The sequence below is a fragment of the Styela clava genome, chromosome 8, assembly GCF_964204865.1.
Source record: "Styela clava chromosome 8, kaStyClav1.hap1.2, whole genome shotgun sequence".
NCBI lineage: Eukaryota > Metazoa > Chordata > Ascidiacea > Stolidobranchia > Styelidae > Styela > Styela clava.
The window spans coordinates 15,531,781-15,659,222 of NC_135257.1; the positions used below are offsets into that span (position 1 = coordinate 15,531,781).

General features: G+C 34.2%; 6 protein-coding genes across 10 annotated transcripts; 4 read left to right on the forward strand and 2 right to left on the reverse strand.

The window, feature by feature from the left end:
• Window positions 1-415: 415 nt before the first annotated feature.
• LOC120345691 (rhodopsin kinase grk7-a-like) lies at window positions 416-17,092 on the reverse strand. 2 transcript variants are annotated; one of them, XM_078115106.1, is made up of 12 exons: window positions 16,830-17,092; window positions 11,802-12,010; window positions 11,503-11,638; window positions 11,058-11,290; window positions 10,522-10,637; window positions 10,057-10,160; window positions 9,557-9,757; window positions 5,891-6,030; window positions 2,868-3,016; window positions 2,332-2,463; window positions 1,622-1,696; window positions 416-1,038 (listed from the first exon to the last, which is right to left on the reverse strand). In XM_078115106.1, exons 1-12 carry the CDS (start codon window positions 16,933-16,935, stop codon window positions 900-902), a joined length of 1,740 nt encoding a protein of 579 aa, XP_077971232.1. In that variant the 5' UTR covers window positions 16,936-17,092; the 3' UTR covers window positions 416-899. The 2 variants fall into 2 exon arrangements, with proteins under 2 accessions (XP_077971232.1, XP_077971231.1); XM_078115105.1 differs by lacking the exon at window positions 16,830-17,092 and adding an exon at window positions 12,821-13,164 and having other exon boundaries at window positions 420-1,038.
• A 1,190-nt stretch (window positions 17,093-18,282) lies between these two features.
• On the forward strand, window positions 18,283-29,243 carry LOC120345632 (NIPA-like protein 2). 3 transcript variants are annotated; one of them, XM_039415162.2, is made up of 7 exons: window positions 18,283-18,415; window positions 23,997-24,260; window positions 25,034-25,256; window positions 25,913-26,058; window positions 26,179-26,386; window positions 28,224-28,405; window positions 28,942-29,243. In XM_039415162.2, the coding sequence occupies exons 1-7, from the start codon at window positions 18,405-18,407 to the stop codon at window positions 29,198-29,200; spliced, it is 1,293 nt and encodes a 430-aa protein (XP_039271096.2). In that variant the 5' UTR covers window positions 18,283-18,404; the 3' UTR covers window positions 29,201-29,243. The 3 variants fall into 3 exon arrangements, with proteins under 3 accessions (XP_039271096.2, XP_039271095.2, XP_039271097.2); XM_039415161.2 differs by lacking the exon at window positions 18,283-18,415 and adding an exon at window positions 23,166-23,298; XM_039415163.2 differs by lacking the exon at window positions 18,283-18,415 and adding an exon at window positions 23,354-23,434.
• Window positions 29,244-36,051: 6,808 nt separating this feature from the next.
• On the forward strand, window positions 36,052-51,946 carry LOC120346175 (proton-coupled zinc antiporter SLC30A2-like). Its single transcript, XM_039415844.2, has 10 exons — window positions 36,052-36,517; window positions 40,234-40,688; window positions 41,379-41,525; window positions 42,545-42,691; window positions 44,973-45,126; window positions 45,564-45,676; window positions 47,537-47,655; window positions 49,321-49,426; window positions 49,993-50,127; window positions 50,467-51,946. The coding sequence occupies exons 1-10, from the start codon at window positions 36,297-36,299 to the stop codon at window positions 50,613-50,615; spliced, it is 1,746 nt and encodes a 581-aa protein (XP_039271778.2). The 5' UTR covers window positions 36,052-36,296; the 3' UTR covers window positions 50,616-51,946.
• A 1,110-nt stretch (window positions 51,947-53,056) lies between these two features.
• Window positions 53,057-79,044, forward strand: LOC120346265 (uncharacterized). Its single transcript, XM_039415969.2, has 34 exons — window positions 53,057-53,338; window positions 53,735-53,816; window positions 56,342-56,438; window positions 56,639-56,736; window positions 57,510-57,584; window positions 57,912-58,010; window positions 59,032-59,160; window positions 59,470-59,602; window positions 60,414-60,465; window positions 60,899-60,966; window positions 62,491-62,657; window positions 63,488-63,641; window positions 64,153-64,302; window positions 65,019-65,163; window positions 65,479-65,564; window positions 65,642-65,751; window positions 66,731-66,921; window positions 67,185-67,320; window positions 67,950-68,111; window positions 68,479-68,659; window positions 68,744-68,870; window positions 68,991-69,090; window positions 69,485-69,686; window positions 70,327-70,545; window positions 71,092-71,300; window positions 71,764-71,872; window positions 72,079-72,233; window positions 73,025-73,165; window positions 74,321-74,471; window positions 74,684-74,789; window positions 75,220-75,354; window positions 75,858-75,957; window positions 76,452-76,676; window positions 77,289-79,044. Exons 1-34 carry the CDS (start codon window positions 53,307-53,309, stop codon window positions 78,042-78,044), a joined length of 5,082 nt encoding a protein of 1,693 aa, XP_039271903.2. The 5' UTR covers window positions 53,057-53,306; the 3' UTR covers window positions 78,045-79,044.
• Window positions 79,045-91,958: 12,914 nt separating this feature from the next.
• Window positions 91,959-105,428, forward strand: LOC120345838 (uncharacterized). The gene is made up of 13 exons (XM_039415402.2): window positions 91,959-92,128; window positions 92,624-92,710; window positions 95,032-95,199; window positions 96,421-96,570; window positions 96,833-97,189; window positions 97,419-97,678; window positions 97,973-98,276; window positions 100,024-100,273; window positions 100,492-100,659; window positions 100,918-101,024; window positions 101,381-101,533; window positions 103,819-104,009; window positions 104,895-105,428. The coding sequence occupies exons 2-12, from the start codon at window positions 92,650-92,652 to the stop codon at window positions 103,974-103,976; spliced, it is 2,136 nt and encodes a 711-aa protein (XP_039271336.2). The 5' UTR covers window positions 91,959-92,128; window positions 92,624-92,649; the 3' UTR covers window positions 103,977-104,009; window positions 104,895-105,428.
• Window positions 105,429-108,670: 3,242 nt separating this feature from the next.
• On the reverse strand, window positions 108,671-119,956 carry LOC120345959 (uncharacterized). 2 transcript variants are annotated; one of them, XM_078115731.1, is made up of 2 exons: window positions 119,835-119,956; window positions 108,671-111,669 (listed from the first exon to the last, which is right to left on the reverse strand). In XM_078115731.1, the coding sequence occupies exon 2, from the start codon at window positions 111,664-111,666 to the stop codon at window positions 109,804-109,806; it is 1,863 nt and encodes a 620-aa protein (XP_077971857.1). In that variant the 5' UTR covers window positions 111,667-111,669; window positions 119,835-119,956; the 3' UTR covers window positions 108,671-109,803. The 2 variants fall into 2 exon arrangements, with proteins under 2 accessions (XP_077971857.1, XP_039271509.1); XM_039415575.2 differs by lacking the exon at window positions 119,835-119,956 and having other exon boundaries at window positions 108,671-111,736.
• Window positions 119,957-127,442: the final 7,486 nt, after the last annotated feature.

Genomic DNA, 127,442 nt, shown 5'->3' on the forward strand with positions numbered 1-127,442 from the left:
TTTTTTGGGAGCGATAGACTGTGGGATACACCGTAATCTGGTAATACAGAAGTTACTCGGATCAGTTGATATATATTTCAATTCACGTTGAAACTGGATCAAGAAGAATGAATCATCGCCACAGCACATGGAAAAGCTATGACAGTCTCTGTACCGTCACCGGTACCCCGATACAGGTAACTGGTAAGTACCGCATATGGTTTCCGGGGAATTGGTGATAAAATATTTCGTTTTGCTCCCCGTGTCCACATATTTTAACATAGCTCTCTTGTTCTCTACTCCATACCACACTCTCCCCTTTCCAGTCAGGATGAACTGCAATTGCTTTGCGAGTCGGTTGCTCTCAACCTGATTCGATTCTCGTTTTTTTGTAAAGCGAGACTCCGTGAATCTGACGCAATGTCAAAAATAGAAACAATAGTAGGAGTTATATGAAAACATGTCTATTTGAAAATATGAACAATAGTCCTAAATAAACTAACACCAATAAAATATCAGTATTAGGAGGTGTTACAATGTTTTGGGGGATTGAACATTGGTAGTCTGTAAAGAGTGCCACTGTAAAGTCTCACGATGTATAATCGCCGTCAGTTCAAATTCCATGAACAAATATTTTTTCCGCTGTTATTTTTGAGATAATGATTGGTATGGATTTTTTTAGTTTGCACTAAGCAAACCAACAAATTATTTCACTGTTGTATATTGTACGGAAGATAAAAAAACAAACAGCAGAAATTTAAAGAACAGTCAGTAAGTCTCTGACAAAGATAACAATAAACTAGCAAATATATACTTTCCATTCAATAAAGGGGTAAGAAAAGGAAGAAATTATTTTGTTGGTTCTCCAATCAGTTTAACGTGTAATTAATTGCATTTTGTAGGCTATTTATTTGTCGCAGTTACAAAACTGTGCAAATTTTTGAAGACTTTTTCTTTGTGGAATTGGCGCCGGTATCAACGTTCTTGTTCGCCTCCTGATTCATGATATCTTCATATGTTCCACTGTCAAGAATTTCCTGTTGCCATGGAATCGGATTTCTGAAAAATAAATATATTTCCTACGAGCTATCCGAAACAACGCCACTTAAATAGGGACTTTTATAATGAAAAAATTCGACTTGGCTCAAGCCATGGACAATTTTCCCATAGATATATATATATGTAATGCACTTGCAGTTTCTTGTTTTACATACGCTGCAACATGAAAATTTGAAATTAGCTTGATTTGTCACAAATACCGGTTGACTTGTTACTCCAAGCTTTCCAACTCGTTCTTGCTTTGATAAAAGAAAATGAAGGATTAGTTGGCCCATTTTAAATTTGTGTGGCCTAACTGTGGTTCAGTAAATGTAATGTTCGTGAGCGCTGTGTTCATACAAAAATACAATTAGAATCATCGATGGTATGGCAATAACAGCGTTTCCGATGAATGTAAAATGAAAACTAAATCAAATATTAATATTCTAATTATTTCGTTTTTTTTTTGAAGAAGTAATAGTGAAAATATATCTACGACATTAATGGGTGGCATCGCAGTAAAATCCAGCCTACCACAGTAGTCCTATATATCATAAATATCACTAGCAAAAACGAACTATGAAATTGAATATATCCAACCTACCTTCCCGTTGAAAATCTCTCGTAAAATTCTTCATCTTTTTCATCCAATTTAACATTTTTTGCATAACTTTTTAGCCTGCAATTTAAAAGAATGTTTTATCGATGCGATCTGGGACAAAAAACTACTAGCACTAGTATATACGATCTAAGGCGAAAATGCTAACAAGTCGATGGCTATATAAAATTTAATACTCAACAAAATCCTGCTAAATTAATTTGACGATACGCCAAATTGATGTATTGTAGGTTCGATTTCAGCCTTTCATTTTTGCCGTGCAATACGGGATATAATGCAAGAAATAAATAATGCATTTAACAAAAGGGACATCGGCTTATAGCAGTTAACGAGGAGTCGCGAAAGACCAGACAAGACATCTTGTCAGCAACACCATACTGAACAACAGCAGCTAACTTGTATATAAATCAACATTTGAGAAAAATGAAGGACGAATTGTATCCATCCGCCACAAATATTTTGAAAGCATTCATACTATTCATTTATGAGCAAAATTGCATTTAATTAAAATTCCAGAAATTTCAAGAACATTTGAAACATAGTCTTGGCACATAGCCAGTATGTGGTTATTTGTTCAAGTCTAATTTAATAAATTGTTTCTAACAGTCTAAATGAAATATTGAATTACAAATATCGAGAACGTCACAATAATGTCGAAATATTATGAACATTGAAATGTCCTCAATTTTAAATACCTTATATCCGAAACGTCGTCGGCATAAACCTCTTTGTCATTTGGCACAAATGGTGGTTGGATTTCCCCTGCCTCAAGTTTTTCCCAATCCATATCACTGAAGTACGGGTGGTTTCTTATTTCATGGGCAGACCTGAACGAAAATTATTATTTAAATTATTATACTTGAATTTGTGCGTCAAGATGTAACATGAAGATTTAACGAGGTCGGTGTATGTATTGTCAGTGTACATTTCTCTGCAGGCAATATTTTAAATATTTAATTCAACAAAAGACCATTTAAATATATTGACCACAAAAATTGTTTCAATGAACATCATTTTAGCAAAAGGCCTGTCTATTAGTTTTGTCTGATATTGCTCATTGCTCCAAACTTTTCAAGCAAAACCAGTAAAGTAAAACAATATTTCTGGAAAATTATTTTCTGAAAGCTAGTTTACGAAATATATTCTCATTAGAACATAAATATATGTTTAATTGGACTGTATCTGACAAATTTTGATTCACTTTATGAATGAAAGTTTACAGATAACTGACTTTTCATCCTTAGCTAATCTGTCTTCTACATTTTTCTCCAGTAACTTTCCAATCAAATCAATAAGGTCTTTAGAATGATCCCGTTTGTAACTTTCCTTGGTTTGACAAGTTTTTTCAATAGTTTTTTGTTGATCCATCTTCTTAGAGACCTGTTCGAGAAGGAATAAAAATGTTGTGATAACATTGTTAGGCAGTCAATTCAGCCGGTGCATCAATAAAACGTACTTGACTGTGTTAATTATCAAGTAATGTCATATTTTTTCTATATATAACAAGATAATATTGAGTTTACACAGTTCAGATGAAGTAAAAGAGGCCCATGTTCGAGCACACAACCAAAAATTGTCACTACAATTATTGGTCACGATTATTGGAATTGGAACTATTAATTATTTTAAATTACTGATTTTGATGTTGTAAGTCTTATTGTTAATCAATTTTCTCCGTAACTAATGGATCAATTGATTTCAAATTTTCAAAACTTGATAATGGTTGAAGCCGCCAAAAGGCTATCATTTTTTCTTAGTTTGCTTATGGAAATCCATATGACTCAAAGATTTGCTGTTTATTTTGATTAAAGAGAAATTCCTTTTTACTTTCATCACGCTTACCCGCCAACCTTTTCAGCAAAGTAAACTGAGGCTGTACCGCTGCCAGTACGCGGCTTTCCAGCAGCGATGTGAAGTACTGCCGCGGTGGGATAGTATATTCAATTGAATTTAAATGATCAGATAACGGATTTTGGCTTGAGTCACATAAGCTACCGGCACTGCGACTGGTTATGGGACTTTCCCTTCAACATATTTGAGCCTTGCTCTCTTGTTCTACGTGATAATTGTATCGTTCAGTCTAGGCTTGCACGTAATTGACAAAACTCAATTCCGTAATTACGGCAAAATCAATTACGTAATGACCCCGTAATTGCGATATTTTTTCACGCATTTAAACCTATCATAACAACCAATTGAATCCACTTCTTTTCCGTATGGGACATTGAAGTTGGGTTTTCATATTCTTGGCAGTACTACACGCCGGCGGCAGATGTTAAGAACAAATATCAAGGAGTGAATTCAAATTAATTTTATTCTGATTTTTATCTTTTGTGTTAGCTTTGGTTTTCCTTTATCCCCTTCGCAAATTAACCGTCCCATTTTTATGCGATCAATTTTATTTTATCATTACCGACACGGCGACACTTGTATACGGATATTTATGGAAACGATAGTTTTTTAAAACCACCTTAGAACTGAATAAAAATTACGGGTTTCTAATTTATTAACCAACGACGAGCGTATTCTCTCGTTTGATTATACTTGCGATTTCCTCGCGACGAAGACTTGTTTTTGCAGCGTCTTCTGCATTATCCGACATTACTGCCTTGTTAGCATTTTATAATAATAATTATTGATGTCGACTTATTGACGATATTCCGATTACCATGCTTCATTTTACATTTAATCATTTCCCGGACTGAATGTTTATAACATTATTTGCGATAAATTTAGATCAAATATTATTTATTTGCGTATATTATATACCGAACTTATATGATATGCCTTCTCCGAAAATACAAAGTTATATCGCAACACAATGCATTTTGTGACATTTATTTTACACTCACGACATTTATTTGCTAACTCAAGTCGGCGATCCTATCGGCCAAGATTGACACAAGTTTGGTCGAGTGCCGGTGGTATTAAAGTCGACGATAAATCAAAATAAGTTGCCGCATTTGGTAAGACAGTTAATCATATATGGCCGAAATATTGAGAGGAATTGTGAAAAACATCATGAGCAAGGCCAAGTCCGGACTGATATATAACGATAAAACCGTTAACAGAGCATCAAGATTTTGTAATAGAAAATGGATCTCGCACAGAATAAACACACTGGCTCATATTTGATTATATATGATAGCAGTTAAATTTTTAGCGGTCCGCGAGGAATCCGTCGTTTTGTTGCTTCTATGCCGTCTCAATCGCTTTACCGATGCCGAGAAGACGAAGTTGCGTTGGTTCTTTACGCAATCTCTCTTTTGTCGTCATATTGCTATTTGATAAGCGCGACATTAATTATCACGGCGAGGTATTGGCGCGAGTGATCAATCGCTCTTTTCGTTTATTTGGTTCCAATTCTTCGCGAAAGCTCTTCGTTAAATTTCGCAAGATCGTCGTGTTGAAAGGTTATGGATATTTTCCTGTTTATACCCCAAGTCCGAAATAAAACAGCCAAAAACAGTATGATATTCCATGTTCATATATCAAGTGTTGATATTAACAATAAAGAATGGTTAACCATTGCTAATCCACACTTTGTGGGGAATTTCCCACTATTCCCCGCGTGACTATAAAATAGAATAAAATAGAAACGGAACATATATACCATAAGTAACGGAAAACTGGAACAAGTAAATAAAATGGATACAAATGTTTGATAGATTGATCTCCCGCGTTCATTAGTCATTTCACCCGAAGAAGTTGAAACCGGGCGTGTTAGCGTCCATCGGTCTTAACACAATTCTTCCCCCTATCTACGGTTATTATGTACATTGGCCATGGCCATGCTAGATGAGATGCGAGAGAAGTTGAAACCAGGTGTGTTGGCGTCAATCGGTCTCAACGCAATCCCTTATCTACCGTTAAGTTGCGGGAGAAGTTAAAACCAGGTGTGTTGGCGTCAAACGGCCCTACTCAGTTCTTCCCCCTTAACTACGTTAATAATTTACATTGGCCATGCCAGATAAGTTGATAATAGGTTAGTAAATGGCAACGCGTCATGCCTTCCTTCACCTATGTAACAAGAGAGAGAAAAGAGAAATAAACGGCTGCGAATACCGGAAAGCTAACTTCTTCTACTTGTTGAGCTTTCATTTTTCGCAGTCGACGAAATTGACTGCTTTGAAGAAAGCTCGTTTCAATGCAAAATTACGACTTTACGTAATTCGTAACTTCCCTTCCGTAACTCTAAATAATTACGTAATTCCGTAAATCCGTAAATTACGTGCAAGCCTAGTTCAGTCTCACCTTATCTCGAACAAAAAAAGGATTTCTACCCTCACACATCTCATATATCGTGCATCCAAGTGCAAACCAATCCGCGCCATACGCATAAGGTTGTTTCATCAGCATTTCTGGAGGCATATAACCTATTGTCCCGGCTTTGCCTAGATAAAACAGAATTAAATGGAGTGAGTGTATATTCATAAGAATCAAGAAAATTGCCGTTAGTTTCAAAACGTCCCGAAGACTACAGTGACGTGACTGGAATTCGCTAATTTTATTATTTAATTTATCAATATGTCACTGTTGTATATATATGGGGTTATGCGAGAACAGTGCTATAGCTTCGACTGATATATTGCCCGATGAAAATGTTACTATTCTTGGATGACTCCGAGCACGTCTATTCCCCGTTTAAGCGCGCCACTTCTGGTCTGACTGCCATGCAGGTTGGTCGTGCGTTCGTTGTTCTGTACTATATTTCTGTCGGGAGATAAAATACTTTACGTCTGTCATCAGAATACGAAACAAAGTGTGTAGCTCAGGGTGGTCCAAACCCAGGCCCGCGGGCCACATGTGGCGCTGCTTCATTATCTGTGGCCCGCGTCGCATTTGCGCGAGGGTAAACAAAAAATCGCATTTGGTGTTGTTTCGTCATAAAAATAACCAGAAAAATCTTTTGACATATTGTTACATCACTAATTTCCCTGAATTGACTACTGTTTTGGCTAGCTGAGGCAACTAGCAAAGTTGAATGATGTGCTTGGCAGCTTGCCTAATGACTAAATATTAATGTTATGGCCGAACAATACAATTCCCGCCGGGTGGTTTTTTGTAACCAGCCTAAACAGTATTACAAACAACGCTGCCTATATGTCCGAAAATTAAGTAATTACCCTCCTGTATCTCAAATTTGGTTAAATTCGGTAATCAATCAATCGCCAGTTACTTGTAAGTTATTTTGTAAACATGAGTTTGAAAATAAAGCTGACCAATTCAAACATTTTTGACTGGGTGTGGGAGGGAAAATACCACAATGCCTGCTTGATATGTCCGCAAGTTGTATCGGTGACAATCTAATACGGCACTTTCTCCCTATGGCACTTTTTTTTTAATTTTATTTAAAAGGTGAAATAAAAAGCACTTCGCAAAATAGCATTTCGTGCTGAACAATGGAAAATCTGTCACTCAAATGTTGTGAGAAAAAAAAAACTTCACACTATTCCAGGGCTGGGCAATTATTTTTGGTATCGGGCCACATTGAATATTCAAAATGCAGTGGCGGGCCGGACTAAGTAGAGTCAATCGCGCGTTTTTATTGTATTTTATTACATATTTAAATTCGTACTATATATTAGTAAGTATATAAATGAGTACTATATCTATTGCATATTGTTGGAATTTTTATTCAAATCGCATTTAATAAAACTAGTTTAAAACGTAAATCTGGCGATTTTGAGACAATACATTGGATCAGAGAAACAGTACGCTTGCATAACAATGCCAAACTTTGTCATTAATGGTGGAAAGTGAGTAACAATGTGGAATTGGGACCACGCATTTGGTGGCTAAACATCGTGATTCATATAATTTTGCTGTCATCATAGTATTTTTAAGGTGAACAAGGTTCGCGGAAATTTCAATGCATTGAACGGCCTTGCGAGCTTAAAAGTCTGCATTAAAATACCACGGCTGTCTGCGGATTTAAAAATGTGACATATACTTTATATACTATATCTATTTTTGCGATACGGATATATTTAAAATGCATTGATACGGGCACATTAAAATGTCTTGTTGTTTTCAACCTAACCCGCGGCTGCTCTGATAAAATATAAGCATTAGAATTCTGAAATACCACCGCATTCCGCGGACATTAAAATGTGAGGTAACGTGCCAGATTATTTTTATTCGCGTTTTGCAATTTTGTGAATACGACAAATCTGATCTGTTCCTGCAACACTGACTTAAATCTGTTTTAAAGATTTTACCATCAGAAAAATCCTCACGCCTGCGATAAAAGTACACCGAGTAAAATTCTTTGTAGTTACATAAAAATCGATTGAGTTAACCTTACCTTAATTATCTTTTAACCCAGGCCCCGTCGGTAGTTTTAGAATAGATCAAAAGGTACAACGCGCCCACGAAGGCTACGCAATTAAAATGTGTGCCGTGGGCACCAGAAATTTTTTAGTTTCCATTTCACAAAAGCGTTTTTAATCTGTCGCAAGCCGTTTGAATCATAACTTGTTTCTGTTCCATTTTTAGTATTTTATATTGCCGCTCTAAATCTAGATTTAGGTTGCTTGCAGATTCACTCCTTTATTTATCTTTATCATCTTGTCGCCGATGGTTATATAATAACTCGTTTTATTAATGGTTTCACAGTTCCGTATACAAGACATATATATGTTAAGGAAAATTTGTGACTTGAGGAGACTAATCGCCGACGTAAAGGTGTTTACGTTGTAAAATCTAAATAACACCTCGAGATGACGAAAACAATCGGCGATTCAAGGGAAATTTAGTCGAATGTTATTATCGACTTTTTCATTGTCCTAAAAATTATTTTGTTCGCAATCAAATTATATTTTATATGTAAATGAATAGAAGTGTCCAAACCTAGAAACTTTTGTGTTTACGTTGTAAAATCTAAATAACACCTCGAGATGACGAAAACAATCGGCGATTCAAGGGAAATTTAGTCGAATGTTATTATCGACTTTTTCATTGTCCTAAAAATTATTTTGTTCGCAATCAAATTATATTTTATATGTAAATGAATAGAAGTGTCCAAATCTAGAAACTTGCTCGCGGGCCGGATAAAACGTTGCCGCGGGCCGGATGTGGCCCGCGGGCCGCAACTTGCCCAGGCCTGCACTATTCAATGAATATATATATATATATATGCTCTTTGCACTATTCTATTGCAGTAAAATTGCACACACTTTACCAATTCGCTACAGCCATTTTTTGTCGTCATGGCGTGAACCTGCTTGTCAACAACTCGGTTGTACTTTCAGTTTTGTTTTGATTCTCAGATTGGTAAGTATAGTATTTTGTAATGTGTTCAAAGTTTTCTTCCAGTTTGAATAATGAACCAATTTATGGCATTTCTATACTTCACCTCATATAGTATGTTTTCACATGTAAATGGTACATTTTTTCTTCTGCAAAGATTTCGAATGCTGGTTCGATATTGTTCATATTTTGGACAGTGTATTAGAAAATGTTCAGTGTCTTCAACTTCCCTGTTGCATTGGTCGCGTATTTCATCTACTATGGCACTTTCTCCGTTATGAAAAGTTTGAAATCTTACACTAAATGTATATATATACAGATTTTTGCACGTTTTGGTGAGTTTTTTTTTGTGGTTTTTGCATGCTTTAGCTTAAAAAAAATGTCAAATATTGATCAATGTATTTGACAATAAAAGTGTTTGTTTTGTATTGCACTGTTTACATATTCTCGGCACTATTGTGGCCCGCGAACAATACAAAAATAATAGTGTGGCCCGCGAGGTCGACAACTTTGGACCACCCTGGTGTAGCTTTACAGCACACGAGATCTTCTGAGGATTTACATTACACATCATTAGCGAGCACACTTATTCGTGGAACGCACAGCTACACTACAATATGCATGGAAATTAAGCACACTTTCAAAATGATAATTTATATATATTCTAACCGGTAATTTTTTCGCCTTCTTGAAGAATGCGTGCAAGTCCTAAATCAGCTATTCTGCAATTTCCTTTCCCATCTAGAAGTACATTCTCGGGTTTCATATCTCGATAGATGATGTTGTGTTTATGTAAGTGATCGATTCCAACAGTAATCTGAGCTGCGTACAACTTGCATCTTTCCTTGTTAACACCTTTGTTTTTCTTGTCTGTATAAACACGAAAATAAATCAAGTGCAAACCACTAAAAGTTGTTCCTGGGATTCATTCATTTCATCGACATTGTTTCATACCAATATTCTGCAAATAATAATAAATCATCTTCCTCCCGATCAACGTCGGAAAGCCAGTGAATAAGGAGTAACGTGTAAGTGTCAGAATTGTATTTTGCGTACTCATTTTTTATTTGATCGTGCTTTACCTTTCATTTTATCGCCCATATCTGTATAACCCGCCTTGCGCCATATGAAATGAATCAACGCAACGTGCCAACGTCATATTCCCTTACCTTTTTTAACATGAAATTTCAAATCTCCACCGGTGAGCAACATCATAACCAGGTTGAGACAGGTCTTGTCGTGATAGGCGTAATATAGGGTTACGACGAAACGACTGCAGTGAAAATTATATAAAAACAAAAGTTAATTTCACAGGGTACAATATTGTTCCATATTTAATGTTTAATTTGAATTGAGTTTATTGTTGTGAAAATTGGAAGTGCAAGTGGGAAGAAGTTGGCGTTTTAATTGGACTATCCGAGAGTCGATCTTATTTGCGAATTAACAAAGTCGTCAACGCTGATTTAAGCCCGTTTGAAATATGTTGAGAATTGAGACATCTGTACATCTCACTTTAAAAAGCTTCCCAGAAATCACATAATCTCACTTTAAAAAGCTTCCCAGAAATCAGTTGAGGTAGTTTATCTTTGAAATTGATCTTAAAAATTCCTTTACTAATTAATTATATATCTTACCTATTTATTTTTTCCAGCACTAGTTTTTCAATTAAAACTATGCTTTCGCTTCCAGTTGCCTTCATTTGCTTTTTATTAATTTGCTTGCACGCATACATTGTGCCTGTGATATTTTCCTGAAAAAATCATACTTTGTAAGTCAAGATATATATATTTGAACAGCTGTGATGATAAAAAAAATATGAATAAACTTCATGAAAAAATATATATATTTTGCTTGCTAACCAGAAGAAGAGAGAGACTTAATTTCCACATACCATGTTAACATTAACAAATAATTTAGAAAATAATATGAAACAATATTAAAAAAGATTGTATAGCAATAGGGTGACCAATTCAAACATTGTTTTGTATATTTCAGTATGCGAGAATCGATACCACAGAGAAATAGCTTATCGATGACATTCACTATTCCGCCCATAACATACTGTGCATTTTTCAACCAACATTTATCTATTGTAAAAAATTTAAAAGTATATAAAAAAATTTTTTTATTTGTTATTTATCAACTTAATTTAAAAGTTTGTATCACTTACTTGATAAGCGTAAACTTCTCCAAAACCTCCTCTTCCAAGCAAACGAAATTTTGTGAAACAATCGTTCGTAACGGGTTGTTTTTCTAGATGCTTCCATTTCAAATATTTTTTGAAATTTTCCGAATTTTTATACCTCGGAAAGGCGTCTTGCAAAATAACGGATAGCGCTTCGCTTTTGCAATCAGATACGCTTTTTCTCGCTAAGTCTGTCAGTCTATCGTTGCCAACGACACCTGTTGTAACAAGATAAATTAGACTAAATTGAGTGCAATAATTTGTTGTATGCTCACCAATATTTGCATTCTGCCGATCACCGCTTTTAATATTTGACAAAATAGTATATATATAATATGTTTGTTAATGGAAAAATTAGAAAAAAAAGGGGCAGTATTTTGGGCTTGAATACTGTATTTAAATATATTTATACCCTCAAAATTTCCTTTACCGTTTGTCCTTTCGTAAAAAAGAACTTTTTCTTTCGTTTCTTCTTTGACACAAACCAATTCATAAGTTGAATCTTTTTGGAAGTACAGAGATGAAATCTTAACCAGAAACTTATGCATATCATTGGCGTCCGTCATCTAAACAAAAAATGTAATTTTTTCTACCATGATGTATTTAAGAGTCTCAATAATATAATATTGGCAATAGAAGATGATTGTAGCTACCTAATGTACAATATATACCCCTTCAATATCTGATGATTTAGTGTGAAATAAATATGAAAAGCCTTCCTATATATACCTCAAATTTCGTCATGTCTGCTAAAAATTTAAGAGTGTTTTGAACATCACGTGATTCCTTTTCGCAAAACTCGTTGAAAACTTTCTTTCCAATTGGTTCGTTGATACATATTCGGATAAATTCATCTTCTTCGTCCTTTTGAGCGGTTTCTGCTGTAGATTCCTGACGGTTGAGAAGCTTATCCTGGTCTTGTATACAGGCCGCATCATCTATGTACACAAAGTTATATATGTTTACAACAATGTAGGCAAACTTAGAATAATTCGTAAAATTTAATCAAACGTCAACAGACATCGGCTGAAAAAAAGACTGAAAACACCTCAAGTCCGGATTGTTAGGAAGAAATATTGATGGCGAAGAATATTTACTTTAAAGCAGAAGTTTTGAAAACAAAACTGTTAGTATGATAGTATTTGCAAGCACGATACTCATCAGAGATCTAGTAGCTAATCTAGTGGATCATTTGAGAAGTTTTTATTTTGCCGAATGGCAAGCCGAAATACAAGACTATAAGTGATATAAGAGGTATACTTATGAGTTCTGAGTGGAGTCGCATTTTATAAAGAAAGGGCAAGTTAGAAACCAAGTTGTCTGGAATAAATATCTGTGGAAAGTTCATTTCGAAAGTTCAGAAACAGAATGTCTAGACAAAAACAGTACAGCTTTATCAGTTTCCTCCGAATTACTTATTTTTACAGATAACGTATATAGAATAATGTTAGCTTTTCTACTGTCGATTTTTTCCTTATTATGTACATTGAGCTAAACTTATATGCGCAATCGTAGTTGCGATTTATTGACAATGTTTGGACAATATCATGAGCCAGCATTGTACTCTAATCATATAGGCCAATTGGCAGGGTTTGTTTGCATTTTGTACAGCCGCATTCTTGGATATTAAACTAAACTCTCGTACGATATTGATTCATACATTTTGTATCGTTCGGAAAATTTCAAAAATGTGATTTTTGTAATGATTGGTATTTATCTTAACTCATAGCGTTTCTTTTTGAACCCACCTGGAAACCGAATTTTTTTGATCCATTTCTGCCGACAGACTGCTGCGTTCTTAGCGCTTATGAAGACATCATTTTCGGCAATATCTTCGATTTTACCGAAATCCATTGCTCAAGAAGTCTACTCTAAATGTCCACAAGTACCCTAGCTTCAGAGACTTATTACATCCGTCGCCTTATTACATGCCTCTTTGTATAGGCTTTGAACCAGAGTGAATAAGATTTGTCTTGATTTTCCACAAATTATAAACGTCGTCGTTCACTGCATGGCAATAAGCTACATATAATGTAATAAATTGATTTTCTCTGAAATTAATGAAACTAATGGACGTACATAACCTGTCATAATAATCGATTTTGCGTTTAAAAATTGTACCATAATCACTTCTGTTATCTTTTAGCCTATTATATTCAAATACTATATTACTTTAATTCACTGCTGTTGATTTCCCCTTGCCATATGTTGTTAACACGTGATACATTGGTAATAACAAGATAAAAAGTTCATAAGGAAATAATAAAGAAACTGAAAACTATTAATAATTCCTGTCAATTTTAGCGCAATAACCAATAATTATACCCCTGCGTGTTTGCTTATACTACGCTAATTTGATGACTGAACGTACAAAAGCAGGCTCTCCAGAAGTGTGTGTACCAATATGAAGGTAACTAATTTTTTTCGCCTACTTTACATCAAGTTGTGTAAATGAACTGAAACCTATAGGCATATTGGGTATATCACTTGGCTAACACAGACAATCCCCGAACTCGTAATTGAACTAAAATAAAGAAAATCGGAATAAAATTATTGCCTAATTTTACCCAAGAGCATCTACCTAACCTCAGTTTACTCATTGAACTTCCCAAATTGATTGTATGAAATGTCATCAATCATTATTCTCAACATTTGTTCAAAGTCCGTCCTAAAGCCTCATTTGAACAAACTCAAGGCAATTTTTATAGACATTTTTTAGTATCCTAACTCTGAGACATTCCCACAAAAGAACTTTACTATCCTCTATATATAAACTTGCAAGTGGCCTGCTTTGCATGAACCTCAACTGCTCGAAAAGCATCACATCAGAATAGCATCATGCAACGTTTTGAAACAGAGAAACAACCTACAAGACAGCAGCGTTTTAGAAATCAATTTTGAAGCTCATTGAGTTTTTTAATCATAGATTAAATCACACCTTGCTTTTCCCATCTTAAAAACGATTGATTCTGATTGGGGAAATAGTCGTATCAGTCTAACTGGAGCCAAATGACCTATTGATTGATACATGATATAAAGAATCACTTTATCCGTGTTCATGTTTATCAATTTCAGTGATGTTTTTAATGGCTGAACTGGTACAGTAGAGATTAGGCACAAAATTATCACTCTAGCAATACGGTGAAAGGATTAAATACAGCGTTGAAACATGATACAAAATGCGATTAAATGCAATGATTGATTTTCGTATTTTTACGAATTATGCAATATCGAACACGAATCAGTTCCGGCGATGGAAAATGGTATGTGGAATTCAGCACTCAGAATCCATCATTTAACAAAACCTCGATTACGTTCATTACTTTAAAAACACTCTGAAGCAAAAATCGGGTATGGTAGCAAAGAGATTGTGCAAACAACGCATGCCACTAGATCAATAACCAAAATTTTGGTGACGCAACTACTATTAGAGCTTATGTTGAATAAAGGTGCGGCCCGCGGTTACATCCAGTTATTCTGTCGTTCCCTTCTGTATTAAGGTTGCACACCCTTGCCTCCTTTCCCCTGCAATGGCCAACAGCAAACTGAAATTTGTGGAAATTGTAGGAGAACTAAATGGCAGACTTGCTTTGAACATGGATGACCACTTTGATGAAATCGCACTAATTCAAGAACATTATAGAATATTTTGAAGTCTTAAACCACTTGCAAAATGCAACAAACAGCAAGTAGTACACAATCCTAAAAAGTTCCACTTATAAGTGTGTTATTATTCTCGAAGTACTTTCATGCGTGCTTTTAGTCGTCGCAGGAAAGTCAGAGTATACAAAGCTTGATCAACAGTAGTGCTAAAATGCAGTATGAATATTTTTTTTCGTGTTTAGAGTTTAGCATTTAATTTATCTGAAACTTATGAATATGTGTCATAACTCATAGTGTCCTTTATTAAAATTTGTCAAAGTTGGCAACCCTGTGTGTACAGTTAGTAATACTTCCCAGTTCTATAAAGATTGTTTCCCAACATGGGTATGTCTTGAAAATCGCATGAAAACGTTTTAGTGCTAATAAAATCGATATCTACGAATATTTGGGTGAGAACAATTGAAAAAAATGCAATTAGTCTCCCTACAATCTCAAGTTCACGCTTTTTAGAAATTAACATTGAACATTTACCTAATAACATTGGGCTATATAATTATTCTACAAGTTTTGTTATGTTTAGGGTTGCCAACCGTACTTTATTTCAAAGGACAGTCCTTTATTGAGATTTTTTGTCTTTGCCCTCTAAATAAAAAAGGACGAAAAGGTCCTTTATTTCTGACATGGAAATGACTATAAGAGCTGTAAAACATTAAAAAATAAATATATTATTGAATAAATAATTACTGGATACCGCACACTAAACAACCGCGTGCCTAAGTAGATCGCTACAAACGCTTTTAATGATCCGAGAGGACCAATCAGAAGTTAATTCAAGTTCATTTAAAATGTTGAGAACCATAACTGGTTATGAAGCAGCGACACCCAAGGTTCTAATTTTCAATTATAACATTGTTAATTTCAGTTTTCAGGGTACTGTTATTGTGGGGGAATATGTCTTTGTCTAGCTAACGAACAACGGTAAATAGGAATTAAAACTAAACGACAGACTTTGAATATGCATGACCTCTTTTTTCATGAAATCGCACTAATTCTATAAAATTATAGCATTATTCAAAATTATAAATCACAAGTGTGTTAATATATCCTCAAAATATTTTCATGAGTTTTCATACAAAGCTTAACTGACAGTTGCTGAAGTCGGCAAAAATTCATAAGAATTAGTTTGTTTTGATTTTTCTATCTATTCCGAGATTAGCAGTGGATTAAATAAAAATTTAGAGATATATGCAAAAGTGTCTTTTACTGAAATTCGTCAAAGTTGACAGCCCTAGTTATGTTACATTATCTATATATTTTTCCTAGAGTCTTAACCTATCGATGAAGCAAGCAATGCAATTTACCTAACATAATGATAAGCATTCGATTAGCCCGAGATAAGTCTGCTAATTTTCTTTTATGACACGCAGACAATTGACTTGCCATATACCATACCACACATTAGCCAGTTAATGCCAACAAATCTAACATAGGGGAACCCGCGACCTGATAGGGGCTTTGGCGACCACGTGGCCCATTGCCAAACATTTACAAGTGCAAAAGGAAAGTGTTTGAGCATGTCGCACGTGCCTGCCTGTTCAATCTTGTCCACCAGAAGAAAAAAAAACTCTCAAGCTAATCCTATTTTGTTACCATATCCTAAGTTATTCAACGGTGACCGTACATTTGAACCCATGTACATTTGAACCCATGCGTATATCCACGGGTTCAATCTATATGCGGGTGCTAAAACCCATGGGTTAGGGTTAGTATGGGTTTAACTATCCGTGAAACAAAACAAATTCCATAGGTGCAATAGCATACAGGTGCAATTGTCATGGGTTCAAATGTACGTGGGTTCAAATGTAATGGAACCTTATTCAACATCACAAAGTCTAGTCTTCTCTAAACTGGAGAACAATCTAGTTTTAAGCAAATATTCCTGAATAAAACCTCAATTCTGTGTCATGAAATCTCACAGGAATGATTTATAAAACGAGAGAGGGTTGTCCGCTGTAATTCCTGACAATATAAGCAATTTTTTTTAAATTCAACACTGCCTTCATATACCTTTCCTACACTGAAGCGTTCTACCTAATTTATTTGTGAAATAAGTTAATTATTTGCTGTTAGGATTATTAAAGTGTCGTCACCCACCTGCAAAACGAATTTTTTTAATCCATTTGTGACGTTGGATCGTTGAATGCTTCGCGCAAAGATAAACGTAGTTTTCGGCAATATCCTCGATTAATGCAAAATCCATCGACTCCTCGATTCACAGACCATAATGATGTTCTTGTCCATAAGCGTATTTCATAAATCACACAGACCAGGTTGAGGAGCGCATATCAATTTACATCAACTGCTGATCAATGTGGTTAATGTTTATGTTTGGTGGGGATTACACGTGTAGGAGAGATCGCTGCAGGATATGCAAGGATATAATCAAATATATAACCAAAAATTTTTAATAACACGGGATTTTTCATCAATCGACGAATGTTCTACCAGTATCAGTTAGGTTACTTTCTTTTTCTTGCTTGTAATTGTCTTTAAAAACCCTCCTGATCTTAATCCCCTGCCCTGCGATGCTGCGTTTTAGGAGACGCACAGCATCGACAATTAAAGTTTCAAATTTACAGTATGGCCTCTACACTACAGTTTATTTTACAAAATAGTACATATACAGTATTTTTGCATATGCGTCTCATTATCACCTAATAAAATTCCGCTTTTTCATTCATTTTTTGAATTCTGCCTGGTAAAACACCGTGATGAAAAACATATAATATTTGTACTTGGGTGGTTCAAGCTTCATCATATTTAGTCATATATTATTGTACGGTTTAAATCAATTTTAAATAATTAAATAGTACGTTTAAAGGTTATTTGAGCAAGCGAGTGATTAAATATAAATACCTATTACGATGGAGTGACACCAATCGAATTTAAACGATTCCATCGATTTCTGAATCTGTGAATAGCATTACATCGATTAGGTCGTGTTTAGTTTCAGAAATTCATTTGTACGAAAATAATAGAAATTTGTAATATATTCGAATGCATATATACATATAATAACAACAACACGGTTGTTTTCATTCATATTTTCAAAATTTCTTGTGGTATACAGAGATAAAAGTAAAATTGTGCATTGAATAAACAAAATGAAAATATTTCCTGTCCTGTATTTATCAATAACAACTCCCTTTGTGAAAGTAAAATGAGCATAGGTTATTTGTTTTTCAGCATCCGATTTTGACTCTCAATTTTTACAATATGATAAATATAATGGAATTGGCCTAAATCGATTCTTGGTGTTTTAGATTCATTTTCTAACTGACTAGCAATGCTGAGGTGGTGAATAACTGTCCGCTTTTTTTTTTATTATGCCAAAAGTAGTTTTTTAACAAGATAATAAAACTGCATTTAGCATATTATCATTTTTGTAACAATGCTAAAAAAACGCGACATTGAAAGATTAAAAGTATTTTTAGGCAAAAATTATTTTCGTGTTTTTACAATACTAAGATAGCTCCACCACCCTTCCAAAAGACATTGTGACGTGACAAGAAAATTTCCGAACCAAAAAGGCAATGAATGTGAGTTAAGATAATAGGACTTTTGAATAGGTGGTTAATGGCTATGCAGGAATTCTACAGTTGACCCAAACTACACGGTTTTTCGAACGTGATTTCTCTTCTGATATAGAGAATATGTAGACCGCGACACATGAGATTATTGTGAGTACAGATATACAGGGTGTCCAAAAAGTTTCGCCCGATTATAAAGTCTTTATAATCAAATGTTTTTTTTTTTCAATTTTTAAAAAGACTTATGGTCAAGCCTAAGATGTTGAATGTTGTAGTCCCCATTTATCATACAACCAAATTTATTCAAATTTGCAATTGGTAATGCTATGAAATCGGGCGGCACTTTTTGGACACCCTGTATATTCAAACAGTAGCTTTCAATTTACTTTCGGGTGTAGAAATTGTGGTATGGTTTTATTTTGGCCCTCGTTCGGATATGAAGTGGTTTAGAAGTATAGTTGCTTATATCAAAGCCAAATGAATGTAAGCCATGTAAATTTCAAGTTGATTTTCGATATGATTATATACCATTCCTCATTATTTGCTAAACTTGTCAAAAAATTGAGATAAACTTATATAATTATGAAGTTGAATTATAAACTATAAACAGCAGCACAGCTCGATTAATTTTCGTTCGTATATGAAAAACCATAGCTTTCAAACATGTAGTTACCGCAACGAAGTTCTATGTTGCATCTCCACCTAGCGGTTGTCGTGGCAATATTTTAATACTCTTTTTTATGTAGTGGTAGGATTGCAGAATACCAGAAAAAGCGGTTTTTATAATTTTGCTGGAATGTATAATGTGAAAAAATAATCTTGAAGATTATTTCGTAGATTTTCATTGCATAATGTAAAACTAAATTCTTGACTAAATGATCAATCGTCCTCTGTCAAAGCCTATACAAAATATTACTTTGGGCTCATGACTGCATAGAAGATAATGCATTGTGGCTCATCAGCATGTTGATTATTCCAATTGCAAAGAGTTATATTAATAGTGGATATATTTGTGCTGATTTAGGCGTTTAAACTGATTTGCATTCGCATTGCAACTGAGTCGCCTATTTTAGACTAATCTGTGGAGACCGCACGTCGTACTAAAAATAATTGTTCTCGCAATTGAAATCTATATCTTAATGCCACGTTTTTAACTCTATACCCTTAAAATTTATATTCCATAAATAAATGAGCTTCAACGGACAAAATATTAGTAAGTGAATGAGGCTTATAGACTTGCTCCAACAATGATTTAGAACAATAATTGTAAGACTTATATATTTTGAATATAGTCGAGGCTTCGTTATGACTCAAATATCCGTTAAATTTTGCGCTATTGTTTTTAATCACGTTTCGACGAGCCGACTGGTAGTGAATACCAAGCGAGAGATGTACCCCCATCTTACATATTGTAATTACAATATGTAAGATGCCAAAAATTTCCCCGTACTTCGTAAATGTTTGTTCAACGTATAGCTCTGCACTAATTAAAGTATTTGTAAGGCAAAATCTTGAGATAGATGCCGATCATCAGTGAAGCTAATGGCGTACAGATTTCAAAGTGATCCAAATCTAAGAGACCAAAAGGGGATAAAAATAAGTATTTTAATATTTAAAAGTTACTCACAATTGTAACCCTTTTTTAAACCAGATAGCACGTACCGACAAAAGGGTGAAAATCGACAGTGCAACATTAATAGAGTATAATATACCTTTGAGCTATGTGTGTGTCTCATATTACATATAACTATGGACCATACTGTAGACAGGAAATTAATTGTCAATACTTGAGCCTTAAATATGTATTCTTTATGTGGCCAAAATAACATTGTCACAATTGCTGTCAAATCAATAAGCTTCTATGTTTGCAGCTCAGGTAATTTGATGTAAGCGCTCTACAGTGTAAAATGTGCATGAATCAGTTTAAAATAATTGTCGAATCGTAAACAATCGGCGAATCTATAAGGTTGGAGTATAGCGTATAAAGTTATAATGGGCAACATCAACTTTTTTTGAGTTCCAATTCGTCAGCCTGCCATTTAGGCTTAGTTGTTTCTTGTTTTATGACGTAACAGTGGATAAGAGCTCAGCATCATCTGAACAATTTCTATCGGTAATATCCTCGACGGCGACGGTCCTTACAATCTACAATCACATTGCATGCTTTTATGTTTATAACTTCAGTGTTTTTTATCCACGATATGCATTATTTAAACCAGAGGTGTGCAACCTTTAATACAGGAGGGCCAAATACAAATAACTGGTGTACCCGCGGGCCGCACCTCTATTTGACATAGGCTTTCCAGTAGTTGCAGGCACAAAAATTGTAGGTATTGTAGCGTCATAGGCATAGATAATAAATTGGCATTAAAGGTATAGGCTTTGTAACGCACAGATTACTCGCAAGTACCAGATTCAACTAAATTAAAAACTTATTTCGCGGGCCGGACACCATTCAAAATTGGCACTTACCAGCGGACCGCACCCTTTTTCATTGCGGGTCGCATTTGGCATTTAGGTGGCACACCCCTGATTTAAACGTTACTTGTTGACATGCTTTGAATAAACGTATGAATTACCTATTCAGGATTTTGCAAAAGACTATCCTAAGTGGCTCTAACCATTTCATATAAAAAGTCTTGTCAACAATTTTGTGGCTATTCATTATCAAAATCGCAACTAAACTCGGTTATTCATTTTCACTTTCATGTTACACGACAATAGTGGAAAATTCACTTCGGAAGCACTAGTTACAGTGCCTTCCATTTTAAACAAATTTTTGCAATTCATATGCATTAATATGGTCCATTGTCAGGAATCGTCTTTTCGACTTGCAAAAATTTGAATGGAACAGTAAGACGTTCGTTCATATTCACCGCACGCTTAAACCATAGATAAAAGTGTCGTTTAGCTTTAGCTAGATGCAACTCATGCTGCACAGATTATAATAATCCAGGCAACTTGGCTCCTGTACGGTAAATTGCCAACATCCTTCCGGTGGTGTACGCAGTTGGAGCTCATCAATTGATTTTGAATATGCACGTATTGTCGGTGCGACACTATTAGCAGCAGTCGTGATTTGAATTTACTTCTCTGCAATTTTCCAGTTTCGTGCTACTATTTCGAGTTGAGTCGATAGGTTTAGTCAGCTAGATAAGATGTTTAGAAAAGATTTTTTCAACATTGAGAGGTTTTGAATGGCGAGAACAATAAAAATTTAAATATTTAAAATTTTTCTCGCATGTCTATGATCTTTATCCGCGGATTGAAATCTTCCAAATACTTTTCTCCACTGCCAGCAGACCTAAATGTGGGATGTACAAGAAGAGGCGTAGATTAGGATTGCAAAATTTCAGTGACTTGGAATAGGATTTTCATATTTATTCCGGGGAAAAGGGAAGTAAATAAGAAGGTGCAACAATGTGGCGTACATTGGCTTCTCGTCTGGTTACCAGTCCATGTCGGGTATGGCATTTGTCAGTTCTTATGGGGTCTAAGTTTAATTTAAATATATTCGCGGAAAGTGTGAAGGAAATTTCGAAAATTTGGCAAATAAAGCTCCACTGACCTGTAGTATAGTTGCTATTCTGTATTTCTATTTTAACATTAAAAAGGCTATGATTAGCAATTGATTTCTGGGTCTCCAACTTTAATTAATACTTTTGTATTAATTTAGCTTTCTGTTAAACACTTCAAATTATTTTAAAATGTAATATTTATCGGTAATTAACATTAGGGTTATAAATTATATTAGAGTCCAGGACTGCATTTGATATTATATCGTGGGTTTAATTTTAGCTTTCAAACCATTGGTTTCAAATCTAATACAGTTTTCTTCTTTCATTTCAACTGCCAAAATGATACTACAGTAGGCTACAGTACAGTACAGTACAAAACTACAATACAGTACTACATACATTTAAATGCTATTAGATTGGGTGTTAATTTTCTACTGTACAGCGATCAGTACATTTTAAACTTTATTGAAAACGGAAATTTTGTTCCATCAACCTCAATCATAGGAAATGAGAAATATTTAACATCAAGGACTAACAACTTTGGAACCAATTATTTTTTATTGTTGACAAAAAAAAAATGGCGTAGGGCATTCAACTTTATACTCAATACCGATCTCCTTATAAGACAATTCATTACCAGTAGTTTGATTATGCTTGTTTCAACATGAATGTAATATATATTTTTTTAATATTGATGTTCTCACAGTTTGTATAATAGTAACCATGGCTTCCTGGTATTTAATGAATGCGTAATAATAATCTATATATTCAATATAATATTAAACTATAATTTAAATATAATTAATATTATTGTTGGCCATTACGCAAACTCATTTGGGTCTGCTACAATATGTACACTGGTTTGAATCATTCCATCCGGCGCATCCTGTGTTGTTACCAACATTGTTAAAAAAAACAAAAAAATCACAGAATTAACCAGGAATTATAATGAAATGCATGCCGTCGTGAATAGCCAAGCAAGATTGAAAGACTACTTATGCAATTAACCAAAGATATATACTAGAATCATGTTCGATTGGGTGTTTTGAAGTGGGAAGTTTTTCACTGTTTTTCTTGTAAAATTTACTGAAGTAATTATATTTACGCATCAATTAATTCATCGCTGCCCAAACTCTATTGAAATCGTGACCAGGATTATTTATTTTGGTGAATCGAAAAATATAAGTCCGATCAAGCATGGAAACTAGCATTTGAATTAGGATTTTTGTGTTCCACGTATGGAAGAGGGTGCTACTCTGCGTCGTAATTTTCACGCAGAAGTAATAAATACGCTATGCCGGCTCGCAGCCCATTAACAAAACAACAATTTTAATATAAGACCAGGCTGACTGTACCCTATTATTAGTGTGGTGGGGGTACGGCTGATGACAAGATTAGAGAAAAGGAGTCTGCTAGTCTTGATGGTAAATGAAGAAAATAATCACGAGTTAAAACGGTTTTAATTTGGACGTGTGAAAATATTTACTCATTTGCTACAAGCGGTCAATACATATGGTAGACTATTAATTTAATTTGACTATTAACTATTTATTAATACAGCTAATGCATACATACCTTTTTCTTCTTTGCGCTTGGTAAAAATTGTGAGTCTGATTTCACGTGAATGGAAGTATACGATAAAGTACGACTGGTGGGTTACATTGATAAATGTTCTACATTCAAAAATTGTCCATGGTTTAATTTGCGATATAGAATTAGCTAGAGAGATAAATATTTACTGTGGTTTATCGTGAATAAGTAGTATTCTGACTGAGAAACAAAAAATGATTGTAAGAGAGTAAAACGGGTGATCGCCAAATGTGTTAAACAATAATATCCGTGTCATAGTGTACGAATATTTTATTAATCAACAAATTTTGTATGACGGGCTCCGATTTTGGAGAAACTTTTCATAAACTGAACATTATTTTTAGGGCGTTTGTTCTGTGATATTTCGTTGTCATAAGATTATCTACTTTTCAAATCTCATGTTTTTACATAAGTGGCGGGGACTTTGTACAAAAGACCCCAATATTTTACAATGCAAAACGTATATGAGCAATGTGTAAACTTATTTCAATTTTTTTTAACGTGGGCGAGAATTGAAAGGATGTCAGACTGAACGATTGTAGATTTGAAATTAGCTCAGTGGTTATGTATGGAAGTTGTTGTCAAATCCCGTCTGAAAAATTTCGTTTTTTGTATTCTTACAGGGCACATAAACAATTCCTATTGAATAACGAGCATGAGATTGCAACCCTTGCAGCCAACGTTATGAATAGTACAGCATATTCAACTGGCAATGACAGCACTTATGGAAATTATAGCTTGTTCAACGACACTTCCAATCATACTACAAACATTACAAATGAAGAAATTGTGCAATCTAAGAGACAGGCGATAGGAGTTGCTTTAGCTGTGTCCGGAAATATCATGATTAGTTTGGCACTAAGTGTACAAAAATATGCTCACAACAGGTAAGATTTGCATATCAAATAGTAGACTATACTAATGAATTAAAATATTGCACCTAGCAACATATTGAGCTATCAGTTACATGCCATGCCTAAGCGCCTTACTTATATTATATTTTCGGTACTTCCGAAATATGCGCACCAAGATGTCCCACAACCTGAACTCTAACCTGCTACAAAACCTGAGTTCAGGTTGTAGGCCATTTTGGTGCGCATACTTCAGGAGGTCCATATTTTCAATATTCTGGTTCCTTATTGAAAACGAAATTAAATATGGATCGTTTCGTTATTATGTTGTTGTTAGAATTCTTGCCGGTGGTCTACTGTTACAGATTGCATTCCCGTACTACTTCGTTTTGGTCTTCGTGTCCAAATATTTGAAAATCACTCCATTGTTTGTTACATCATATTTCAGGGATATGAAATATACGTCGTGACCCAAAAAACAGAACCCATAAATGAACATTTATTAGATTTTACACATAAACTTCTGTTTGTGCAGGATTGTACGCAACTTTCAGTAGTCTAGGACGTTTTGTCCAAAAGTCAATTTTTTTTGAAATATTTTGTAAATGGCCTCCTATAGGGAATGCAATCAATGATGTACGATCTCTGATTATCCGACACCAACGCTTCTGTAACAATGTGCCTATAGGCATTGGATGCCGACTTGTATTGATTTTTTGAGTGTTTAAGAATGTTTCCTTCATACAAACTGAAATATTCATTACTTTTAAACGATTGTTTTTGACTCATTATCAATTTTTTGACTGCAGACTTGGTGACGAGGGAAAATACTGCTTGGACAAATGGTGGTGGTTAGGAATGGTAATGATGGGATTAGGAGAGTTTGGGAATTTCATGGCATATGGATATGCTCCTGCTTCTTTGGTTGCACCTCTTGGAAGTGTGGCGGTTTTGTCTAATGTTTTCATAGCTTTTATTTTTCTACGTGAAACTGTCACACCACACAGCATTGTAGGAGTCAGTTTAGTCATAGTAAGTTGAATTACATGTTTCAAATTTAGATTTATTATTTTGCCTTAAAGCACAATTGAGTATTTTTCAATTATACAGTTTCGGTGACTATCTGACTGACATAAACAAAAAAAGGATTTCAGTTTAGTTTAGTGCCTTCTTTCTGCATTTTCTTTATCAATTTCTAAAAACAAATCTAAACTTGTCTATAAAATGGGTGAAAATATAGTGCTTTTCACGTACGTTTTAACTTACTTGTAAAGAACGAAAAACCTGTTGCGAGCTGCCACATAATTCAATTAGACTCGTTAATATATTCTTTGAGGATTTTAAAATAGCTATTCAACTATAAGTGTTATCACATATAAATTTTGGAAAACACCGTAATTTTTACTAAATACAAGATAATATTGTGTATTGTTCACAACTTCATAAAATATTATTAAATGAAAACCTATTGGTCGCCTCTAAATCTTTAAAATAGAAGAGAGTCTTAGCTTAATAACGCTGGCTTTGCAATGTTCCAATTTGGCTAGTTATTCAGATTCTGGTATTTTCAAGTACAGTATATAAAGCTTTATATTCAAGATACTGCTTTTGTTGAGCTTGTTTTGTTTATTGTGATCAGTGATCATCTCATAAAGTGGAATCTAACAATGTTCTTCTATTCCGTCTAGATTGGATCTATATTTCTCATCAGTTTTTCAGCATTCAGTCAGCCTCAATTAGATGTACCAACAATATACGAATATCTGAAAGCATGGAGCTTTTTATTATATATTGGAATTGAAATTGTTGCTTTAGGAATTTTATTTTATATATAGTAAGTAAAAATATTTGTAAAACAATAATAACTACGTTTTGAATAAAAATTGTTTTAGAATTACAGTAGATCATTTTGTAATTCGATTTGAACTAAACTTTATTCCTCTGTTATTTTCAGTTTCTACAAGAATGTTGAACATTTGTTAATTCTTCTACTCTTCGTCGCTATTTTTGCGTCAGTCACTGTCATTTCAGCAAAAGCGGTGTCGACTTTACTATCAGAAACCATACGCAGTGGTGTCAAATATATTGCGAATCCTGTGTTCTGGATCATGCTATTTCTACTACCAGTCACAACAGCAATACAAATTCGTTTTTTGAATAGGGTAAGTTTGTAGATGATTTGTTTGTAGTCATTATACAAACCAGGTTAAATAATAGCTTTCTGGTTGTGAGTAGTTTTTCAAATGTTTGATGTTCTGTACAAATTTTCTTTTCTTATCAATGTCACAACAATTCGCTTGTAACAGCCATAGCAGGATATGAGTAAGCTTATCATTGATTTTTGCGTATATTTAGACACGAAATGGACCCATGTATCTAGGGATTTGTTCAAAAAGAATTGTTTTGAAACAATTGTTTTAAATCAAGTTTTTTTTGCCTGTTTTGTTTTAAAATGGCTGTGCTATTTGATATTTTTGTATAAAATATGTTGAAGAAAACTGGATGTAAAAACTTGCCAAGCGCTTCTTATATGCAATAAATCCTTCAAAACTCCAAAAATATTGATAGAGGCTCATACACACCTTCTCAAGCTGTAGTTCAGTGGTTTGCGCAGTAAAACGCAACCGGTAAGCCATTACGTTAAAGACCCTGCTACGACGAAATCACTTTGCGAAAATTGAAATGCGATCGAATAAATGAGTTTGTAACTTTGTATAACCTTGAAAAACTCTATCGCTTCAACCTTAAAAACAAAGTATGCTAAGCATAAATCACCCGAACAGTATTGACCGTAATATTGCCATCATTTTATGAGAAAAATGCCAACACATGAACTCGAAATCCATATTATGCGTCATCATAACAGATTAATTGTGAACTTGTGGGTAGTGGCGTCTTTACATCAGAGGTCTTACAATTAGCATAGGCTAGGCTAGGGTGTCCCATCGTTTATATCAGTATGCCGCCGATGTAAGCATATTCTTCATTATCGCAACCCACTCGTTTTGCCGAAGACTGCCCTTGATCTAATAGCCTTTGTAGTAGGCTCGTGACCTACGTTTCATGATTTTTCTTACTCAAAACGTCTCTCTGATATTTCGAATGAACATTTCAGTTAAAATCTTATGACATTGGTGAAGATACAAACGTGGCAATAAATGTACGCAATATAAGTAAAAGTCGAAATGAGAATTTTTACTTACATTTTATGAAATTATAATTCCGGCTGCGTGTGCAGCTGCCAGAATGCAACGTTTTGGCGTAGTTTCGCGGCGATGCAGGGAGTAATTCAACAAAAAATACAGAAAAATATTGATTCAAAACAAGCCCTCGTTTTTAAAACACGATGTTTGTTTTAGAATTGATAAAAAGCAAAACCCTACATGCATCGTTTTTTTCATTTTGTATTCTTATTCTTGTTGTTACTGTATGAAAAACCGGCTTTTCTCCTTAATTACAGGACTAATTGCTTTGAAATTCCCAGTGGTTAAAGATTGTATAATTGAGACAGATTGCATATCCGTACTACTTCGATTTGGATTTCGTGTCCATATATTTGAGCATCGCTATCTTGTTTTAATACTTATGCTTTCATTATATAATTAGTGCAAATATTGGTAAATTTGCATATTTTTGTATGAACTTCAATAAACCAAGAAACTGAATATTTGTATTTAACTATGTACTATATTAATTTTATACATAGAGTGAACCCGCCTCCAGATGTTAAAAGGAAAGACATTTCATCAAAAAAACAAATTTTAACCCCCATTCCTCTTCAACCAAGTTTTACTCTTATTTTTTATTATTTGAACATTTTATTGAAGCAAAATATAGATTAAAATGACCAGAAATCAGTAAAAGTGGTCTAAGTGTAGTCGTTAGATACCACAAATATACATGCATACACGACAATGAATATAAACATAAGTACTGAATGTACATTTTCAATGTTTAATTTCTGTAAATTCGATAATTTTTTTCATTAATAATGCACAGGCAATGCAGCTGTACAATGTTTCTGATGTTGTGCCGGTCAACTTTATATTCTTTACTGTGAGTGCGATATTGGCTGGATCTATATTTTATCAAGAATTTTACGGAGTTCCTTTTCTACGTGTATTCATGTTCTTATTTGGATGTTTGTTGTCGTTTATTGGAGTATACATTATTTCTCATAAGTAAGTGTCGATTGTGAGTTTACAATGTATTTTGAGACATTGTGTGAAATGGATATACGGTATATATATATATATATATATATGAGAAAATTACGTACCTACGTGCAAGTTATATCTGTAATTTTTACCGATTAAGAGTGTTATTAGCGTTGATATAACACGTTTATCTGTTTTTTATTTCTATCAAATTGATCTGTTTCACAGAATGCTTACATACGCCACAATACGTACAATTTTGGGAGCTCCCGAAGTATACGTACCAAGATGGCGCACAACCTGAACATAGTATGTGTACCAGGTTAGGGCTGTTCAGGTTGTACGTCATCTTGGTACGAATACTTCCGGAGCGCCCAATTTTGAATATAGAATGGCCGTAAACAGTCAATCAATTATAATTTTCGATTTGGAATTGGTTACGGAGTTATTATGAAACTTGATATTTCTGAAACATAATATAAAAAATAAATATAAGCTTTGTTTAATTAAATTTTCTATTGTTGCTTTTATCGTACATAAAACCTAAAACCTTATTTCAGAGGTAAAACACTTCCCAAGTGCAGTTGCTGGTGCGGAAAAGAAGAAGACACAGCTAACATTATTGAAAACAAAGATAAAGATGACGACACCCAGTTGAGTGATATAGAAATTGAAGACGAAAACGATTTAAAAATACCTGAATCGGCTGAAACTTCATCGAGCAATAATCACGGCGATTTTAGACTTATTGCCAGACTAGCAAATTTTCTGAAACAGACTGAAACCATTTCAAGAGTGCAACCAAAATCGAATGATTAATGTGATACTGGATGTTGAAATAATAAAAATAGTACCTATTAGATATGATGTATTACTCCATGCCTCCACCCGCCTCAATGATTGTTATATATGCAAACAAATATTAGACCATTCACATATGGGCAATCTTGTAAACTTCTCTTCATTATTGTAATTTCACCCATTCATTATTTTTGTTGCCAAATTAAAGAAACTATAAGTGTTTCTGCTACACTTAAATCCCAAATTAAGTTAATTGAGAAAATAAATAACATATTGACTGTATCCCAGAATTTAAATCGATTTCATGCCACCCAACTTCACGTTCTTTTCATGTCAATAAAGTAAAATGCTGGTATTACACGTCCACATCAAAATCAACCGAATGTTGAGTTTTGCATTTCAGTAGTTCTTGTGTGTTCGTATTTTGGTTCTGCACACTTAGTGATCTTTGGCGCCACCTCAGAGGAGCGTCTCAGGCGAATCTTGTTTCAGAAATTCCGCTATTGTAGTGCATGTTTTATATTAGACAATAAACTTTTGAATATTGAAAATATTCGAGTAAAAACATCGATTGCCTTCGCACGTGAAGATAATTCTTATTTTGCTTAGCTGGCAAGTATACATTGTAGCCGGGTATAACTCAATTATAATTGTCGAAAACTAGATTTAGGTTTGCAAAACTACTTCCGTCAACGAAATAAAGCTACACTTAGTTAACGCCAATTTTCCAAATATAAAAACGGATTTGATCGTTTGCATCTTTTCCACCAAAATGTTTTTTCGTGCTCAAGCTATGTAATCTCAACCGCAAACTGCAAAGGTTCCCGCTTGTCAACTAAATATCTATGGCAGGCTATATTTTTTTCTAAAGAACCTTCGCTTTTTGTATTTTTTTCATCTAGTTGTTTTTCTGACCCCATCGACATGGGTTGTTTCAAGGATCGTGTTAATCTAATGATATCTCCGTCCTATATTTATGTGATAGGTTGCGGACTCAGTTCTCCAGTAACGTTCAGTTGCGGACTTATTAGCCTGTTCTGTGCAAACTTTTATATATACCGGGTAATAATAAAACTCTGTTTCGTTATTCTCATTGAATTCATCTCGGACAACAATCAACAACAAGATCCCTTCAAACTTAATGGTGCTTTTACAAAACGTTAACTTTCATCAGGTCATATGTAGGAAGAATAAAAAAACTCACAGAGAACATACATATTTATTGTGAATACTAAATCACTAAATGATCCCATTGGGTGATGTAGTCAGTATAGATCGAGTTTAGGAAATTTGCGAACTGCGAAAGGTGAAGCTCATCTAGCGTTAGACTGACGGCACTGATTTAAACAACCAACAGTAGAGTACGTGATTTGCGGTTGTTGAAACTATTCAATTTAGTTGGCTTATATTAAATGTTTTAATTTTTTTATTATTAGCATAAATATTAAAATCACGGCAATTCCAAATACGGAAAATAATGAAGCTGATAGTTATATTGGGGCGAAAAGCAAGGCATTGATTGATATCATATATATATTACTTCGATTTATCAAAATTTTGGAGAATAATTATCTTCAGAGATAGTATCACTGTTAAAATTTAAATTTATGCAATGATTATCACAAAATTAGAATATTGATTCCGAATCAAACATGCTAAACCAGAAGCAGGTGATCTTAACGAGCATTACATACATTTGAGACTAGAAACGATGAAGCGTTATGCAAAGTCAACCAGTGGTTGCATCATGTTTTTTTAAATCGGTATACATCGAAAATAATTCGATTCTCTAAAAATATTCAAATCTAGATAATAGAGCGATATTAAGCTTCGGGTCATAAGTTGGAGGGTGATGATGGAAGGTATCTAAGCCATTAACTTGTTTCTGATCCATCGTGCCTTTATATATATATAAGCAATGAACAACGCTAATCTAACCCTAGATGGCGCTGTAGTAATGAAAAGTTTCACGATAGAGAATACATTAGTGAAGTTCAAAAGTCGGCTTTTGTGATCATCGTAATGGCTTACAATTATGTACAAGACTAATAAATATATAACAGGGCAATCTTACGACCAATACATGTTTCGTTTTGATAGCGTTCTATAATGCTTAACAATTTTTAGAGTTAATTCTATTGTATCTTGGAAACAAATTGCCTATAAAACACGACCCTATTGTCACACGAAAATAAACGACAATAATGAACTTGTCTGGGTTGGTGGCCGTGGAGAACGATGGAATTGAATGACGGCATAATGAGTAATTTTTACGCAATTACATGTTAAGTTCAATTTCAACTCATTGTTATTTGGTTTGAAAATGAAATTAAGTAGCAACGAGGCAGTTGGGGGCATAAATGTAATTTGGTGCATATGTCTAAGGCCGGACACGATCGATGACAAAGTGAACAAAATGAAAGGGCATCAAGAGTTAAAACTGGCAGAGTAATTACAGTGGAGTTATGATGTCGAAAAGTATACGAAAACTTTCAATAGGTACAAAACCAAAACAATTTTACCGAAACTTTCATTGCCTACATGACCTCTATTCTCTCACCCTGAAGTAATGTGCCAGTGATTTTCAAACTTTCCGGATTAATGCCCCCCTTCCGACGACTCTCAACATTTGTGACTCTCTGCTCTTCTATAAAACTATTTAATATAGTCATCGAGAATTATATCTAATTGAGTATTTTGTTCGTGGCCTCCAGGTAATCACTCCGTGGACACCCTAGTGAGCCGAGGGGACAGTGTGAGAGACTCTGGGATATGCAAATCATCAGATCTTGAAAATAACTGAAATCTTGAATAATACGTACAGTGAGAGGGCGAGAACGCCAGAAACTCATTTGCGTCAGTCCTGTCGAAAACCTCAAATATCTTGCATGTCCCTGAGCTATCATTCATTTCAAATGTAAAAAAAATTCCAGCTTCACAGAAATTTTGCGCAACTATGTGCTATAAAACAAAAACATATCCCTATTCTCTTTTATTTTTATTCAACTCATTATAAATTGAAATCGGAGAAAGAATTTTAAATTAGATTTCAAGGTTTGAATTGAAATTATTTTTCCCTGTCGAATCACTATAGTTTTCAATATAGAACAAGCATGGTCTCGTTCAGAGTTTTTTTTAGCTTGATGTACGTCACGCTTAAATGGTTGAAATGAAAATTTAATTTTGTGTGCTTGTAGTTCCGAAAGATGACCTTTTCCGGTCAATAATTATTTTCTAGAAAACATTGACCGAATTTAAACGATGTTACATTAAGTTTTCATGCCTCGTCAAAATCAGTTTGGGATCGTGGCAGCCTGATCAAACAAACATTCGTTCAACATTGCATTTAATATTAAATTGTATTCATACCAACCTAATTATTTTCACCAAACTAGCGCTAACATTTTCTAATTCGTGAAGCAATTAGCTTGTGACGTTTAAGCTTAATATTATATTGCTCTGTTAAAGAAAAAAGTCATCAAGAATTACAATCACATGATGGAACATATAAAGTATACAATTTTCCAAAGTTTTGACCGTGAAAACACGGAAGATTCCCTAAATGTCTATCAGTTGTTTTTCCAATATACTCAAATATTTTTATACTAAAACTTTTTTATTTAATTTAGTAATTACCTTAGCATGTTCAGGCCGCTTACCCAACGCTGGGTTGCTAATAATCTTAAAGATATAATATGATGTCTTAAACATCAATTATTAAGAGTATTTGTATATCAACTTCAGTAGCTAAGTGGAAGGATTACAATATAATATCTGTGACTTACAAAAATTTGCTGCTTGGCCAAGGTCTCAAAAATGATTTACACTGAAGTCATATAGTCCATCGATTTCGTTGATTAAGTGAAAAAACGATACATAAAAAAACTTTATTGTTCGGTATTTATTTTTAAGCAAAATTCACATGGCTTGCTTAAAGTGAAATTTTCAATTTATCGACCAGGTCATGACGTTTGCTACAGTACTTACCTTCTTTCAAACATCGATACAATATACAGCGACCAATCACAAACTTCATTAAATTTTTATACGTCCGCATTAAAACTAACAAAGCATTACGAGACGCCAATAATATGCATTGATGTTTATTTCAGATGCGCCCGTAAAATATTTTCATATACAATCTGTCGATTTATCGGGTTTGCCGATAATATTACACCAGAAGTTGCTATTTCTCATTACGTTGAATTCCAATAAACTTAAAGTCGCGTATTTTTGGACTTGATGTGCAGGAGAAAAATCCTGTGTGCGACTAAGCGTGAACCTTCCGTCTGCCAGATTGAAATCACATATGTAGTGCAATATTGCTGTCAGTTTGTAACAGTGTCAGAATGATTTTTTTCATTCGATTGTAAACTTTATTATCGTGATTAGTTAACAAGTACGAGCAAACGATGCGAAGAATTAGGTTGTTATTTTGATACAAAGATTAGGCCTAGTTTTATGGATCTTATATAGAATCGTCGAAACAATATGCTCGAAAACGAATCGCATGGTGAAATAATTTTGACATCATCTACTAATCCATCAAGGCCTCAACAAATCAGTGCTCATTTCGCCTGAAAAACGCGTAAATTAAAGGAATTATGTATTTTACAAATAACCATCTAACAAGGTCATTTCACTATTTCAATTGACTCAATTTCGCGAAACACCTTGCAATTACAATGATAGTTTTGACCCACATGTCTCGTTGTTGGTGGCATAAAATTGATATCAAAGTATACCCAACTTTGATCATCCCTGAATGACTATGCTCTCCCTTTAAAACTTCTTTCTTACTTTCCTTAAATATATCTGTAAATGTAAAAGCATTTTCATGTGGTACCTCGAGTTTACAAGATAACATCTTAACACTACATGTTATGCATTAAACAGACATCGTCTCGTCCGCTAGGATGGAAAATGCATGACTTTTCAGTTTAATAATTTTTCTCATCAGTGTTGCAACACGTAAATGTGGTACAGACTGTTTGAATTCGGTCATGAAAAATATGATGTTTTAATATACGGTCAAAATAAATTTCTTGAACTATTAGCTAGGCAGTATTTTTTGCCATCAAAAATATAGTTGATCTGAATTATCATACCGTCTTATCGGATTCGTAATATCAAAATACTTGATGAAGCTGACATTGAAAAAGTATCCGTATATATGTGTACAAGCATACCAACAAATCGTAGCAATTCAGATCTTAACTTTGGTAATGGTAGGTGGGTGATGATATTATCAAATTCCACAATATAATGCACAATCTACAAATATTCCTTTGTCTACTGTGTATTTATTTACTCAATCCTGTTTATTCATCACGTCCTGACGCACTAAGACGAGGCAAAATTATTGATAAGCTCGACCAGCGTTATTGCGGACGTGGATACTGTTCGGCCATGACCGACCAAATTATCCCAACTGTAATATGACAGAAGTTCTATTGGATTATCTTGCAATAATTGCGTTATGTGCCTAAATATCAGCAAAGATGTAAAACAACTCACACCAGCCGAGTGCTAAAATTTCCATTCCAATTTTTCTTTGTATTTGACGATCGAATGATTATAGGTGGGAATTCAGAGTATATTTTTATGTGTTATTATTTTTTATAATACAGATTTGCACAAATCCTTTGTGACTGTGTGAACGCGTTTAACTGAAGAACTGCTGGAAGTTGTGAAACAGATACCTTTATTCAAAGTACTTTTATTGTCATTTTCGAAAGATAATGCTGCATCACACCAACTATCAGGTTTACGACTTCAATGAGGTACAAGAATCTCTAGCAATTCTAAAACGATATAGATATCCTCAAAAGGTGTTGTCTGGTAGGGTTTGTATATATTTTGAGTTGCTGTCTGGTAGGAAGATCGAGGATTCAAGCTAACTGACTATCAATGTGATTCAATGACTCACGTGACGATACGGTATGGTTCCATATTGTCAAGATATTATTTACGTTATGGCATGCGATTAAACATCAGCTATCTAGTGTTCTGCGTCGTTAAGCAAATAGGAAATTACTGAAATAGCCGTCGTATGTGACGTTGCTGCTGTCCGTTATTATTGTCTTTATTACATCGATTACCTACTGATTAAGCGGAGACGCGCGACGTAAGCGAAGACGCGCCTGGTGTCTTAAACATCAATTATTAAGAGTATTTGTATATCAACTTCAGTAGCTAAGTGGAAGGATTACGAATGTTAATCGATAAAATATACTTAAATGGAGTAGAAGCATTAGGCATGTGGCCATAAGTCGATCATAGATGTCTTAATTATATGTGCCGTTAATATAACAGACAAACAAAAGAACCTGGTGGAAAGTTTTATGTTAATTAAGTTCCTCTCAGGTAAACCAGAGGAATGCTCATTGACAGCGATAATATGCGTTTTCATGTTCGAGTCACATGTTTTTCGGTGACAACCAAATATGCGACTTTCAATGAGAAATACGAATACGGCTGTTTTACACTTTCAGTATTCACCTGTCTAGTTCAATTCCGCGTTGGCGATGCACAGCGTCCTACCGAAAAATTTTATGACAGAAATGGATGTTTTCACTGTCCGGAATTTTTCTTTCTGACGTGTACGCGACTTTTCCAGATCTTGAAATACTCGATTTATGACAAAATTCAGCAGTGACGATAGGGCGTTCAAAATATTTGCAGAATTTTATTTTATATTTAGCAGATTTCTCTTTTCCTAATACTGTACCTATCACGAGATAGCCTATCTAACTCATTAGCATTCTGTCGTGGTCGATGCTCATAATGCCCTCATACGAAATTACTACTGAATTTATGATGAATAAATATTCCGTCAATTAATCGCCACTCATTTACTATGCATTATTTCAGGTATATGTCGATACTGACTAACAAAACACAGCGTTTCCCTATGAATGGGGAAATATGACACTATCGCAATATGGTACCGTATCTGTCGCCAATAATTATAGTCTCGAGTGCTAATAATATGCAAACGCGTGTCGCGCATTTATAACGAGAAAATCGATTGAGTAACTTTGAAAGCAAACCAACAAAAAAGGTAGAAGTTTAGAACAAAAAAACAAAGAAATTACTTACGAAACCTTAAGCAATGAAGAACGGATCATCTTCAAAAAACTCGCTGTTCAAAAGCGAGAGACCGCGAGCTTACCGGTACAGTTACACAAGCGTGGCATCACAGGCGGACGAGCCATACAGCAAGATTGACATGTCGTTTCCAGCACCGGAGTACATCAAGACGTTTTTAAATAATAAACTGTCGAGAAACAGCCAGGATTCCCCAAATCTTCTAGACGACGATGCATTACAGAAGTAAGTTGCTCAATTTATATATGAAATTTCAGGTTGAAAATTGTTTTAAGTTAATAATTCCAGTGGTTTAAATTAGCAAGTTATCTTTATAAGAGAGAGAAAGATTTAAAATAGTAGCTAGTTATCTTCATAAAATTTTATTTTATTGTGCAAAAATAATTCCACTTAGGAATTACCGAACATTTTCACACTTGCCCTATTTTAGTGGACAATCCCAAATATGTGAAAATATTTAATGTGTATGTATAGGAGAGTGAGAGAGATTTGAAATACGTAGCCAATATCATGATATTTGCCGTCGGCTGATGATAAACTGCACAAAGTATTTATGACGTATCATGAATATAAAACTTGAAATTGTTCAAGGCGGAAGAAATATTTGTGTCATTCCTTTTTATCCCGGTGTATTTCCGTTGAGTAATCAATTAACTAATTCGCAGTATTGTCGAGGTATCTATAGAAAGTAAAAACCAATATGTATAAATCGGGTAAAGGGAACATATCCAAATCCGGATCCAAGTTTAAGCATATGAAATTACGAGAATAATTTGTTAAGACTCGACTTTTCCGCTTTCACGTCATTAATTTCTCGCTCCCTGTTTTTCATGTTCCCATCCCTTCCCAAGCTTTTGGGGGTTATACCTGTGTTGTGTACTCCAGATCATTTAATTTTGAATACAGCGCCCCGAATGTGCTTGGCAAAAATCTTCGAAAAAATTTCTGAGTTGTGAATGGGAAAGTAGAACGCATCTATTGTGCTTTATATCAGTAGATTGGACATGTGAAAATTCCCGCTCAAAACATGTAAGCAGTTTGTATAAATCGCCTTTCGGCTAACGATAATACAGATCAATAGATTTTTACAATCCTGCCTGTTCAGCAACTAGGAAGCGGAAAGTCCATCAGTTTCTGCGAACGCAAAGTGCCAGCCGCTCATTTATTTACACATAATCAGGAAGATCGCTTCAAATACTATTTTCCAATCTTTTAGATTGTGCATTTGATCGATGAAATCTCCATAAACTTATGCACGAATCAGTATTTTATTTTTGAAAATAAGCTGCTTCGTTTTTTTTTGTATTAACCTATTGCATTTCAACATTCTTCAAAAGCAACGGGTTTACCTCTCACATAAACGTGATCTTCTACGTTTAATCCGTGATAAAATCATATTATGGGATGTTAATTTAGTCCACTTGCTTTGGAGATAATTCATTCGGAATCAGAAATGAATCGGTATAATTTAGGTTTGTATGACGCTTTAGTTTATGAAATAGAAATTACAAAACAGAAGTTACGCATTTCGACGAATTTATGTTGTAACGACGTGTTGTGACAGTTTCCGGCCAAATAAGACTTTGATTTTAATTTGGCCGGACATCTGAAATTACGATTTTTTGCACCTCGCAAGCACAATGTGTAGTAACTTCGAATATACTTAACGCTTGTTTATCATGGCGGATAATGTGAAACCACATCAAGATAAATTTTGCCGGTTGTTAATTTCTTATGACTTGAATCCACATCTTTATGAAAGACACCTTAGTTATTTGTGATCTCTTCTCGGTATGAATTTCTACATCTTTACAATGTTCAATCTTCAATTATGGCGTTTATACAGCCCATGGAAATGAATGCCGTTAATTGAGGATGATTTCGGCAAAGATCAAATAATCTTTTGAAGATATCACGCTTGTCTTTAGATCCTCTCATGATCCTAATGAATAAAATTCTAGTAATATAAATGCACTACGAAAAGCCTTTATTTTTTGGCGGTGTATTTGTACAAATTTTGAATTGTCGTAATTTGATTGATGATAGCTAATGTCCAATGAATGAATGAATGTTGTATGATTTTGAATTCATTTACCGCCTCACTCTATTGAAGTTTACTCAGACGAAATTACAATAAAGAATAAGAAGATAGTTTGAAGTGTTAAAATATTCATTGTTTGCAATTCAATATATATTTGTGTAAGTTTTGGCGCTCTATCGACCACTCCTTATAATGCCTGCATAACAGCCTTTGTCTAACCAAATATGTCCCAACCGATATATAACCAAATATATTATGTTTTGAACTAAAACCACTTTTTGTTAAGTAAATAACGAATTGGGTTAAGATATAATGAAAGTATTCGTTTTGATTTACCTTGTTGAAAAATCTTACGAAGCAATGTCAAAGGTATTCGCCGTGCGTGGAAATACTCGCTCAAAAGATGAAATACGCGACTTGATTACCAACTTCGAAATGCTCTATGTGAACGTGTATAGATAGAGAGTTCAATGCAAAGCTACTTTACGTGACATGAATTTGAAATTTCTTGCTATGAGGAGGGCATGCCCCTTTAAACGATTTCCATAGAGCATTAAAATACCTATTCATTTTATTTTGATAGAAATACGGCATTGCCTGAAAATATGTTTTGGACCTATTTTAGTATACAATAATACAAATATTACACTATTACCATTTTTAACAATCCTTACACTTATAAACAAAGGTGAACACGGAAGAGGCCCTTCAAACAAATCATTTTACTTCATTTGTTGTTGTTGTTATCAAAAAATAATAATGAGTGGAACTTTTGTCGATTGGATTTTCTATGAGTGGGATGGGATTTTCTGGTTGAATTGGGCATCGACTTTTCCGAGCACCACATAAACGTGATTTATTTAGTGAGTTGTACAAATATGATCAAGATATTATCATTGATTTTCATCTACTGGGCCAACGACGGAACCCAGTTTACTCTGAATTCTAAGTTGGATTGCATTAAGGTCGGCCAATCAAATCGAGCCTAAATGTCATACCAACAACATAGAAAACCCGTGTTAATTTTCCAATTTTTATCACAAGTTTTCAACATATGTCTCTGTTTCTTGCGATTTACTGTGTCCAAGCTTGTATATTTCATAACCGCTTACACGCTTAATAGAAGTCACTAAAAGGAAAATTTTTGGGATTGTGCACGACTAACACTCATACAATAAGACCATTTAGTAATCGTCCATTTAAAAGTGTAAACGAACCGGCCCGTATACATCCACGCCCAGCTTTTGTCTTCAGCGGGTTGCCATCGAGCTGTCATGTCTAAAAACCGGAACGTATAAAAAAACAAGAAACCGAAGATTAATCGATCAGGAATTCTATTTATAATGTTAAATATGAGGTTAGGAGACAAAGAACAAAATATTCTCTAGATCCGTGGAAACGCCTATGTGTTGAAATCCTTTTAATACAAGATGTGTGGTCGAGTCGCTCTACCTGAACTATGAAAATAGGTTGATATTGATACAGGGCTGTTGAATCCAAGGACCGACTCACCAAGCTCACGTTCGACCCGAAGATACTGCTCGGTTGTAGAATTAAACACAGATATATAATAAAATCATTAACACATTCCGCTGTATGCCTTTGAAATAGCTAAGAAAGAACCGTTACTTTTTTTTTTCAAATTCTTTAATCAAATGAATTCGAATTATTACTTGGTGTTTGCTGAAAACCGACTGAAGAGGAGAAATTTCTAAAGTCCAGGATATCAATACCAATTTTCCAATGCTATTGGTATTGGCATATTTTGCTGTACTCAAAATGCGTCTGAATAAATGTAACCGTCCGAATTTTTTATTGTTTTATTTATCGTTGTCAACTATGGCACCCAACTCGGCGTATGATCAAACAATTCTTTATGTATCGTCTTTTTTATATCCAGATCGACACTGGAAGAGGTGACGGTATATAAAGACGGTGACAACAATATTGAAGGATTTGAAGTCACTAAAAGAGACAATCATAATGGCCACAGTCACCAACGAACAAACTCGAAAGGTCAAAACGCAGAACTTGACCCTAAAACTCATTTGAATCTCAGTAGTGCAAGTAAAAAAGGGTATGGTACTTCAGAAGAAATTGAACTGAATCATCGAGATGACATGACCAAATTCAGAAAAGGAAAAGCCCGAGCAAAAACGCAAGTGGGAGAAACTCAAAAAGGTGATAGTTATTATCAACGTGATGCCAATGGTCACAACCACAATCACAGCCATCCTAACGAAAAGAGTGCCACAACTCAAGTCGGATCCACTGAATCGATTGGAAACGGAGGAGAATCCTCGAGTACCAGCGAAGAATACGTCGTAAAACATGATCATTCCCACAGCTGTACATGTGAGTTATAAAAGATTCAATTTAGATTAAACTTACGTTAATAATATGAAATCTATTGATTTGTAAACCATTTCCCCCTGCAGTCAAACAGTATGTTACAATAAGTGCATTTTTATTCGTTTAACGTAAGGTATTGGCGATCTAGGTGGGATTTCCGCTCTTGTCTGGATAGACCCACTTTGAATTAAACTAGCCCAATATATCGGAAATCGCGTTTCTCTAACGTAACCAGATTGTCTTCCATTGCATTGTAAAACGCCTCATATGAATGAGAGATATGGAGGCCTGAGTTCTCTTTGTTTTACTTGTATCGTAAATTTTGTTTCAGTTGTTTAAAGCTGGGCTTCTTGTTAGGCTTCTGTAAATTTCTCCATATCGAGGTATTGAGTCAACAGTGTTGACTCAACACTATAAAGTTAACAGAATTACTCATTAGTCTTTGATGATATTATCGGCACTATAGGCTATTAATCGAAATTCAGAAATTTGTTACGTATTGTTACGATTACATTAGCTATTAGACATGGTATAGTGTAAAGGTTTCAATAAATTTAACTTGCTAACATGTTTCGAGGTATTTTATAACAATGCGTGTGACAAAATATTTTTTAAATAAAAGTACTAATAATTGGTACGAAATTTACATTGTTTCATACATATACATTTACCATTTCTTCTGAACAATTTTAGCTGACGAGTCTGACGTTGATTCGGAGCATTGTCACGAGGACTCTGACGAAAAAGAGCAAACGGAAAATCGGAAACGAAAGAAAGCACTTAAGAAACTTATTATTGCAACCATTTTAAGCTTCTTATTTATGTGCGGAGAGATTTTAGGTATGTTGTGCAAGGGGTACATGTGCATGTGTACTTCAGCTCTTACGGTATTTGAACCGTCATCTGCAAGATATTCATCGGTTCTGCAGGGCGTTGTATGACTGAACAGTATGTCGTGACTTTTGAGACAACGTAACAAAAAATCAACAGTTGATAATTTAATGTAAATTTGATGATTGATCAACCAATACTCAACAGAGTCTAGGTCGAACTGTGAAAATTAAATTTATACATTTTTACCTATAAATTTTGCCGTGAAATTGAGATATTATTTTATTATCTTTAATTTTCGTGAAATTAATATATAGGTATCACAAGGGAGCAATGCGGTTGCCCTGTCTAACTCGATATTCCTTGGAACGTGTTTTCGTGGTAAAATTGACAAATTTCCCGTGTTTTCCATCGCCGATGACAGAACGCGTGAGCGAAAGGTGGTTTTGGAACATATGCGCCATGCATAATTAAAATCTATTGAGTAGTTTTTCAACCGCTGCGCTCACATTAATTTTCTCGTTTTCGTTACCTGTCCACTTTTTGACCTCATGCCCTTTACGTGCACGTAAGTATGCACGAGAGTGATGCAGATGGACAAGACGAAAGTTATATTTTGTAAATAAGTTTAAATGTCTTTACCCTATTTTAAACATTTAAAATGCATTTGCACTATCCCGGAAACAGTTGGTTGAAACTTGTAAATACCAGACGATACTGAAGTTTTCCGACGAATAACAGCTTGTTCGAATAACCTGCGAAACTTTACAGTCCAAAATCATGGTTTTTCGGTTTTATTCTACGTTATATTTCCATGTAGATTAATTATATTGGTATGGATTAGTTTTATGATTTAACCAGAATTCGACCACAAGATATTCATATTCCTGGTCATAGCTTCACGACGGCTTATCGCATTCGTAAAATCTAATTGGCGATTGGGACGATATATCCATCCATATTCCTAACTTTTAGCAATTCTATTTGTCTGTTTTTGTTCCATTGAATATTACGTATGTCATTCACAGGTGGTTACCTCGCCAACAGTCTTGCAATCATGACAGACGCCAGTCATCTTTTAACTGATGTGAGCAGTTTTCTCGTCAGCATAATAGCTTTACAAATGGCTGCAAAGCCTTCATCAAAGAATATGACATTTGGATGGCATAGAGCAGGTTGGTACTGAGAATAACGTCATTAATATTGCACACGAAGATTATATACATATGAATTGTTTGGCAAAATTCTTGTTATCACTGTTGTTGTTAAATATTCTATTCAATAATGTTTTCTCCCCAGCTAATGGACTGATCGATTTTAAATTTACAGTACTTAAAAGATGGATGAAATCGATATTTTTTTTTTCAAATTTCCCCTGATTCTCATGGGACGCAATATTTCATTCAAAATTTTGCTGTTTTATTTCAAATCACTTTCATTTTATCACACCATTTGCGTGACGCTTGACGGCCGATCTTTTTAGCAAACTGGGTGCCCACCCAGAGCCATTCGTTACCAGAGTGCGACTTTCGTGTCCATATATTGGAGCATTGCTGTTTTGGTTATACATATGTATTCCTGTAATTCAATTTTTATCAGAAATTAAATTTGAACGTTCACTCATCAAAATTGATTAGTTGATCACGAGAATTAAAGTGTGACTACTTTACGCCTCCGTTTATATTTCGTTTGAACTGAAATCCGTGTGGGTTTTAAAAAATGACTGTTGATTTATATGACACATTATTAACCATGAAACGATGCTATTTGCCTAATGGTAATCTATATTTATGAAAAAGTGACATCTGTCATTCTGGAAACTTAAATTATCTTTGAGAATTTTAACAACTATTATTATACTATCTACAGCCGAACTCTATATTGCCCATCGTAGTCTATTCTTGTGCATATTTAACAGTCCAGGCTCACCATTTTCCCCCACATTCGCATTCGTCAATTTAATCAACGCAAGTTTTTGACGTCTCTTAGTGATCATCGTAACATTAAGTCACATTGTTTCGGTTCAACTTTTGAGTCATCTATCGATATACTGTCATTATGTCGCTCACGTAAGACTTGTTTTATAATGATACTCTGTTAAGTTTATATTTAGTTCAGGTCAATCCATTTATGCAAATGTTGCGACTGCGGATTCCAATAGACTAAATATCTTGATAGTTTGATCTGAGATGTGAACTAAATCTGTATGATGTAATGAAAGAAGTATTTTGATGGTTTTCCGAGATTGAAGTCTCAATTCCCCATTGCTCTCAACTGAACGTCACATCCCTGTGAAGTCATTGCTACAACATGCGTGAATCAAATAGTGTAACTCTTGTGTAATTATTTATGAAATGATGAATATTCTGAAACTAAAATCATACTTCGTCGGTTTCTTTTTTTAGAACATTTCGATTTTAATTACTTACAAAGGCATATATATATATCGATTCCGGAATTTGCAAGTTTCTAAATTGGAACACAATTTTTTAATGCAAGGTCCAATGTTAGTTTACGCCCTCTTTACTGTCGATGGTTATTTTCTCACAAAATGTTCCAAAACGACGCAATATGTTTCTTAGTTGTAAATTTGCACTGATCTAGCACTAATCGTGACGTTTTTGTAAAGTTTGCTTTTTCTCAACGCAAAACTAAAATTATAGGCTAGGCTCAAATTATATACTGTTATTTGCCCACATTAATTTGAGTTCCTGAATTGAAAATTGAAAGGTGAAAACGCAATAACAAAATATTTATTTTGCCAGTCAATATATTGTTTTTATTGTCGGTTATTTTGATAGCAATAATAATATTTATTATAGTGGGCGAGAAAGGAGAATATTTCCAATTAACACAGATAAGTTTTAGCATGAAAAATCATAATATATTTTTAGAGTTACTTATACTCGTACATGTTTTTTAAGTCTGTATACACTCTCTGAAAAATTATCCATTTCACAATATTGCAATTTGCGCTGTAGGTTTCACTGCCGACAGGTTATATTTGTATGTTATGAGCGGTATGGTTTAAAATATTTTAATTGCAAAAATATAGGAATGATGGTTTATAATTTATAATATAATTTCGTGATAAATAAGTTACCTCTATCCACCTGTCTTTTAGGCTGTGTTCAGGACACGGTCTACCAGGTGCCCATACCTACTCAATAAAAATGTTATTCAATTCCAAATAGGCGATTCAACACAGTTTATGAGCGTAGACATCTTCAACATGTTTTAACAAACTTGTTTTTACTGCTCTCTTTAAATATAATATAATGTAATTGGCCACAAGTAAATAGAATTAGGATCTGAAATCATCCTTCAATAACTTTTATATTCTTAATATTGAAATGAGCTGAAAAACACAAATACAAATTTTTTAATATTATAATAATGGATTTTGTGCTATTTTGACGCGTCATGAATCTTTATATCCTCATTTTTTTATTACAGAGGTAATCGGTGCTATTACGAGCGTGTTGGCTATCTGGGTTGTAACAGGAGTTCTCGTGTATCTTGCCGTGATGAGACTCATCAAAAACGAATATGAATTGGACGGAAAAACGATGTTAATAACAGCAGCATGTGCAGTAGGCTTCAATATAATGTGAGTCATGGTTGCGTTGAAAATTAGTTAGACTGTGTGATCCGAAATAGCTCATCTCATTAAGAATCGTGTCGTTATTTTTATACGGGTTTAGAAACTAATATTTCTGTGATTCATTCGTAAAGTTCATTCTCTTTTTCAATCAGGTCCCTCTGCTTAACGAACGCCACATACAAAAGTCACCTTATAAATATCTTCGAGATTTTCACAATACTAATGGAAAACTTCATTTCGGACTGTTTTTACAAAAACTAATATCAGATTTTTTCCAAACGAGTCTTTTAACTATACCTGGTTAATACTTTTAACCCAACCAAATATATTAAAAATCATTTGGGAGATTATAATATTTCATATAGCTTTTATTATAGTTGCATTTATAAGATTATATATGGCCCATGTAGTCATTTTTTTACTAGAATAATTCTTGTATTTAGAATGGGCTTGGTATTGCATGAAAGCCACGGACACTCCCATGGTCATTCACACGGACATAGCCATGACCACAAACATGATGATCATAAACACGGAGATTCACATAAACACACAGGTACGGTGTACACTTATATCAAAAATGTGTTTACTGTAGTGTATACAGACCCAAAATAAATGTATGCTAAAACACAATTATATTTTAAACAAAGAAGTCCGAGGTTAATTTGATTTCCGAGGTTCTACATTGCGATGGGCAAATAAATAGCATGATTGTGCTGGGAAATTGTATCAGAAGTAATTTATACCTAGATTTGAAGATTTTTCAGGTGCAAAAAGGGGGTGTTTGACTCAGCGTTTTTTTTGTGTATTCAGTATCGTGAAGTACTTATGGTAAAAACTCACATTCTTTCTCGTTTACCAAATGTTATACTATCCCTTTTGTATTGATCTTTGACCCCGTTGTGAGTCCGATACACATTATGCATCCCAAGTGTTTCGACGAACATGAGGTGAAAATCTCCCTTGCATTAGCGTTGAATATACGTTGTGAGCTGCTGGATCACCCAAGGTAAAATTATATACAATTGCATGGCGATATATGGGCCAGAGAAGAGAATAGCATTTGATTCACAATTTGTGAATTTTTTTCGCTGTCACGATCAGTACCAATTACCTAGGCTTTATAACTTCTAACTAGCTACAGATAATTTTGGTAAAAAACTAAATATACTCTTATTAGATAAATACGTTCAGTTTATAGTTGTTGTTTCCCTGATTTTCAATTATCTACCAGGCATTATCTATGCATAAGCTGTCCGTAATTTAGAATTTCTAGACAGCACATTACATTCTATTTTGTTCCAAAATATGTTATTAAAATTTAGTTTGACTACCAAATTATTCATCAGCGGAAATGCATTTTAATTAACAAAATTGAGCGATTGCGTTTGGCCGATCAGTTCTAATTTACGTAAAATAAATATTTCAATTTTGAACAGAATCCAAAGTAAAATAATAAAATGAAAACTCGACATCAGATATTTATCTTCTTCCATTCCAACTGCATGAAAGGTTTTCTGTCGTGTTTGCTTTTCCATGGCCGTGTTAAAGCAAACCTAAATATCATCTAATGAAAAAAATTCTGAAAACGATTCATAAGTTATTTCATAAAACAAATGGCGGTACGAAATTTGTTTTAATATTTTTTTTGAATTACTGAATGTTCTCTCTAATACATCATCTCATGATTTCTATGTTATAGTCAAAAAAGGGGAAAAGTCAGTACGGTACGGTCATTCAAATGACAAACTTGTCGGCCTGATTACAGGTCATTTTTATTTATTCAAAATGCATTAAATATAATACTCCACATTACTTAATTATTAGTATTTAAATCAGGGATGCATATACGGATCATTCTGATCGTCTACCAAGTTTCGACATTCTTTTTGTTTTGCAATTTTTTTTCTTTCACCAAAATATTGTATATATGCATCTTATGTATTGCTCGTAAATGAATGAATATTTTAATAATTTATAAGGGACAATTTCATATTATTGAATCGGTCGGCGCTCAACAACCGCTTTGTAACTTTGTTTGACACCATATTATCTTATTTTAAGCTCATTTCCATATTGCGTTGAAATCAATTGCATGTTTTTTAAACGACTAACGACCCCACTACTCGTCCGTCGCTCAGTAAAAAAAAATTATCACTTCGTATGACTTTTTGCTGTGTGCTGTAAAACAATAAAACAGTTTGTCAAATATATTTATCCTCTTTTACGACTGAATATATAATTAAATACATCGTTTAACACAGCCGATTGAGATTCAATTGAGATCGCCTCGAATACGAACACAGCCCAATAAAACTTCCTGATAGCGCCGCATCGGTTCTATATTTCATTATTTTTCACACACAATGGTACTGCCTCGACGAAATCGAATTTATTTCAAATGCATTATTAACAGGCCATCAAGAGGACGAAGAAAGTGGCAATGTTAACGTCAGAGCCGCGTTCATTCACGTACTGGGCGACCTTTTACAGAGTCTCGGGGTGCTTGTGGCAGCTTTCATCATATATTTTAAAGTGAGTGGATATGTTTCAAGACGTGACCTTTTCACGGGTCTTTATTCTTAACGTATTGCATCATCTACAATTAAATGTGTGTCATGTGTAAACCGATTTTTTCATTGGATTCAGTAACATGCTATGCTTGGTTCAGCGATTATCTATTTAAATTAATAAATTAAATATTAGTATAGGGTCGTTACATAATTGGTAGCTGGCTGATGTTATCGATCACATAAAATGTGTTTCTTTGTTGTAGAACTTCCCGAAAACGAGCTCGTTTAAACGTACAAGGATTTAGAATTTGAAAGATTGGTCAAAGCCATAGAAAAAAACGTTAATACTTAATATTTTTAGTTTTTCGTGTTTACAATCGGATATATTTGTTCGTTTCTGCTTGGATGAATATATTCACAAATTAGGGGTTTGTTTGATTTTTAGCCAGACTAAGAATCGTGCTAACCATCGAATTTGGTATTTATCGTCAATTCACAATTCATCGTTAAACAATATACGCATGGCGGACTCGAAAGAATGATTTTGAGGTTGCTTTACGCTTTGTTTTGTATTCACCCGCGAGACCTGTTAAACTAACTGGCATTCCACAGTGGATATGTTATCAGAACTTTTCTCTGTAGCCACAAATCATTCGAACACGATGTTCTGTTTTTCTTTTTTATATCATATTATTAATCGCAAACCCGAAATAAAGGCTGTTTCAAACTCAGCCGGTTTCAAGACCATAGAAAAATTATTTAATGACGCTTTGGAGTTTGGTCAATATGTTACGTCACAATACGCACAGCGAATAATATAAAAAAAACTCACATTTCCTCGTTATGAGCGACATTTATGTTTGAGTGAGTAATTTTTTGTCGATATAAATTTTACACACTCTGTGCTATATTTACGAAACGTTATCAGGATAACACAATTATTGACCTGACATAATTGAGGATTGAACAGTTTAAGGTAAATGTACTTGCGTGAGATGAAATGACACGCTCAAAAACCTCAATATACACGTAGAATTCGGTCGTGCAGAAATTTCTCATATGTGACAAATTGCAGGTTAGGGATCTTATTGTTCTCTTAGAAACACCTTACTTAGAGTTGCCACGTCTCGTTTACGCACGAAAACTTTCTAGCCGAATTACAATAAAATCCCTTTCACTTTGAGTATGAATATGCACATAACTTGGGTTAATAAATATAAAAATAGTTGGATTTAGAATACGAATCACGAAAAATTAGTTGCGCATGTAACTTTGCTGCAAAATTTTTGATTTTGTTATTTTCTCCGACTTTGCAGTTTTTATGATTTATGATTTACGTGCAATGAAAATTTTATTTGTTGAATTTTTTTCAAATTATTATTTTAAGTTTTAAAGCACGTACATTAATTGAATTATAACTAAATTTTTTGAACTGTCTCTATATATCCTCGAGTGAATTGAAATCCATGCATATTCATAGTGAAAGTATGCTTGTTCAAACAATCTATGTTGATTTCGTAACTTAAATACGAGAGAATAGTTGTTCTAAAAACATATCGCAATTGGCTATCCACACCATGTCGTTTATACATGTGATATCTTTTTAATCCTTGGGGGAAATTTCAACTGTATCTGTAATTTTGTAAAAATTGATCATTAACAAAAAAAATACAATTTTTTTTTTCAGCCTGAGTACAAGATCGCTGATCCGATTTGTACTTTCTTATTTTCCGTCCTCGTTCTGGCAACAACAATAACAATCTTACGAGATACTATTGTTATTTTAATGGAAGGTAAGATGGTCTTTTCTTCATTTTAAATCACAGTAACGAACGCGTTACGAAAGCACACTCGTTAGATGAAAATAAATGTCACCAAACATGTTTTGACTGAATAAAGTGCATCGAGTACTTTATCACAAAAGACCGGTGGTCAAATTAGCAAAAGATCAATACCCCTTTTGCCCTTTCAGAAAAATAAAGTTGCCAGCGCACAATTTATCGACTTTAATATAAATCTGAACATAGGAATCCATAAATACAAGAACAACATTTTGATTTAATATCAGTGGGAAGGGTGATATCGTTTCTGCGATGTGAAGCGATTAAACCTAGGCAAAGTGGACAACCTACAGCATCTTATATCATTGTCAATCATAAGCTTGTTTCGATATTTTGTTTTAATATTAATTCTTTATATGAATTCCCTTATATAAGATATTCATGTTGGGCCAGCCCGAAATTTTTCAAATAGACTGATCCTGTGTGAGACCAATTTGAATCAGTACATGGTGTGTATTTTTTTATATCACCGCCAGTCTTTCAAATTACCAATTCCCTATTGTTACTATCGTCTGCAGGTACTCCAGCGGGTATAAACTACGAAAAAGTGAAAGAAAAGCTTTTAGCAATAGACGGAGTAATAGCTGTTCATGATCTTCGAATCTGGTCGTTAACTCTCAATCAATGTGTTATGTCCTGTCACTTGGCAGTCGGTAAGTAGTGACGTTATTTCCTCTGAACAAAGCTCTAGTCAAGCAGTCTTGCATTAAAAGGTACTTAGTTAGTATATAAGAAACTGTATATTTTATTAGCCTGCCGATAATATTATACTCGGGGTGGAAGGATAAAATGGTATTATATTTGGCTGATAGTATTTCATTGCCTCTGTAACAGTATCTTTCATATAGTGCTTTTAACAACCATGATGATACTTGAAATTTATTTGCCTCAAGCAAACTAAGCATACTACAAGCAAATTATCAAAATTAAACCATTACTTAGTAATTCTAGTTTAAGCTTTTTATTTATTTTTCTGTTTAAACTCTTTTTAGACAGAAACGTCCGTGCTGGATCTATTTTAAAACTTGCAACCAGAACAATGAAAGCCTCATATAACTTCCATTCAATGACGATACAAGTCGAAGCATATTCATTAGACATGGACGATTGCAAGAAATGTCAACCGACGTCCCATAAATAATGACGTCACAGGAATAGTTGAAATATTAATTATAATACAATCATACTATTGTAGAATTGTTTGGTGCAAACCCAATTTATTGATATGTTATACTTGGCCAAGCATAGGTTTATGATCTCCTGTGCTTAGCTTGTCACCGATAGGAAAATAGGATTGTTTTTAGCGTATTGAGATCGTACTTCAGTTTGTGTCGCTTGTCATGACTCTCGTGCACAAATCATCTGGATTGGCTGCAAATATTTTATTTTAATTTTCGTCTTGTGTCATATTTGATATCTTCAATAATTACAGGGTGAAAGCTTATTAATGCATATTTATTTTTCAAGTCAAATCATATCAAATATTTTCTCTGTATAAACGGCCATATTTGGCAATCAATCACTGAAAGGCAGGGAGTGAGCAATCACATATCCCGGTTAAATGATTCTGTGATATATGTAGTGGCATTCCGATTGCCTTTGCCAATCGGATCATGCATATGGCGATCTGTAACACCAGTGCATCCCTAATTGTACTTATCTCATCCAAACAATGCATTGAAAATCTACTGTAGATTTTCATATCTGGTCATCTCAGTTGTAGCAAAATTGACTATAATATTTCCAATATCTTCAGTTTCCATTGCGTTCTGTATCATAAAGGATGAAATGGTATAAGAAGATATTAAATGTGCAGCAGTCTCTATATATTTTTCTACTACGTCTAAAACTTTATCATTATACTATTCATGTTGCAATTGAACTTTGAACTCGATAATGAATGAAGTTGAACTGTTTTATTGCTCAAATTTCAAGAACAAAAATCATAATTATATAAACCTCATTTTGCTTTTTGAAATTTAACTGCGATTTATTTGATTCGGAATGTTGAATAGTTTTTTAACAAACTTTATAATAGAATACATAAGGTGCACCCTCACCGTTTGGTTAAATTAAATCGGGTGATGTAATTTTAATTTCCGGTAAAAATAATTTTACTCATTCTATTCCGGACGGAGATTTTTTCAATTAATGTCATTTTACCTACAATCACGCTTTAGCATGTATGACCAAACTTGATACAAAAAATCTTCCCCTCAAGATGACTATCATTTTTGAATTCAATTAAAACTATTTGCAATTATTTAAGGTGCACTATTATTATTTTTTATTTATAATCATTATAAAATGAATAGTTAAATTTAATTATCATAATATTAATATTGTTTGTGTCAATAATGCACTTGTTTTTTGTCTGTTTTAGTCTATTTATTTTTTCTTTATCAGACATTTGCAACAAATAAATTATTGCGTATTGGTAGAGGGTAATTCAAAAAGTTTGTTTTTGTTTCTCTTGTCGTGTTTTAAAGAAATACTCTCCACCTCGACATTGCAGACTTAGGCCAAACAATTTCACTTTGTATAGGTGGTAGGGTTAGGATAAAATTAGGCTTATCATAACTCAAACCTGACACCCTTGCATGAGTTGAATAAAAACTACCAACACGCTATAATTTGTGCAACTAAAAAGTTGGAAGAACGTTTTTGTTCTCTATTGGGCTTATTTACTAGTTTACACTAATCAAAATTTCTAGGGTTACTAAATGCGGGCTTGTGCGCAAAACGATAAGTCAATACTTCATCTAGTAAGCTTTTGCACACTCCCTCCCCATACGCCTACACAAACTCCTTTCAATTGGCCGTCAACACATCACCCACGCATATAACACAGCAAATTTCACAACCTGCCGGTACAACAAAATATGGCAACAATGCGGGAAATTGTTCAAGTTTGATCTATTTCTAGAAAGTTTGCCTCCGGGCATATTCTATCTTTATTAGTGTAGACTTACCAGACAGACGGTTTGCCTAAGGCATATGTATGCCCATCATGTTCAATATTGTAATGTAGACACAGTTGTCGCACAGTTTTGTTATTAGCTTATGTATTTGTTGTGGGGTATATCGGTTTTAACAAGATACATATTCATGTTACAAACATAACAACACCTAATCAAGGTATATTAGCTTATTATACAAAGTGCAGGCAGGTCAGAATAAAGTAAAAAATGTTATGTAGAAAGCTGTATACTGCATATATATAGATATAACTACACTAGAACCATCATATTATAGTGCATGCTGGTGGATATTTAGAACTTCAGTTAGATATTTAGAAGATCATATCTCTAAAATATACACTTCGTTCCAGAGTACATTAAAGTATAAATAAACTTGAGTTATTTAGCATTGCTTGATAATGACTTTTGGTTTGACTCATATCTTTTTTACTACTACTGTTTTGTGATTGATGCCCATTTTATTAGTAGAAAGGTCCATGCGTTCACTACGACTTCTGCCCCATATGTACACCCTCTTTGACATACAGAATTGCTACGTCTGAATATATGGGACCTAGATTTCATGTTGAATTTAAACCAAATAAATGAGCCACTATGGTTTGAGAAATTGGATCCCATTTATCGCGATAACCTTTCTGTTCAATTTACTGCACACCGGGGTTGTAAAGGTGAGCGGAAGTTGTATCCAATGCGACAATCGTTACTCTGGTCGACTTAGGTTTTGACTCAAACAACTGTCAGGATATTGACATATATTTACAGTTCTGAAATCATGCAACTACGATAGACTCGCTAGCATTAGATAATCCATATCCGATGTTGATTTTAACAACTGTTCACAAATTTGAAAAATGAAAGAAATAAAGTACTCGTGGTATGCAAGGTGAGTGATCATCTACCTAAGCAAAACAAGTTATTCGATGCTGTTAAACCCAAATATGGATTTATGGAGCGCTGGCTGACAGAGATGACTGAATAGTATATACCGTAAACGAAACAAGAACCGGACCCCGACCTTGTCGGCATGGTATCTCTCCTTTTATTGTAGGTTATGAAGTCGGAGTTTAGAATGTTTGAATCAATGACATAATTTCTAACATGCACTTGGTTTTCACGTATTTCCATGCCGGAGTCTCCACTCTGAAGTCGAAATTTTTGTCAACCCGAAGGCGGTACGGGCTCGAGTTTGGATTCGGGTGTGAATAAAAAAAATAACTATCATTGCAAGTAAAATTTTAAAAACAGCTCAACCGAACCATTTTGAATGTATTTTTTATAGGAATTGCTGTCCGAATATTGGTAAAAAGAGAATTGGGAAGATTCTTCGAACTCTCGTTATTATTAGCAATATACTATATTGGGTGAGTTCGTTTTTAGTTTTATTGCACATATAGGCTGGTATTCTGATTATTACGCGGATTTATGAGCAAATTTGCTATGTGAATGCACCAGCAGTAAAAACCAATAACGTACCATGTGACCCAGTCCATAATCCAAAATTTCTAGTGGATCAGAGGATTTCAAAATAGCCCAGATGTGTTGAATGCTTGATAAAGTTTTATTTTACGTTAACGGTTTCATACAATGAAGCTCAGAGTTGTATAAATTATCTGCGAGCACTGGTCCGTCACCAACATTTCGATACGATATTTTTATACTTAAATATTTGCACTCAAGCTCTTGCCATGGTTATGACAGTGTCTGTATGTTGTTGGAATGTAATATGACTTCTCTCCGTTGAACTACAGTTGTGTCAACTTTGTTATTATCACAGTTGAAGCAAATGTTGCCGATGCAACAATGTGAATTTACAGGCATTTTTTTGCACGTAGTGAAAGAAAACACCAGGGTAGCAAAGACAATAAAGTGGCCAACATCCCCAAATAAAATCCAGAATGGTGTAAATTGATATACTCGCGTAAAGATATCACACGAGACTGTACTCGTAAAACAGATTATTGTGATATTGAATGACTTCCGTAGATTCATGAGATCTTTAATGGTATTTCGTGTACAGAATCTTCTCCTATTACTTTGATATTTCAAATATGGTGTTGCAAATAATATAAGCAACAAAACCGGCAAAACGTACGACATTAGCAAGAGCGCAGCATGACCAACTACGTTGTGAGAGCTCTTTAGCTTCTTGAATATACAACCGTGCTTTTTCAGGTTCCATTCTCTACTTCTTCCCGCAAAATTTGTTGTATAGCCAAGAAAAACCACTGCTATCAGCCAACCGCAATACTTGCTGATACCTCTAGTTACGGGTGTTGTAAAGTTCTTTGCCGCATGCCGCTGATAGAACAGCCGTTGCCTGAGCCACATTTGTCCATAAACTGTGACATGGTATGACTGAATGCACATTAAAATAATGCCGGCAATAATTTCGCAGAATCGCTCATCAGTAAACCATCGAAATACTACTATGACGTTGACAATATACAGAACTATCAATGAATATCCATAAACAATAGTCGCTAGCAGCATTACTGCTTTTGCCTTTGTGTATTTACGTGCTGTCCCACGATGTTTCGACTTATGTCTCAACAGGTATAAAGTCAGCTTTGTCACACTACAAGTTGTAAAAATAAGAAATGTAGTCACGATGGGAAGTATACAACCAATTTTTGGATTAACGGCAAAGGTGCTTGATGAGGTTTCTTGCATTTCTCGTCCACTTGAAATTGTTTTGTTCATTTTATTCATCAATAAGTTTGCGGTTATTTATTAGCGTTTCATCGACTTGTTCTAAAATTAATAATATAATTGTGTACTTTACTATTTTAAGCAATGGTTGAAGTGATTCTGGTCGGTAGGAGCCAGTACAATAACCGTACCCGATGTGTGAAATTTCAAATGCCATACAACCCCATTAACGAGTTCAGTTCAATTCCCAAAATATGACAACATTTTAATTAGTGAACGACAAAACGTATGCTTGATAGACATAGTTTCTGTACAGTTTAAAAGAAACAGAATAAGAAAAAATGACTCAAACATTGAGAAAAAACGTTTTCGATTCTAACTTTTTCTTATTTTTTGAATGGTAATCTTCTGCCTGATTGACTTATTATATTTTGAAAATATCACTTTATTCCTACCCTGCATATTTACGTTACTAAGTAGCTTCAAGAATATCCTAGTATTAGAACTGAGAACTAATCTGAATGTTTCTGATTAAATAACCCTTTTTACAATATCGAATAACTATTAGCTATCCCTTCAATAATTTCGTACTGCTTTTCGTAACCAGAAACAACCATAATTTCACCTGTATCATCGCCTCTTGTCGATTTCTGATAATATCGAATTATTGAAATACCTTCCATGAGTGTTCATTAAAAATTCATAGTAACCTTTTCTGCACAAATTACATAAACGCATGAATTCAAAGTTAACAGCATCAAAGGCTGGATAATTTGGGGAATTTGCAAACGAGAATGTGAATTCCTTTACTTTTCTGCGTTGATATAAATGTTAAAACAATACAGTACAAAGACGATTTAATAAGCCATTCTAAATGCCGATTTGAAATGAATTTTGTGTGAAAAAGTTATGGCGTTGTTTAAAATGAATTGAAAGCAATATACTATTCTGTAGTAGACAATTTAAAATAAAAAATACTATGCTATGGCAGACGAAATAACATAAGAAAGCAATAAACAATAAAACTGACGATTTCACGCTATTAAAATATAATTTTCCGTATCTCGTTGTATCGCTGGCAGATTATATGTATAATATGCATGTAAACGGAACACTAGGTTGTGGTATAAGAAATCTCCTATGTTGCAGATGATTGTGAACATATTTGCCAGAAAGGTGTATCGGTTTCGTTTTGCTTTTGTCTATGATTTTATAAATCTGTCTTTTTCAATTGCAGTTTGCGGGATGCGCTATTCTCAGCATATCAATATGGCTGCGATTTGTGGACGTTGGAGCAAAACGATATTTTTCAACATTTCAGCCATTTGACACGGGTATGAATAATTAAACTGCATCATATTTGGTGGAAAAAACTGTTATAAAACCATCAATTTTGCCCTAATTTGCGTACACATCTTACGGTCTAGTCTAAAATGCAAACGAAACCCATTTTCTACATTTGGTATAGCATAACGAAACATTATAATTACATGATATTATAAATATGGTTATTTAATTTGCTGTTTTTTTCTAGCTCTTTACGTAATACTTGTGGCGTCCATTTTATTTCTGGTTGCATCATTTGTTGGAACTTGTGCCGCAAATACAAATAATGAAATGATGATTTCGTTGGTAAGCGTTAACATTCGTTAAAAGGATTAATTCTATTTAACAGGTTATCAGTTCAAGCCAACGACTGGCAAAAATAAATTTACAACTAGATACGTAGTGTACTGATGGATTCGTCTGATAAACTGTTGTTGTTGTTGTTGGGGTTTATCTTGTTCTTATTGTTGTGGTTGAGAAAAATCGCCTTTCTTCGTACCTGATGGTCAAATCAATTTTAGATTTTAGTACTTGAAGATAGTTTGAGCCTCAAAGAGGTCATTACATTGTTTTTAATTTCTTATGAGTTTTTCGAATTTAAGATGAAAATAAATTAAAATAGAAACCAGTAATGGACGAAACTGAAGACATAACTAGTGGTGTTATTTTTTATATTTACTTTGTTATTCGGCATTGTGGTAAATTGGAATCAGAATATTTGTTTTCCAAATCGTAACGTTGATACTGCAAAGTGTAAATGCTTGAGTCTAGTTTTTGGGTTTGTCATGATACCGTTCTAATATGGCATACTTCGGTCGAAGGATATTGAATATTAAATCGACCTCGATTACCTTGAGGAACAAATAAGAGCAACACTCATTCGTCAAAGTGAGGTGTAAAGAAAATTCATAAAATATTGACCTCAGCGAGTGATTTTAAAAATATCACCACAAACATGAAAAGTTACACGTTCAATGTCAAGACAAACAGGTTCATAACCACAGAAATATGACATTTGGTTATTTACAGCCATACAAACTAGGTAGTTGGTGTTAATATTCTCACATTTTCTTTTTCAGTATATCATAGTATTATTCGTGGTTTCAGTGGCTGAAATAATATCCTTGATTGTTTATTCTTCAAGTCATCTTGAGGTAAATATATATTATCTTTGACTAATTTTCATTGCAAGATAAGTAGCCATAGTGGAATTTATATATTTTTTTTGATTTTGTCTGTCCAAATCTAAAAATGATCACGATATATACACATAGTCGAACGCTCAGAAAGTTGACTCGCAATTGCGTATTGGCCACCTATACATAATATTGTTAAACCTCACCGATGTACTGCTGAATATGAAAATGAGGTCCTTACACATTTATTTGGGAAATATTGAAATTTAGTTTCGGTAATAGAGTCACTGTTTCATGTAAAATTTCAAAACATATAAATTAGATTTATTATTGTTTATGTTTCAGATAGAAGAAGATTTCTCGAAATGGTATAAAAATCATTTTGAAAACTATCAGAGTCAAGATTTAGTTCACAAGGAAGTTGTAAACCATGTACAGTCAAAGGTAATATACTGTATGTTACTTCCTCGCACGACGTTGAAACATCTTAACGTTTTAGTAATGGGTACCTAACATTTTTTCCAATACTTTTATAAATACTTGTCCAGCCGCATCTTTTGAAATGATATATGAATCCAACTTAAATATATTATATATAATAGATATGCTTTTGGGAATATGTAATAAAAACGACAAAATTTGCATACGCATCTGAATAATTTTGTAATGTTTAAAAGAGTAGGAAAATATATCTTGCTTAGTTAAATATATATTTTATTCATCAGTAAGTGTTAGCTGATTCAGATTAATAATTTTTCGATCTACGTTGGCATCTTATGTTGAAGACCCAATCAACACCCAACTTCATAACTCACAGAATCGCGTCTTTCAACACAGTTTGGGAGAATATCTGCAGCAGGGTGGTCCAAGGTTGTCGGTTTCGCGGGCCACAAAATTATTTTTGCATTGTTCGCGGGCCACAATAGTGCCAAGAATGTTAAACAGTGCAATGCAAAACAAACGCTTTTATTGTGCAAACATATAGTTATCAGACATAGCCATCCCAGACTAATAGAATCCGCATTCGATTTTTAGTTTTCTATGATGCCTATATTGTTAGCATATTTTCCCGACCAAAAAGATAGAAAGCCAGATAATAATTTAAACTGCCAAGCACATCATTCAACTTCGCAAGTTGCCCCAGCTAGCCATAACACTGGTCAATTCAGTGACATTATTGATGTAACAATATGTCAAAACATTTTTCTGATTAATTTTATTACGAAACAACACGAAATGCGATTTTTTGATTACTCTCCGAATGTGTCGCGGGCCACAGATAATGAAGCGGCGGGCCACATGTGGCCCGCGGGCCTGGGTTTGGACCACCTTGATCTGCAGGGTTTGCCCGACAAACATTCCGATCCCAAGTTTCTTTAATTTTACATCTTTTCTTACTGAGTGATTATATGTATAAAGTCGTGTATTAAGACTAATGTGAATTTAATATATTTTGTCTTCACAGATGAAATGTTGTGGAATGTCAGGACCTCGAGATTTTCTAGTTGTATTTGGAAATGAATCAATTCCAAACAGTTGTGTAATACAGATCAAAATAGCAGAAGACATATTTCGACCTGAAGTTTATAAAACGGTACATTTGCTATCTTCCAATATTTCTATAAGATATGTTAAAAAAATCTTGTTTTTCAATGCATATTTAATTAACTTGAACTTACAAACATTTTCAAGCTGATAGCAATTAAGAACCCACTTTACTCAAATGTCTTTACGTTCAAGTTCCGACATTTTTGAGTAAGAGCTGATTTCATACTTGAAATTCGTTCCCTTTTAGCCCGGGTTTTGCTTGTAGAAAAAAAGGGATATAAATGATTGAATATTTTGTGAATAAATGTTTACTTACTGTAAATATTATCTACATCAAATATTTTATATCATACAGGGTTGTATGCAAAAATTGAGCGAGTTAGTTGACTGGTTATTGGATGGTTGGTCGATACCATTCACTGCAACGATTATCCTCTTGTTACAAGTCGTTGGGATAATCACAAGTGGAATGTTTCTTCAACATATAAGTAAGAACATTTTTTTTGTAAGTTTGTCAGTATATCAAATATTTTGAAGTCTATTCTCTGATATTACTGCAGCTACGCCTCGCCATAACTGTTTATAAAAAAAGAAATGGACCAAGTACAATATAATCTTAGGCTACAAATTCCCCATTCCGATTGCCTGCGGAATTGAAGTTCAAATATAACATATTTAAGAATATTAGCTAATTATAGGTATTTATAGTCCTTGAAGCTGTTATTTGGCCAATGGAATATTGTCATCGCTAGTTATGACCTCGATCAATTTTGGACTGCACATTTTCCATTATGTTGTTGACATCGTTAAAACTCGTGAAAAATACCCGATTACGAAAATGGGAACAAATGTATTCCACTAAACGTGAAAGTCACTTTAGCCAAGTTGATTGTCGGATCGAGCGTATTGGCATTATATTCCAATCATCATTGTAAAAAATCGGTACTCTCATAGTATGTGTACCAGGTTAGGCCCTAATTTTATTCCGATTTTCAGTATTTTAGTTCTATTACGAGTTCGGGACTGTCTGTGTTAGCCAAATGAATATAACCCCTGCCCATACGTTCCAGTCCCTGTACACAACTTAATGTAAAATAGGCAAACGAAATTAGTTACCTCCATATTGGTGCACATACTTCTGGAGCGCCAAAAAATTATTATCAGAGAAAATCAACATTATTCAAATGATTTTGTTGTCAGTCCGCCATCTTGATGTGTGCAATAAAATACTTAACTATATCGTTTATATGACATATTAGTGCTTCACAGTCAAGTAAATTTTGTTTCAATTTATAACAGTTTATCGCAGAAATTTCAAATATGATGACGATGACTCTGCAGGTTTATTAAAGTAAGTTCTTATGTATCAATATCTCATCGCAATGTTTTAAATGGAGATTTACATCGGAAATCAAGTTGCCATATTTAGCAAACAGGTTAAATTGTTGGTGTTACGTTATTAAATTTATACAAAATTACGGAAAACTGGGTTTATTATTGTGTAGCCGAATCGCACTGTGTTGTTGGAAGTTGATGAACTTTGGGAAATTTTCGTCTTATTATCGTATTGGTATAATACGTTGTAAATATCTACAGTACATTCGCCAGCCTGTAACGGGATTTATTCACATTGGTCCAATCCCCAGTATATTTTTCTGCAAAGTACAGACATACATTGTATTTTCATTTTTGCGAAAAACACGAATTTATATGGTAGAGAATTTTCAAAGATTCCATATTCAATAGTGCTGCAAGAGTTCTGAGATTTTATATCTTGTTTCTAGTTCTGAACAGAACTTCTTAGATCCGAATCATCCGTTGGCCAAGCAATCTGGAAAGATGTCTGTTGATGGTAAGTACCTTCCCTTTCTGTGCGTAAATGTTGTATTTGTAAATCTTTAGCACCATACATAGGTAATAACTGGTGCTATCACCTAACTATGATGTGGAGTGATATCGTGTGATCCAATGTGCGGTAACACCGGAAATACTTAAAAAGCCCGATCCCAAATAGAACATACAACATTTGTTGCTTTGACTTTATTGCTGTATTGAGGTATCGCAGTAGTAATGGACATCAGTGAGTCAGTTTATTTCAGTAGTTACACACAATTTAATCTAATTATGATCATCACTCCAAATATTAGCCAAGTAGATAGAAACAAACATGAAAAATACAACTTACAAATAACAAGATCTCAGAGCTAAATGACAGAGTGCGCTCTCCAGAAACTCAAAAGCAAGAGAGCAACATGCCACAGAAATCAGCGATGCCAGATTATCGGTCAGCATAGACAGCCAGGTTGGCTCACTTAATTTATGTTCGGACTAATATGTGTTATAAAGTATAGAGTTAATACATGAAATTATTTATTAATATCAAAATTTGGATAAGAAATCAGTTCATTTAACCGAATATGAATCTACTGTGCTAAGAATTACCGCAAGACTGGCATGGCTATTGAAAGAGATATTGTGAAGGAATTTTCCAGCACAGAACCTGGTGCCACTATTGAAATAGGTAAACATTTCTTACAACATCCACACCCATACAATGCAAACGTACATTACAGCCAGTAGGTTTGAACTACATACACTTCATACTTTTCAAACATATGCTACAGTGTACGGCGTAGCACGAGATCACAATCAGAATCTCTTTTTTTTTTAAATAAAAAGCATGTGATCAATGACTAGCCAGGAGCTGATAGCTGAGTTACTTCGACATACATAGTGCCAACTAGCCTACATGTTTTGACGTGAATAGATTTGCACATATGAAGGTAATTCTTGTTTGGCGATACATTCACCACATACCAAATTACGTAATTGAAGATAGAGTAGACCTGTGTATCGGTTCAAATTCTTATTGTTGGGTTGGTTGCTATTGATGGGAAAAAATCGCTTTTCTCTCTAACAATGAAAAGAAAGAAGGATATTATTAGTTGTTTTCAAATTTCCATGTGCTATGGTTCCCGCCATTGCCCAAAAAAAATATTGTATTGCTTTATTCATACTTCTTATTGATCGACCGCTTCTATATTGTTTGGTCGCTAATCTTTCAGTAAACTTGGTGCTGTCAAGCCTGACAGTACCGATGTTGGATGTTCGTGTCTAAAAATTAAAGTATTGCTCTTTTGTTGTTCACTTTCTGCATTCGTGGTGTTGGCAATTTTTGAGGCAAGGCACTGAGTCTCAACGTCAAGACTACATATATAATATATATATGTGCTACTGGTATTATCTTTTTATAGAGAGTAATAAAAAATGTATACAAAATATTTCATACACATGCTTAATGTATTTATTTTCTCATATTTATTTCTAGATATTCTGCAAAAAAGATGTCATGATTCATATCCAATTTTCTTTGTAGATCTACCAAGACCAAAACTTACTCGTTTGATGAGATCGCCCATCGACGAAACATTCGGTCTTGATGTTCGATATGTTGACGAGAGACAATGTTTTGTGGTAACCGAAGTAACAGAGGATTCAAACGCTCAGTTTGCTGGAGTTACAGTTGGGAGCCAAGTAGTGGAGGTAAAATACCTCTTGACAAATAGTTTGCTGGGATTTATTTGTAAATTCAACACCATAATGCCTTACGAATAAATAGTTCTGTTTACGTGTTCAGATTTTTTTTTCAGTGTTTGAACATGCAAACGCTTGACATATGCTAACGAGAATATCGGTCAAAGACCGAAGACTTATCGATCGAGAGTTAGGGGATCCCCCAAAACAGCGCTCTTACTCCATAGTGACACTTTGTGTCCCATCACTAATTAATTAATAACTCGCTAATTTTACGACATAATTCGCCCAAAATCAATAGGCTTCTAGTCAGAGATAAGATGAATGCACATGCAAAATCTAGAGCAGCTTTCGTGAGATTTCGAGAGACAGACAAATACCTATCAACATACTTACCGATTAAAATCGATAAGTAATAATATAACGATTGAGAGTTGGTTTGAAAACGTCTATAACAGAATGGATATGACACCTTTCTGTTCATTTGTCATTTATATTGTTATGGAAATTTTCAATTTAGATTGCCATTGGCAAAATCAGTGTACTAAAAATACGATGTTAAAGTGCACAATTCTTTTCCATGATGGTATTTAATATAATCGCACACATGTGGGAGACATGGTGCAGATTTTACACCTTTCTCACATTTCCCTATTGTATTGTTTGTATATATAACAACATTCGTTTTCGCAGAGAGAATCTGTCGTTTTAATCAGCTCGATATTTATTGGCATTTTTGTCTTTTTTTAGTTGGACAAAAGTTAAAATTTCGCCTTTTTTGTGTAAAATTTTTGAATCTTCACAGCTTTTGACATAATTGTTAACAATTTGTGCTTTAGTTGAACGGAATGCTGTTACAAGGAGTTGATCAAGACGAAGTTTATGAAAAAATGGGAAATTCATCTGAGGAAATGTTCATGCTGGCTATTGACGAAGAAACAGAGAGTATTTATCGAGAACACAAAGTTTCAGTCAATTTGAAAAATGTAGAAGGTACTTGTGATTATTAACCCGAATGTTTTGTTGTCCAGTTAAAACATTAAAATATGAAGATTATGGAGTGTAAGTCTCTACTTTTTATACAAATGGTAGTTTGACCAACGCAAGACCAAGGTTTGACTGAGAGAACTATTGGGGTTGTTGTTTTATATTGCTAGTTTCATCCAATTCACGATCAATATTGTTAATCTTTGCTACTATTTGTCATTCAATGGCTTTTTAAAGTTCAAAGTTTCCATAGAACCAGACACCCCCAACCAGTCGCCCCCCAAAAACATTGAAGTATGTTACTCAATTTTCCGTTTCATTCATATGAATATTGTTTTACTGGACCGTGGAAACATTGAATTTGATGTTACCGGTCCGCCAAACCGGTCCGCCAAGGTAAAAAGGTTGAAAACCAATGATTTATAACATATCCTCGGGTTGGTTATAATCACTGAAATACATTCTTGTCATTTCTAATTCTCATTGATAGCCTAACATGGAATATGTTTTAAATTAGGAGTAACCGATGGAAGATGCGAATATAGACCGAGGTTATGTAAATTGACAAAGGGGCCCCAAGGATTTGGATTTCACTTACTTTACCTTGAAGATAGAAAGGGAGAATACATTGAGGAAGTTGCTTCTGGGAGTCCAGCATCTGATGCAGGTAGGTCTAATTATAAAGATGCACATCGAATGCATAAAATGCATAGTCATATCTTACAACGAAGTACAGTGAGACGGGAATAACATAGATGCGCTCAGTGGCGATATGTAATTCATTATTACTTATCGATTTTAATCGGTAATTATGTTGATAGGTATTTGTCTGTCTGTTTGTTTGTCTGTTAGATGCACGCGATATCTCACGAAAGCGAGATTGAATCTGCTCAAGATTTTGCATGTGCATTCATCATATGTCGTACCAGAAGCCTATTGATTGGATGAATTATGTCGTATAATTAGCGAGTTTTTAATCAATTAGTGATGGGACACAAGGTGTCACTATAGAGTAAGAGCGCTGTTTTGGGGGATCCCCTAACTTTCGATCGATAAGTCTTCGGTATCTGACCTATATTCTCGTTATTCAATTAGCAGTGGCCGTTGATATAAAATCAAATAGAAAAGCAGCTTAAATTACGGACACATTTTCGCATGCAAATGTTTTTATATGTAATGCTGCTTTTTAACAAAACGTTGAGATCTATGGGGAATCGGCGAGAGCTTTAGCATGACGTTGAAAACTATTTGAAAGCGCGACATCTTTTACAAAACGTTCAGATCTATAGGGAATCGGCGTGAGTTTAAAAAAATGTTGAAATTTATACATAAGCGTCGAAAGCTTTGAAGACATTTAATTCAATCTACATCGTTGCTATCTAGGTTTGTGTATCGGTGACCGAATCGTTGAAGTTGGAGGAGTGAACATAGAGAGAGAAAAATCAAGCGATGTTGTCAAACGAATTCGTATGAGCGGTGATCAAATTAGTTTATTAGTTGTGGACCCAAAAACCGATGGATTCTACAGGTTTTCATTATTTTACTTGATCTTTAAATTATGACTTTTGAAGCATAAAATATCGATTTAAAATTTTGTGTGAATTTAAGTAATGCATGTGAACTTTTCATTAAAGATCCCGTTAAAATGCTCAAACTATTTGGAAGTTGAATGATGTAATGGTATCGAAAATAAATAATTATTTCTCTATTTCTTTAATAAATATAGTTTCAAGATTTGTCGCAAATTTGTGCAAATGCAATAAAACTGTATGTAAAAAAAGGATGGGACTAATACAAGAAAGTTATCCCATTACATTCTGACACTGAGACAATTTGTTTCTAGGAAGAAAGGTGTGACCTTAACCGCCTCTCTAACTGTCAACTATTACGCTGGAAGAACAATGTCGCCTCTTCCACAGCCTCGTGCAGGTATGTATCCTTCACGTATTATCAAATAACAGGCGTAAAGTAGAGCAAATGGACATTACCCTTTTGTATTTTATAAGAAAAACGTAAAAATCCGCGAGATGTGAAACCAAGATATTGTCGACTCCTCAAATCAGAAGATGAAGATTTTGGACTTTACGTTGTTATTGACAACAACAGAATAGGACAGGTAAGCTTTCTTTCTTGTTATTGTTTTCTCATTGTGAATTTGGAGATTACTGTTCTTTTTCTGTTTGCAATCCTTCGCTATATTCACCAATGTTACATAGAGTGTGTTGTACTTTGCAGCTCTAAACCAAAATTTCACCCTATATCGCATCCATGATATTTCATAAGCAACTTTAACTCTCTATTTTTATATTTGATTACTACAGTATTATCAAATGCTCATATTCAAAGTGTCCCAAATCATGTTATAAAATGTTGGATTCTTCATTTTTTTTATTTCATAAGGCTAATATGCCAAGCTTATATTGCATGCATGATACTTTCTCTGTAAAATCATTTCATATAATTTTACGTATTCGATTATGACTATTAAATGTTCGCATTCAAATTGTCCCAAATCGTGTTATAAAATGTTACATTCTTCATTTTATAAAGTTAATATGCCAAGCTAATAGCTCATTTCCAAAATAATTTGTATCTTCGAGTACGGTACCTGAGCTCCAATCTATTTCGTTTCGATCATTTTTATATTTTTGAAATTCAATTGATAATAAAAAATGGTAATAACATGTAAGTATAGTATATAGTTAACAAAAATGAGAAGTATTGGTATATTGACACCGAACCTGTTATTTATTTTTATGCTTATTTAATTGAATTGGGTGGCAACTGACTCTGATGACCCCCAAAGGTCGTATCGTTGCTTCCCAGTCATATACCGAAAACATCTGTTAATTTGATATTTATATATGCATGTATGTATATATTGTTTTCTTGGTTTGACAAAACGAAGTAAACTCTCTCTCTCTCAACAACTTCTTACCAATGCAAATGGAATTTACGAATTCTTATTCAGTTCAGTTCTTCCCAAATAGGATTGGGATGAAGCATTTCGGAAATTTGTGCCATTTTATCACTATTGGCTTTTCTGCCGTTACTTTATGAATGAAACAATATATTTTTTCCTCATAATAATTTAGGTTATTCGATGGGTAGATTGTGGAGGACCAGCAGACAGAGCTGGACTTCGTATTGGTGATCGTATCATAGAAGTGAACGGACATTCAGTAGAATACGAATCTCATCAACGTTTGATAAGTTGCATTTCTCTCAACAAAACTTTATCACAATTTATTGTAGTCGACGAAGAATACGATCGTGCGTACAGAAGGTAATGTGGCGATTTTTTCATTAAATCGAGCCTAAATCTGTACTTGCAGTTGGATTTTTCTTTCCTTTTTCTTTTTATAATTTTAATTTGATTTCACCTTTCATACCTTCATACACTGTTTATTATGTTATTGGCATTTTTCGATCATACCTCATCATAGTGTGATAATGCTAGAATTTTTTAATTATTTTATGTATAAGCCAATGTTCTCAAACCAGGTTACAGTTTGTATCCTTTCAATTGATGTTTTAATGTTGTTGCAGAAATAAACCAAGACTCTGTCGTATATTCAAAGAATCTGACTCTTTCGGATTTTGTGTCTGTCATGAGCAGAATAAAGATGGCCACTACATCGAGGAAGTTGACGAAGGGGGGCCTGCAGAAAGAGCTGGACTCAAGGTATTTCTTATCTGAGAGTTATCAATGGACATTACAACATTTAGGTTTGAAGTAAATGAAGAAGCGACAAAAAATATGTGAAATGACTACAAAGTTAGATGGAATTAATTTTAATTCAAGTAACCGCATTCTAGAATATAGTTAGAAACCTTAACATTCAAACAGAAAGACTATATTTTCTCTGAGTGTAGAGTTATAATTTCCAACAAGTATTTCTAGACGATTTTGAACTTCAGAATTGTATCAGAAATTAGAAGTCTCTTTAAATGACGTCAGTTATAATTCATCAGCTGCCGAAAACAAATCAAATATGCCACCCGTACTGACTATTAACACCAATTATTCGATAGGGTTGAATCAGCTCGCCGGGCTTATTCAAAGCAAGTGGTTAAGTTTGACCAATGTCATAGATCAGTCATATTCACCACTGCAAGAACAGTAACTTTCTTGTACAAAGTAATAGTTTGAATAAATGAATTGTTTTAAATAATTCGACACTCCCGGTAGACCACTTTGTGTTGTTGTATTCTTGGTGGTTTATAATTTTATATTGTTGTAAAACTAGGAGAAAAAATATTTAAATTACATCAGGCAATACCCGATTGTTCACATTCTTATATCTCCTGCAGGTCAACGATAGAATCATTCAAATCAACAGTTTGAACGTGGAGAAAGATTCTCATGAGAATGTTTTGAATAAACTACGATCATGTGAATCTGACGTTGTTTTATTAGTCATAGACTCACGATCAAACAAGCACTACAAGAAGATTGTGCAATTCAAGTCACAGGTACGTTAACTACTGATGCCAGATTTGAAGTGTTGTATTAAATATCTCACTTGCAAATATTCTGGTGAATATGGAAATGTTGAGCAAGTAGATTCGTTACGCGTTTTTGTGTATTGTAACTTACGTGCAAATATTGTGCAGCACTTTCATCAGGACTTCTCATATTACATACTAGCATATATACATATCAATCGCGTTCTTAAAATATATGATTCGACTCATATTTCTCCATGCTATTTTATGTTCTTGTGTTATCAAATACCGATAAAGCTTGAAAGCAGGGTTTCAGATTTACGGCGTTGCATTATCAAATTCACACGCTCCATCACTTAAAATTGCGTTCATTACTATACTCATTACTTACCAGGGAATGAAAGATGTCGACTACGACATGATAGCAATTCCAGAAGAACCGCTTTTCCTACGAGATGAAGTTGACGACGATGATGAATCATTTGCATCAGATCGAATATCAATCGCATTGCTTGATGATCACAGTTCAATGAAAGGTTCACTCAGTAGAAGCAGTGTGTCAGCTAGCATGCTTGGTGAGTTATAGCTTTAAGTAAACGTTCTGATATGTTATATCTGAAGATTCATACATTTGGCAACTTTATTTATTTTTTACTAAGGTGAACTTAACGCTGGAGTTGTCAGTCGACATGGTATCAGAGAATGCATAGTTCGAATGACCAAACAAGAAAAACAGGGGTTTTCTACGTTGTTAGATCGAGACAGGAATGGTATCGTTATTCGGGAGTAAGTTTTTTAATATTTTTTCATATTTATTTAAGACGGGATGAATAAAATCTGAAGTATTTTGTTATTGTTTTATCTTGTATATATGTTTATTTATTTATTCTTTCCTTTATATCTCAGCATCATAAAAGGAGGTCCAGGCGACCGAGCAGGTCTGAAAGAAGGAGATCGTATTATCACTGTCAATAGTCAGAAAACAAGCACATTAACTCATGAGCAGGTAGACGTCACGATATTGAATATCTGTTGTATTTGCTCGTCTAATATTACTGATGAAAAACAATTGCATATACCCACTAGGGCTAGGTCATTCATTTCGAATCGAATAGTAAATTATTCGAATCGGTTCAAACGATAGTAACCACTGTTGATTAGATACCTATATGCGGTTGCGATATCATGTGGCATGCGACCCAAAGCAGTTCGAATCTCGTAGAAAAATAATATATAACAAGGTAATCTACAAAAAATTGTATGAATGACTACACGGTAATGTAATAAAATTGATTAACCGAAAACCATGAAGCTTATTTATATCTTGATTGTCTTATTACCAGTATTAGGCATCATCAAATCATTTCCTTATTTAGCAATGTCTAAACACATTTCCTTAGGTAGTGGAGAGAATGCTCCAAAGTGGACGAAAAATTATATTGACAGTTGTCGATGAAAAGTCGGAAGACGTCACAACAAAACATCGTCCTTATATATTCCGTATGTTAAAAGATGAAGGTGGATATGGATTTTATCTGTGGCATGATGACAATGGACATTACGTTGAAGAAGTTACAATTGGAAGTCCGGCAGATAAATCCGGTAAACAGATGTCTCAATTCAACTTACTTTACAATGTAGTGAATCGATTTCGTACAATAATGGGATATAGATCTGACAGGGACAAACTACGGCGCGCGGGACAAATCCGGCCCGATGGGTAATTTATTCTGGCCCGCCTGATGCTGCCACAACCAAACTGAAACCAAATTTTGATGTTTTAGCTAAAAAATAGCTCAAGGAATTAGTTTAGATTGCAATTAAATTTAGTTTTGGCATGAGGCTCATTGTTTTCCACTTTTACTTTTGTAACACTGTAAACATTGTTCAGGGAATGTAACTTTTACGTCAAAATTACATGGCCCGCCAGTCTGGATGGGCAAAATTTTTGGCTCCTGGTCCAAAAACCTGCTCCAGAGTCTAAAATAGATCATATATTCTAGTTTCATTATCGCTCAATTCGCCTAATTTCTTTAAATTTGCACAAACAAAATTTGTGTCGAACTGAATTTCCACCCATACCAAGATGGCTACGAGCTATTATACTACAAAAAACGTTACCTACGTTTCTATCGTCCTCCAGCTATTGGAAATGGTCGTTAAAATGACATTAGCCCATTCAAAATTTTGGAAGCCTTGTATACCGAGCAAAATACCTTTTACCTTGTGTTTCTGTTTACAGGTATGCGATCAGGAGATAGAATTATTGAAGTAAATGGCGTTAACGTAGAGGAGGAGACACATGAAGAAGTATTTTATAGAGTGAAAGCGAGTATGAATGTTGTGACACTTCTTGCCGTCGATGAAAAGACGTTTAAATTGTACAAGAAGAACAAGATTCCAGTCAGTGTGTTAAAAGCCGAAAGCAATTTCTCAACAGATACTACTGCAATCAAGATAGGTAATAATATAACATTTATAAAATGGCTTGAATTTTAAGAAACACTCAAAAATCTTAATTATATCGAATTTAAATAATGATGTAAAATATTTACCTCCTGTACACATCTATTATTTGTTACCTGTATCGAGCGTATATCGCTTGGGTTTTCAACCTGTTTTGGACACGAATTGTATATCTCGCAGTTTTATTTTAACAAAAGAAAACATTTTCATTTTGCTGCATTTGACCGCCTCCGTCATGTTTAACGGTTTTTTTTATTAAAGCAAACTCAGTGCGCTAAGCCTAAGGTATCACCGTACACGTACCGATGCATGGTCTAACCAGAAATCATGGATATTATTGCGTAGATGGAACTTGATATGCATTTTGAGCATTCTTCTCTTGTTTACAAAGTTATCTTAAAGAAGGCACATATCTACTTTACCTTTGTCTGTATTGTACAATGAAAACATGTCGACTATTGAATACCGAGCATTTACTTTGGCATCATAGACGAAAAACTCTTTTAATTCATTGTTTTTCATTACAAACTTCCCAATTTAGCACCCAAAGCAACGAACACGAAAAACAGAGAAACAGTTAGGAGAGAAATTGAATTGTACAGAGACGAAGGAGAAGACTTTGGATTCAACCTTGCATTTTCCAATTCCTTTATCGGTGATTCGAACTCTGGATCTCACATTGTTCATTGGGTCGAAGATGGAGGACCTGCGTTTCTGGCCGGGCTGCGAGATGGCGACAGAATCGTTGAGGTAAGTGTAGTTGTTTATGCCTGCAAAATGAATACAAATTAAATTTTACAATCTAAGAAACGTCGTCAACAAGAATATGGCTTCAGCTGTTACTTACTTATTGAGTTTTTAAATTGAGAATGCTAACACCTTTTGTCACCATACTTGCTCTTAATAATGAGATATTATGTTCATTTAACTAGCTAGAATCCAAATAATGCAAAGAAACAACTTTCACTATTATTGGACACGAATAGAACCTATGCATCGGTTCGCTAAACTTCTGTTGTTAGCAAAGGTTTCTTATTGTTGTTAGTGGAAATGAGTTTTCTTTCTAACTGCTGAAATTGCCTTAGACGATATATACAATTTTCCCTTAGAAGACTATTACTTCATATTTTCCAGCCTCTTGTTGACTTTTGTTAGTTATTGGGTCAGTGGCCAACAAATTGTTCAGCAAATTACTATGTGCTTTGTTTTATAGATTGAAGGGATTGACGTAACAAGTGAAGACCACGATCAACTGATCACAAGAATCTATCAAGTCGGGAAACGACTGATCACAATAACTATTGAATTTGAAGAAGAACAAAGTACAGTATATTATGTTATTCAAATCCGTATTTCACAGAAGCGAGTACCGCAATGCAAATTTAATAATATTTGGAAGTGGAACAATCTAATATACTGCTGCAAAATTATGATAACGCCATAATTTTATGTGTTCTGAATGTTTATTTGTTGTATTTTAGAAACAATTCAATTATGTTTACACACCTACATTTATTACGTATTTCAGATAGCTTTGTTCCTCACGACATAAAAATTAGAAAAGTCGACAATAGTTATGGATTTCATTTATGGTTTGATCAAAACGGCCACTACATAGAAGATGTTACAATAGGATCTGCAGCTGACATTGCAGGAATGAAAACAGGAGATCGTGTCTTGAAGGTCTGTATCGATCTAAAGACTATCTTCAGATCACCCATTTGTGATTATATTGTTAAAAATGATATTGAGAGTAACTAGAGCTTAGACTCTGTATGAATGGACAAGGTTTCTGGATCAAGGGCCAAAAATATTGCCGCCCAACTACACTGGCGGGCCATGTAAGTGTTACGTAAAAAGTTAAATTCCATGAACAGAATTTTATTTACAGTGTCACAAAAGCAAAATTGGAAAGCAATAAGCCTCGCGCCAAAACTTAATTCAATCGCAATACAAACAATTTCTTTGAACTATTTTTCAGCTAAAACATCAAAATTTGGTTTTAGTTTGGTTCTGGCAATTGTCAACCTAAAATACAACTTACACAGACTACGAATCATAATCTAACAAGCCTATTGCACCAGACCGATTTTAATAAAAACAATTATGTAGTGCATGCAGAATGAGTTAAAAGCATAAATTTATGGCAGCATCAGGGGGGCCAGCTTGAATCACCCAAAGGGCCGGGTTTGGCCCGCGGGCCGTAGTTTGCCCATATCTTAGAGGTCACTTTTAGAGTGAAAAGTCTTTACTTGCTCTACGTTACATTTATGATTGCAAAGATGTCTTAATTACCTAATGCCCCTAAATAATTACCTCCGATAATGTCATTTTCGTTGTTTTAAATTCTAGATTTAGAGTTTCCTTTTTACTAACCCCCTTTTTATTTCTCTATTTATTAGTGGCTTGTTAAAACTCTTTCAACACGATTTATTATGATTTATTCTCGCATTTAAGCTTGTTTATATGTTTAGGTAAACGGACAAGGTATTGAAGAGGATACACACGCAGATGTTGTTAACCTGGTTCGAATGAGCGGAGAAGAAGTTATTCTTAATGTTTACAGCGTCCAAGATAACGATGTGTGCGATTCTGCTACTCCAACTGTTGTAACGGTAATAATTTTATAATATCATGTATTTCGTTACCTAGTAGTTTGACTTTTATAGCGGGATTGCAAGGCTTTTGACCATGGGACGTATTTTTCTGTTTCACCCCATTCCATAGCAACTTGTTTCTGTCCCCTCTAATCCAATCCTACGGGATCCCCATTGAAATACAATTCATTAAAAATTATTTTAAGTTTAATGTCTACTAAATAGGACTACATGTACAACCACATCCAAAGTATTGTCTACATGAGATTTCCATGAGAATCCCATTTTCATGAACAAGCCTGGGCATTTTTTTCAAATAAACACAACGTGTAGTAATAACAGCAATAAAATTCAAGATACTGTATTGTTTAGGATCAAATGATTGCGAATTTCTAACTTTTGCTGTCAATTCATCGCGAATGCTAGTTGTTTCAAAACTGCCATGTCTCGTTTTTACCACACCTGCCACTGCACTATTGTACTGTTTTGGTTTGGGAAGATATAAAACTTTGGGCGGATGATTACAATGAGCATATAAAATAGGAATCAAGCAATTGAGAGGCGTGGGAAACGTGTTGAAAAGTTTGTGTCAAGAAACCCACAAAATTGTTACTTTGCTGAGTTGTGAGTGGAGCTACATAGCTGTTTATTTCTTACAAGTAGGCGGCTTGCTCGGCCAGTTGCTTACAGAGATGCCCAAATATCAATTGTTACGTCACTTTTGGCATTTTGCTGTACAAATATTTTGTGGATAAATAGGGAAGTCGGTGAACGTGCAAACATCGATTCATCGCGAAGGTGCCTAGTTTTCGGTCTTCTGAGTGTTTATTTCCTGTAAACAGACGGCCTAAAATCATTTGTCAAGAATGACAGATTTATACAAAGATTACGCAAACTTTACTTCACCAAACTTTGATGAAGATGGTTACGGAGATCCGAATCTTCAACCTGTAAACAGAACTATAAAAAGGCCCTGATAGCGAGTTGTTCAATGAATTCATGCAATTTAAATTGGATGAAATTTATTGAAAAGTCATATGATTTTGGATGCTGATCTTCGACTGAATTTACCCCATCAAGAGTGATTGATGTAAAGCTTTACAAATTAAAATGATAATAACCGTAGATTGCACGAAATATTTTAGGTGTTTTTCAACTATTGTATTTTTACAGATAACAAAAGAAAGAGGGACATTTGGCTTTACGTTATCAGAAGATGGCCAGGGTTTTCATTTCGACTATGTTTCAGAAGATTCGGCAGCCGATCTTTTTGGAATAAGAATCGGTGATCGTCTATTAGAAGTTAATGGGAGACCTGTTGCAGGTATAATCATAACGACATAAAATTTTCCACCTGCCAGATAGCTCTATTGAATAAAATAATCGTAGCGTAGTAAGTATTTCTGTAAGTTGGCATCCGTGACATGAATGAAATGATTGCTTCGTCAGACAATATGCGACAGAATTGAAAGCGACTCGGTTTTATGTTTTCAACTCCATCATGGTGCAACTTAATGTTTAAGTGATATTTTTCAGACCTGAAGTTGGATGGAGTCGTTAGTCTGATTCGATCGTCAGGTAGGACGGTCACCCTTTCTGTGATGTCTTCATCAAGAACCCAGGCAAATGCGCAAGAAAGTTTGTAAGTATGATGGTTCGTTTAAATATATTAATTTCAAAAAATAAAATTAAGACCAATTTGCAACTGAAAAATATTTTCAAATGTCAACCGCATAAATCGCGTTGCCATATGTTCCAAAAAACTATTGGGCGCAAAGTCGCAGACCCCTATCGGGAGTCTTCAAACTGCATTGCCTAACGTGATATATGAGTTAATGTATAATTTAGAACGCCGGGGGATCATACTTTGTTTACTTTCATTTGTTGCCGAAACCTCAAAAAACAAGCAAAATTTCAATCAGGTCAAAATTAGATGAAAAAAAATTAAAAAAAACACTACAGAAGCCAGGCGCGCAATACGCGTGGTAATCTAAATACTCAAACCGCGTATACCAAAACATACATAGTTGAAAAAAGTTTCCACTAAAACATTATATTCCTGCTGATTGTAGAAAATCGGATACAATTTTGAATCAAATATTTAACGAGTTGAGTGGAAAGGATAAGATTGATTATGTGGTAGAAAGACGAGGATTTCAGCTGTACGGCAGGAAGAACGAAGCAACAGAAGACAAAGACAACAATGGGTAAATAAATACCAAATATATATCGCGGTGCGATCTTAAGATTACTGAGGATTACTTATAAACTCTTCAATCGTATGCTTTCGAAACGTGACAGATTTTCAGTAAGTTTATATTATTGTGGTGCAATGCCCTCAAATGCATCCTAACTGTGTTTATAAAAACACAAAACAACACACCCCTGTGTATTAGCACACAGATTTTGCTAAAGATTTTCATAGTTTAAAATCAATCAAGTAACTTAACTTTGGATTCGAATGAATAATTTTCTTAGTTTAATCTTGAACTTCATGGCCTGTTCTTGTATCCATTTTCGATAATACAAAACCACGTACAGCTATGAACTAAATCTTTATTTATTTATAGTACAGTAAACGTACAATTACTACGTCTTGCAATGCTTTTATGCCCTATTCATATTTCTCAGATGAAGAAGATTTTTTCTAAAATATATGTGCTTTTGTATAAAATATAGCATGCACATTTACAATAATAATATCTTCTAGATCGGCGGCAGATGGATTCGATAATCCCGTTTTTACACAAGAAAATGAAGAAAGAAATCATTGCTCTGTTCCTAAAGATTTAATGACAAAAGACGTTAAGGTATGAAATGAGTATGAAGTTACCTAATTGTTTTTTGATTTTTATTTACGGATCGGAGTACGATCTATCTCGGATCGGTATTTATTTCATCATTACGTCATGTCCGAGTCGTAACGGTATAACGCTCTATAAGCATGTTGCTGCATTTGCAACAGTCATGTGTGAGGATGTTTGTATATACTATGCATAACATAGGATAACATCCACCCTTAGGCCTAATTGTTACTTATTTTCTTATCGAATTTTCAAAAAACGTATTATCAAATGCTATGTCTGCTGTTCCCATTTGCCTTAATAAACACGAAAAAATCGGCCTTAATATTATTGAAAAGGTCATTTTACTTTCAGTCTTCATCTTTAAAAAAAACAGGGCAAATTTAATAAAAATAAATGCAAAAATGCCAAGTGCTATCTTACTAATAAGATGTCAGCATTTTTCTGCATTGTAGCAAAAACAAGTATTGTCAGTTTACAAATGTAAATATAATTCAAAGGGTCGATTTTTGGATGAGAATTTACTACCACACGCAATTTCTCAAGCGACTATGAAACGAAGAAAACCGGGCAGAAATATATACGCTCCACAGAGAAAATTTTCCGAGAAAAAATCGGGTATAGATCGCCGGAAAAGAAATTTACAAGATATTGAACAGAAACTGGGTCATACATTGAAAAGGAACAGATCGAAAAACGAAGAAGAGCGAGTTACGTACTTCAAGGTTAGCGTTTCTACTCAGTTTTGTGGTTGCATAGTTGTTCACAATATAGAATATCGATTTTAAACAGTTGTCTGAAGAAATCTGATTTTAGTCAGATGGACTCTTGAATTGCATAGTATATTCGATGAAGAGATGGCCAAAACCGAATAATTTAGTATCTCAAATACATCCAAAATAATGTTTTCGAATTAAATATATCGAACATATTCTGAAATGGGTATGTTCAACAAGAGAAATACGTCAAGACATCTGTAAATTCTTGGAAATCAAGTTTGCTTATGAAGAATAATTGAAATAAGGAAAGATTGAGATTATTTCAATTTTCAATTTTATTCTGTTATAGAAGTTAAATTATTTTTTTGTCTAACAGAAAATAATGAATGATTAAAAAGACATTAAAAAATATTCTAAATTATTCCAAAATTCAAGAATTTGCTAAATTGATTATAACCAATTTTGAATGTATACGAATATTCGAGTCGTTTTTGACACCCCTGCATGATGTAGGCTACTCCGTTCACTAAGTCTCGTTTTATGTATAGAAAAATTCGGATGATTATCATCCGTGTCATTTTAGGACTTATCAGCGCTTATATAAACATCTCGTTTTAGGATCTGCAGCCCAGCCGGACTCCAAAGGAAAAACGTTTTCGACTTGAAACATCGAAGTCTTCGCTTCGCGAGAAATGGAATTTTGAACAAGGAGATTCGAGACAACCAACAAAACTGGAAAACGAGTTTCCAGACGACACGATTCTTGAATTACCCGAAGAACGAGAATTGGATTCCGAAAGCGTTCATTCTATGGAGAATCCAATTGAGTGTATCGATGAAGTGAGCTCATATTCAGACAGAGAAAGTCTAGAATCAACAAATAGTTTGGATATTCCCGAGCATGAGCCAATGGATGAAGAATGCCTGCCCGAGGAGAAATCTATTTCTAGTAATGCGTCCTCAAAAAATGGAAGCGCGTGTTATGACGAAACAGTCGCGAGAATGGAAGACGACATTACGAATATAGAGTCGCAAAATGCAACGCATCCACAAATAGAGGAAACCGTGACAGACGACGTCGAAGAGTTACAAAATAAAGATTCTAACTCAAATAACAGTGGTTTGAATATTGTAAACGAAGGTAATAGTGAAAACCAAATGTCTACAATCGGTGAGCCAGATAATATTTCACAAAGTTCTAAATTGGAAGAATTAAATAATAAAGAGAACCAATCCGCGCTAACGGATTGTGATAGGGAAGTCACTTTTGAACCTAATCATGCAGAAAATAGCGCGGTTGTTTCAGAAAATGAAAATTCACAAAACAATGAAAATTCAGAAAACAAAAAGACCAATACAGAGATAATGGTTTAAAGTTTACACCATCAGGTTTTCTCAACTAGAATCTTGTCCATCTATGCGAAAGTCTTATAGTTGCATTGCACAGTACCCCGCAATATCAATATTCCTAGATTTTAGTGAGTTGATATTTCCTACTCTGTTCTTTTATGTCTACACGTTTTTGCAAAAAAATATAAAAATATTGCATTATCTGTTTTAAATTCTCAATGTGAGAGTGAGAATGCAGTGCGACAAAGTAGAAATTTTACAAAATAAAGCGAAATGAAAAAATGCCAAAATGTGGTAAAGTAGTTAAAAGCTTCAACTGCGATTCAACAATTTTTTTCGCGACTCTTTCGCATATGTGTGATTCATAAAAGAAAACATTTACTGGTTACAAAACAAACAAAGGGGTTTATACATTCAACAACACTGATGGATATGCAGAAAAAATAATTCGCCATTCTATTTGATTCAACATAAATTACGAAATAAGCAAAAGGAATGATTAAACTCCCAAAGTTAAGGTATATGCAACTTTTACGAGAAATCTCTTAGACCAACGAGCGGACGAGATTCTTTCAAAAATTCTATGAGTTTTTATTTGATTGCTATGTGATACCACATTGAAGTTCAGCCATGAATGATATTGATATAAGATTTCTTTTCGTTATACAACGTAAATGTGCATGCTCTGCCATAATAAACCATCAGAAAGCAAAAGGTCGAGTTGCGTCAGCTTTAATTGTTACTATTTTCATTGATTATTATCGTACACATGCATATTACCTCATCCAATAAACAAACAATGCAACAATTCATTACATATATCATGACAAAAACGAGAACTGAGCCAGTGACAAAACATTATTGCTCGGTGCTCTTTAACCGTAATGATAGCTTTCGCAAAGTAAGTAAGGAAAGTAATGAAGAAAAATTGTAGCTATGTTATAGTGTTAATTACTTGATCATCCAGGCTCCCTACAGAGAATAGGTAATTTTAAAACTAAATGAAAGATAATCTATGGGTATCAATTAGAAGTGAACCTTAGGTAGGTAGATATATTCTATGTAGGCTCTTATTTCATTTCTGGAAACATTTACACTTCGCGATAGCTTTATCATATAGATTGAAGCATGGATAAATACTGTAATTGTCTATCAAGAAGAAATGCAACCTAATAAACGCAATTTGTTTTTATGTTGACTAGAGATACGAGAGTATCCAGAACATATATGTACGTGCATTTTTCTACCTCCGCTCAGTTTTCTATGTGAAATGAGTAAGATGTTATTGAGAAAGAACGCGAGGGAGAGGAAGTTTGAGAAAATGATAGTTTTTTGTAGACTATTTTAAGGCCAAACACTGAGGGACGAAAAAATAAGATAACGTGTTTTCATAGGCATGTTCGTTCGTGCATGAGCGAATTAGAAAGTTATGTATAAAGAAGATTTTGTATATGAAACAAAGAACAGACATTTTTGTAGCTTCCTATACCGCCTACCCGATGTTAGTCTTAGATTAGATTCCTCCCCGGCCTGAACTAGCCAACGTTGACTGCGATCAATTAAAAATGTTGCAGGAGCTTAACGCTGTAGTACAATTAAGGTACGCGCTAAAAAGTGTGACGTACTTTACGCTCTGGTAGCACAGCGAATTTTCTATTATTATCAACTGCGTGGCAGAGCTTTGAGGTTGAATGAAAAAAGCGTAGTTTGCTAGAATGTTAAATAGCATTCATGTCAAAGCAAAATATTGAGTGGTTTGCAATGGCACCTCGTCATCGTCATTAAAATGTCTATAGTTTACAGTTTATTGTTGCAGCGAATGCTCTTCACTCAACATAACTATGGCTGTGTATATATGATACTATCCGAACTTGATAAGACATTCAACATGTTTGAAGGAATCACGAATCCACATTTCTCAAGTAAGGTCAGAAGAATTAGAATATTGTGACTTTTCACTGATAATATGGATTTTTGAGGTGCCGGGTAAATTGCAGACAGTTTGGTGAATTTTCAATATTTTGAAAGCACGGTCCATGATAATTTATTTTGTCAAAAATAAATTTCTTCGAAGATAACGACTGCGGTCAAATCAAAACATGAAATACACGATTACATTTCGCGCATGCAATAACCGGCGCCAGACTAATAAATATTTTATCCGAAATAACAGACAGTATTTTGGATTATCAAGATCAGAAGATCTGTAAGCCCTAATGGCAGAAGATGTCCTTACGGTGTTTCCCCTCAAAAAACTTGAGAAGATTTACTTTCGATTTAAACTAATACCGATTGAGTATCGTTTCGCAACTTTCAAAACCCCTAAAAGCGGTACCTTGAGTTTCTAAACATCTTATTAACTCCAAATCCCCATATTACATGCATATTGTTTGTATGATTGTCGCCGAAGTGCGAAACTGCTCTGGTAAAACTACTCTCAATCTCAACATTATGTAGTTGATGAAAATTCAAAACAAATCCTTTTCCGGTTTCAAGTTCAAAATGTTCGCCATTTGCATTGTCCTCAAACCTAAGTTCTAAACTAAAATTGACTAAAAAAAAACGGAAGAATCAAATGACTACCTCCAAAAAACCTACTCTTGGCACACAATTTGCTATTTTCTACTTATAGTCTATCTAGTTCAGAATATAGTCATAACTATAGGACTCACGTCGGTACTGGTAATGCTCTGCCCTAGCGTCAACGATCGCTTTTTTTCGATTTATTCTTCTTATTGCATTCTTCATCGGGTATAAATAGTAGAAACTTTGGCTGATTATCGCGGCTGGCAGACATGGCTAATTGTATTCACATCAATGCTGCAGTTCAGCAAGGGTCTGCGGGAAAGATTTACGGAACAAATAATTTTACCGAATGTCGTATTAAGATGTGCTGGTAAAATATACGGACACGAAAGCCAAAAATCAAATATTTACTCACATTTCCCCCAAACCATATCCTGAAGAAGGCTGGAACTGTGTAACAAAAAAGAAAATGTGAAGTTTTTTTAATGCGTTCCCGTTATTTTTAATACATAATAGTGAAATAACGCATCATTTTGGAAGAATATGAAATCCACAAAAACCACTGGGAAACCCCAAACTCTAAATATATATTTCAGAATAATAGACCAGAATGGGACACCCTAGGACCTAGGTTGTTCTCAATTGTGTTTATATATATTTTTAAGTGATTCTTATAATTTGTGGCTCGTTTAAATCGAATCTTCATAAAACATATAGATGACACTTCGCAAGGCGATAACAAACTCTTACATGAAACCCAAAATAAATTTACTTTAATTCGCATTATGTTTTTCTCAAGTCTTCCATATTAGTATTTGATTAAGCTATTGAATTTAAAACAAAAAAGAGTTTATTTATACCTTTTACAAGTCATCCATTCGATGTAAAAAGCGATATATATTCGTAAATATATTATACATTAGTGTTAGGGTAGGCATATATAAATAATGGCCGCTTCTTCTTCCAAGTCCTTATAAATTGGATATACTGAATCGAAACAGAACGTTAATATCTATCAACTTGATAGATGTACGTTCGGATTACTTATTATCATTGAGGCTTGATCTGTAGAAAAAAGTAGATCGATGCATGAAGTTTTTTATGCTCCGTGGGATATTAGAGGATTAATAAGGAACTTGATTAGTATTGAACTACAAAATATTAAAGACAGTTCAAGCTGCAGTTCTGTGCCGCAATGGTTACATTAACGACATACTAATAATAAAGAGTGTGATTGATGTCACATTCACATTCATTTCATGCAAGTTTGTTATACTTACAAAATATCCTCGTTCTTGTTTGGTGAACTCATATCTCCGTTTTTTTGGAACGGAAAGCAATTAAAGTCGTGGTTAATTAAGGCACGTCACTTACTGATAAAATCATTTGCCTAAGGAATAGTAAACTTGCGATATTCGCTTTTAGAAGATTAATCACAAAGGGATAAACGTAAAGATAGTCAAATAAAAATACGCGACAATACGTTGAAGCCGTTTATATGAAATACTTGATATTCCATAGCATGAACTTATATGAATCTCACACATCACAGGGATTTCCATATATGTCACACTACAGTCTAAGCATGGTAATTTGCAATGAATTGTTCAAACTCTCCCAATAATTTAATTTGATATCAACCAAAGGGAATGTCGATAACCTTTATTTCTTTTGCCTGTTAGGACGTCTTTATCAGAAAAAACAAAAACATAATAACAAACAACTGTAAATTAGTAAAAATCGGCTCAATATTTTCAAGTTATTTTTATCAATAAAATACAATTTTTTAATATTGCTGTGTAATTAATAATAGCTCTACTTTTTCCAGTTGAAATGTTTTCGGTTTCTATACGTATAGTTGTTCAGTGCGAAATTGTATAAACGCTCAATTTTTTCAACGAAATTGTCTTGGCTCTGTTACTGTATATACAATTTCCATTCATGAGATTTCATACTTGAGTTGTTGTAAATAGGGCTGGCTTACTGCTGCACAACTGCTTTATATTCAATTATTCAGAATGTTTCTGTAATTAAATTTATATCCAATATTGAAGATTATTTTCATAAAAGCCACGGACAAATTTATATTTTTTGGAAGATGGGTCGAGAAAAAATACCGAATCAAAAGTATCAAATAAACTATGTGGTCAAAACCCGAGTCCGCGGGCCACATACGGCCCGCAGCTCTATTATCTGTGGCCCGCGTCGCATTCGGAAAGTAATCATAAAATTGTATTTTATGTTGTTTCGTCATAAAATTACCCAGAAAAATCTTTCAACATATTGTTACATCACTAATGTCACTGAATTGACTAGTGTTATGGCTAGCTGAGACAACAACTTGAATGATGTGCTTAGCAGTCTGAATTGTTATCTGGCTTTCTTTTTGGTCGGGAATATATAACTATTTTGGCATCATTGAAAACTGAAAATCGAATGCGGATTCTATTAGCTTAGGTTGGCTATGCCTGATCACTAAATGTTAATGTTATGTTCTAACAATATGATTCATGCCGGGTGTTTTTTGCAACCATCCTGAACGGTATTACAAAAAATGCTGCCTATATGTGAGAAAATTTAGTAGGACTTATTTGTAAGTTATTTTGTAAACATCAGTTTGCAAGTTTTAATTAGTTTTTTGGTGGTTTTTGCATGTTTTAGCTCGATATATACTGATCAATGTGTTTGTACAACAAAAGTGTTTGTTTTGTATTGCACTGTTTACCTATCATTGGCACTATTGTAGCCCGCGTACAATGCAAAAATAATTTTGTGGGCACGGAACCGGCAACCTTGGACCAATCTGAATTATGATACTCTACAATACTTACTAGTTTGTTTTCATATATTCTGAAACATGATATAGTTTATCCACTTGTTTGAATTTCATTATTGTACAACACTAAGGAACTGTATATTGATTTTCGACCGTGTTTTTATTGTGATATGCTTCAGGGTTGTTGTGATTCGTATTTTTGAATGTCGTACAGTTTTGGGAGAAAACTGTTTACACGAGAATGTAGTCTTATAGTAAAAACACCATACATCCACAAATCTCTCACTTACGTAGTTTATACGTTTATTTTATCTCATAATATTTCTTTACATATAAATATATTAACAATCATTGTTTATGTCGTGCGTCACAGAGACGTCCCAAATAAGCTCTAACTCCAATATAAGACACAAAAGTTTTATCCAGTATTTTTTGCCCTAAACGGTTTAGTAACACGGTTCCATGTTAGACTTCCATTCGATCCATCAATTTTTTTTGTTTAACGTCACACATTATAAGCAAATATGTTTAAATGTCGTCAGATGTATAGTTTATAATAAAATTTCATAACAAAATGCAAATATACGGAACACCTGCCTTGATTGATTGTTATTTCAGACTTCTTGTACAAAAATGAGAAAATATAGCATTTTTTTCCCTGGTGTATTACCACAATGGGAAAATATTTAAATTTCATATATCATTTTGTTTTGAAGAAAATATTTCTCATGAGAACAAAAATTTAGGACAATCACAGATTTGACTTTTTCATACAAAAGCACTATTGCAAGTTTGAAAATATGATTTCACGAAAAATTTACTTACGGCTAAATTTACACGCTCATTTAACGGCGAACTGAAATATTTGTGGTCGGAAGAATCTTGTTAAACTTGAAAGTTTAGTTACTTGCGAATTTTATAAAATGTCGTTTTATAAAACTGGAATGAGGATTCCGTAAACACTTGTTTCTGGTTTGTAAGTATATATTTTCGTATTATTGCATGCTGTGAAAAAACGCCGTGCATCATGTATTACCTGTCATACGGGAAAAATGAAAGCTTGATGTCCAAATCCGCCGCAGAGTATCATTTCCTTAATTTACGTATTATGATTTGCATTCCTCAGAAATCCACTTAAAAAATGGCACCTTTTCAAGAACGAAAGTAGAGCAGACTGACAGAGCTAGAAATAGAAAACCCACTAATTATAGCGTTTCTAATCGGTTTAACAGTTTAAACTGTTAAATACCACAAGAAAGTGATTTAATCGCAGGTGCAATTTTTCATGTATGATGATATCTCGATCCGGAACGGGATAAGGGGTACCTAAGCTTGAACCGATTATAAAAATCTGATTTCACTTGGAATAATTTCTCTTATAAAAAGAGGAAGATGCGGTTGTAAGAAACTGTAGGTTTTATTTTAGAAAACTATTATTAAACCTGAATCCCATGCTTCACAAATTATCCCGGAATTCTAATCATGCATGCATAGTATAACATACTATTTCACAGGTATTTATCATACCTCTTACCATAAACCACAGCATTTTATATTTGGCATTCGATTCATTTTTTCAACGAATTAATGAGTAAGTACATATATTGGTTTGTCTAACCTATTTCATGTTTATTTACCTATAGACCATATAGGTTCACTCAGACTTGATTTTGACGCGCTTAACTATCGTGCCTGCGCAAAATTGACGTTTGCGGTTTTTATGAAATGTCGTTCTATAAAACTGAAATGAGGATTGTGTTTACTATCAACTCTAACTATTTTCGTCCACCAAAACAATTAAAACTGCACGTAGCCGTTTGCAAGTTCTATTGATGTTAGTTGTTCCAATGATGCATAGATGTTAACGTCGTTTGATGTTACCTTCTTGTGTAAAACAAACAAGCCAACATTTTTGAAGAACGAAAATAAAAAAAACTACTACTCCAGAACTATTATGGGAATATAATAGTGTAAGTGCGTGCGTAAATAAAAGTTGATGGTAATATGAAACCATAAAAGCCTTATGACTCTTATCCGTTGTAAGAGACATTTCCTATTCTGTGCGATGTAAATATTTTTTACTTTGATTAGTTTAAAGTTGTAACTGGGATCTTGAAGATTGAAACCAAGTTAAACCTACAACTGCAAAATATGAAATAATATAAACGATTAATTATCATTTTAGAAGCTTATTTGATCGTTTTTAGAAAATGAATAACTTGGAATCACGTTTCGAACACTATTTTAATTGCTGATTTCTAACTTAAGTCAGAATCCGAACAAAACACTGTTGCCAGAATTCATACTTCGTTGATATTTTCCACGCATTTAAAAAATGAATGTACTTTAGCACTGAAACCAGTAAATTATTTGACACGAAATGTACATATGAATCGTTTTGGTTAATTGTTGTTGTTTTTTTGGGTTGAAAAATAATCGTTTGAGACTAATTGGCGATTCGATTTCAGTGCTTGAAGGTGATAGAAGCCTTTGGAAAGATGGTATTTTAATTTTCTCGATTTTTTTTAATTTTATTGGACCGTTAGTTCCCCTAAAATTTCCTTTTTCCACGAATATTGCGCCACCACATGGCATTACGCCCGACAACCCCCAAATATCTTTCCGACAAAACCGATGCTCACTGCTATAAGCTGCAAACTTACCGGTACCTACGCGAATTCCTAGAGCGGTGGGGCTTGATTTGCAATTCACGTTTAAAGCTTTTGAACGATCAGATATACGATTTCGGTGTAAGTGACATGGCCTAACTAAGGTTAGTCGTTGGACCTTCGTGTCATTATAATTCAGCGTTGACGTATTGCTATCAATATTTTGTTCCAAACTCAGACGCTTTAAATTAAAATATTACTTTGCAATTCAGCTGAAATTGTTTAAAATTTGGTATATCAAGGTATATCGTCTGAGTGTTTTGATCAAGTATGCAGATTGAAATTTTGTCTTTGACTCATTGGCGTAAACTAGGCATTGTATGGGTAAGGTAGTGTGTGTACCAGGTTAGGGTTAGGCCATGATTTTATTCCGATGTAAAGTAGGCGAACAAAACTAGTTACCTCCATACTGGTACACACACTTCTGGAGCGCCCATTGATTCATACTCGACTGTGTATAAATAGATTTCACGGAAATTCAATTGTAATAGCGATATTCAAATGAAGGTCTATATATTCGTTAAAAATCTTTTTGTGAGACAAGTCTATTCTTAGTTTAACCTATAAAATATGACGAAGACTCCCGCCGAAATGGCAATGCGTAAAATTTGTAACAGTTCATGCCAGATGTTGACATTCGACTAAATTCAGGAGCATTTAATTCAACTATCTATGCAAAATTACGCGATAAAAATACTTAATTTGAACGAAAAATCGCGTTAATTAAAACAACGCGTTTCATGGAAATTGCATCAGAAAAAGCCTTAATATGCACATGAGTTTACATAATAACATTCCAGTGATTGAAATAAATAAATTTTCATTTTGCAAGTTCACACAAATTTTATTAAAGGCTGCGCGTTTACAAAGGACGTATGTAAGTTTGGTGTCATTTTAGCAACGGCGTAATTGCATAACTTATGACGCCTCTATATCTTCACTTGGAATTTATTGATATTAAGAACTTAAGAAGGTACCTTTTAATCATAGTATTATTTGATTATGATATAGTAGGTATTGGCATCAAATATTATCTCAAGTAACTTGTCATTGGTTATGGATCGTTCATTTTTAAACATGTTACTGAATATTGATTAACCATAATTGCCTTCAACTTCACTTTTTTCGGGAGAACTCTGATCATTTTATAAAAAAAGTTTGAATTTGTTTTTTAATTTATGATTAAATTTCCCAATTCGACATTTCTATTACGCTTTTGCGTCTTGTTACGTCAAACCAATTTCTCCGATCCAAATACGCACTTTACGCAATAACACGTTATATCCAAACGCTCTTAATAGATCACGCTAATCGTGTAATTTCTGCGTGACAACGTTTTTGGCGAGAGTACTGAGCTAATTTTCTTTTTATTGGTTTTTGCGACATAAAATTCAAATGCATAAAATCAAATTTATCACGAGATTTTTGATAAATTATTTAAATATAAGATTATATCGTGTAGACAAGTACTCAATTCCTAAAATTATTGGAATTACATGGCTTCTCAATCGCACCAGCGGTTACATATCTCTGCACATTGCAAGAACGCCCGAAGTCTTAATAATTCTGCGAAAACTTATCTCGTCAGGGATTCAAAATAAACTGTTACTTGTTCGTATAAAGGAATAAAACGGGGTTTCCACACAGCATATTCTGAACCTCACTTGGCTTGCAAATATGAAATGCGACGTGCCTAGTAGCATAAAAGACGGTCACACTCTTCGAATAATTACTGCTAACAACTAGGATCAAAGTGGTATAGCGATTGGTTCAGTTAGAAACTAACTTTTTTTTAAATTCCCGGATGTATATATGTTTTTTTGCATTATTTGTTATTAGCTAATTTATTTTATATTGATGTTTATTTGCAGTAACTCCAAACGTGTATGTGTTCCTAAAATTTAACATTAATTATGTTTTCTGTACCTGTGCAATATTTTTTAGTCATTTTTCAAAAACTCTATCATTCTGAGATATTTATATATCAGAGAGATTATATTTACGCAATATTAGGCAGACAGATGTAATATTGTAGATATAGCACCGGTAGTGTTTTGTACATTTATTTATAAATTAAAATTATGTTGTGATCCTTTGAGCAGAACGAAGTATTAAGTTTACGATCCACGTTATCATATAATACGATTGAAATAAGGGGCGTTAATTACATGGTACTTTACACGAGTTATATTTTTCGCTTCATATAAATACAAATACGTGAGAATTTAGAGAGCATTTGTCGAAGGAAGAACAGGAGGTGGTTGGTGGTAAATAGTGAAGACAGATTACCATAATTAGTAACGGTACAGACAAAAGTAAAATTGGATTAGAATGCATGAAAGTTATCTGCGAGTGACATTATTGTTTAGATTAGTCAAGTTTATTTTTCACAACCTGCAGTTCATTTTTCCACAGATTTTCGTGATTGATATATAACAATGGCTGTGTTTTGGAACCGTATTCATAATTAACTTGGAAATCTTTATCAGATGTTTTATTTATTGTTTGTTGCGTTTGATATATTGCGCCGTAATGAGTATATAAGATTTTCGGGCCAGACCCAATCATGATTACTTAAAAATTCTCATACTCGACGTGGAATATTTTCATTATGAGATGATGAAAGTTAGATTATATACAATCGTAAATTTGGCGTATCAAGTTGAAATACAACACAGTTTTTGAACGTTGCATGTTTCTAAAACTCAAATGCAAGTAATCCATTATCATAACAGCGATAATTAGCTAGAAACATAATAAATTTTGTCATTGGCTTTAATTTTATTGAAAATCCTTCACTTTTGTCTCCATGTACAACCATACCGAACCGAAAACATTCCGGTCAATTGTATCGTCCAGACTAGATTCTAGTACAGTATATTTAATTTCTTGTTCAGAGTCTTATGCAGAGTATGGATGTGATGAATACTTGATAAACAATAATGTAATTAAGAACTAGTTCCGATTTGTTATGATATTTAATAAAGATGTCGGATTGTCTTTATGACACAAAATTCTCTCCGGTACGAAACGTTTAATGTTTTACATGCTTGTATTCAACGAGTTAGTTCAACGAACTTTTATTATCAAAAAGCCTTTAAGACTCAATTAATTAAAAGGTAAACTGTGACCGAATCAAAATAATCAAACTGTTCAAATTTTGCAATGCTGGCGCAGCTGTAAACCACCATGTAATGGATAAAATTAATCGGATTTTGAAAGTAATTAAACCATTTGTATTATATGTTATATCCATTCATCTGCTGTATTCATATGTGTCCAAAAGAATATTTATTATCATGTTATGAATCGATTGTAATAAATACAAAACGTTAATTTATCATGAAAATATTTATTGTATGTACTGTCTTATCAAGAAAAACTGAGATAAAATCTGCGAAATATCTGAAAACACAAATCTGAATATAAAGTTAATTCATTTGTGATTTGAAGCACTTACCGCATCTGGCAACTCATATCATAGACGGTCGTAAACTGTCACCTAGACTCGGCGGAAACGAGTGTAATTCATCTAGTACATATGACGGTTCCATATTCAGAGATAATTACAGCCTTTACGTTTATTTGTCGGAAAAGTGATAGTTTATACAAGACACACCTTTCAAAAGAATTAATTAAGATAAATCACTGAGTAACAATAGTAAAGTTACACGACTAATTTTGGAATATTTTTCTCGTGGATTTCCATGCAATTTTCTGATTTGTAAAATCTATCGCTATCTTTATAAAAATATTTGTTTTATCCTACACAATGACAAAATCTGAAATATCGTCAGTTTTATAACATAATAATGTTTATTTTGAATTTATTCACATTTTTGATTGAATTCATTGATAGAAAATGAGACCTACCTTCGAAAATGCGGAAATCGAATTTCAAACTTTCAATTCCATGAACTTACACAGAGTTCAGGAACTCCAAGTGAATTGTTCACTACAGAAATGTATTAACAAAAAATAAATTTCTATACTGTAAATAGTAATTTTCAACTTTGTGGTGTTCATATCTCACGTCAAAGCAAAAACCATAGTTTAAAATTCAACTTTTAGAGTCTTCTGTTTAGATTCAATTATATTCTCGAGGCTAGTAACATTTTCGGATTTCTGAGCTATTGTTAGTGCACTACCCGGCAAAGGAAGTTCCATATTTTCCGATTATAAATTTTCCTAGGCACCAAGAAACGAGAAATATCGCGGCTTAAAAAATTAAAACAAACGACATGTTAAATAAACCGAATTTATTTTAAATACTAACAAATGTCGATTTTCGCGTAACAAATTCATTAAAGGTAATTTATTTTTCCTGTTGAACCTCAAAAATAAATCATTTAAGAGACGATCGTCACACTGATCTTAATTATGACAGCACTATTCTCCGCCATATTTGTAAATATTATCTTTTCATTCCATTCGTTTGACGGTCGGAACTAATTGGTGCCCAAGGGTGTGTGGGATAGATTGATTGTGTACTCTTCTGCAAGATAATAGACGATAATCGACGAGTAAGTTTGCGAACTTGATAAACAGCTTCGTATTGGCTCGTAATTCATTTCGCGTGTTATTGTCGGTTTAGGCCAAAGAGGTTATCTTGCAACAGTCACTTTTAGTTAAATTAATGCAGTTAAATTAATTTCAACAAAGACAGTATTAATAGTGTTGTTCAAATCGTTCATAAATAGGAAAATAGTTAATATAAATGCAAATACGGTATGTCGATAGCAGACAACTAGAAACAACAACCGAAAACAAAAGTACTAGTTTCTATTGGCATTTGAAAGAGTTTCGATTATTGCAGTTGGATTGTTACACATGCTGCCGCTGGTAGTGATTGCGGTCAATCGTGATTCATAAATTCCAATTTGCATTACTTGACATTAAAATAGAAATTGTTTATACACCGCAGTCATTCTTGCGACAAGTTTTGCCATTTACAGTCAAGAATATAGTTTTATTTATATGCGTGATGATGCGTTGTTTATGTTAGAAAATTACAATACGAAACTCTGTCATAAATAGGTGATATTTTCGAGTGTCAAGAAAGTACAAAAGGTGGGACGGCATTCGATACCATCAATTAAACTTAAAATTGCATATGCACCCATATAGACAGGAATAAGTGGTGAGACGTGGCGTAATATAAGGGAAAGCATATGATTAAAGACTTTATAAATTGGGAGGTATTGCAACAAATTTCGAATGTATATTTTGGGAACAAGAAAAGCACTGGGTATATTTAAAGAATGGTAGGAAATACTTTAGCTGAGTCGAATTCATATTACATAGTTTATTTTTGTAATTGAACATAACTAAATTGTTTCACGGGATATATCTTCAGCGAGTGCTGCAAATTTAGCATTTTTTCCAAAGCAATTTTTGTTTATTATTATTTATTCTGTATTCTTCTCAAAAAAGAAATCCCAGCCCATTTATTTGAGTATTATCGAGTATCAGAGTAAGTTGTTTTAGGTCAATAGGTTTTAAAAACAGTTCATTTCATATACATGGATCGTCCGCGTAATGATTATAACCTCTAGTTTTATATGCATGACCGGAATAATCGCGAACGTCATCGGCCAAGAATAGAGAAAGGGGTATTGATTGTTTATGTCTTAAAAGCGAATTTCCATTATCATATCCTCCACACCATAATTCGTATTTCCGCATTTTTTTTTAAATTTTTTCGACATCATTTATCTATATTTTTATGTATTCAAGTATTTACTGTATTAGAGTGACATCATTTAGTTAACGCTCAATCTTTGGAACATATTATATAAATCAAATAACAGTCAAATATAATAATAAGAAAATATTTCAATTTTTATGTTAAGAAAAGCTTTCATCTCTGTACCAAATATTCTCCTGAAGAACATCTAAACCTTGAATATTTCTCGGTAACGACTATTCCACAAAATTAACTTTTCTAATGTAATATATTTTATTTAGCCCGCACGTTCTGAATGTAATCAGATTCAGCGGAAGCAGTCGAAGAGGCATTTTATGGATTACGCCTTACTTACTAAATTGTGTTTACTAATTTGTTAATGACTTTGGGTGATTTACTGCTTGGAAAAGAATTTACCGACGTTCTACACGTTCCTCACAATCCTATAGACGTAAGTTGTTTGTTTATATTATTTTGTGTTCTCGTAAATACTAATCCCAGTAATCTAAACTTATTGTCCATAATTTTCTTCGTTTGGGAGACATGAGTCCCGGACTTGCAAGGACATTTACAGCTTGCATCTGTGGGAATATAAAATAGAATGTTTTCATAATTATTTCATTGTTTATTTTCTAGTAAAACGTTCAGAAGGTTATCTAATTGAATATGGCCATTTATAGGAAAATAATACTTCCATGAATCTTTACATAACGCAATAATAATTATTACCTCAGCACAGCTACACGAAGAAAGAGTAAATGCACTCAACAAATATAAGTCATAATCTCATTGCAAGATTGTCTTCTGTTAAAAAAAGAGGTTGCCACATATACCGTTACTTAGTTAACAATTCGAATTGTCTCGTCAGGTGCAAATGACTTTGTGATTACAACTCATATAACCATTTTCGTTCAAATCCTTAAACAATACATGTTTTTATTTTTAGATTTTGGAAATTGTCTTCATGTCATCATGTTATACACTTATTTCATCACACTTCTTAGCGTTTTTGTCATCATGATTTCTTCATCAGGTAACGTTTATATAATATTAACTCAATAACATATTGAATTTACCTTTAATTAAACGATATATTGTGACGTCGACAATATATCATATATATAAGCTAAACGAAGAAAAGAAAATTTCAAATAAATAGGCACGTCATAGTGGTATGCAATTTTTAATATTGGTATGGGGATAAATTCCGAGCGGGTAAAAAAGCGGGAACAGCGGGGTTTTGTATTGGATAATATCATTACCAATGCCATGGCAATAATAAAGTACCAATATCATATAGACTTTGAAGCCCGGCAGACTAGAAATCTGGATATAGCACAATTGCTTCTTATTTTTCGAAGCAAATCCTTCACTTTTCAAATCATTGTGTCAAAATATGCGAAAATTTTGTGAATGCGCTTGTGTGTTGCGATAATTTCGATAGATATATGTTGCACATGCTTCATGTTAGCTTGGTGGGTTTCTAAGAACATAAGTCATCAGGATATAGAAGACAAAGAGGAGGAAACAAAATAGTAAATATAAAGAACTTCTAAAACGAAAAAAGAAACGAAAAAAGAAAATCAAGTTTTCAAATTTTCGAAATATTGTTTATTGTAACTTTGACAAAAGGAATAATAAAGGTAAATTGTACTAAAGCAATGTAATAATGGAAATATATTCCTGGTAAATGTTCACTAAAAAAGTAAATATTTCTGAGAGATTATTCTTATCTGATTAACATCAAACCAAGCACATTTGTATACTAAAAAGTGGTTTAAATTCCTTATTCAGTGTCAGGTACTACAAGTTCAAACAAGTTGTTTATTCATTCATCCCCGACCACTGATAAGAACGCAATTCACGCCCCTGTAAATCATATTCGATACACCATATCGGATTCACTTAGGGGCTCAGAGAAGTTGTATTGAGATAAAATTGTAAATGTCCTTCAAATAAGACCTTTCGTGAATCTCAAACAAGACAAAATTTTCTTAATTCTCGGTGGAATATGCTTAATGTTCACCAACGGATGTGATCCGGCAAATCCGGCCCGTTGGGTAATTCAATCTGGCCCGCCTGATGCTGCCACAACGAAAGCAAAATCAAATGTTGGATGTTTTAGCTAAAAAATAGCTCAAGGAATTTGTTAATATTGCAATTAAATTTAGTTCTAGCACGAGGCTTATTGTTTCCCAGTTTTGCTTTTGTAACACTGTAAATATTGTTCATAAAATGTAACTTTTTACGTCACATGGCCCGCCAGTCTAGGTGGTCAAAATTTTTGGCCTGTGGTCCAAAAACCTCGCCCATCTCTGCTATAGAACCATTCTAATAGCGATAAAATTTCAAATGTAATCACTTTCCTTTCCATCATATTTAACCTTAAATATCTTTGGAGAAGAATTATTACTGCTCAATTGATTAATGTCGACGTTTCCTGTGAGTTATCCCACTCGTGAGCGGACGTTAATGCATTCTTGACAAAATGATGAGCATCGTTAAGATTCATGACGTATATATATAAAAGTTTTTAATCGCTCATTAAACGGATAGATTGAAAAAGACTTTTATTGTTAACGATGCCAGCGCTACGTGGTGCTTAAAAGCCGGAATAAATAATGTGCCATTCGCGTGCACAAAATTGTTGCGACGAACAAGGATCACAGTTTTATTTTTATTTGGATCGAATCAAAAAATATATATTGCATGCAAATTAAATAGAATTTAAATGAGATGTGATGAAAAACAATTGATTCTGGCTCGTTATTCTTATCACCGGTACGTACACAGGAAATTACCACTCAAAATAATTAATTATGCCTATTGGCGTATTCTCTTCCGTCGGGAATCACCAAATCCAGAAAACGTAATAATTTCTACACGCACTTGTATTTGCATATGTAGTAGTATTGCGAAATTGCTGTACATAAAACAGACAATTCCAATTAGGAAAGGGACACATATATTGTCGTTAAAATTCACACAATCGTACCTTCAAAGTGTCATTAATATTTTACTGTTTATCAGCAAATGACTTGTCCTAATTTGATCTTAGTACTGCTTACATGTTTTAGAAAGTCAGTATACGTCGTACACAGAGTGACGTGCGCCTGGGAGTTGTATTTATACTGCAGCGTCAATTTTTCTGATATGTCAATACCGCTTTTAACTACAATTACAAGAACTATCAAACTTTTAGAGTTCATTCAAATTTCTTGAGTTCAAAAAATTGAGAATGGGCAAAACAATCTTACAATTCTACAAACTCACGTTGGGAGAAATCACATCCAAATAAAACTTAATGATTCTCCAATGATCACGTCCTTTTCATTTTCTAATAAATTTTTCTAGAATATCATCTGACCTATGCAAGCACCGACAAAACGTGCATTTTAGCGCATTACAGAAGAAAACCTTGTGGATACAAATACATTTCTCAAGCTGCCTGTCAATTACGTGGATGTTGTTTTCATTCATCTTCAATTCGAGGGGTACCAAAGTGCTATAAAGCAGAACGAGGTAACTATGACGATTTAGGAGGACAATCACGAGGCGACGAGATTTGGTTTGAAAGGGTGAAAATTGAACCCTATCGTCTAACTGGGCAATTGCACATACGCTTCTAACTTTTAGACGGCGATTGTTTGATAAATTTAATGCTATCGAACAAAATAATTTTGTATTCAGTTTCATTTTTTTCGATTCACGTTGTTATTTTTTCCCAAGATCGTCAAAAGTATATTTATATTTCACCATTAGTTTATTCATTCAGAGCAAAAATACCTCACATTCTTACAATCCGCGTCCTAGAATGTGTTGTTCGTTTTACTCATTATGTATATAAACACAGGAACATATAATAAAATGCAAGAAAATTCCTGAGGTTTTGATGAAACTCATAAAGTGTATCACCACCACAATGTTTTGTCATTTTTCATGGCGCTTTCTTTGTAATATCTTTATCAACACGGATTATAGCCATGCAGTTTGAAAGCCTAAAAAATAAAGGCTGCGTTATTCGGCGATGATACCGTAATTCTTTTCATGTATTCAATTATTATGTTTATTTACATAATTTCAGTAGATAACAGCAGAATTTTATTCCTAAAACGAAAATCGATCAAAATTGTCATTCTTGAACAGTTAATAAAACAAACACAACATTGTTTCACGCCCTAATCCTTAGTATGCAAATGATATTATCTGCATACATATCTAGGGTTGAGTAACTAGGACAAAGCCTGCATATACAACAGTCACATGGCGTGAGGTTATGAGGATGACCATCAAGATATCAGAAATATAAAAATAAACAATTAGTCAAACACTGAAATGTCAGTATTATCATTCAAGGGCACACAATAATGAAGTTGTAACAACATTATCTTAAATTAAAATGTACAGTGATGTGCTATTGTAAATATATCAAATTATTTGAATTCGTTGCCAACTTCTATGCAAAACGATTCCAAGATCGAGTGCTAATAAGGTTATTATTCTACAATTTGGTTTCCCAAATGTCACTTCGTGGAGTTCAAACACGTTTGTTCATTTCAACTTTACTTAAAATAAACTTTTTTTAATTAGAAACTGAAACAATCCCAATCAACGAAAATCAGCTTTAGCAAAATAGTTAAATTAATGGCCTGCAAGTTTAAAAGAGTGCTCCATTGAGTTTTTATTGTTAACGCTATTGAAATTCATTTTATATTGTTTAACGTAACCCAACCAATTTTTCAGTAAATGCAGTCGAAAGTTGTTTTCCATCAGAGAAAGGAAGGCAGCCATGTGGATACAGATACATCTCACAATACCAATGCCAGCTTCGTGGTTGCTGTTTCAAAACCGCAAGATCTTTCGGCGTACCATCGTGCTACAAGCCATTAATATGTGAGACAATACAAACAGTATAAGATATAATAATTGAGTTGCGAAGTAGAGAATAAATTCAGAACTTTATATAACACTTTCCCTTTTTTCTCTGCCCTCGAAATCGATTTGAATGTGTTGTCATATGTCTACCGGTACACCTGACTAGGCTACATAATCTGATACCACGAAGGTGAACTCTTCAAATTTTTGTATACCTATGCTCATACATAAATAGCTTACAATTCTATTCCATATGCTAAACAGTTTGTTTACTTGGCAGCTTTCCTGAAATCTACAATCACTAGTACAACGCCAGTCGCAACGACTGAATACGATCCCCCGTTATTGCGATCAGCCCATGGAGAAGAGAGAAGAGAAACAAATGTGATGATGACACCTGAAAAAACTAAATATGATACTGCCGGTGACGACAGCGTTTCGACAAGTTTATTAGAAATGTTTCTACAAATGAATGCCTGGCAAAATGCTAACAGATCTTGTAGCGTAAAAGTTGGATCGCGCAATGACTGTGGCCATCCTGGAATTACAAAAGCTTCTTGTGAAAGTAAAAACTGCTGTTGGGATCATTCAACATTACACTCGCACTGGTGTTTTTATCCCGTTTGGAGATCATTGGGTATGAAGTAAATTTTTTTTAAATCGATGGACAAAAACAAACTAGCGAATCACTGATTAAATCAATTCGTTTTAATAAGTTCACCATTTTACCACTCACAAATTTCTGAAAACAATAAGTAATGCGGAAGGAGGAAACGCATCTGCATGGTGTTTCTGTTTTAGTTGATGATTCACAATCTTAACTTGTAATTTAAATCAGTAATTCTCAACAAATTTAAAATCTACAGAATCACATAATCGCATGAACGATTATACTTCTTCTGGATCAGAATCAGAATCGCCATCTGATGAATATGTGACAATTGAACCAAACGATTCGACGGAAATGTACCAACCCCCTGTTCCAACAACGGCTTATGATGAATATTGGGATACTACCTCATCAATTGATAACATTACTGACGCCATAACTACGGAGACTTCGTCAACGGTATCAACTGACACACATTCAAGTGCGCTCGTGACCACAAAAAATATAGTAATTACGGTGTGTGACATAAGCTAGCCATTATAAGTAAACAAAATTGAGTGAACAGTTGAAATGATTGAATATGATTTCTACATCATTAATTAAGTCGATTGTTGGTGTATTGCATTGGACTTAAGTTGGACATTACTTAAGTCACTGGCGATATCATGACCTGAATTATGGACGTATGTTTTCTACTGAAAACAAATTCTTTTCATCCCGATATGTATATGAGATACTGAGATACTCTATATGGATTCTTCTATATTACAGAAGATACGCCTATTCATATCGTTCATTTTGTAATTGCAGGCTGCCTCAACTACGACAACCGAAGTACTTCCTCCGTACGAAGACTCAGTAGATCCTCCAGTGAAAGACGATGAGGTAGTTGTCTATTCGCGGGAAAATGTTCCAAATACCACGCCATACTCGCCACAGACGACTACTTCAACAACAACAACAACAACAACAACCGCCATGCCAGCAACAGAAAGCCACAATAATGAATGGAACAACATGATTAAGCTTCTCAACTATTATTCTGTAATACAGCGAGGTAGTAAACCATCGAAGGTGGACAGAGGATTGACAAATACCTGCTCCGCTACAACATGTAAGTGCAATGGGATCCTATTATACCGTCCACTCCTTAAAATTCGCCCGATAAAATAATTCCCGATTTTTTTGCTCGGTCATGTTGACACGTCATTGAAGATGCTTCCCCCCTGTATATTTAAGATCTCGTTCATGATTGCCATAAGTCAGTAATAGAAAATGACCGTAGTGCCACGGTATCAACTAATTGGTACCGGTGATAACCAATCGAATAATATTATATATTCTAGCTCTGAGATATTACCAAATACACAATAGTGCAAAGATAAATTTTTGGCGATTTTCTATATCAAATACAATTCGTCAACTTTATTCACAAATCACGTGTTTCCATACTTACCGCATAATGTCGTGTTCACGCTATCTTTACAATCGCCTTCATACCCACAAAAAAATATTATATTTAAACCTATTTATAAATTATACACATTTTTGACATGATCGAGTTCACGTAATAAATCTAATGCAGTGGTTCTCAACCTTTTACTGACCGCGTACCACTTTACTGTTCTTTACTATGGCCGCGTACCACCGACAAAGCCCCTTTTTGGTGCGGGGAAAATACACAAGAAATGTGCCGTTGGGGTATTTTATAATGTGGCACTACATTCTTTGTGGCGTAACGCGCGAAACGGACAAAAACATGCCCATATCGCTTTATTTGATAATGGGAAAGCGGGCGAGGGCAATCTCTGAAGACAAGGACTGGTAGCGCACAAGCGCTATGGACGTTTCCCCGACTATTGGCCCCGGAAAAATTATCCCTATACTTTACTATTGTAAAATTTATGCTTATTCTTAGAGTGTTTTGATGTGTTGGCGCTTATAAACTGATTTACGTGTTTGAATCCATCGATTCTATTGAAATTAACCAACCATGTGTCGTTTGCAGGTACTGATATAGCTATGTTTAGCCTTCTCCATCGCAGCATTTGTGAGATTCGTTTTTAATTACTGCAACTAATGTAAAGCTCCGCGGAAAACATAATGACGATTAAGTTGATTAATTCACAATTATTTTTTCGAAACACTATATATCACTCAAAACTACTAAAACGAGGAAATGTTTGCAACCATGCCGAGGGGCCGGGTGCAGGAATTGCAATTATTACGTGTTACGTCATTATTGACTCATTGCTGATTGGTTATGGTTACGGAAATAAATAGGGAATCTGATGCTCGGGGAAACATCCATAAACGCTGTTCAGCGAATACAAACAGAAAGGAAGATAAAGCTTTGCCGGCACATTTTAGCCAACTGAAAGGTTAATTGTTACGATAATTCAAAGCCGCTCGCGTACTACTTGAAAAGCTCCCGCGTACCACTAGTGGTAGGCGTACCACAGGTTGAGAACCACTGATCTAATGAGTAATGATACCGTTAATATTTTGTTTAAAGATGCTTCGTGCTGTGAACAGGCTAGTGAAAAAATTACACATGCACTAAAATAAACCCAACTCATGGTTATGAGCGTAGGTGATGCAGATAAGTTATAAAACAATGCATATTACAAAACGATTGACCATAAATAATGATAAATAGTGGGTTACGTAATACGACCGTGTATATTTCATATTCTGGGAGGGTTACGATTCAGAACCATGTCAGTATTAGAACAAATGTCTCCGAGCATCAGGCTACTACTTTCTCGTCAACTTAGCGGGTCAACTTATTTTGCTCTGAAAGAGAGTTCGGTCAATTTTATTCTATCATACACATTTATATATTTAATTTCCCTTCACAGCTTCCTGCTGCCTTAGCAATCCCAAGGCTCCTTGTTGTGAATATTCAATCGACGCACAAGTGGCGTACAGAAGGTCTACAAATCCGCAATCAAGAATAGTAGGCGGAGGAATCGCGGGTCACTTGCGTGCTTCAGTGGCGTATTTGACCGTGAAAAACTTTGCCAGTCAATTTTGCGGAGGAACGCTGATAATGAGTAATTGGATAGTAACTGCTGCGCACTGCGTTGTGGAATACTGTAATGGAAATAAGTAGGTATTAGCGGACGTTTAGACGTAACTTTTATTGCATTCTGGAAATTCCTGTAGTGTAAAAGCATTTTCAATTTTATAAGTGAAAGATCGTCAAAGATTTATTAGAAAACTGATATAGAAAAACTTCATAAAAATAAATTCAAAAAGTCGTGAAATATGTATAAATATAGAGTCGGAAATACGGTAACAAAGTCTAAACAGTATTTTATTTTCAGGCCCGTAAGTGAAATATTGGTTAAACTTGGGAAGACAGACAAATCAAATTTCATTCGTGGAAAATATGAGCAAATTATTCCTGCATCTAAAGTAATATGCCACTCCCATAATTGTAAATCGACCAATCAACCACGTTTAAACGACATAGCTCTTGTTAAACTATCAAGGTTAGTTTTTATTGTGAATTTTCTAAATAAAAGATTTTGTTATTCGATAAATTCATAATGATTTTCATTTTTTTGTGTGTGGCAGAATACTTTTTTCGTTCAAAAAATGTAACACATCCCTCTATAAATATGTTTTTTGTTTTTAATATGAAGGCTGGAAGCACAATCCATAACTTGTATCTACTCTTCTATATTGATAAACAAGTAATTTTTGACTAATTAAAAAATAATTTGGGGATAATTTTCTTCTTTTTGCAGCAACATCAAACGTACTATGTACGTTTCACCAGCTGCACTTCCGTATCATAGAGAAATGCCTGTTATGAACCGGAAATGTATTGTTCTTGGATGGGGTGAAACAAGAGGTATGCTGATGTGTAAATTATGGGGCATTTACTTGAATTTCATTTTCAAAGGGGGGCCCTACCGGAGCCGAATAACGTGCTGGGGGTTCAAGAGTCTTTTGAGGGTCTAAAAGCGTTTCATTCTACGGAAGCTGCTAAAAAATGATACAGATTTTGTTTTAACATTTCAGAAGGGAGTACGCCCCTGTATTCTCTGCACGATATGCTACTGTGTACACCCCACAATATGGTCGGATGTGTTTTGGTTCGTAGAAGAAGTCATCGGACACCATTATATAAACTACAAATCCTTTTTTTATATTGTCTTGATAGAATTCTTTACTTCAATTAATGTTTAATTAATATGTTCTGTTTAGATCGAGGTCCTAAAAGTAACATTTTGAAAGAAGTAGATGTTCCACTTTACTCAAATCAACAATGTAATAAACCCGATTGGAGAAATTGTGCTGTTCGTGCATGCATGATGTGCGCCGGGGAATTAAATGCCGATGCATGTGAAGGCGATTCTGGTTTGTAGTTCTGCTTTCATAGTGGTAATAAAGCTTAGTACATCTACCAAAAACAACAGTTTCAAATATCTGGAAAGATTTCAGGCTGAATAGATATATACCGTTAGATATATACCGCCAGACCACGTAAACATATTCCGCACCTCGCAGCCAAGAACTCACAAAAAAGAGACACGAATAAAAAAAATTGTCTATTGTACTAGGTTTTACGACGATGTGGTAATGTTCGTCGACTTTGGCAAACAAATTAACCTTCGATAACAGTTCAATGTGACATGCCTGACTAATGTTGTCTTTATTTTACACGTCGCCATTTCCAATAAATAAATAAACTTGACATGTTTGACCAATGAATTTGAATTTGGTAAAAAATAATGAGCTTCTATTGATTATCTTGAATGCAGATGGCCCTGGAGTGTTACATCACCATGTTTGCGTGGGTGGAGATTAGCTGATATGTCTCTAAAAATTAAAATTATACGTATTTAGTTTATTTTATCACCACGCCATGTGCATTAATGCCCTGAATAGTTTAACATTTTGGTATGAGATTAATTAAAAAAAAAAAGATATCCAATAAAAAAAAACAGGAGTTTCGTATAATGTCAAAATTGGATTCATCCGAAATTCAGTACATGCAAATGATTTTTTCTTGAATTAGAATTATATTCTCATGTTTATACCCAATCATCATTATATTCATGTTAGGTCGATCAGGTTTTCGTTGATGCTAATTCTAAGACAACTTTATTTTTGGAGAATGGTCACACAAAATCTATCCTGGCGCTTGTACGCAATATGTGTGTCTTCGTGCCCCTATTTATCGCTGTAACTTTACCGGGAGTTCAAGATTATTTTAAAATCTTTTCAAAAACCGTAATGTTCAAATTTCACAATTTTTATGCTATGATTTGATGTAAATTTATTCATATGTTTATTTAGACTAGACTATAAAACAAAATTCGATTTATTCCAACATTGGATTTTTACTAATAGCGTCGCATACCCTGTTATTACAGTCTTCTTAATGGAATAGACCTGGATCGTGTAAATAAAATAACAAAAATATATCAGATATGACCTATAATACGTCTGCAAAATACCTAATATGTCACTCAAAAAATAAAAAATAATAATTTTATAATATTTCTTCTGTCTAAAGTGTAAGCGCACTTGACTCTTTCCCAAAGTAATTAAGTTAAACGTTATTTGTTTTTGGTTTTTGCTATTCTCCCTACATGAGAGATGGAAGCCATGAAATGTCCAAATGCGCAATTCAGCGTTCAATTTTATTTCCGGTTATATTATATTAACGTCTGAGAAACGAGGTAATGGGTCGACGCACAATTTTTGACGTCATATTTTTCTTCAACAATACACAATATATTCACAAACACCAAGTTTGAGAAAACAATGTATCGTAGCTAATATACACATTCAAGTGTGGCACGCAGAAAAGTATGTGCGGCTCTGACATCTTATTCGTGACTTGGACGCCACGGCACGATTTCGTTGAAGTGTTTTGCATGCGCCAACAAGTAAATGAGACATTAAAAATATTTGGAATCATTTGACATTTTACAATCACGAACACGTTATTCAGGTCAAAAATAAAAGATTGATAAATTGCATTGTTTTGCCAGTGATGAAAGTTTTATCACCTGTTAAATGTATTTTTATTAATATTTCACACATATATACATTAGTCAACACGTTCTGTGGTATTATTAACTTTACATTTAATTAAGAGAAAATAACAACATATTCATGTTTTTGTGATCTGAAGTTTTTATGTATTCGCTTCAACCAAGTTATAAACAAGCAGCCGAGAAAACGTGAAATCTACTAAAGTTTAAATGCGCGAAACGTTGTCATATTTGTTAAAATTTACTTTCCTCGTTACACCTCAAAACCGTATTACCAAACCCAAGGTATCTCACACACGATGGCATCATACATTTTGGGTAAATCACCGAATCGAAGAAATCTAGTCGCATGTATCAAAACAATTTACGTCATGAAAACGACACAAATGAAGTAATTAACTGAGGAACAATAAATTTGTCTCCGTTGCCAATTTTATTACAGTAATGAATAATTGTCATATATGCCTGTTTACATAAAACAGAATTGGCATGTTAATTTTTATCTTTTTTTCGTCTGTATTAGACAAGTACATGAAATATCTTGAAGATTCTGTTTCAAAGTATTTTTATTATTACAACTGTTATACCTCGAAAAACTTTTTAAATATCACTTTTTCAAACCACCCTCAACTTTTTCAGGCGGACCACTTTTTTGTCAAAGACCCGGAGGCCTGTACGTGTTACATGGAGTGTACAGCTGGGGGCGCTGTGGTGCCGAGGCGAAAAAGCCAGCGGTGTACACAAGGTTTCCATATTACGTAAATTGGATAAAAAGACAAATCTACTCCAGGTCATGAACATGCACGGGCCCTTTTTGATGAGTGAAACAGGTAAGACTTTTATAACATTCTACGTGAAATTGTTATATAAAATAGTTAGAGAGTCATATTATTAGAGTCTTATATAAAATTTTACATTCTATCACGTAATATACTGTTACATAATACTCTATGATCAAAGCCGGAAACACATAATATAAATGTCGTTCTAAAGTCTTCTCTGTTTTTGTTCCATGACTAACCGATACCATATTCAGAAACACTTATCAATAAATAAATGAAATTGATCATGTGAAGTCACAACTCACAAGTACACCAAAACAAGAACTACAAAAAGTATTTTATATACATTTAAGCTGTGTAAATGTCAACATTTTTAAACTTTGTTCCAGTTCAGCAGATCGTAATTCGGCATTTAAATTCCTTTTTGAACAGTCTTTTTGTCTAATGTGTTCACAATAACTGTTTAAGGGTAAACATATATTCCTATAAACATATTATTCCTATGAATATATATCGATGTCCTTATCCTGTGGCTTTGCAACTTAGTCGGAATAGTCGACCTTCAAATTGACTTATTACATCATAATAACAGCGATTTTATCGCCTATTTGTGACAAGCCGCATACTCTGCATACCATTTGTGAAAGATAATATTATATACCGCGCAGTTATAAAAAATAATATGTGTAACACCTCCTGAAGTTTCTGAACTAAAGGAGTGAGATAACGGCAGATTAGACGATGTACCAGTAGTAAGAAATTGGTATTTAAACTCATTCAAGCCAGAATATGTAAAATTGTTTCAAAATTCAGTCAGAAAAATCATCAAAGTTTTGATATATACTATGTTAATGGTACATGTTTTACAATGAACTACTATTTCACGACTGAATTATTACAACAAAATGTCAATTTCTTCATTCAATATTCCAGAATCGGTGCAGTGATTGAGATGGAGTTGAAAGTGCAGAAAGAATATTGAACACGTACGGGTAAAGTCTTATCCCACTGTGTCGAGATTTCATAAAACCTAAAATCGTATGTTATGAAAGAAGAAGTAGATCGAATTGTCTCCAGAAATGAATAATACGAAAATCTTCAATCTGTTTATGTGTTAAATAAATTTTTCAACTACACGTTTATAGACATTTTAAATTTTATTGATACCTACTAAAAACGCGTACAATTAATCCTAATGGAGATTATTTATTATGTATGAAATTTGCAATCTCTTGGCAGTTTGTACTCACTACATAACTGCTGCGCTAACCTCATTCTATGCATATATCTGTATAAATTGAGATGCTTCGTACTGATCATTCAAACGGTCTTTTTCGATCAATTTTCCAATTTCTTCCATAAACGTTGCGTGTGACATCGTGAGTTGATATAAAGCTTAATTTACAATTATATTGATTATTAATTTATTTATTGAATAAAATCTTCATTTGTGTTTATTTAAATGAATATTTTTGTGCCATGTTGACTGGGAGGGGTAAATCAGGGCCGGTTTTCCTATTAGGGGGCCTCGAGCTTATTGGGCCTCAAAATTCAATATTGCGCTATTATTCATTTTTTAATCGTTTTTAAATGTTATAGGCTTGTTCCAGAATAAAAACCAGTTCAAAATGGTATAAAACTGATGGTTTTTATTTAATCATTCAATCGGGTTAATAATTCTTGTTGCCAAGGGCGTAGCCATTTTGAGGGTCGGCCATTTTTAAATATCGTATCATACCCTATAAATGAATTTGTAAAAAATTGAAAAACACTACCCCTTAAACCTTATGACAAAATACACTATTTCAAATTAACTGAACAGTTTTCGGCACACCCGAAGTATGTGAACCAAGATGGCGGACACCGGAACGTAGCTTAGTCCATAATTTCAGGTACAAATACTACGGGAGTCACTTGACTAAAAACATATTTTGATTGAGCAAACTACTAAAGATATATACTTATATTTTTCTTTCCCCCGAAAAAAACAACATCATTCTTATGGTGAAAACTGCGTACTGCCGAGGTGCGTGAACCAAGATGGCGGACACCGGGACGTAGTATGTGTACCAGGTTAGGGTTAGGCCATAATTTTACTCCAATTTTCCTTATTTTAGTTCTATTACAAGTTCGGGGACTAGCCAAGTGACTCCCATAGTATTTGTACCTGAAATTATGCTCTAACCCTAATCTGGTACACATACTACGTTCCGGTGTCCGCCATGTAGGTTCACATACTTCGGGAGAACCGAAAATTCTAGGTAATTAAGTAGTTGGCATCAATTACTTTAAAGCTATGAATACAAATACTTCGATTAAACTGTTGCATGACGTGTGAAGCATCTACTACCATAGCAAAAGCAACATAGATAGATAGATATACGCATATTTGTTAGTACATTGTTATAGTTTTAATAAGGTATTTATTTCTTGATAATTGCAAGACGGAAATTATTATTTTCTATGTTTTGACTATCAGTGACAAAAGGAGGTGGGATTAGTTTTTCTGCTAGTTAGAATTTAAATTTTTATAATTCTTGTCCTAATAAGATGTAACAAAATTATTTGTTTTATCTTTAAACTTCTTATTTTTTGAGTTATACAGATGTCATGGCATGCGGATATATGAAAGATTTGCGATTCCTAAATTGGCCTTGAGAAAGACCTGACTAAAATTTTTGAAGTACATATAAACGATTTGCGTAATTCAAGAATACTATTTCAAAGCAAAGGACAATGAACCTCGTTAAAATCTGGCGTTTCCGCTTCAATAGAAAAGATGTTTTGAGGCGTGCAAGATGAAAGATAACGAATTTGGCCCAACAAATGTCAGCCAATTTTTTTAAAATGTATAAAACCTTCCACCGACTGATGATAATGAAAAACAACATGATTTTTTATTCGGGTACTTCGAGCTACAGAAAAAAAAATTGCAACATTATACGTGGCGTGGCCAGGTATGATACAAGCAATGACATCACACTCGATGAAGCTCTTTACGTTAATCGTGAAAAGATATTCTTGTCAATTGCCATGGCGCACGGCAATTTCCGAAGCTGAAAAAACAAACACAAACGTTTCCTGAGGCACCCACCTTAATGAGCCTATCACCTGCAACTGTCTCCTCAAAACGTGCCTTCAAAAAATGGGTCTTTATTAAATTTGACCAGCAATGACCCCGACTAATACTCAAGCCACACGGGTCGTTGCTGCATCAAATCCAGTATATCAATAAGAGCTTACGCAAAAATGTATTCGCTGTATCCCTGAACAGCCTGATAAACTTGGAACGAGTTTAAACTAGTGAATGTTTCAATCACCATCATTTTTTTGCTTCATGTTAAAAATATTAATCGTGGTTTCAGCAAAACTCGTGAAGCGCTATATTCTAAGATTTTAATAATTTTTTAAAATTTGATTATGCAAGTTATACACTCTAACTTCCATCTCGCCGGAAGGATATATATATTAGTTCCTTTTGGTTTACAAATGCGCCCGAACGTACTACTGCACTAGGACAAATTCCAAAATGGCCGTTCCGTTTGTTACAAATCGCCTCGTAACTGTCGGATAACGAACCTAATTTATCAGATAAATAAATGTAACAATATGTGTCATTTGCATATCATCTCTGGTTTGGAAATTGTATAATATATTAATCATCTTATTCAATTTCTGTCAATGGGCAACATAGTATTCGATTAAATATCTGATTACTACAATTTCGGCTACAAACAACATTTTGCTAAATGTGCTTTCCAGATGCATCATTTTCGTCTATTCGCGATAGTTTAAGGCTGTGACAAACGGTAAAAGGTAATGTGAATTTATTATTTTTTTTTATGATGAAGAATCTTTCTCTTCGTGGAATTTCGTAAACATCTTGAACATACTGCAACGCTAGTTGTTATAAAATATATATATCATATCATTATAACATTTCATGGAAAAATGCTATCACTAAAGAAAGCGAACAAAATGGTGTATTATCAATTTTCTTCATTTAATTAGAAGTCATATATCAAAATCATCAATAATAACCTGCTCCTTTTTTGATCTACTACAGGGTGGTCCAAGGTTGCAAGGTTGCCTACTGTCATGTTACAAGGATGGTACATCATAGTCAATCAATCCAAGTTAATGGCCGAAAATTCAAGCAAAATTTCCTTTACCTGTATCGTCAACTAATTTACTATTTCAAATTTACTTGTTAATATTTCACTAGATTTCCATTCTCATTTTGCGTCATGGAAAATTACAAGAATCGCAGTCGCTACGCGTAGAAATTTTATAAGAAATTCTCTGTTTAAATTTCAATTTATGCTATCGCTTGAGTTTCTGTGGTACTAACAACTTATCCCTCTACGATGCTTTTGCGCTGGTGGATCCATTAATATATATATATATATTTCAAGGATGCTGTAGCAAGAAAAACGATAAATATTATATTTGATTCGGAAATCTTGCTGCACACGAAAACAATATATTTCTGTAACGTTTCGTCTGACCAAGGTTCCTCGGACTTCCTCAGACTAACATAATTCGACTGCAGCACGAAACGCAATTGCTAAAATATATTTGTGTTAGTGTGCAACGAGACTCTTGTATCACTTAGAACAAATTTCATTTGCCTTGCTGTTCTAAATTTTCTGAAGTAACAGAAGGGCTATATTTGTTTCTGTCTAAAATCGATCGATTATCGAATGGACGTATGCATTTATTACAAATTTTCTTATAAAAACAGTAAAAATAATGTTACGAAGAACGATACAAAAATTATTGAACGAAAATAGTTGACGAGCAGCATATAATAAAGCATTAACATTTAACTAAAATATAAATAAATTAGAAACACTCAAGAATACAAAAAGCATGAAAACATTGAAAAGCACAAATAGAAAACGTTGACTACATTGAGGAGTTTACGTTGAACTCTAATACGACGTTCCTACAAATGTTGAAAATAATAAAAGTGAAACCAGAGAAAAAAAATTAATTTCGTTTTCTGTTTTAAAACTTTCGTTTTCTATCTTATATCATACAAATTGCACGATTTCAAATATGATCTAACGGTCAATTACATGCCAATCGCAGGCTGATTCAATATACCACCATTACCAATATATATAGGCAATGGTGGTATAATGAATCTGCCTACAATTGATATGTGCGATTTTCTACGATTAATCTATATATACTGGTTGTTTTATTATTGGAACAATTTTAGGATAAAATCTTTGAATTTGAATATTAATATTGAGGAATCATTTAGATATTTATCTACCTCACATGAACAGTGGCAGTGAAAAAAGTTCGCTTTATTTGAATGAACGGATATGCAATATTGAAATTATGAAGTGATATGTTTTATTTTATCGAGAGTCAGTATCCAAGTTTTGAAAATACTTAAACGTAACGTGAAAAGAATATCGAATGCATAGCCATGGACACTGTTAGGAATCTTCATATTCATTTACCTATTGAAGAAACAATTGACAAGAAATTGTAAATCAAAATAAAAGGCAATTTAAAAATACAACTCGAGTAGAAAAAGAAAGTTTATTAAAGTTACATAATAACAATATCTGTAATTTAAGATCTAAAGTATTCTTGAGTCTGGGGATACCCAGAAAGGCATTAAGATCCCTCTTTTTATAATACCGCTCTTTACCGAGGCGCAGATCGGGTTGCGACTTCGTAAACCAACACGTTCATACATCTGAAACGTTGAACTGCTGTGCGTTTTCCCACACTGGCAGCAAGCCCAATTTCTATATGTTTAAACTTTTGTATTCGCGCTTTTTGCACAGAAATAAATACGCAAATCTAGCTATTGGGCTCTTCATAATTTTTCGCCTGCTCTCCAATGATATTCGGAATAAGGACCAGACGCAGCACCAAATCCAACCGGTGTGTTTGCGCTGGCACATTGACCAAACCCGCTATTGTCACTCCCCATTCGAGACGGGTATTGGAATCCAAAAGCACCACATTGTCTGTGTGCCATCGGCATAGCGTGGTGCGAGTTGCCCGTCTGCGCGTGGCTGACCGCTAGCGGTGACGTGTACCCCGGCATTACACCATGAGAGCCATAGTATCTACTTGGCGTTGCCGAACCAGATACCCCATGGTGGTGGTGTGAATGATGATAATTCATTGTTCTTGCATCATTTATCATTGATCCCTTACAGTCGTTATATCCCGATAAAGAAGTCCCCGTGCTCGGGCTACCAGCCGCTGCCATATTCCATCCATACGAAGTATTAAATCCTGGCAAATTAGCAATATACTTAGGTGAACCCAATGCTGAATATGGCCCGTACCCGCCTTCCATAATACTAAGCATCGTTGTTCGAGTTGGGTCCAGTAAAGAATTTGCAGCAGTAGGTCGGTAGGGTCGCTTCATGCGCCTCCGTCGGCGATAATTTCCATTTTCAAACATGTCCTCGCAACTTGGATCTAGAGTCCAGTAGTTTCCCTTTCTCTCCCCACCTCCTTCTCTCGGTACTTTGATAAAACACTCGTTTAGACTCAAATTGTGGCGAATGCTATTTTGCCAACCTTTTCGGTTTTTTTCATAGAATGGAAATTTTTCAATGATATATTGATATATTCCAGATAGCGTTAGCTTTTTCTCTTTCGAATCTCTGATGGACATTGCTATCAGCGCGACGTAACTATACGGTGGTTTCTGATGACGACCCTTTTCTCCAATCTTTGATTCTGATTTTGTTATCGGCATAGTAATGTTGCCATGATCGCTTATGCGAGATTTAGAAGAGGGACTCTGTTGTTTTGCTATGCTGACTTGAGTTCCATTCACCGAAGCACAATCAACTTCGGACTTGGAATCAGTTTTTGTATTTCTGTTTTCGTTCGTTGCTTTATCGTGTCCAGACGTATCATTCGATTGGGACCTTTTGGAAACGGAACCACGTGTTTCCTCTGGACTCAAACAAGGCGAAAATTCTCTCATTCGTCTTCCTGTTCCTTCAGTATAAGACTCTCTTCCGTTGGAACTAACATTTGGTTTACCCTCAATGCGATGAAGCCTATCTACCACGTGATTGTTTTCTATAGAATAGTTTGATTCTTTAACAATGTTGCTCATCTCGGTCTCATCATCGTACAGAACACTGTTGTGGCGAGTATGCAAAGTAGATTCCATATTAGGCTGACGGCCGTGTGGCATATCGCTGCAAGAACTGCTACTTATTATTCGAGAATGTTGCGGTGATAACTCAATAGCAGCATGCTGAGTCCCCGAACCTTTACTGTGAGAGCTTTCGATCATTGACGGCGGAGAGGATGTCCTGGACCCTATTGAATGATTATGTGGAGAAATTCCGTATTCATCTGGTGGTTGTGTTAGACTCGATGGTTGCGATCCAAAGGTGGCATACTCCGGTTGTGGACTGTGAAAAGAACCAATAGATTGCTGATCATTGTGGTATGAATGATGGCGATAAAATGAATGTGCTGTGTATCCGTGATGATGGGAGTAGGGGTCAAACTGGGGTGAAAATGCTTCCGTGTTTGTCGAAGCCAATGCCACAGGATTGATATGAGCCAGCGTATCACTTGGGTTGTAATGGCGATCTACATGTCCAAACCCCTGTCCAATGTGTTCAAAGTAGTTGGATCGATCATCGTGATGCTTGCTGTAGTTTTGAGAGTATGGATCACCAGGCCCGGGAAGCAGCATATGCTGAGAGAAATTCATCATTTTTAGAAATGACTGAAACTTCTAAAGGTTTATATATGTTGCTATATAATCTAAAAATATACAACGAATTATTGGTATTATGCAGCATAAATTGCGGTTTAATTAACTAAATTGACTGAACTTTTTAAAGAACTTCTGTTGTGATCCACATTATTAGGTGAGGGCTCAAAATCTTTTAATAAAAAATTTGAAAGCATTTATAAAATATAGAAACAGCGCAATAACTCGACTCATTCGAAATCCGATATTTTGTATATACAACTTTTATGACAATTCCAATCGAGAAAAATGTTGAATAAATCTTTTTCTTTACCATAAGACATAACCGAGACTAATGACATTAGATTTTGCTATTGTAGTTGGTTTGGTTTAGACCAGCGTTTCCCAAACTGTGTTCTGCGGAACAGTGTTCCGAGAGCGTCTTCCAAGTGTTGGGGGAAAAAGAGATCAAAATTACGACTAAATTGGACGCCATGGCGATCTCGGGATCGTGAAGTTGTCGCCCAACTGGCGATCGTTAAATATCGCGTCACCGTTGGCCTAAAGCGGACTAACTATTTGAGGATAGTGATGGTTTTTACGGCGCATTTGGCAACTATCCACGGCGCATCCTTTTAGAACCTCTGCATTGCACCATTTTTTTTATTAATTTTACTCTTTTATTATTTAGCGTTCCGCGAGGCGAGACAAAATGCGTAAGTGTTCCGTGGCCAAAAAAGTTTGTGAAACGCTGGTTTATTAGACCTATTTCGTATTTTCATCACCAAGTGGGTTTCGAAACGCCTCTTTGAAGGTCTTCGGTACCTGCTACTGATATGGTACAAGGGACATCGTGTGTTGGGTAGTTTTGCTATGAACAAGATATAATATTACTAGTTTGTACTAGTCCTAGTTTGATTTGTGCCACTACCGCGGAAACGTTTAAGTACAAATTTTTTCCGCTATTTTTGAGAAAAATCGATTAAATGAAGTGAGTCAAGAAGATTCACAAAATGACGGGGCGTGATTCACGCGATAAAATTTTCAGAAAGTTGAACCGAATATATATATATATTTTTAATTAAAAACACCAAAAATGAAAGTCATTTAAAAAACAGGCATTTGATGGCCTTGGACTTCGTTTTTAGTAAATCCACGATCTTTAGGAAAGGATTGAACTTTTTCTACTAAACTGAAGAAAGCGGTCCATTTCTAAACGACGAATTTGACAAAAAAAAATTATTGTGATCACGTATGGATCGCAGCTATGGAAATTTAACCTAATAAGCATACCTAAAAAATTATAACAACGTAAAATAATGATTGCGATATCAAAATATAAACCACAAAATCTAGAATTCCGTAACCAAAACTCCCAAGTCACAATGTTCAGTAATTTAAATTCAGAGAAAATAAAGCACACGACGCATAATTTTTTACTTCATTGACAACCAATTGTAGGATGCCACTCATTTGACATAACTTCATAATTATATACTCCCGTATTTTGAGACAGTCTGATAATATGCGATAAATAAAGTTTTTTCTTATAGGAGATTATTCACAATGTCGTACAGACTATTTATTGTACGATATAAAACTAATAATTTGGCACACAGAATAGAGCGGTTCGTGTGTATGAGCTCAAGTTTTCTATCATATACACCCAGTCCATTGCCAATGTACCCAACAATGTAAATCAAACATATTCAAACTTCAATATGACGTTGATTGTAATTAAAATTTAAATATTCTATTTATATATATATCGTATGTTTTTAATGGTGCGGTAATACACGTTTACCGATATGATGTCTAACCGATTAATTCAAGATCGTGAATGTCTGAAATATTACTGTGATTTTTGTTATAATTCGAAAACAATCACCCGTAATTTCATATATAATTCATTTCGCTCTCATATATTTGGCACAAAGGCCCGGCTGTACACTCCAAAAAATCAGGCCAAACGAGAAAAAGCAATCTGACATCTTTCTGAGGACATAACCAAATGCTTCATTTGTTGAGAAATGAGGATGAGATAGGTTAAAAGATCTGTATTTGTAGAGACTCAACGAACTCACTCATATACTCAACGAACCATGGTAACGATGTCATCTCAGTTCCATGACAGGAATAAACCAGAAAAATTCGATAACGTTACTATTCGATGCACAACTGAGGGAACCAATGCGTTCTATGTTCTATCAGTAACGAATAAACGAAGAAGATTACGAATTAATTTGAATATTTTCACAAAAACAATTTTGAATGTATGTTTTCTATGCCGTACTAGTCGTACTATTCATTGAACGAATTTAAAAAATATAGCTAATGGAAAAGAGGGCACTTCAACTTATGATATCTGAAGTAAAGACTTTTTAAAACATTCCTTCGCTGCCCTTTATTTGGCATTGTTTCGGCATCAATTTTGTAACACTGTTGAAAGCACTGGAAATGTGATAATGATGCGAAGATAGGCACTTGCGAAAATGTCGACGCAGAGGATTGAAAGTCAAAAGCGAAGCGAGAAATCTGTCAGCGCGCGGCATCGCCCCGCCGAAGTTTGTTGCTGCGATTGTCAGATTGTCTTGCGTTTGTAACTGTTACGAGAAAGAGAGTTTGGTCTTTCACGTCGTTAATATTTCTCGCGATAACATCAAGTTCGCTCCAAACTTCCTAATTTACCTCGTTCACGCAACGTGTAAGCTGAAGTATGATAGGCAAACAAGAATGAACAGGTGAGGATTTTGTTCTTGTTTACTTTAAACTGAAAGTAGGAACCATTTCCGTCACCACCTCTATGTAGAGCCGGCAACCGGTTGCCCATCAGAATGTTGATGCGCCGCAACCTGTAACAGTTTGGCGATTTGTCACATTTGGGGACACAGACAGCCCCCGAACTCGTAATAGAACTAAAACAAAAAAATCGGAATTAAATTATTGCCTAACCCTAACCTGGTACACATACTACTAGAGTAACACATTTGGGAATATATTTGCAACACTTTGTGTAATATCTTCATAACTTGACGGACTAGAAACAAGACTATATCTAAGAAAAAATAGATACCGATACCATGTTACTCAATTTTATCCCGGATAAGTTAGGATGATTTTTTCATTTCAATTTACAATCGTTGATCCATTCAGCTAAAAATTCTGATTCTTGGAGACTGATTATAAAAACGACCCAACAGGAAATACATCGATTTCATTAGTACTCATGGAAAACAAAGTACATAAAAATACATGAACATCAAGTACCGGTAGTTTACCTTAATCGTGCGAGAACACACTGGTCATTATCAACTACTGAAAATTTTAAAATGATTAGGATTAATACAAAAAACTTCTGTCCTAATATCAGCGATTCATCAAAACAAATCGAATGTCCATTTCGTGATCAATGGGATGTGCGTTTTTCGTGTCAAACAAACTTCTTTCATTTATGACAGCATAAAGAGGAAAAGTAATGTGCGTGCGTGTGGTAATTAGCGCTCTTAAAGTGGATTTACTACAGTTTATTCATAGGTGTTCAACCATGGCCAGCGAGAGCAGTCCTACCATAAGGCAAACAAAGCTAGACACGAACTTGCTCCTCTTGAACCTGTCATTCAAATGTCTGACACTCCTAGCTTTGGCCGTTGTTCGCGGTAAGGGAATACCGGCTACGTTCCCCTTCATTGGTACTGCAATCGCCCAATTATTTTAGCGTGGACAGGTGACATCTCTTACTTTTCGCCGTCTGGTTCGAAAACCTATCCATCTTACTGAATATTTAGAAACAATGATTCCCGTTTTACCAAAACTATCACAGGTGGTTTAAATACCCTTTACACGAACCGCTTTGTTTGTTTTTATTAATATGAACGTATTAATAGAAACCTACAGTACTGCCTTACAACAAATAGCTTTTCAACAAACCAGGCAATCTGCCATGTAATGTTATTTTTAAGCCATACGTTGCATAATGAAAATCGTCTAAGATTTTATTTCGACTTCTCAAAAATGTTGCCGACATAACGCGATTACAACAAATTGTCTAAACTAAACAATTTATGTCACAAGTCAGTCCCACTGAAGATGATGAATAGTATCGCTCAGATAAAGCGATCTTCGTGAAAATACGTGGTCGCAAAACACTGCTAATAAGGCGTCGCAGATATCTATTTTCCCTTGGATAAATATAGCCATTTCGCCGAACTACCTAATACGGTCTTGTAAAAAAGTTTATATTAGTGAAATTATAAAGAGCCTCAATTTTGATATTTTATTTTACGATTTTTTATGCAAAGCCCCCACCAAAAAAAACACCCTCGACCACGCTCGAAATAAGGTAAAAAATTATTATTATCTAGTTAGGGATATGAATGCAAATTGCAAATCAAAATTTTGAATCCTTGATCCTTCCTAACCTCAACGTGGCGGGGTGTTTTTTTCGAATTTTGCATTAGTGGCCGTTTTTTTTTTCTTAAATCTCACATTTTTGCGTTGGTGGCTTTGTACGAAAGATCCTTATTTACATACGACGATTGCTTGCGTATTTCGCTCCGAGCAAGGCACGTACAAGCAGTGGTGTGTATTCTGCGGTTATTCGTCAGATATATTTATCAAATATATATATATATATATCCTAAAAACCGTATCCAGCAGCAAATTTAAACGTCGACCATAGAAGAATATTTTACTCTTAATTCCTCTATAGATGAGAAGAACGCAACCTCCCAAATTGCCATTGCACCGTCGTTATGTGTTTATTGTAAGCTATTCTACGTGTATCATTTTTGTCACAAGGAAAAGAAAAAATTTTTGTCATGCTCCTTCGATGCTGGTTTTTACTTTTGATTATATATATAATGAAATAAGGAGGAGTGGAATTGCCCTGGTGGTCCAACGCAATTTAAATATATTAGTGACAATACGGGTGGGTTCTATTTCTGAACATTAGAAACTACATTAAAAAAAATTATATAATAAGATAGTCACGATGAAAGTCACGGACACCATTTTATTAAAAATGAAACGTCAAATTAAAGTGTCGTCGAAGTGGAAAACTATACACTACGTTCAATTTTCATCAGGATCTTGTAAAAAATGCAATTGACTGAAAAGACTGCTAATTTGCGGACAAGTTGTTTCAATACGCTTTCCCTCGTCAGTAGAAAGAAGTATACGCATCGTTAAAACACGACAGGGTGCCTCAGTAATAGGGTTTTATTTTCTATCAATTCAAAAAAAACAGCCTGTTTTAAAACAAGACAATAATTTTCCAGTATCTTTCGTTTTATTATTGAAATACCCAATACATCGTCGTAAAACTAGGCTGCCGGAATATTAAAATCAAAAATGTAAGAAAAAATTCTTGCTTGGGCTTTCACTTTCATCACCAAGTTAGTACCTAAATCAAGGTCATAAGATGTTAACAGGAATGTTTATCCGAGATATCAGGGAGACGCTTTGAGTAAAAAAGACAAAAAAAATCATGAAACAAAGCAGTTAAATCAGGAGCCCGCTTCCCGCCTAAATTCGGCAAAACAAGTGCGTTAATACAATAATCGACTGATAATACAGTAATATACTTAGATCGGCGGTAACCTACGTAGGTTCGAATGGGACGATTTTTCATTTTTGTCCATGCATCAAATAGTATTTATCTTAATACATTTTTTTTTAGAAAATAGATTATCAAAATTTATTCTCATGTACGGTTGTTCATTATTTGCCGTTTTCAAAAACTGTTGATATCCCATTAGGCCCTTTTTTATTTTACCTCAGATATTATTACATTTAAAATTTTCACTTTATTTTTTGTTTACCAAGAAGTAAGTATACAAAGGGCTAGGCCATAGTTTTATTCCAAATTTCCTTATTTTAGTTCTATTACAAAATCGGGGACTGTCTGTGTTGGTCAAGTGAATATATACCCCCTGTCCATCAGTCCCTGTACACAACTTAATCTAAAGTAGACGAACAGAATTAGTTACCTCCGTATTGGTACACACACTTCTGGAGCGCCCGAATGTGTGCCTTTTGTGCAATCAATCGACTTCTGTTACGCAATCAAATAAACATATGAAAAAAATCAATTAAAGCGAAGGTTACGCTCGATGAATGAATTTTATTACTTGAATCTTAATGAAATATATTATATCAAGTTATTGACCAAAATCAAACTGTTCCTGCAGGAATAAATGAGGGATCATGTTTTATATAAGTCAAATCAGTGTCGTACGCATGAGTTTTAAAATAATTTATTTCCAATTTCTATACTTTTTCAATAAGTTATGCCTTGTCAATAAAACACATTCACAGCCAAACCACTACTGGATGGTAAACATTGAAGGATCGAGCAAATGTATATGTTGCTATTTCATTTCAAATCGTATTTACATTAATAAATTTTTCCTTTTATTTTTCAAATAAGCCTTCAAAAAAACATTCTTGAAGTTACCCGGCTGTTATATTGAATGTTATACTTGTTTTCCCGGTATTTTCATGACAAATATAAAATCTGTTAGAATATATATTATATCATCCTTTTTGTAGTTTTCGCCATGGCTACTTTTTGAATTCTTATTCGGATTATACCGATGATCATAAGAAAAAATGTCCTGTACGGTATTGATTCATTTGCCCATTTTGCAATCAAATAAACAACCGAAAATATCTTTAGAATTATACCGCTAACGTGTTAAGCAAATTTACGCACAACCTTAATAAAAGTAACTCATCTTCTTGTCTAACCGACTTACCAATAGCTGATTATCTACAGCAAGAGGGCACACCTCATTACCATGACCGGCTGTGCTCAAGTAGGCATTTCCTATTTCTAAACTCATATTAGTTTTTGTTCTGGATACATTGACTATTTCAAATAATAACTTCGTTTTTAGTTTTGAAAAATCGTGAAATATTGGACAACAAAGAAATTTGTTTGCTGCAATATAAAATATTTTAAAACGATATAGAACTTCGAATTTTAATATTTATTATCAAAATATTAGAATACTCACAATTTTTAGTGGTTTTTGACGGATTTTCACTGTTTTTATCGTTTTTGACTGTTTTTTTAACAGAAATAATTTGGTAGCATCATTTTATTAGTATAAAACAATTTACAAATTCGTGATATTGTTGTTTTCATTGTGGTTTTGTTGATCATAATTTACGTCAGAAAAATATGTATACTATTCGTTGATACTTGTTTAGGTAAATATTTACAATTAAGGTTATTAAAGTTAATATTGTTATTTCCCTGTGATTATACAATAAATAATCATCTTGTGGCACGTTTGTAGATAGAAACAAATTATTTTGAAAAATAAACAATTATTCCCAACCACTCTCGCCGCATTGTATTATTTTTAATTCCACAAAATCGAACTGTATCAAAATAAGTAAGCAACTATAGTTTAAACTTCCGAAACAGGAACACAATATATAAATATAACAAAGCTATTGCGATGCCGAAGTATTCCGACTTCGATTACAAAATGGCGACTTTTGGTTCCAATCAATATTCGTTATCATTTATGGCCATTTTGCGTGAGTAGTTACTGTGTCATATTGCATATTCATAGCTAATTTAATTATGTAATTATATGAGTAAACAATGCAGACAGAAAATATACTTATTGTAATAATATATTGAATATGTAAATATTAATAGCCAAAAGATAATGGGTAATTTTTTTTCTCAAAAATACTTTTTTAAACATGAAGTAAATCTATCATTATTTGGAGTGAAACAGAATAATGCATATAATATACTTAAATTTTATCGAAAGCAAGTGGTCAGCACTACACCGCAAGGAATTGCAAAGAACGTATAAAATAGTGTTGTTTCGAGAATATTTAGCATTATAGGAGAAATTGCTACACAACACATCCACCTCTAATTTCTAAAGTAATTGAATCATAATAAGAGGAAAATTCTAGCCAACAATTCAAATTTCTACAAAGTATAGATAATTCTGGAAAACTCAACTAGCAGTTATATTTTAAATAGTTTTAGCAAAGCATGTTCTAATAGATAACTGTTACAATCAATAGACGTTTTGTTGGTGGCGATGTCTCACACAAAAGTGTAATCATTAAGTGAAAATAAAGAAACTACACATAAACTACTTTAATATATCATATCGGTTTAAAAAATATTTACTCACCTGACCTTAAACCAATAGTGAATGTCCTATGATGCCGCAATGTATGCTGTACAACTTACTCGCGACTAAGCTTTGCAGAATCTCATTTGCCTTTTTGAATATCAAATTTTTAAACTCTGTCCCACTAAACACGGCTCTCTCACAACTCCTATACATTAGGATGTCTTTGGTAATATGCGTGCTTATGACAAAGATAAGAGAGAAAATGGATACTGTTCTTCATGCCTTGCTACGCGTACCGCCATTTTAATTTTCGTGTGAACAATACCATAAAATACGAGGTTATCAGCGAGCGCGTTTTTGCGTCCTCTCCACAGACAAAAGAAATAATATTTTTAAAATCGTACAAAATATATTACAGTATTAATGAATTAAATAATCACTTTAAAATAATGGCTTAATTACCTCCTGGATAATCTTGAGTAATGCATCATTAAGTTACAAATGTGATTTGGTGACATGAATAGACAACTTCAATACAAAACTCTTTTGTAACTTATTCATCCGCAGTATTCTATATAAAACAACATCGGTGCATTTCTAATATCCCATCATCAGTCTTTACCATTTCGACTCTTCCTACTTTTGTGGCGCCGCTGATTAGCTATCAATAAAATCACTAACCCAAATTAGTTTGTAGTAAAATAATTTATTAAAACGAATACGCTGTTATAAATACGACATACACATATAAAATGAATGCAACAAGTCTTAATGGTGTTATATTTATAAATAAGAAAAATAAATAAACAATCCCATCACCAATCAATGATGCATGAAAAAGGCGAGTCGACATGGAATGTGTCGGTCATTTCGATTTACATGCCGTACCAACGACGACAATACAGATAACGGCGATGTATGATTTCAATACACGGAAAGCTGAAAAAATTGGGGTTGTTGCTGAAAGGTTATTTTGGAACTATTTTATATCAATTACATTGCATGATTTATTGTAAACCAGAACGCGCAGCTATGGCATTTCCAGAATTCCGAATATCACCCAACAGAGAGAGCAAGAGTTACAAGGAAGCCTTATTGTAGAAATTAGGTTGGGCCTTCAATCGAACGCACAACATTTTTCAAAAGGCTGCAAAGTGTAACTCACCACTTCTGTATCATATAGTAGTCATACCTGGTGAAAGAAGATTTTGAGTGGGGTATTTGGTTCACTTAATTGTTTCAATTAACCGTGCTTGCTTAAATGACCGAAAAATATTGAAGCATATTTAATATCGTGTTGAGATTAGAGATGTACCGATACCACTTTTGTCGCCGATACCGATACCGATACCAGCTAAAAACGCCGATACCGATACCGATACGCCGATACTACAAAAAGGCCGATATTACCGATATTCCGATACCGATACTATGTAATTATTACCTTATTAGGTGTGCTGAGTAGGGCAGACGGTTTAAAACAATGGTCTTTGAGCGTTGTTCATAGTACACATTCTTTCAGATCGAAAAAAAAGATATATCACATAATGTGAAATTATTGTTTGGTGTTTGCTCTAACTGATTAAGATACATTGTACAGTAACGCTAGTAATCTCGGTGTTCAATTAGAAAACTCACAAGCCGGGATGTCCAATTTGAATTTAATGTTAATAACGCGACCTTCGAATATCGTTATTCGTGTTTAAAAGAATATCGAATATCACCCACACATTCTAGCGCCGCCGTCCTACGTTCAAATTAAAAGCATTTTACAAATATTTTATTCCGTGGCTCATCGTAATCGTCGACGCAATAAGTCAAAGCCAACATGAAAGAATATCAATCAGCACCGACAAAAAGAATCCCTACCTATAACCGTCGAGGATGTTTTTTTACTTTACTATTTCATAATATTTTACAATTGCTATCATATATTTTGAGACAGTCAATATATTTATAAAGAAATTGTGTAGTTAAACAAAATTAAAATAAATACCTGCGTAGAGGGATAACTGTGTCGGAATTTAGTTTATCGATGTCGACGGACTAAATGACACTCGTACTTGACGACAAACAGTCAGAATTTATACCCGTGCCAAAAAGCCATGAGCCGTTAATAAGGACCCCAATTCCACTGTATGATTTGAAACTGGGCGACTAGTTGCTTTTTGTTATGTGCTTTGTTGATATATTTCTTCATAATTACTATGTAAAATTAGAAATGTCAATATAAAAATTTGACAGCGAAAATAACCAAATTAGTTGAGCTAGTTTGGCTGATAAATAACTAAAATCACGCGAATCCTATTCTCTCGCGGGGGTGGGGACATGTATGGCTCATAGCTCACGATTTCTCCAGACAAAAAATGAATTGAAAAGTAGTATTCCAACTTAACTTTTAAAACATTCTGAACCATATCAAATGGGTAAATATATCGGAAATATCGGCCTTAATCTAACCGATACCGATACATGGCCGATACCGAAAAAATGGCCGATATTGCCGATACCCGATACCGATACATCGGTACATCTCTAGTTGAGATACAACTAAACATTTTGGCGGGGTAATTAGTGAAAGGGCGATCGCTCAACTATAAATAAAACGAGGAGAAACAAAATCAGATTGGGAATTTCGCAGTCCTGTCGTTTTCATCACTGAAAATATTCAATTTACATATCCAACATATTCAATTTATTAGGAAAGAATAAAATAAAATATCCAAGCTCTGAAGTACTCACGGAAGTATCAAAACGAACGGACTAGCCGAGAAGAAACCATTAATAAATATTTTGTAACTATCTCTGAGACTAAACTTCTTGTTATCCTTTGTTGTTAGATTTTGTTGTAATGCCACAAAATGATTAATATAAACAAAATGACTTCATCAAAATAAACGAGTTAGAATTTTGTGTATATTAAATGTAAAACGCAACTCTCTTTGATCGAACTAAAGTCCAGCCTCTTTTCTGTCTTTGCATTAATCTTCGTGTTCTGTAACGCATGAATTACACAGTTGGACTGGTCAAAACATGAATAATATAACAACAAAAAACGTCTCTCAGGTCATTTATAGCTTGCAAATGATTTTTATTCATCCATGAACTAAGATACTTTTAGGCCTATGTTTTCCATTGGAAAACTCAAATCAGCCATCACACTCTCATTCAGAAATTGAAAAACTACCCAAAAGTCAAGCCTCCCAACAATCTTGTACAAAAATCCTCCAAGCGCGAGTGAATAGCTGCAACAACTTGGTATTCAAAACTTTATCAATGTCGTTAGAACTTCAAATATCCTTCGGAGTAATACAAATTTGGATAAAATGTTTTACAAACTGCGTCATACTGTATTGAAAATATATTCCCTGCAAACCTCGTTAGCAAAGTAAAGATAGTGTTATGTCCGTCACTAACCGAGCAAATTCTTAATAATCAGCCACCATTTGGTAATTTGTAGCAAGTTTCTTCTGTACAGAACTTGCCCACCGATAATGCGATAGATATAATGGGCAGAAGAAAGAAACAGTTCCAATGGTATATATGGGAGTATGCGAGTTGGATAAATTTAATTGACAGGCAAGCTATTCGACCTCAGATTCAACCGCGACTCAACGTTTTCTTGATTCTTATAATTTGATTGCTCGTGGATTGTTTTGACTGACGGATTATACTTACTGTTGAGTAATTTTATTACCTATATCAACGATATATCTAAACTTATTCGGTCGAAAAGAGCGGAATATGGTTAGGTACTATCTGAAAGAAAGTCATTTCAACTCCAGTTAACGAAGAAAAAGGTTACCGTCGACCTGTTCCTCTTTGTCTCATTTCCGTGATTAACTATAACAATCATCTTTTGGACGTAAAACTACACTTGGAGTGAAAAGTTAATAATTTAGTCTTACTATCAATGAACTTAAAATGTTAAATGATGACTGAATTTCGTGGAATCAAAGTTTTGCTGTGAGAACCAAGCACAAGACCTTTGACGCACAAATTTCGGCGCTCCAGAAGTATGTGCACCAATATGGAAGTAAGTGATTTTGTTCGCCTATTTTACATCAAGTTGTGTAAAGGGACTGAAACCTATGAACAGGGGGTATATTCACTTGGCTAGTCCCCGGACTCGTAATAGAACTAGAATAGAGAAAATGGTAATAAAATTAAGACCTAACCCTAACCTGGTACACATAGGCCTACTACGGGAGTATCCAAATTTCACCAAAAGTAAATAATGCATAAATCAGACATTCTGAGCCAGCGTTTCCCAACCAAAGAGGAATTCCTCCCCATAGGGAATTCCCTTATTTTCGTGAAGGAAAATATAGAAATATTATTTTGTATTCGGTGTAGTTTTATAAAAGTTTTTCATTTACTTAGTATCTACTATTTCTTTATTTCCCTTCACGAAAAAAGGGAAAATGGGGAAACATATTTATCAGCACATTATAAACTATTCAATCTACACAAGTACGTATCATTAGCTAAAGATACTTTAAAGATTGAACAAATAACGGAAACAGGCTTTTATTCATATTGAGGGGTGAATAGAGAGATCCAGAATAGATAAAGGAAGGAAGGAATAAGTAAGTAGGAATCAACTGCTCTATGCAATAATTCCCTCGTTAAATTATTTCTCGTCATATTTCTTCAACTGATTGAAGTTAGCCAACCGTGACACCATTTTGGCCTGATTCTGTGCGAAATTTTCCAAAGACAAATATTTTTTGACTTTACTGAATCACTAAAAGAATAATATAGAAAATGATTCGATGAACATTCACAATTTATTATTAAAGGTTTATGTTAACACAGTACAGAAACAATATGAAGCAAATGCTCAAATTGGGCTTTAATATTATTACGTAAATAATAAAATTCTCTCCATTTTGGAATATATTAAAATGCACTGATACCATTCTGATCATACAACGAATGTTATCATTATTAATCAAGTTATTTCTCAAGTTTAGATTTTATTCAGAATTTCCTAGAGGAAGGTATGAAAATTCTCAACAAATAATCAGATGTAAAAACTTCCAAGAGAATTAGATTGATGGAAACACAAGGCAGATTTTCAGGATTTGAGCCCTGGTCACCCATTGATTACCATGGCTGTTACCTAACAGAGTTATACTACCGTGTTAATCTAGATATAATAAAATTAGCATCGCGAACCGCTCAGTTACCAAACCGGGCAGTGTTGGAGAGTATCCAACTAGTTAATTGCTTCCGTTGCTTAAAAGTAGCTGACGCAGGAAAACAATTTCTGTACTGCGATGGAGAGTTCTGTAGCTTCATCTCAGTAAGCCTATAATCATCCCGGGAGCAAGGAAATCCAGCACAGGGTGAAAGATGTTGTGCCTCATTTGCACCGCGTACATCGTATAGTCTAGAGCCATTTTGTAAAAGGTGTTCAACGCCTGCACTAAAAAGGTACTCCTGTAGTGTGTGTACCAGGTTGGGGTTAGGCCATAATTTTATTCCGATTTTCTTTATTTTAGTTCTATTACGAGTGAATATACCCCCTGTTCATAGGCTTCAGTGCCTTTACACAACTTGCTGTAAAGTAGGCGAACAAAATTAGTTACCTCCATATTGGTACACACCTCTGGGGCGCCCTAAAAATACTATTTTGTCGCCTATGGCGTGTCGCGTGTGAAGTTGAAAGTCAGTTATAATTTTGATTAGCGAAGAACGGAAATATTGCAGGCAATGTAAAAAAAGCCCTCTAAATTTTATTCTAATACAAGCTAGAAATTTTCATATGACCAAAGTTCGAGAAATGCCCATCATAGATTTATGAATATTTTTATTCCCCAGAAAACAAAATACTACTTACTTTATTATACTTTAATATATAATTCAGCGAATTCTCAATCAGGTGTAAATCAGGATGGATATGGACCGAATCGTAAGGGCACATACGCGGTATATGGACTGTGACAGATGCTGTATGTCGCGGAAAAATATGGGAGTGCCCGTCCTTTAAGTCACAAGATTTAATATATTCAACCACGTTTTAAGAAAAATTCTATATTAATTCGAAAAAGTCGTAACTTAATTGCTTTCTGACATTTCGCATCATCTGTCGGAAAGTTTTAAAGAGTAAAAGCAAGTTGTGGTGTGCCGGGCCATTTGGGTCACACAAGTCTTTGGCACGCACTTCACGGGTGAAAAACATTTCAATTATGAGCGGTCCTGCCTGATGTACACCCGAGAATGCCGTCATCGCCGAGCAATCGTATTTGCTTATCAAATAAAAGAAACTAACATATATTTCCGACAAAAGAATACCGCACAAAGCGACAGGGTCGTGTTCGTGTCTTGGGTCGTTGCATTCAATTTCTAACCCTAATTTTATGATCAATGAATTGTCATTCACATGAAGTAAGTATATAAAATACAAAAAAATATTTCGTACTTTCCATAAAATGTTGCATAAAGCACTTTGAATAATGTGACTTATTACTCCCATGTAGAACGCTTTACAACAATGAACTTGACGGTTGGTGACAGCCGGTATTTTCAAATTAGTTTCCTGAGCGGATTCTCCAAGTCACGCCTTCATTTTAGGAATGTAGAAAACGATACGCGGTTGTAACCAGAGTCAGTTAAAATGCGATATCTTAGAAGCTCGGAAAGTATAAACAACAGTTATTCTAGTTGTCTTTGTTATCTCAGAGAAGAAAGTGCACGTGCGTTGCCTTCTGGCAGCTGAGTCTTTCGCCGAGCTTGAGTGGATTATGTAACCCCGTTTGATGGTCTACTGACAACTATAAATAAACACCGCTTGTTCTCAACGTCGTTGAATGTGACAGACTTGTAGTGTCGTTGTATAGATACAACCAAATTCGCAGAAACCACAGAGAAAGGGCTATTTGTATCGAGGTATGGGGTCTTGGCAAATTGTCGTGACAGGTGCGCGTTCTTTTTCAAGATCCACTCAACTCTGACAAACATTTTGGGTTTAAAAATAAGTAATTACATGGAACTAAAAATTTTACTTGGAAAGTTACAACTTCAATTTGAGGCCACACTATACGTTGGGGATTATAATATTTTAATGTTCGTGGAACTTTTAAGCGTTGAAAGTATTGATATATATATATATATATATATATATGATAATAAAAGGAAAAAAACATTTGTGAGTCACGTTAGAATAGCGATACTTCAGCGTAGAAATACGACAGTAAAATAAAAAACATGAGTGAAACGAGAAAACAAAATGGCGTATTATTCAACGTTTAGTTGTAATAAAACAAAATTCAAAAAACTATTTTATGCATCTCTAAAATTCAAATATTTTAAATCGTATTATTATAGTAATAATAAAAATAAACAGATTTAACAATTGATGTTCTGGTGTCAAATTTATTTGAATTGAATGAAATATTCAACAAACATATTGATGATTTGTCGTGTTTACAAGTTTGGTGAATGTTTTCCGTCTCGGTGAATTTCACTCTAAGAGAAAGTGAAAACACAACACTCAAGGTGTTGATTATTCAATTTACCATGCCTGTGAAGTTGAGGTGGTGATTAACATATTTATTTTGAAACGCAATGTGTTATCGATAGACAAATAAAATAACTTGAACAATATTTTGTAATATTCATACCCTAGGTGGCGCACGAAACATAAATCGCTTTCATATT

What these genes read in the sequence shown, in the direction of transcription:
- LOC120345959 (XM_039415575.2), bottom strand. Translation starts at nt 111,687, where the DNA reads ATGATGAATTTCTCTCAGCATATGCTGCTTCCCGGGCCTGGTGATCCA.
- LOC120345838 (XM_039415402.2), top strand. Translation starts at nt 92,650, where the DNA reads ATGTTATACACTTATTTCATCACACTTCTTAGCGTTTTTGTCATCATG. An exon ending in GAATACTGTAATGGAAATAA is followed by an intron (nt 100,274 to 100,491) that starts GTAGGTATTAGC and finishes TTTTATTTTCAG; the next exon opens with GCCCGTAAGTGAAATATTGG. An exon ending in GCTCTTGTTAAACTATCAAG is followed by an intron (nt 100,660 to 100,917) that starts GTTAGTTTTTAT and finishes TTCTTTTTGCAG; the next exon opens with CAACATCAAACGTACTATGT.
- LOC120346265 (XM_039415969.2), top strand. Translation starts at nt 53,307, where the DNA reads ATGAAAGAAATAAAGTACTCGTGGTATGCAAG. An exon ending in TAATGGGAGACCTGTTGCAG is followed by an intron (nt 74,472 to 74,683) that starts GTATAATCATAA and finishes GATATTTTTCAG; the next exon opens with ACCTGAAGTTGGATGGAGTC. An exon ending in TAATGACAAAAGACGTTAAG is followed by an intron (nt 75,958 to 76,451) that starts GTATGAAATGAG and finishes TATAATTCAAAG; the next exon opens with GGTCGATTTTTGGATGAGAA.
- LOC120345632 (XM_039415162.2), top strand. An exon ending in TAGGAGTCAGTTTAGTCATA is followed by an intron (nt 25,257 to 25,912) that starts GTAAGTTGAATT and finishes TATTCCGTCTAG; the next exon opens with ATTGGATCTATATTTCTCAT. An exon ending in GTATACATTATTTCTCATAA is followed by an intron (nt 28,406 to 28,941) that starts GTAAGTGTCGAT and finishes ACCTTATTTCAG; the next exon opens with AGGTAAAACACTTCCCAAGT.
- LOC120346175 (XM_039415844.2), top strand. Translation starts at nt 36,297, where the DNA reads ATGAAGAACGGATCATCTTCAAAAAACTCGCTGTTCAAAAGCGAGAGA. An exon ending in CTTTCATCATATATTTTAAA is followed by an intron (nt 47,656 to 49,320) that starts GTGAGTGGATAT and finishes TTTTTTTTTCAG; the next exon opens with CCTGAGTACAAGATCGCTGA. An exon ending in TATTGTTATTTTAATGGAAG is followed by an intron (nt 49,427 to 49,992) that starts GTAAGATGGTCT and finishes TATCGTCTGCAG; the next exon opens with GTACTCCAGCGGGTATAAAC.
- LOC120345691 (XM_078115106.1), bottom strand. Translation starts at nt 16,935, where the DNA reads ATGGATTTTGCATTAATCGAGGATATTGCCGAAAACTACGTTTATCTT. An exon ending in GAGAAGTTTACGCTTATCAA is followed by an intron (nt 10,638 to 11,057) that starts GTAAGTGATACA and finishes TGATTTTTTCAG; the next exon opens with GAAAATATCACAGGCACAAT. An exon ending in CTTTTTTTGTTCGAGATAAG is followed by an intron (nt 3,017 to 5,890) that starts GTGAGACTGAAC and finishes CTTCTCGAACAG; the next exon opens with GTCTCTAAGAAGATGGATCA.